Below are 137,622 nucleotides of genomic sequence, written 5' to 3'. Positions count from 1 at the left end.
TATTTTTTCTTTGAAAGTCATTATTTCAAATTTAATATATTATTTTTTAACATTCTCGAATTGTTACAGGAATCCGATTTATTTTAAAAACTGAAAATGACATAAACTGGAGATGTGGAGGTGTGCTAATCATGAAATTAAGTATAACATCTAGAAGAATTTGCTACATTACCTAATAAATATTTTCCCCACAGGTTTTATCGTCGTAATGTGATGTTTTGTTACGCCTTAAACGCATATAAATCTCGAATTATGAGATTAATGTTTTTAATGCATTAACAAGTCTTATTTCTCTATGTTTTGATGATTAACAAAACTAGATTAAAATGTTACTAATATTTACATTGAGCTTATTACAGAATTAAATTTTCAATATGAATTAAGACTAAATTCATACTCAAGATCAGAAACAAAATTCGAAGAAGTTTACTGCTACGGGATCGGAAGCTCCGATTGGAGATCGGAACCTCCGATCATGATCAGAAGCATCTTCGGAAGCTAAGGGTGGATCGGAAGCTCCGATCATGGTTCGGAAGCTCCGATCTATTTCAGGGATTTTTATATTGTTCGGAATGAAGAACGGAAGCTACGAAGAACAGGTTCGGAAGCTCCGATCTATGATCGGAAGGTTCGATCATTTTCTAAGGAATATTATATTGTTCGGAAGCAGATCGGAGGCAACGAAGTGAAGCAGATCGGAAGCACCGAACGTGATCGGACGTTCCGATCCTGAACGGCCGCCTGATAATCTTGTCCGGAAGACGTTTTGCCCGACACCACATTTATTGCGCCGATCGGAAGCTCCGAAGTGGATCGGACGTTCCGATCCAGTACACCCGCGTGTCTCAGAATTCAAATTTCGGAAGCTCCGATGCAGGGATCGGACATTCCGATCGATGCCAAAATTTCAGCTATAAAAGGAGGCATTCCGAGGCCATTCAATCCATCCCAACATCTTCAAGTCTTTCAATCCTCTCAAGCATTATTCAAGCCATTTGTTGAGCAATTTGTAGTCCCTTTTGAGTGTTCAAAATATATTCACATATCGAGTTGTATTCGGGGTTGTAATATCGAGGGTTGTTAGTTTGTGAGTTGGTTGCTCGATTTTGTAAACACTTGTGTGTGAAGCCAAGTGTATTTTACGAGTGTTGAGGCTATCCTTGGAGCCCTTAAGGCCAAGAGTGTTGAGTTGTATCGGCGCGGTGATCGTGTCAAGTTGTAAGGCTATCCTTGGAGCCATCAAGGCCAAGACGTTCGAAGTGCTAGTGGATCATTGGTTAATCGACTTAACCAAGAAGGGGAGACGTAGACGATTTATCGTCGAACTTCCATAAACATCTCTTATCCCTTTTACTGCTTTATTTACATTACACATTAATTTACCGCACTTATTTATTTGATTTCTTAAGTTTTCCGCTTGCGTACTTGCATAATCGCTTTAAATTGCTAAAGTTGCCAATAGAACCTAAATCCCCCCCCCCCCCCCATTAGGTTCTAACAAGTGGTATCAGAGCCATTTGAAAATACTTTTCAAATCCTTTTTATGGCAAACCTAGCGAGTGATTATGCTCAAGGGCAATCTACTAATCGTCCTCCTCTTTTTAATGGCATAAACTACGGGTATTAGAAAAATCGTATGTCCCTATATATCCAATCCGTAGACTATGACCTATGGAAAGTGACGGTGAAAGGTCCCTATACATCTATGAAAATAGTTGATGGGGTTGAAATTCCTAAGGGAATGGATGACTTTTCAAAAGAGGACATGAAATTAATTTCGCAAAATGTTAAAGCTATGAATATCTTGCATTGTTCTTTAGATATAAACGAGTACAACCGGATATCGATGTGCTCATCCGCTAAAGAGATATGGGACAAGCTAGAGATATGTCACGAAGGCACCAACCAAGTGAAAGAGACAAAGATCGACTTACTCCAACTCAAATACGAAACATTTGAGATGGAATCCAATGAAGATGTTGACACCATGTTCCGAAGGCTTACTCAAATCATCAATGAGTTAGCACAATTGGGAGAACAATATCCTACCAAGCAAGTTTGGAGAAGAGCTCTTCGTGCCCTACCAAAAGAATGGGATGCAAAGAGAACCGCCATCATCGAATCCAACAAAGGGGACACTGCCGCCTATGATCTTGATCAAATACATGGGACCCTAAAAACCCATGAGTTAGAAGTGTCCACGAGAAAATAATCAAAGAAAGAAGATGTCAAGCACAAAGGGATAGCTTTGACTACACAAGTCGAAGAAGATGACGATGATGACATGGCTCTCCTCGCAAGAAAATTCAAGAAATTCATACGAGGAAACAAATTCAAGAAAGACAAGAAACCTGAGAGAGAAGTGACCTGCTACAACTGTCAACAACAAGGTCACTACGCCAATGAATGCCCACTCAAGAAGAAAGTGGACAAAGGAAAGAAGAAAGCCCTACTAGCTACCTGGAGTGATAGCGACGACGACGACGAGGAAGCAAACCTCTGCTTCATGGCTAAGAGTGATGACATCGTCTCTGACGACGATGACGAGGTACCTACGATGAACTCTTACATGCTTATAAAGATATGTTTGATATGGCTAAGGTTCTTAGAAAAGAGAATAGAAATCTTAAAAAGGAATTAGAAACTAAGGAGCATGATAATCTTAGACTTAAGGATGACCTAGATCACTTAGAAAAATCATTCGATAAATTCAATGTGAGTAGCAATAAATTGAACAACCTACTTAGCATGCAGAAATGTAGCTTTGATAAGGGAGGAATAGGCTATGGTAAAAAGTCTATAGACTTTGCTAGTCTAATAGCTAAGGCTAAGATGAGATCACCCCCTACTTGTTCTTATTGTTGCAAATCTGGTCATGTTAGACATAAATGCAGATCATTGAAATATTGTTAGAACCTAATGGGGTGGGGGGGGGGGGGGGGAATTAGGTTCTTTGGCAACTTTAGCAATTTAAAGCGATTATACTAAACGCAAGCGGAAGACTAGTAAAGCAATCAAATATAAAGCGGTAAATAAATGCGTAAAGTAAATAAAGCAGTAAAAGAGAGATATGAATTGTTTATGGAAGTTCGCCGATAAATCGTCTACGTCTCCCCTTCTTGGTTAATTACGATTAACCAAGGATCCACTAGCACTCGAACACTTGGCCTTGATGGCTCCAAGGATAGCCTTTACAACTCAACACGATCACCGCGCCGATACAACTCGAACACTTGGCCTTAATGGCTCCAAGGATAGCCTCAACACAAACACTTGGCTTCACACTCAAGTGTTTACAACAATCTCACAATACACTTGGCTTCACACTAAGTGTTTACAACAATAGCACAACCAACTCACAAACTATTTTCACAAATAACTCTCAAATATTGATTGAGCACTTTGGTAGAGAGAATATTGCTTGCAAATGAGAGAAGAAATGAGTTGGGATGTCTCTAAATGGTCTTGGCAAGCCTCTATTTATAGTTGGCAAAGATTTGAATTTGAATTTGTGTGCTTGGAGCGTTTATTGGGAAGCCAAGGAGTAGAGACAAAGTGTAGGCGCCGCTGCCTTCTTTTTCCAGCACTGAGCGGATTTTGTGGAAAAATCATATCTCTCAATCTAACCGTTGGATTGAGCTCAAATTTGGACATTCGCTTGAAAGCATCTCAATATTCAATCTGAACGGTGAAGATTGAATTTGAATGAATCAAACACGTCAAGTAAATCTCGGAAATCGCAAAATCACGTTCTTGCTTTTGTTCTGAGCATTACTTTTCAAAAATTCGAATCTCACAATCCATCCGTTGGATTGCCCTGAAATTAACATACAATCTTTGTAACATCCTGATATTGATAGTGATTTGTGGAGATTGGATTTGGATGCTCCATCGATTCCAGTAGTCTTCTGAATCCGATACTTCAGCAGTTAGCTCCTTGCAGAAATAGCTACTGTTCAATATATTTGCAAAAATCATAACTCCATATCCAGCCGTTGGATTGATTTGAAATTTGGATACAGACTTTAAAACATCATGAAAATCCATGTGATTGGTGGAGATCGGATTTTAATAAACGAAGCATTCCCAGTTATTTTCTGAAGTTGAGTCTTCATAGTTCATTCCTTGCAGAAGTAAGTACTATGCAGCTTTGTTAAAAAAATCATATCTCCATATCCAGCCGTTGGATTGCTATGAAATTTGGAGAGAAGCTTGAGAACATCCTGATCTTGATTTTCACTATTGGAGATCTGATTTGGATTACTGGAAAGTGCCCGGTGAATTTTTCAAGTTTCTGCTTTATAATATTGGCTTGTCCTTGTCCATTTCTTTTACAACTTCAAAGTAACTTCCAAGAATTTGATTGTTAATATGATCTAATCTGCAAAGTCTCACTTTAAATGGTTAGTAACAATTAACCGAGTTTTGTAATCATCAAAACATAATAATATGAGATTTGTTAATGCATTAAAAACATTAATCTCATAACACGAGATTTGTATGCGTTTAAGGCGTAACAATCTCCCCCTTTTTGATGATCACAAAACTTGGTTAAATAGGGGAAATAAAAGTACAATATTAAATAAACAATTTAAATTTGCACAATATAATTGCAAGAATAAAACTATGCATAAATAAAACTCCCCCTTTTTTATAGCATATTATTCTCCCCCTTAGTTAACCATTTATATTCTCCCCCTTTTTGTGATAATCAAAAAGGCTGGAAAATTAAATGAAAAAAATAGAAAATATGATTTCTAAATACAACACATAAATTCACATAATTAACAAAATATGAGCGTTTAATATTGAATAAATACAATTAATTTGTATTATCCAACATTAAATTTGCTCGAATTTTATATTAAGCTCCCCCTTAATATGACATTAAATTTATTTATGTCTTCAAATGATTACAATTCAATCATTCCAAGTTCACCACGCAAACGAATAAAAGTATTTTCATCTAGTGGTTTTGTAAAAATATCGGCAATTTGATTTTTAGTGTCAACATATTGATGTTCAACTTCATTTCGTTCGATGTGGTCACGAATAAAATGATGACGAATGTCAATATGTTTGGTGCGCGAATGTTGAATCGGATTCTTTGTAAGACATATGGCGCTAGTGTTGTCACAAAAAATAGGGATTTTTGAAAAAGAGACGCCATAGTCGAGCAATTGATGCTTCATCCAAAGAATTTGCGCACAACAACTACCGGCAGCCATATATTCGGCTTCGGTCGTTGATAACGCAACACAGTTTTGCTTTTTGGAAAACCAAGAAACCAAACAGTTTCCTAAAAAGAAACAGGTTCCACTAGTGCTTTTCCGGTCCACCTTATATCCACCAAATTCGGCATCACAGTAAGCTTTTAAATCAAAGAAAGAATTTTTTCGAATACCACAAGCCGAGATTTGGAGTATTTGAAAGATATTTAAAAATGCGTTTTAAGGCGAACAAATGTGATTCCTTTGGACATGATTGAAATCGTGCACACAGGCAAACACTAAACATAATGTCTGGCCTACTTGCAGTAGCATATAGTAAGGAGCCAATCATACTACGAAAGGAAGATTGATCTACAGGTTTACCATTTTCATCCTTGTCGAGTCTGATTGCTGTGCTCATCGGTGTGGATGATGATTTTGTGTTCTCCATCCCGAATTTCTTTAGAATCTCCTTTATGTATTTGCTTTGGTTCACAAAGAACCCATCCTTGCACTGCTTGATTTGCAATCCGAGGAAATAGTTAAGTTCCCCCATCATGCTCATCTCAAAGTGATCCTGCATAAGCTTAGAAAATTCTTGGCAAAGATCTTCGTTAGTAGAACCGAAAATGATATCGTCCACATAAATTTGCACAATAAGCAAATCATTATCTCTAGATAAAGTAAACAATGTAATATCAACAATTCCTCTAGTAAAGCCATTGGTAATAAGGAAAGAAGAGAGTTTTTCATACCAAGCTCGAGGAGCTTGTTTCAATCCATACAAAGCTTTGTTGAGTCTATAACAAATTATCAACAAAGCCATCAGGTTGTTCAATATAGACCTCTTCTTTCAAATCACCATTCAAGAAAGCACTTTTAACATCCATCTGAAATAATTTAAAATTTCTAGAGCATGCAAAAGCAAGTAATATACGAATGGATTCAAGACGGGCAACAGGAGCATAAGTCTCATCATAATCAATGCCTTCTTCTTGACTATATCCTTTAGCTACGAGCCTAGCCTTGTTTCTAGTGATGGTGCCATGCTCATCAAGTTTATTTCTAAACACCCATTTAGTACCTATCACAGGTCTATCATGCGGCCTAGAAACAAGATCCCAAACATTATTGCGTTTAAATTCATTTAACTCATCTTGCATAGCAATAATCCAGGAATCATCAAGTAAAGCATCATCAACACATTTTGGCTCAACATGAGAAACAAAAGCAAGATGATTACAAATATTATTGAGAGAAGAGCGAGTAGATACTCCCTTTGATGGACTTCCAATTATCAGATCTTTAGGATGATCTTTGTGATGTGTCCAATTCTTAGGAAGTGGTGTTTCCTCAACTTTAGCATCTATATCATTTAAGCTTGAGGAAACCATCTCTTCTTCAAGTATTTCTATATCATCATTGTTAGTGCGAGAAATATTTAACAAAGATTCATCAAATATAACATGCATTGATTCTTCAACAAGTAAGGTGCGCTTATTGAATACTCTATAAGCCTTACTTGTAGTAGAATACCCAAGAAAAATACCTTTATCAGATTTGGCATCAAATTTGCCAAGGTTGTCCTTACCATTGTTGTGAATGAAGCACTTAGATCCAAAAGCCCGAAAGAATGAAAGGTTAGGCTTTCTCTCCCTCCATAACTCGTATGGAGTTTTCTTGAGAATTGACCTTATTGATACGCGATTGATGATGTAACAGGCAGCGTTCATTGCTTCAGCCCAAAAATATTTTGGTAGAGAATGCTCACATAACATGGTCCTTGCAATCTCTACTAGTGTCCTATTTTTCCTCTCAACGACCCCGTTTTGTTGAGGAGTCCTAGGACAAGAAAAATTGTGACCGATGCCTTTTTCTATACAAAAGTTTGAAAAATTCTCATTTTGAAATTCAGTTCCGTGGTCACTACGGATCTGTTTTATTGAAAGATTTTTCTCATTCTCAACTCGTTTAGCAAAAGTTTTAAAATACTCAAAGGCATCATTTTTGTGAGCTAAAAACAATGTCCACGTGTAACGTGAAAAATCATCTACAATGACAAACGCATAAAGCTTTCCTCCTAAACTAGCGTTCCTCGAGGGACCACATAGATCTAGGTGGAGAAGTTCAAGGGGCATAGAAGTGGATACAAAATTTTTGCTTTTAAAAGATTTCCTTGTATGTTTGCCAAATTGACACGCATCACAAACAGAATCAAGTTTCAAATCAAGTTTTGGCATACCAACGACTAAGTCAAGTTTTAAAAGTTTTTCGATGGTACTAGGACCAACATGACCCAATCGTCTATGCCAAAGAATGTTGTCATCAACATTCACGGATACAAGGCTTTTTATATTTGATAAAGATAAATTATTTAAAGAGACCTTGTAAACGTTCTCACTTCTATATCCTTTGAAATTTATGGATTTGTCACTAATAAATGATACAGTGCAGTGTTGGGGAGTGAATTTGACTTCATAACCTCTATCGCACAATTGACTTATGCTTAGTAGATTATGCTTAAGTCTTTTCACTAGGAGTACATCATCAATTAGACAAGAATTAGATATACCTATTGAGCCGATGCCTTCAATTACTCCTTTGCTGTTGTCTCCAAAGGTGACAGTCCCCTTCTCCTTTGGTTTGATTGATTGAAGAAGATCATTGTTCCCCGTCATATGTCTAGAACATCCACTGTTTAGATACCATATGCTAGGGAGAGCATTTTTCTTGTTTCCCTGAAAATAATTGATTTTGGTACCCTTTAGTTCTTTTGGGTCCACAATGTTAGAAAAGAGAGATACAAAATAGACTTCTAAGAGTTCAGTCTCTCATAGCAACATCATCGCCACTTTCCAAGAGTGCTCCCAATAGTAGGTAGGGCATATGGCCACTTTAATGATTAACAAAACTAGGTTAAAATGTTACTAATATTTACATTGAGCTTATTACAGAATTAAATTTTCAAGATGAATTAAAACTAAATTCATACTCAAGATCAGAAACAAAATTCGAAGAAGTTTACTGCTACGGGATCGGAAGCTCCGATTGGAGATCGGAACCTCCGATCATGATCAGAAGCATCTTCGGAAGCTAAGGGTGGATCGGAAGCTCCGATCATGGTTCGGAAGCTCCGATCTATTTCAGGGATTTTTATATTGTTCCGAATGAAGAACGGAAGCTACGAAGAACAGGTTCGGAAGCTCCGATCTATGATCGAAAGGTCCGATCATTTTCTAAGGAATATTATATTGTTCGGAAGCAGATCGAAGGCAACGAAGTGAAGCAGATCGGAAGCACCGAACGTGATCGGACGTTCCGATCCTGAACGGCCGCCTGATAATCTTGTCCGGAAGACTTTTTGCCCGACACCACATTTATTGCGCCGATCGGAAGCTCCGAAGTGGATCGGACGTTCCGATCCAGTACACCCGCGTGTCTCAGAATTCAAATTTCGGAAGCTCCGATGCAGGGATAGGACGTTCCGATCGATGCCAAAATTTCAGCTATAAAAGAAGGCATTCCGAGGCCATTCAATCCATCCCAACATCTTCAAGTCTCTCAATCCTCTCAAGCATTATTCAAGTCATTTGTTGAGCAATTTGTAGCCCCTTTTGAGTGTTCAAAATATATTCACATATCGAGTTGTATTCGGGGTTGTAATATCAAGGGTTGTTAGTTTGTGAGTTGGTTGCTCGGTTTTGTAAACACTTGTGTGTGAAGCCAAGTGTATTTTACGAGTGTTGAGGCTATCCTTGGAGCCCTTAAGGCCAAGAGTGTTGAGTTGTATCGATGCGGTGATCGTGTCAAGTTGTAAGGCTATCCTTGGAGCCATCAAGGCCAAGACGTTCGAAGTGCTAGTGGATCCTTGGTTAATCGACTTAACCAAGAAGGGGAGACGTAGACGATTTATCGTCGAACTTCCATAAACATCTCTTATCCCTTTTACTGCTTTTTTTACATTACGCATTTATTTACCGCACTTATTTATTTGATTGCTTAAGTCTTCCGCTTGCGTACTTGCATAATCGCTTTAAATTGCTAAAGTTGCCAATAGAACCTAAATCCCCCCCCTCCCATTAGGTTCTAACATGTTTCTATACAATTAACATTTACAAGCAAAACTCTTATTTCACAAGATGGTTTGAAGGATTATACTCTGAAAGGAACGTAGATGAATGAGTTTTCTTCAACAATAATAGAAAAAAAAATTAAAACTACCATCAAGAAGGGAAAAGATTGAAATATATTTTTCAAAACATAGAGTGCTAAATTAAAATTTTATGTAGTGGTTGAAGTTTCATTCGTCAATGAGTTTTGATTGGTTTAAACATTTTGATAATTTCAGGATTTTTAATTATGTTGGTATTGTTCGAATAATTTTATTAATAAAGTTTAATTTTCGATTTATAATTTTTTTAATACATTCACTTTTTACTTTTGGTATTACATAATCTCTATAAAATATAAACATCTATGTTAAATTAAGGCAACTTCAAATAAACAATTAATGATATAAAAAAATTTAAAAATTGGACACTTAAACAATAATTATTTATCACAAGATAGTCATAATGATAGAAAATATCACAAGTTTTGGATTTAATCCCATAATATTTGATTTCTTAATATAGAACATATTAATTAAAGGAGTAATGCTACAGGTACAACGAAATATGTACAACAAATCTTACAACACAAAAAATTCAATACAATAATTTAATTTATCAAAATCTCACGATACATTAAATGAAAAATCTCGCGATAAAATAGCAAAATCTCACGATATTATTGTTGTAAATATCGCTGTACACGATATTTGTTGTACCTCTAGCATTTTCCTAATTAAAGATTCAAAACATCTATAATAAAATTAATTTCTTAATTTAATTTAAAACTCTACATAAATACTTTAGTTTCAATCAAATACATGCAAATATGACACCTTCTATAATATATTAAAAAACATATATTAGAAAATTCATGCAATAATTACAATAGAGTATGATCAATCTTATCAAAATTTCGAATATATTTCTTTTCTTAATATACAATATCAACTAAAGATTCAAAACAATATCAATCAACATAATTTCCTTAATTTAATTTAAATTTCAACTTTTATATTCGATTTATTATGAGATATTTCATATTAGATTAAAAACATGCAAGTTAAAAATTGATACGAATATTGTAATAATTTATTACATGTCAATCAACTTGGCCAATCAACTTTTCGAATATTTCCGTAGTTAAATTATCAAAATTAAAACCATTCGAAAAAGAAAAATTACATAAATAAGAGATTCAATCCCATAAATGTAAACATCTACGTTAAATTCATTCTTTCACATAACCAACTTAATAATACACAAAAATTAAAATACCGTACACTGAAAGCAATAATTATTATTAAAAAAATTTAAAACTTTATAACATTTTTAGCTTATGAATAATATCTACTAATTATTGTTGCAAAAAATAGTCATGATGATGAAAAACAAACAAGTATGAGATTCAATCTCATAATCTCTGTTTTCAAAATATAGAACATATCAATCCAACTTTAGAAAATCAATCAATCAATCAATCTAATTTTTTGATTTAATTATATATTTAATATGAATACACGTTTTAGTTTCTAAATATTTCTGAAAAATATGACACATTCCATAAAAGATTAAAAAAACATGTAACTAAAAAATTCAATGTAAAATTATAAGAAATCGTGACCAGTCAATCAAATTTTTGTGTATATTTTCTTTGTTGATAATTGATATACAATATCAATTAAAGATTTAATAAATCAATCAAAATAATTCGTTAGTTAAATCAGCCTTTATATATAATTTAGTTTTAATAAAATACCAGCAAGTCTAACATATTCCATATTAGATTACAAACATATAATTTGTGAATTCATACTAAAATTGTAATATATATAATTACCCCAGAATCAACTTTTCTAAAAAAAATAAATTTTTATAATTAAGTTTTGGATTCAATCCCATAATCCATGCTTCTCAAATGTAGAGCATATTTAATCAAACCACTCCTCTCATCTTCTTGGAAAACATTTACCACCCAATTCAATCTCAAATCCAAACTTACATATTTTCATAAACAATCATCACATAATCTCACATGTGGAGCATATTTAAGAAAGTATTTCAAAAATTTTAAAATAATTTGTTTGCTTTTTTAATTATATGATATATAATCCATATTTCGATTATTCGTTCAAATATTAATTCTTATCATTTTTATCATTAATTTTATAAAATAACTTCACGTGCATCGCATGACATATTTTTGTTTAAAAAGTTTTTTGTTTCTTTTTAAAAGTACTTTTTTTATCGTTATTCTTATTACCTATTGTAAAATTAAATTTATTTACAATTTAATTTTATATTCAAAATTTTCATTTAATATAATTTAATTATATTATATACAAGATATAATCCATGCATCGCACGGGTAAAATACTAATATAGTTTTTAAAGAGCAGTTGAAAGGTGTTTTAGATGTTTTAAAATGAAATTATAGAAAATTACTTTTGAAATGTTAAAATATTTTTATAGAATAGTTGTCTAAAAACATATTTATTCTCAAAACAACTTTTATAATTTTTTTAAATAAAACACTTTTATTCAAACGTTTTATAAGTACATGTCCAAACGAAACGTAATGAATTTTAAGAAACCCGTCCCCATGTGTGTATATATATAATAATTAAAAAATTATTTAATTTTTTATTATATTGAAAATTTATTTATTTATTTTTGCTGATAGTTAAGTAATGTTTGAATAATCTAAAATAAGTTATTATTGTTTTTTTAATAAAATTTGAAAAAAAAAATTATTTTTAGAAATTGCAAACACTCTTTTAAAATCGAAAACAATTTTATTAAGCAAATTTGCAGCAAGAAGGTTTTGGGGAAGGGTTGGCCGAGTCTCGAGTGTTTTTGAATTGATGAATTTTATCTCAAAGATGAATTTGATTAGAAATTTTATTATTGAACCGTATAACCAAACTAGTATTTGCAATTTTTAGAAAGTTTGGAATCACTTGTTTTAGATATTTTTATTATCTAAGTGGGTTTGAAATTCATTAAATTTTGTCGAACCAAGCAAGTCGAGGAATTTTGAAATCGAGACCATATCTAATGATCATGTATATTACATGAAATACTGAAAAACATTAAATAATACATATCATAATGATTACCCAAGATTTTGAAACGTCTACGAGGGGGCTTGTGGAATTTATGATATATCACAATTAACATAGAATATATTTATGAATTGACTTTAATTAAAGAGGTCTTCGACTCTTCGTCTTGCCACACGTTTATATTTCTTTTATTATCATTTATAATTGTATGACAAGACGATGATCATTATATGGGTCAAGTGAAAAGAATCTAATGGAAGGTTCAATTTTATGGAATTAAAAAAATTTAGGAAAAGGAGAAAACCGAATGAGAATAAATTTGTTTATGGAGTTTGCCAATACTATATTAAATACTATATTAAATAGGCCAATAAGGCCTTAACATGTCCGTTGGCGCAATGAATAAGTTTAAGAGTCCGAGTCTAATTGATCTCAGATTTGTTTTATGTTGATTGCGAATAGTTTTTTTAATTTATTTAAATAATAGGTCGATACTGCTTTAACAGGTTAGTTAGCACAATGACTAAGCTTGAGGTTTTGAGTAGAAATGTCAAAACGGGTCAGCGGGGCGGGTCGACCCACAACCCGTTGCAACTCATCATTAGGCGCGCGGGGGGGGGGGAGGGGAGGGGCGGAGCGGCCCACCTTTTAGGCGGATTGGAAAAACATCAAGTCAACCCACCTATTTTAGGTGACGGGACAGGCCAACTCGGCGGGTTCACGTGTAAATTGGCGAGTTTTTGCAGGCCAATCCGCAACCCACCACAATCCACCTTTAGGCGGAGCGGTGCGAGTCGGCCCAACTTTTAGGCTGGTTGAGAAATTGTCAACCCAACCCAGCAATTTTGTATGGCGGGCCGGGACAACCCGATGGGCTTAACCCATTTTGACACCTCTAGTTTTGAGTCCAATTGATCTCAAGTTCGTTTTCTGCTGATTGCCGTTGGTTTTTCTAATTTATTTAATAGATTTAGAAGTTTTTTTATAATTTTTTTGCTCTGACATAAGTAATTCTAAAAAATATCAATTCTAAGCTCAAGTCTCGTCAGTACTGAAGTCAGTTATATTATATCTTTGTAATCTAAATCAAGATTGTACTTATACTTAAAAAAACATACTATATCAAATATAATATACATCACCATCTTTTGAAATAATTTGTGAAATGACCAATTATATACATATATATATATATATATTATATGTATATAAAGATCAGCATTTATGAATTTCCTCGAAAATCAACAGAATAAGGGAATAAATTGTTGGATAAGAAAAATTAGACACGGTCACCGTCAATGGAAAAACGTTGACTGGTTGATTATTATTTATTAATTAGTTAGATCTAGTATTTTTCTCTCATATGATGAAAAAAAAGAGGGTTTTTCAGATTTTCTCTCTTAGATGGTCGGATTACTTCATTACTAATGCACACGCGAGGTGTATATTAATTCGAAAAAATGAATAAAAAAAGATGATTTTTAAATTAGAGTTATCGATTTTTGAAATTTTAATGATGAGAGATAAGATATTTATAAACTACATAATTAAATTATATTTTCCAAGTTATGAAAAAGCTTCAATGTAAAAACTGAATAATATAATAGGTTTAATTTTAATTAATAATATATATATATAATAAAGGTAATATCTCAATATTATTGCATCGATTCGTAACATAATATATAGCAAGATGATTTTTTTTTAACAATAACTAAATATTGAAAATTTAAGCATAGTCTATAAGATTAAATATGTATTAGAGTAAAACGTGTTAGATGAAAGTTTTGGAAATAAGAAAAAGACTTGGAATATATGAATAGTCCCAAAAAGACGACGTATTGATATGCCAATGCCGTAAAACTTGGGCAGTCCATATAATTTGAGGGAAAATTTTTTCTCGTCTTCGGTGTTCGAATGTTTGTAGTTTTGTTCTTTTAATTATCAAAATTGGAATCAAAACAAGCCCAAAATATACGCTAACAATAGTTGTGATGACGTGAATTCTTGAAATTTTTCGTATAAATATGATGAGAGCTGATAACTAATGCTATCTCGTTGCAACAAATTGGGCTATTATTCATCACAAGTAGTCCCATTAATGGCTACTCTCACTACTAAATTTTCCTCTATGTTTATCATTTTCATATGTTTTTTTAGCGGAATCCATGCTTCAGAAGGGACACCAGCTGCTACTGAAATCAATTTTCACATATTTCACTTAAGCTCTCTCTTACCAGCTTCTGTATGCACTGATCACACCAAAGGTTACGTATATTTTCTTCATTTGTGTTTGTTTGTCATGATTGAGATTATGATGCATGTTATAAATCTCATGGCTCATGCAAATATATACATTGATCTTGTTCTCTTTGTTAAGAGGGCAATATTACAATTGTTTAGAGCTTTAATATAAAATGAAACTTAAATTGGTCGTAACATGCATGAACTAGGTTCCAACAACAGAGTATCAACGATGAAAGTCTTTCACCGGCATGGTCTATGTTTTCGACGACGAGGAGGTCGAGACAAGGCTACCATGGCTGCCATGTCCACACCATCCCTCAGTGAAGTTTTTTCCCAAGACCAATACCGGGTAGATTCGATCCAAGCTCGACTCTCTCCGAAACCAAGCACGAACAAAGTCGACGAGGCAAAAGTTAACCTTCCTGCAAAACCTGGCGGAAGCTTCAGCACGGGGAACTATGTAGTGATGGTCAGCCTTGGGACTCCAGCAAAAACCTTAACCCTCAGCTTCGACACGGGCAGTGACCTGACATGGACTCAGTGTCAGCCCTGCGTACAATCATGCTACAAACAAGTAGATCCCATCTTCGACCCTTCTGGGTCGAGCTCATACTCGAATATATCTTGCGATTCGCCTCAGTGTTCTCAGCTTTTCTCCGCCACTGGACACGTCCCTGGCTGCCTTTCCGGCTCTACATGTGTGTACGCGATACAATACGTTGATAAGTCCATCTCGGTTGGATACTTGAGCAAAGATAAACTGACCCTATCGTCAGCTGATGTCATTCCAGATTTCCTCTTTGGCTGTGGCCAAGACAACCAAGGCTTATTTGGTGCTACAGCAGGAATAATAGGCTTAGGAAGAAACCCTTTATCGATAGTCTCCCAAACGGCACAAAAATATGGCAAATATTTCTCTTACTGTATCCCATCAATTTCAGGTTCCACAGGGCACTTGACACTAGGCAAAAATGGAGCCTCAGGGAATGTAAAATTCACCCCCATTGATCTCTCCAAGGAGGCATCACATTATTTCATCGACATAATCGCTATTACCGTTGGGGGTCTGGAGTTACCTATCAGCCAATCGGTTTTCAAAACTGCAGGAACAATCATAGACTCAGGGACAGTCATAACACGACTGCCACCAGAAGCTTACAGCTCGATGAGGTCCACGTTCCAGCAGCTTATGGCAACGTATCCTAGAGCACCAGCCTTTTCAATATTTGACACTTGCTATGATCTCAGCAATTTCAGCACGCTGACTATTCCAAAGGTAGCTTTCACCTTTGGTGGCAATGTGAAGGTTGATTTATCTCCCCAGGGGATACTTATCGCCACTAGCTCATCTACCGCGTGCCTTGCTTTCGCAGCAAACAACGCTGCCACTGATGTTGGGATATTTGGAAACACTCAGCAGACTACACTGGAGGTAGTGTATGATGTTGCTGGGGGGAACTTGGGATTTGGCCCAGGTGGATGCAGCTAAGTATAAAGCATGAAAATTTAGCATGAGAGCAGAAGTTCGAGTTGGAAATTGTGGTATTTATGTTTTTACTTTCACACCAAAATTTTAAAATAAAAGAAGCGTGACAAAACGTACCGGTAGCAATAGCATCAGCTTCTCTATTTTATGCGTGTAAGGTCATAGGGAGAAGCTAGATTTCTCTTCAAATTCTGTTTGAAATTTCATGTCCCATCTCTAACATGTTGCTTTCTTAATACTCTAAAGTCTAAAGTCTAAAGTCAAAATTCAACATTTTATGGGCACGTTAGTTTTCTCTTCAAGTTAGTTTTCCAGACAACACATGATCACACCTGGGTTCAATTGCAGTCTCCGGCGTAAAACTTTGGCTAGCGGTACAATGCCTCGGCCAATCCAATCACCATGATGATGATTTTCACCCGATGTAGCATCTACCATTTAGCACCCGCTGAATGTATGGCATAGCACGTACCCTTGGGAGCAAGTGGTGCCTGCATTGAACACTACTAGGTCCGCAAAAACAACCCAACAAAAACGTACACATTGAATTCAGAGGAACCTTCACGTCATCATAACATGCACCCTCCAGCTAGACAAGACATTAAAGTACAGATTCGTACAATCAACAGCTTTATGAGTTATCATGGGACCTATCACTTGCCTGTCACCACGTGGAAAACAAAAAATAAGAACCACCAAAAGTTTAATTGGATGCCAACTCAAACAAATTTGAACTTGGATTCTCGTCGCAGATTCGCACTAATAAGTTCGAATCGAGTTAACTTTTGTCCATTCATTGAATCATAATCAACGTGTGGCAAAACATCACAAACCAATAGAAACACATGCAAAGTACACAATAAAAAAATACCCACGCATTCAAATGCGTTTTGTGCAATAGGCACACGCTAAAATGAATACATGCGTAGACTTTTGAGGATGCTCAAGTTTAATGGTAGAGCCAAATGGGTCGGAAAGAGATGGCCATCTCTCTGTTTTTAATGTTCTATTCACATTTATCGATTTTTATATATGATATTTCTTTTTTCTTTTTTTAAAAAGCTTAATTTCATCTCCTCTATGAAATCCTGGCTCACCAAAATGGAATTTTGAAAGGAGCGCATAACAAAACGACAACCCAAAAATGCAATAATTAAGTAGTAACAATAATAATGAAAAAAAAAGAAGAAAGAATTGCAATCATTCAATTCGATATCTGTCACAATGCATTACCAAACAAGAAGAAGAAGACGCAACTGTTCACAGCTCAAGAAAGAAGAATCCAAAGTAAACTTCTTTACAGCCAAATCACAACACAAACAAATAAATATCCAATCATTGACTTTGAAGTTAGATACATCAAACCATATACAAAGGTAAAATGAAAAGTTTCCCCGCAGTACATATTAATTATTCCAAATAACAAATTCTCTGTAATATTAAACTTTTTTTGTTAAAAGGGAGAAACACAAGGTAAATCTGGTCGTCATCACAAATAGTAAGAGAACAGCACAGCCAAACTTGCCAAACATTTTTGACCCAGAAAGGCATGACTGAGAATGAGTATGGAGATTGGAGAGCTCCATTTTTATCAAAACAAAAGCATATTTCAAGCATGGATGAAATGCACAATAAACAAGGTGAAATCACCAATGACATAATAAATAAACACTGTAGATCTCAAGGTCACGACAAAATGCCAGCGTTTTCTCAAGTCAATAACTTTGTACTGAAGCACTTTCTTGGATCCTGTTCTTTAAAGCGTTTAAATACATCAACCATTGAATTGCAAATAAATTAAATAACTTGACACATAAAACACATGCGACCCAAAAACAGCCATAACTCAGCTGATGTAGCCTCATAATGTATAGGTGATTTTATAAAGACTGGAATTTTGGTAGAAAAAAATATAGAACAATAACGAATAAGAAATGAAAAGAGGCAAGAAATGGTTGATTAATTCCAACAGTGGCTTATGGCTACTATCTACAATTCCCAATTCCCATTTGTTAAAGGGATTTCATGATTTTCTTCACCATAATTATGAATTTCAGAAACTAGCCTTTAAAATTGGAAAAAAAGTCTAATCATTATTCATTGTTATCATCATTTTCACTTTCACCACCACTGCTCATTGGCAGAACCTTACTCGTGGGAGTGACGCTATCAACAAACGTAGCAGAACTCATCTCCATTTGGCATATCCTCACCGCACCAAACAACCTCTCCGGCAACTCCTCCTCCGTCTGCGACTCTACCAGAAAACCCATATCAACCGTCACTGCCGTTACGCATCCCAACGCAAGCCGTAAAATGGCCGTAGCAATAGTCGAGCTGCCAATATCAACGTCGATTTCCAAATAGTTTGGTCCCCTATGATAGTAGCAATTCAAAGCCTTGCCCAGCAAACACGCCGAATAATTCCCGACAGCAGTTTTTACAATCCACGGTCCTTTCACAATTTTGTTCACGATCTTGAACCTGCTGTTGCGAAATGCGTCCGACCCATTGATGAATTGATACAGCAACGGATGAGAGTTTATCGTCTCATCCACTTTCGTAGCGAAATAAAAAACCGCGGAGTGATGCTCACGGCCTGGTACTTGGAGATTTATAGCGATGATGAAGGTTTTTGACTTTTCATGATTACTCGAGCCGCGCAACCCGTTCATAACGCGGTTATCGGGTCGCGCCAGAACGTGATCGAGTTTCGCGTTGGAACGGAGCCAATCAACTCCAGCCGGATTCAGCAGCCACTCTCCGGCCGGAACTTTGAATTTCTTCGCGAAATAATTAGGTCCACGGACGGAGAAAACATCCCCTGGAGGCGATGCCCATCCGTTGGATCCCCTGTGGAGATCGACATGTTTCAAGGATCCACCGTTGATCGTCCCTTCTCTCCAATCATCAGTGTCGCCGGCAGTTGAAGCGACGGAAGAGGTGGAAGAGCGGTGGCTGTGTTGGTGGTGTTTGTGTTTGTTCTTCGTGGGACACATCGTTCAGAATGTTGATTTCTCTCTCGCGGCGGCGTCGGAGGCTCCGCCGTGGGTTTTACATTCACTATATAGAGTGAGCAGGAACGAGGACTGTGTGGCTTCCGCCTTCGGGTTAAATTAGAGGAGGGGAGACCATTTACATTTTACCCTCGGAATTAAAATAAATTACGTAAATGCCATTTCTTGTAAATGTTTTTGGTAAATAACATTTATACATGGAAATCAGAATCATATATATGTATTAATGTATACACTCACATTAAATTAATAATATTTTAATTTACTTGTTTGTAAAATCAGGTGTGAAATATATACAAATAAGATAAAATTAAATAGATATTTGAGTTGATGGATTGTATGTTTGACTAATAATCATGAGTCTCAATTCAACCCCGCAAACATTTTTTCATAAGAGTTTATCATATATGATTTGTGTAATGCGCGTGGTTTACAGATTATTATGTTAATGTAAATGTTTATGTTTATGTGACACCTAAAATCCAATCTACTAAATCGCATGAATTAATTTAATAAATATTAGGATTATTATTTTTAAGTTTAATTGATTTAAATTCTTTATTTGAATTATGTGTTAATGAATATTTTTATTATTTATTCAAATGATTATTTTAATAGCTATTTAATTAATATTTTTAATTGTTTAAATTTATCTGTCCAAATGATTTTATTGTCCAATTTAAATTGCTTTAAATATTTTAAAGGTTTAAGCTTGCATATTTAAATGATTTTAATTGTTTAATTTATTCATTAAAATTATTTTAACTGTTTAGCTTATTTATTTAAATACTTTTGATTGCCCAATTTATTTATTTTAAATAACTTAAATTTAGTGGTTAGTTATTTTAAATTATTTTAATGCTTAGTTTATTTTATTTAAAAGATTTTATCTGTCCAAATCATTTTAAGGTTTTTATTTCTGCTCGTGTATTTATTTAGATTACTTTTAAACGTTCGTCTAGTTTTTTTAAATTATTTTAATCGCTCTGTTTATTATTTAAAAATCTTAATTATCATTGCGACATCAAAATATTTAAAGTGTTGATTTTAATTTCTAAGATAGTGCCTAAATTAATTTTCAATATTTATATTTATATTTTTTTTAATGTCTTGAATTTAATTGCTTAGTTTCTTTTAAAGCTAGAGTTGCTCAATTTATTAAGTTATTTATTTAAAAATGCTTGAGTAAGAGGTTCCCGGTTCCGGCAATGCGGTGATGGAGGATTCGGCGGTTAATTTCCAAGACTTTAATTTTTAGAATTTTAGATAAGAAAAATGGAGGTTTGGACCGAGAGTTTGACTTTTTGAATTTTTTGGGTGTTAAAGACCGTTTTTATCCTTTTTTTGAGATTATTTATTTACATTTCAAAATTTAAAATTCTATTAGACCCGGATTGATAAAAATTTAATTTAAACACCTTGACTTGAGATTTTAAATTTAAGAGTTTTAAAGGTGCATAAAAGTTGTGGTAAAGTTTTAAGCTAGTGTAGCATTTTTATAAGTGTACTAGCACCTTTAATACTTATACCTACACATATATGTACACACCTTTACACTTAAAATAAAAACACAAAGCAATTTTTATAACCCTAGCCCTAAAACAAGCCCTAACCGCCTCACACTCTCTTCTCTCCCCCTTACTCTCTCGGCCGCCCCCTCCCTTCAACCAGCTGCCGCCGCCGCCACCAGAGCACCGCCTTGGAAGGTCTCCTCCTTGCTGGCCGAAATCCCAGCTCTCTTCCTCCTTCTTGCTTTCGATTTTTAAGGTGAAAGCTAGACAAGGCAAGTATAGGTTGTTCTTTGGGCATACAAGTTGGCTACATAGTTTTTCCTTCTTGTTTCTTGACATATTTCGAAATGCACATGATTTTTCACATGAAGGGTTCGAATTATTTGAAATTTTCAGTAGGGTTATTGATGGTTTTCGAAATTTGGTTGGGCATTGTTGTATATGAGTTGAATGATGCATTGTGTTGAGGAATTTGATGGGTTTTAACATACTTTAGCACTCTTGAAATTTTCAGAAGTGAACCTAGCCTATATTTCGAAATTTACATGGTGTAAAGGGCTGAAATTGATGTGAGTTAAACCATTTTAATGATGCGCATTGAGCATGATTGAATGTTTATGAGATTGTTGCATTTTGGAGCATGATCGTGTAAATTTTGAATTGTGGAGTTGATGTGCATTTGAGGGCTGCCAAGGTGTTTGTGTTAAGTCCTAAGAGAAGGTTTTGGGTGTGTTTGGTGGTTTGGATGGGTGGTAGAGGCAAGGATATATGATTGGAGGTGTTTTCACAAGGTAGTTGTGTGTTTGAGTGTGCTTGCTTTGAACAGGGCAGTTGGGTTTCGGGACAGGGCAGGTTCTGGGCAAGACCTGGGCAGGTCATGGGCTGGTCCTAGGTTTAGTTCATGATGTTTTGGTTGCGTAGGTATAAAATGGGCCCGTTTTGGAAAAAAGTATTCAATAAGTTATGAATTTTTGAAGTTAGGGTGTCGGTGCAGAAATTTTGAGGCAAAGTGGGCTGTCCGGTTTTGGTTTTTGGTCTTTTTGCTTAGGATTTCAAATGAAGTTGAAATCTGGTCATATGGTTAGTTTGGAGTGTTTGGAAAGTGTCGGTTCGAGTGGGGTCGCATTTGGTTAAGGGGTGATAGAGCTAAGGGATTTTTGGTGCGATTGCTCGGGTTGTTGCCTCGAATGTGAGATGAAGAGTTAAGAAATGTGTTTACACTTAGGGGCAGCCCCTCACTCACCCATTACCCACATTTTGTGTTGAGCATTCATTCATGAAAAGGCATACACGTGTTTACTTTTAAAGGCTTGGCCTTGGGTCGAGCAAGAAGTTATAAAGAAAGACATTCTTTTTAACTGCATGCTAAATATTTTGAGTCGAAGTCAAAGAAAGAAAGAAAAATATTTTTATGAGCAAGGTGATTTGATTGTGACGAGACAGGGTATTGTGGGTGGGGGATGCCTCACTCCCTTGCCAAATAGATGGGTAAAACGAGACCGGGAGACATCCCGTGTAATGGCCCACTGTATCAAGACGGGTCTTTTCAGCGTGCTTATTTCCTCACTCACACGCACCCTGAAAAACTTTTCAGGGGGTCACCCATCCTATAATTGCCCCAAGTCAAGCACGCTTAACTTTGGAGTTCTTATGAGATGAGCTTCCGAAAAGAAGATGCACCTTCTTGATATGAGCAGTACATATGAAATCTTTTAAGCCCTCCTCAACTATGTAGTCCCATACCTACACAGTCTCAGAATCCCCTCTCATTCCGGCACGGGATCGGTTCATTCATGTCTCCCTCCGCCTAGAAGCCTACCAGGAGCCGCTCATTGTCCGTGCAACCTCTTGGCACCGGCGATCACTCCCTGCCTCTTCAGCCCCGGGCGTCACATGCCCACCAGCTTCCGCTTGGTGTTGTAGAACGGCGGTCAGATCAATTAGGATTGATACCCGGTGCAGCGGAAGTTTAAAAATTTTATATGGAATGATTCCATAATGGGTATCAACCTTACGATTAAATTGTGTGTGTAAAAATTAAATAACAATTATAAAATTTTTACCTTTAATCTCGAATCGAGATTTTGGACACCAACAGATTTCTCTGCTCTTGTTGTATATCCCTGGAACTGATGGACGAACTGTTCTTCAATCAGGTCCACGAACGGATATTTAATCCCTCTGATAGATTGCACTAGAAAATCTATCAGAAGTTTCTACGAAGAGATTAACGAATTTGATCCGTTAAACCAGACTGTAATTCAAAATCAAAGGCTGGATTTTTCTCAAGCAGAGGGAGCGGGGGGGGGGGGGGGGCGGCCACCTTTTAGAAAAATCACTAGGGTTTTCGAAAATTTGTGACCTTGTTGTGTGTAATTTCTGTACTGTAATAACTTATTTATAATGTAGGCCACTAACAGCTTAGGGCCCATTAGTCATAAGTTCAAGCCCGACAAGCAAAGCCCGCATGTTCAGAAATTAATATAAAATTCATCGTGACTCCGATTGATAAATCGATTTCACCAATGTGCACAGAAACCATTTCTGCACCTTTTAAAGTCAAGATAAATTTTTATGAATCCGAATTCAGTGATTTCCAAAAATGGCCATCCCTATGTCATTTTAGGAAATCTTACTCCTCTACTCTTAAATAAGAAGTCCAACTTCTTTGTTCATTAAATTTAACTCTTTAAATTTAACTATCTCAACGGGGATTAAAAATCCATTACACTGTGTGACCCTCAATGGTTCAGGATACAGCTAGCCGTGGGCTCACAACTCCTTGTGACTCGGAACAACAATTTCCGACTTGCCCATCGAATCATGGTAGAGCACCTAGCAACATCGCCCCATGATTCCCTAGGTATCACTGATAGTGCCTACAAGAACCAATAGATTTTGGTTAGCGTACAGTACGGTCCCTTCATCCATATATCCCGATCGAATCAACAACCATTGGTATATCGAGAGTTGCTCGAGATTCGATAACTATGCAATACATCTTGAAGATCAAATAGTGACATCGCATGTGCTACTAAGAAACCATTTCTTAAATCACATCATGTACTCTGGCCAGAGATTCGTCACACTAATATCTCCTCAGATCGCATAGGATATCCACACTCGCAAGTATGTGGTGAATCCTTGACAACAAAGCATCGACTCCTATATGTGTTGTAACTGTACCCAATCCCGACACCTTATGACCCCTATAGAGTCGGTAAACGAGTCAAAGCACAGTACTAGCATATAGAGTCTCAATGATGTTTCAAGTAGTAAGGACTAATGGTGTACAACCAAAACCGCGGACTATATCCACTCGATAAGTGATAACCACTTGGAAAGTCCGGATAGGGTAGTTCGATCATTCATCGTATGAATATCCATTTGCATGCTTCGAACATCTCTATGTTCCTTACCAATGAAACGTGGTACTCCGCATCGCAAATGCTAGTCTCAAACTCGAGCGATCCTTATCCTTATTATCGGACGGCTCAATCGACTAGGAACAGTTTAGAATATACAGTGACTATAAGATGTGTTTCATGATAGACATCTCCATGTTCTACCACATCTTACATACACTATAGTATATTCAAGGTCTTTATCAAAACAACAATAGTATATCACAATATAACAATATGAAGAAAGATAAAGTCATTGCCATTAATAAAAGTGTAAATTATATTAAACAAAAGATTGTTTGTACAAAGAGTCATCAAAGCCCTTAGCCACAAGTTGGCTCACTGGGCACCCACTCTTTCAATCTCCCACTTGCCCTATAGCCAACTAGTCATACTACGTAGACCCATTGCTTCGCGATGTTTGTCAAATAATGGTCCTGGCAAGGGCTTAGTAAGTGGATCAGCGATATTGTCTGCAGATGCCACTCTTTCGACAGTGATGTCTCCTCTTTCCACAATCTCCCGGATGATGTGGTATTTCCTCAGTACGTGTTTGGATCTTTGATGAGACCTTGGTTCCTTTGCCTGAGCAACGGCACCCGTGTTGTCACAGTACACCGGGACTGGACCAACAACTTCAGGAATGACGCCCAACTCTTGGACGAAATTCCTCATCCAAACGGCCTCTTTAGCAGCAGCTGATGCTGCAATGTATTCTGCCTCAGTGGTGGAATCCGCTGTGGTGTCCTGCTTGGAACTCTTCCAAGAGACAGCACCGCCATTGAGCATGAACACAAATTCAGAGGTTGACTTCGAGTCATCCACGTCACTTTGGAAGCTAGAGTCGGTATAGCCTTCCAATTTTAGTTCTCTTCCTCCATATACCATGAACATATTCTTAGTCCTTCGTAAGTACTTAAGAATGTCCTTCACGACTTTCCAATGCATTTGACCGGGATTAGCTTGATATCTGCTCGTGACACTCAGAGCAAATGCTACATCCGGTCTGGTAGATATCATCCCATACATGATACTACCTATGGCTGACGCATATGGTACATGTGTCATTTTCTCTATCTCTTCATCCGTCTTGGGACACATAGACTTGGATAGAGAAACTCCATGACACATGGGTAGATGTCCTCTCTTGGACCCATCCATTGAAAACCGTTTCAATATGGTGTCGATGTAGGTTGATTGAGTGAGTCCTATCATTCTCTTAGATCTATCTCTATAGATCTGTATCCCTAGAATATAGGATGCCTCACCCAAATCCTTCATCGAGAATCTACCTGATAACCATATCTTTGTTGACTGCAACATCCCTACATCATTCTCAATGAGTAGGATGTCATCAACATAAAGTACTAAGATTGTCACAGCATCCTTAACTACTTTCTTGTACACGCATGGTTCCTCCGGGTTCTTGATGAAACCAAAATCCTTTATTGTTTCATCAAATTTCTGGTTCCAACTTCTTGATGCTTGTTTTAGACCATAAATTGATCTCTGAAGCTTGCATACCTTATGCTCGCTTCCCATGGATGTGAACCCCTCAGGCTGCTTCATATAGATTTCTTCCTTAATGTCTCCATTAAGAAAAGCAGTCTTCACATCCATTTGCCATATCTCATAGTCATACCAAGCAGCTATGGCAATAAGGATTCTTATGGACTTGAACATTGCAACTGGTGAAAAGGTTTTATCATAGTCAACTCCTTGTCTTTGAGTATAACCTTTCGCCACCAATCGCGCCTTGTAGGTCAATACCTTACCATCAGGCCCAAGCTTTCTCTTGTAGATCCATTTACACCCTATTGGAACAATTCCATCGGGAGGATCTACTAAAGACCAAACTTGGTTTGTATGCATCGAATCTATTTCCGACTGCATAGCTTCAAGCCATAAATTTGAATCCGCATCAGAAATTGCTTCCTTGAAGTTTCTTGGATCACATCCAACATCGGGTTCATCTTGATCCCCTTCAAGAAGAAGACCATATCGAATAGGAGGTCTAGAAGTCCTCTCGGATCTTCTAGGTACAGGCGTGTCTATCAATGGTTCCTGAGGTGTAGGATCGTTATTTTGTATTTCGGGTTCTTCTCGAATTTCATCGAGTTCCATCATCTCGCCTTTCTTATCCAATAAGAACTCCTTCTCCAAGAAGGTGGCATTCCTTGAAACAAACACCTTTGTTTCAGCAGGATAATAGAAATAATATCCGATTGGATTCTTCGGATACCCTACAAAATAACATAAGCTGGATCGACTATCCAACTTATCTCCCACTGTCCGCTTCACGTAAGCAGGACATCCCCAAATCCTCAAGTACGAATACTTAGGAGCTTTGCCATTCCATAACTCGTATGGTGTTTTGTCCACTGCTTTAGTGTGGACGTTGTTCAACAACAATACCGCCGTTTCAAGCGCATAGCCCAAAACGAAGGTGGAAGCTCAGTGAAGCTCATCATGGACCGAACCATGTCCAACAAAGTTCGATTACGATGCTCAGATACACCATTAAGCTGTGGTGTCATAGGAGGAGTCCACTGAGAGAGAATCCCATTCTCTTTTAGATAGTCCAAAAACTCGGTACTCAAGTATTCTCCACCTCGATCCGATCGAAGTGCTTTAATACTTTTACCTAGCTTGTTTTCTACTTCAGCCTTGAATTCTTTGAACTTTTCAAATGCTTCAGACTTATATTTCATTAAATATAAATACCCATACCTAGAATAATCATCAGTAAAGGTAATGAAGTAGGTGTGGCCATATTGAGTACCAACTCTAAATGGACCACAAACATCTGTATAGATCAAATCCAACAGATTTTGACTACGCTCAGGTTTCCCCTTAAAAGGAGATTTAGTCATTTTTCCTTTTAGGCAGGATTCACAAGTAGGTAGAGAGTTAATATCAGACATATCAAACATGCCCTCTCCCACTAGCTTGTTCATCCTCCTTGAGAAAATATGACCTAGCCTAGCGTGCCAAAGGTTTGCCGGGTTTTGGCTATCGATTTTCCTTTTGTTTGTTGTTGCCGGTTTATCAACATAATTTATTGGAAGGTCTTTTAGTTTTAAGTTGTATAGATCGTTTTCAAGTTGTCCATTTCCAATCAAACATTCATTCTTGTAAATATTGCAAATCTCATTCACAAAATTGCAAGAATAACCATCTCTATCTAGCATAGAAACAGAAATAATGTTTTTAATCAAATCCGGAACAAATAAAACATCTCTTAAAAGTAACTTAAAACCGTTCTGCAAAATTAAATAAACATTCCCACGGCTTTAGCTTCAACTCTGGAACCATTTCCGAGCCTCAGCTGGGTCTCACCCATTCTAAGCCTGCGACTTCTTGTCATCACCTGCAAATCATTGCAAATGTGAGATCCACATCCGGTATCCAATACCCAAGAAGTAGTATTAAGTGAAACATTTATTTCAATATAAAACATACCCTTTGCAGTTCGCAACTGCTCTAGATATTCCTTGCAGTTACGCTTCCAATGACCGGGCTTCTTGCAGTAATGGCAAACATCCTTGGATTTTTTCATGTTTGAAGCCTTTGTCTTGTACTTCTTCTCGGGTTCGATTTTCTTGGGTGGGGCAGAACATTTCTTGCCCTTTGTACTTGGCCCCTTCTTAGCAGAAGAAGAGGAGCCCACCAAGAAAGCCGGTTTATCCTTCTTTAATGTGGATTCATATGTCACAAGCATATTGACCATCTCTTCAAGGGTGGCCTCTATCTTGTTCATATTGAAATTCACCACAAATCCGTCAAACGAAGAAGGAAGAGACAGAAGTAGTAAATCCACGTTGAGTTCATGCTCCAACACCAAATCAAGGGTTGCCAACTTCTGTATGAGCCAAATCACTCGTACCCCATGATCACGGACCGAAGTCCCTTCACGCATGCGACACGTCATTAGCTCCTTTACAGTAGCGAACCTTTCAGCCCTCGATTGAGCCCCAAAAAGTTCCTTGAGTTGAACGTGAATGTCAGCAGCATTCACGGTGTCCTCAAATTGCCTCTGGAGTTCATCAGACATCGAGGCTTGCATATAGCATTTGGTCTTGATATCATGGTCCCACCATGTATCAAGTTTGGCTAACTCTTTCGGACTTACGTCAGCTGGTGCTTCCTTCGGAGGAGATTTTTCTAACACGTAGAGCATCTTCTCCGAAGTCAAGACAATCTTCAACTTACGGAACCATTCCGTATAGTTTGCGCCAGTCAACTTATTTTGTTCGAGGATCGAGAAAAGTGGATTACCGCGAATTCATCGTATGAAATACTGAAAAGAAACAGACAAATATCAGTGATTGTTTAAGAAATTTACTAAGACATAAAATAGGCGATATTTATTTTATGAATCTCACTCCCACTATTTTAACGATTTCACTACCCTCTAGTGAAAACGGGAAACTGTTTTCCTTAGTGAGAACATGGAGTCCAATTGACAATCTATGGTCCCGAATAATATCAGCCAACCATAATTTCAAAAGGTAGAGCCCAATTGCTTCCAAAGCAACCTCCACGTTTTTACCTTATGTCCAATAAGGGCCCAATAATATGACGCCGTTTATTGTGACATGTCAAGATGACCCATCAATATTAAGTTGTGATGGACGGTCGCCATGTGGATCCCCCAATAATATGAGCCGATCCCATGGGAGTTCCACCAACTTACAACATGTGTCGATCCAATGTACAGCTTTCCGACGAACGGGCCCCCCCAATAATATGAGCCGGACCGTATCCGCGGGTAGCATCTCATACATTGATCGTTGATGGAAGGTAGGAACATTTAAACAAATTTAAATTTCCTTTATTTATCTTGATATCAATTTTAAATCATATTTAAAATGAGGGATTTTAATTATGAAAATTCGTCTCATCATTTTTAAAATTTTGTATGCTTGCCGGATTCACACAATTATGTTTAAAACATGCATACAACTATAATATCACATATTATATAGGATGATCGATTCCATTTCTAATCGACCCGTGGTTGCCAATCACGAGTCTTAGTCCAATCCTAGGTAATATGCAGTATGCAATGCAATCCTATTACATTTGCTTCCAATTTACATTTCTTCTGTCTTTATTGTCTGCTGGGCCCACCTCCATCTTCAAATCTTGATCTCCCACTAAATCTAATGTATTTACAATAAATAACAATGACAAGTAGGGGATACATTACTTTTATTACATATGACAATTCATATTGGGCCATAAACCAGGCCCATTAATAAAACCAACAACAATAAAAACAAATGTAAATTCCTAACATACACCTACAAAATTGGTTATGGCAATCGATCATCCTTATCCAATAACATTTAATTCAAAATTAATTTATTGGATAACATGCAATGGCAATTTAAATTTAAAAGGATAAAATCATATTTCATACATAAAATCTTATTTTACATACAAAATCATATTTTATCTTTTTATCAAATAAAATCATATTTTATCTATAAAATCCAATTTTATACATAAAATCATATTTTACTCAATATATCCATAAGATCATATCTTATCATCAATTGTACCAAAAATAATTAATTTCAAAATTCAATTTAACGGATAAAATATTTAAATTTTCCAAAAATTCAAATTTATCCAAAATCAATTTTAAAATTTTTGGACTCGAACAATTCGATCCGACGCCTCGTGGACCAATCAAAAACAATTTTCGATCGGACCAAAAATAGAATTTTAACATATTAAAATTTAATTTAAAAATTAAAAAATAATTTTTCCAGCGGGCCGCCCGGGACATTCCCGGGCTGCCCGCGCCCTAATGGGTTCGGGCCGGGCAGCCCGGCTGCCCCTAGGGCAGCGACGATCGCTGCCCCTGCCCCGGGCAGCGATCCAATCGCTGCCCGGGTTTTTGCCCGAAAAATAAATTTTATTTTTAAATATTTATTTTGTTTCAAAAACCGAGGCTTAAAAATTTTTTGTACAATCGATTAATTTAATCGCTTGATCTGAGCAACCTGTCTCTGATACCACTGTTGGAGAACGGCGGTCAGATCAATTAGGATTGATACCCGGTGCAGCGGAAGTTTAAAAATTTTATATGGAACGATTCCATAATGGGTATCAACCTTACGATTAAATTGTGTGTGTAAAAATTAAATAACGATTATAAAATTTTTACCTTTAATCTCGAATCGAGATTTTGGACACCAACAGATTTCTCTGCTCTTGTTGTATATCCCTGGAACTGAAGGACGAACTGTTCTTCAATCAGGTCCACGAACGGATATTTAATCCCTCTGATAGTGCAATCTATCAGAGGGATTAAATATCCGTTCGTGGACCTGATTGAAGAACAGTTCGTCCTTCAGTTCCAGGGATATACAACAAGAGCAGAGAAATCTGTTGGTGTCCAAAATCTCGATTCGAGATTAAAGGTAAAAATTTTATAATCGTTATTTAATTTTTACACACATTAATCGCTTGATCTGAGCAACCTGGCTCTGATACCACTGTTGTAGAACGGCGGTCAGATCAATTAGGATTGATACCCGGTGCAGCGGAAGTTTAAAAATTTTATATGGAACGATTCCATAATGGGTATCAACCTTACGATTAAATTGTGTGTGTAAAAATTAAATAACGATTATAAAATTTTTACCTTTAATCTCGAATCGAGATTTTGGACACCAACAGATTTCTCTGCTCTTGTTGTATATCCCTGGAACTGATGGACGAACTGTTCTTCAATCAGGTCCACGAACGGATATTTAATCCCTCTGATAGATTGCACTAGAAAATCTATCAGAAGTTTCTACGAAGAGATTAACGAATTTGATCCGTTAAACCAGACTGTAATTCAAAATCACAGGCTGGATTTTTCTCAAGCAGAGGGAGAGGGGGGGGGGGGGGGCGGCCACCTTTTAGAAAAATCACTAGGGTTTTCGAAAATTTGTGACCTTATTGTGTGTAATTTCTGTACTGCAATAACTTATTTATAATGTAGGCCACTAACAGCTTAGGGCCCATTAGTCATAAGTTCAAGCCCGACAAGCAAAGCCCGCATGTTCAGAAATTAATAATAAAATTCATCGTGACTCCGATTGATAAACCGATTTCACCAATGTGCACAGAAACCATTTCTGCACCTTTTAAAGTCAAGATAAATTTTTCTGAATCCGAATTCAGTGATTTCCAAAAATGGCCATCCCTATGTCATTTTAGGAAATCTTACTCCTCTACTCTTAAATAAGAAGTCCAACTTCTTTGTTCATTAAATTTAACTCTTTAAATTTAACTATCTCAACGGGGATTAAAAATCCATTACACTGTGTGACCCTCAATGGTTCAGGGATACAGCTAGCCGTGGGCTCACAACTCCTTGTGACTCGGAACAACAATTTCCGACTTGCCCATCGAATCATGGTAGAGCGCCTAGCAACATCGCGCCCATGATTCCCTAGGTATCACTGATAGTGCCTACAAGAACCAGTAGATTTTGGTTAGCGTACAGTACGGTCCCTTCATCCATATATCCGATCGAATCAACAACCATTGGTATATCGAGAGTTGCTCGAGATTCGATAACTATGCAATACATCTTGAAGATCAAATAGTGACATCGCATGTGCTACTAAGAAACCATTTCTTAAATCACATCATGTACTCTGGCCAGAGATTCGTCACACTAATATCTCCTCAGATCGCATAGGATATCCAAACTCGCAAGTATGTGGTGAATCCTTGACAACAAAGCATCGACTCCTATATGTGTTGTAACTGTACCCAATCCCGACACCTTATGACCCCTATAGAGTCGGTAAATGAGTCAAAGCACAGTACTAGCATATAGAGTCTCAATGATGTTTCAAGTAGTAAGGACTAATGGTGTACAACCAAAACCGCGGACTATATCCACTCGATAAGTGATAACCACTTGGAAAGTCCGGATAGGGTAGTTCGATCATTCATCGTATGAATATCCATTTGCATGCTTCGAACATCTCTATGTTCCTTACCAATGAAATGTGGTACTCCGCATCGCAAATGCTAGTCTCAAACTCGAGCGATCCTTATCCTTATTATCGGACGGCTCAATCGACTAGGAACAATTTAGAATATACAGTGACTATAAGATGTGTTTCATGATAGACATCTCCATGTTCTATCACATCTTACATACACTATAGTATATTCAAGGTCTTTATAAAAACAACAATAGTATATCACAATATAACAATATGAAGAAAGATAAAGTCATTGCCATTAATAAAAGTGTAAATTATATTAAACAAAAGATTGTTTGTACAAAGAGTCATCAAAGCCCTTAGCCACAAGTTGGCTCACTGGGCACCCACTCTTTCACTTGGTTCGTCCCCGAACCATACCGTACTAAGAGAGGTCGACTTTGATACCATTTGTAATGGCCCACTGTATCAAGACGGGTCTTTTCAGCGTGCTTATGTCCTCACTCACACGCACCCTGGAAAACTTCCCAGGGGGTCACCCATCCTATAATTGCCCCAAGTCAAGCACGCTTAACTTTGGAGTTCTTATGTGATGAGCTTCCGAAAAGAAGATGCACCTTCTTGATATGAGCAGTACATATGAAATCTTTTAAGCCCTCCTCAACTATGTAGTCCCATACCTACACAGTCTCAGAATCCCCTCTCATTCCGGCACAGGATCGGTTCATTCATGTCTCCCTCCGCCTAGAAGCCTACCAGGAGCCGCTCATTGTCCGTGCAACCTCTTGGCACCGGCGATCACTCCCTGCCTCTTCAGCCCCGGGCGTCACATCCCGGGATCCCTACCAAACTAGACGGGTAGAGTGAGATCGGGAGAAATCTCGGGATCCCTACCAAATGAAAGAAAATGAAAGAAAAAGGGGTAAGTCGCGTCGGAAGAAATCTTGACGTCTTGCCGGCATAGTGCACTGCAGCCATTGATGGATCAAAACAAAGGGTCACAATTCAAGGTGCTAAGTTTAAAGTTTAAAGTTGATATTTCAGATTCAAAACTACTTTGACTCGTCTTATTTTATTTAGTTTATAGCAAAAAGCATGTTGATTAGTTAAGAAAGGAAAGGTTAAAAGTTTCATTGCGTGAGTTCAGTGTTGGAGATTATTTTATTTCTCATGCATCATGTACGTGTTTAGCTAAACTTTCAAAAGTATAGTATGTACCGTATTTTGTGTATGACCGACTGTATTTTTAACCCTTGTTATTATTACTGCTTATGCTTGCTGAGTCGTTAGACTCACTACGCTTGCTTGTTTGTCAGGTGAGGATATGATCGTAGGGACCGAGGGGCAGGACCTTTGAGACGAGGCACTCCGGTGGTGCAAGGCCCTACGATCGTTGCTATTTTCATGTTTCCGCACTAATTTATGATTGTAATAAAGAATTTTAAACATGCGTACTTTTGGAGATAGCCAGGATGTGTTTTTCCTGTGCTTGAAGTTTTACTTTTATGATTCGTAGTTGGTTATCGCTATTTTCTTTACAACCGTGTGGGGTTGTTTTACTTCGGAGTTATGGTTATCTTTTATCGCGATTATGGCGTCTTTGTTTTTACTTGTGGTTTGAGACAGGGTGGCTTGTCTATTTACAAACAAGTCATGGCAAATTTTTTTTTTAAAAAAAATTCGTACTTTCTTTTATTATTTATTTAAGTTTAGAGGTTAGGGTCGTCTCAGTTTAACTACGAAAAATAATGATTTTTCGTAGTTAGGACTTAGGAGAACGGTCAATGAGCGGCTCATTTCCTAGCAAAATTTGTTGTTTTTTCCCTTGCACCATTTTCTTGGGTGTGTGAGAATTTTCCATATTAGTTGGTCATTATTGTAGCTAAAGATTTTTGTCTTAATAAATAAAAGGTTACAATTTATTGTAAAAAAAAAATATATCACCATCATATGTTTATTAATTTTCCTTGAGAAAATTTATACCTTTCTACATTTGAAGCACAAACTTTGCTTTAAATTCAATCGTCATTACTATAATGTATCATAAAAACAATACATAATATTTCAAAACAGTATGGTCAAGTGTTGGTATATTTTTTTATATACCGAATAATAATCGTGGTGATTATTTAAAAAGCAAGTAGTAAAATAATGAAGAATGTGGGATTCCACGCCTCCACGGCATGGAGTTGGGCATGCACCTTTAACCACGGCAAAAGCGTCGAATAAAGACAAATAACACTTTAACCTTTTATTTATGCATTTATAAATTTTAATTAATTTAAAATCATATTTCTTATTTGGGTTCAGTCAACTGTCCACGTCAAGGCTGGCTATGAATCTTTTAATTGAGATAATATTTTAAATAATGAAATATCTTTTAATTTATTTAAATTTTATATATAAAAATAATGTTTATCATGTTATTGAGATAATATTTTAAATAATTAAATATGATGATAACAAAAATTTACCAAGGGTTCGATTTGGTAAAGCGAATCTTAAAACCTCACAAAGTGAGTCAGGTAGGATATGACGTGGCTCTACATAGACAAAAATTTCGTTATGAGATGCCGAAGGTATTTTCTGTGTGCCCCTCAGATGCCTAAGTCAGTGTTCAGAAGATGCAAAGCGTAATAAAAGTAAAAAAACAATAGAATATATGAGTGATGCGTGAACCAAAGTTAATGTGTAAAACCATAAATAATATATGTATTTATGGGGCTGCAGGGGTAGGTTATCTTGTTGAGGTAGAACTCGTGTTAGGGTAGGACTCAATGATTTTGGCGGCTAGGACTTTTGGACCGACTTACAAATATTATCAAATCCCGGATTTGTTGTAGCTTATATTTATCTGTCAGAGATCCTCTAATGTTTCTGATATTCAAGATTCCACATGTATGTTGAGCTCGGGTCGGGCCTCTACCCTATCCATACAGGGGTCAGGTCGGACACCTTTCCTACCCATACAGGGGTCGGATCGGACCGAACTCTTGGGCACAGCAAATTGGGCTCAATCATAAATTTATCCTTTTGGGATGTGCATATTGTTTGAGGCTTTTAGTGAGTTTGGGCCTCAATACACTGAGGTCTGATGAGTTTAGGATAAATTTTTCGAGCACAGGTTAATGAGGCTAGGATCAGACCAGACCCAACCTTATATTTTTAGTGGAATCAAAATATTTTTTATATTTATTTAATTTCACACACATATATATAAATGATGTTTATACTTTTATCATGTCAGTCTAAAAATTACATAAAATTTAATTTTATTAGCATCAAACGAGTTTATTTATTTGTATGCACATATTTGCATGCAAGATATATTAGTATATATGTAATATATTTTTTTATCTAAATTTTAAAAAATGAACAATGGACCTAAAACACACCATTGGTTTTTCGTGGTCTCCCACAGAATCTTGTACGGATGCGAAAACACAAAAATTTTGGTGAGACAAATCTACTATTTGACACAGAACATAAAAAAAATATTACTTTTCATTTTATATCCAAATCAAAATGGCTAGTTTCATTGATACTAGGGTGCAGGAGAACCATGGGCACTAGCACCTCATTTTTTTGTTTTGAATTTTGGATTTTGTTGAATTTTATACTCACAAACCCATCACTATCATTACCCGTCACTTTCACCACCCCACCACCGCCTCACGTGGCCTAAAACCTCAAAGTCTAAAAATTACATAAAATTTAATTTTATTAGCATCAAATGAGTTTATTTATTTGTATGCACACATTTGCGTGCAAGATATATTAGTATATATATAATATTTTTTTATCTAAATTTTAAAAAATGAAAAATTTACCTAAAACACACCATTGGTTTTTCGTGGTCTCCACAGAATCTTGTACGGATGCGAAAACACACAAATTCTGGTGAGACAAATCTACTATTTGACACAGAACATAAAAAAAATATTACTTTTCATTTTATATCCAAATCAAAATGACTAGTTTCATTGATACTAGGGTGCAGGAGAACCATGGGTGCTAGCACCTCATTTTTTTTGTTTTGAATTTTGGATTTTGTTGAATTTTATACTCACAAACCCATCGCTATCATTACCCGTCACCTTCACCACCCCACCACCACCGCCTCACGTGGCATAAAACCTCAAAGTCGTTGCCTACCTAACCAACTATGGGGACCTCGGGTTGCTAATCTATCTTAGGGCAATTAACGATTAATAAACAATTAATCATGTATTTAAAAGAATACTAAAACCAAATAATTTTTTTTTAAAAAATATTACGCCTCGCTCGATCGGTAAAATCCTACCGATCGAGCGGGCAAGGGATCTCATCCCTCGGGTCTGAGCAAATCTTGACCTCGCTCGATCGGTCAAATCATACCGATCGAGCGAGCAAAAAAATTTAAGTTTCTGCTCAGCAATAACAGGCCTCGCTCAATCGGTGAAATCCTACCGATCGAGCGGCCTCTCTGCACAGAAAATCTGCAGAAATATTTTGTGCTGTCAAAACTTGGATCAAAGCATAAATCCTCTACAAACATGGATTCTACACATGCTATAAAATCTGGAAATATGCATACATACATATATGAAGTCTCAAACATCAATCCATGCAATTATTACATCAAATGTATAGTTATAAAGGCATTAAACTATCAACTACACAAAGTGTACTTCAAGACATAATTATTTTACAAGTTTGATGCTAGTTCAACTATCATACATCATCTATAACCCGAGTCCTCACTTGCTAATTCTCGCTCCCAAGCTATCAATGTCGTCGTTGACTAGCTCCTGCCCCCTCTGTTGCCATGCACACATACAAAACAAAGCAACAATCGGATAAACTCCGGTGAGAAATCATTCCCAGTATAATCGACATATATAAAGCGTTAAATAAATCATATCGACTCTATTCATAATCGACTCAACAATAGAGCAAATAACGCATATATCGATTAAGAATTGATTCATATCACGTCGTTGCCATCAAGATTCGTAAACGATCTTGACATGGATATCCATCTATCGAAATCATTCCGGATTCAAAAATAAGGTCAACCTCCGACCTCGGCATAGAACCAATTCAATAACATCTTGTATCATAATCATATCGACTCAAATTAAAGATCCACTACCTGGGATGGATCGACAACATCAAAATTAAATCAAAACATAAACAAGTATGTGGTTTTGGTGGGACAACTCAAGAATAATCGATCTTGAGTTTCAAACTCCCTAACTCGTGATGTCGTCATTATACCTTCGTATATCTTGGTTCTGAACACTTCCAATCTGAAATATAACAATCAGAACAATCATATCAAACTTCATTCAAGAAGATCAATCCAAAATTGGATCAAACTCATGAATATAACGTCAATACAATCACTTCAAACCTCCAGCAAACTTCCTCGGTTCAAAGTCGGACTCCCTGAGTTGATCGAGCTTGAAACTAATCTAAAATGTAACGATTATGATCAAGAAGTATCAGTATACAATCACAAGATCCTCAGCTCAATCATAGGCAATCAAAACAACTTCACAACCTAAACCGGCGGCGTAGCGATTGAAAATCGATAACCAACGAAATATCAAACATTTCCCGACTTTGAATACAATCCATATGCATATCACAACAGCAATAATCACTCATATAACCATATAACAACAGCTATAACCATCGAACACAAGCTGAAAATCAGGATTAAGTACAAGCAACATGAATTCTTCAACCCGGTTTCGATATCGGAATAAATAAACGTTGAAGAACATATACATATCATCAATATCTGATATCTACCAACTTTTGAACTTCAAACCATACCGAAAGAAGTAAAACTTACACTAGATTGAAGCCCTCGTTGCAAGGATTTCAGAACACTTTTCGGAATCGAAATCGGACGATCGGAGCAAAAGTTACAAAGATTTGAAAGTCAAAATTCTAAATAAAAGAGAAGATCTCGGCTTGATGCTCTGTAAATTCTGAAGGAAGTGATGAATACTCATGCATATACACGTGTAATCTGACTACTCAAATGGGTGAAAAGATATATTTAAGCCAAATTGCAATTTAGTCCCTCAACTCTTCAATATTTGCAATTCGGTCCTCGGCCCTTATTTTAATTCAATTTCAATCCTAAATAATTTAAGAATATTAGAATTTAAATCAAAAATCTAAATATTCCCAAATTAAATATACTCGAATTAAAATTAAATAATCTCAGATTAAATTAAATAATCTCGGGCCTTACATTTCTCCCCCACTAAGATATGAGTTCGTCCTCGAATTCATAAACAATATAGATATGCAGTCTGTATACTCATAAGAATAAAGAATAACAGAAAACTGAATAAGAACTCACATAAGTGGAACAAATAAGGAAATCTCTGTTTCATATCTTCTTCAACTTCTCATGTCGCTTCTTCAACTCCGTGCCGACTCCATTGAATCTTCACCAATGGAATGGTCTTCGTTCGGAGTTGTTTTTCTTTTCTATCAAGAATCTGATTCGGTTTCTCGAAATAACTCAAAGTGTCATCGAGTTCAGCTTCATCAACGTGGATAATATGCGATACATCAGGATGATACTTCCTCAACATCAAAACATGAAAAACATCATGAATACTAGACAAGGATGGAGGAAGAGCGAGTCGATAAGCAAGATTGCCTATCTTCTCGAGAATCTCATGCGGCCCAATAAATCGCGGAGATAACTTTCCTCGCTTGCCAAATCGTATTGTGCCCCTGAAAGGTGAAATCTTCAAGAATACTCTATCTCCCTGTTCAAAAGATAATGGTCGTCTTCGAATATTCGCATATCTGGTTTATTGTGCTGCGCTGTTCTCATTCTCTGCTGAATCAACTTCACCTTCTCAGTCATCTGTCTGATCATATCCGGTCCCAATTTAGGCACCTCTGACACATCATCCCAGTACAATGGCGATCGACACTTCTTCCCATACAACGCTTCAAATGGAGCCATCTCTATACTTGTCTGATAACTATTGTTATAAGAGAACTCCACAAGTGGTATAGAATCTTGCCATGTAACACCAAAATCAAGTTTCATAGCTCTAAACAAATCCTCAAGAGTCTGAATAGTTCGTTCAGATTGACCGTCAGTTTGAGAATGATAAGCAATACTCAAATATAAGCGCGTACCTAGAGCTTCCTATAGGCTATGCCAAAAGTGCGAAGTAATTCTAGGATCTCGATCAGATACAATCGACTTTGGCACACCGTGCAATCTTACCACTTCTCGAATATAGAGATCTGTCATTTGATCATGACGATAAGTCATTCGATAAGGAATAAAGCATGCAGATTTCGTCAATCTGTCTATGATCACCCAAATAGCATCGCAACCTCGAGATGATCGTGAAAATTTTGTCACAAAGTCCATAGAAATATGATCCAATTTCCATTCAGGAATAGATAGACTCTGTAATAAGCCACCTGGTTTCTTTCTCTCAGCCTTCACTTGTTGGCAGTTCAAGCATTTTGATACAAATTCAGTCATATCAGACTTCATTTGTTTCCACCAGTACTGATTCTTCAAATCGTTGTACATTTTTCTGCCTCCAGGGTGAATACTGAATCGACTACAATGAGCTTCTTTCAAGATATTCTGTCTCAAATCTGAAATATCGGGAACAACCACTCGATTATTCACATACAGAATATCATCATTACTAACCTTGTACACAGACTAATGTCCTGATCTGATCATTTCAATCGACTTCTATACACTCAAATCAGATTTCTGTGCTTCTTTGATTCGAATCAACAACTCAGGCTCAACACTGATAGCACAAATTCTCATCGGTCTTCTATCTGTCTCAAATATATATCCAGAAATACAGCAATCTTCAATCAAATTAGATACACCTATAGTAGATAAGGATAAGGCACATACCTTCCTACTTAGGGCATCAGCTGCTGCATTTGACTTCCCTGGATAATATTTGATTTCACAGTCGAAATCCTTCAGTAAATCGAGCCATCTTCGTTGTCTCATGTTCAGTTCAGATTGTGAAAACAGATACTTCAGACTTTTGTGATCAAAAAATATTTCGAATTTCTCACCATACAAATAATGTCGCCAGATCTTCAATGCAAAAACAACAGCTGCCAATTCAAGATCATGAATTGAATATCTGACTTCATGTGGTTTCAGTTGTCAAGAAGCATAAGCGACAACATATCCTTTCTGCATCAAAATACATCCCAAACCTCGGTGAGAAACATCACAATAAACAACAAAATCACCAGTACCTGAAGGGATTGTCAAAACTGGTGCTGTAGTCAACCTCTTCTTCAGCTCAAGAAAACTGGTTTCACATGCTTTAGACCACACAAACGGTGCATTCTTTTGTGTAAGCTGTGTAATAGGCTTTGAAATAGACGAGAAGTCTCGGATAAATCGACGATAATATCCTGCCAAACCCATAAAACTTCGAATTTTCGGCACAGATGTCGGTCTCTGCCAACTAATAACAGCTTCAACTTTGCTTGGATCAACTGAAATACCATCTCCTGATATAATATGACCCAGAAATACCATCTGTTTCAACCAAAACTCACATTTGGATAGCTTCACATACAGTTTCTCTTCTCTCAACGTCTTCAAAACTGTTCTCAAGTGGTCAGCATGATCACATAAATTCTTCGAGTAAATCAAAATATCATCGATAAATATGATCACGAAATCATCTAGATACTTTTGGAATACTCTATTCATCAATCCCATAAAAAACTGCTGGTGCATTCGTTAAAACAAAAGGCATGACTATAAATTCATAATGGCCATACCTGGTTCTAAAAACAGTCTTAGGGATATCTTCATCTCTTACCCTCAATTGATGATAGCCGGATCACAAATCAATCTTTGAATATACTGACGAACCCTGCAATTTATCAAATAAATCATCTATACGAGGTAAAGGATAGAGATTCTTTACCGTTGCTTTGTTCAATTGCGGTAGTCAATACATAATCTCATCGATCCGTCCTTCTTTCTAACAAACAACACCGGAGCTCCCCAGGACGAAACGCTCGGTCTGATGATATCCCTTGGCCAACAATTCTTCAAGTTGGTCCTTCAACTCTTTCAACTCTATCGGTGCCATACGATAAGATGCTTTCGATATCGGCTGTGTACCTGGCATCAACTCAATGTTGAAATCTACCTCTCGATATGGTGCCAATCCCGGAATCTCGTCAGGGAAAACATCAGCGAATTCGCTAACCACTGGCAAGTCAGCCAATTGTGGGCTAGTCTTCAATATATCGACTGCATAAATAAGAAATCCCTCAGCCCTTTCTGTAATAAATCAGTCATAGAAAGAATAAATTTTGGCTCGTGATCCCTTACCGTAGAATTTCCATTCATCAGCCATATCAGGTCTGAATCTTAAAATTTTCTGAAAACAGTCAACTGTAGCTCTGTACTTGGTTAACATATCAACACCGATTATACAATCAAAATCAGACAAATCGAGTACAACACAATCAATCTCAATCTCATGACCCTCAGACTGTAATATACAATTTCGTACAGACTTCACTGATATGATACCTCTTCCCAACGGAGATGAAATAGATACTACAGTAGCTAAAGGTTCAACAGGCAACTCGTTTAATGCAACAAATTGCTCAGAAATAAATGTGTGCATTGCACCAGTATCAAATAAGGCATAAGCAGGATAACCATAAAGAAAACAGTTACCTGCAATCACATCATATGGAGCAGCTTGTGCTTGCTCTTCAGTCAGTGCAAACACTCGAGCTTGTTGCCTCTGTTGCTGGCTCCCAGCTTGATTTCCTCCAGTACGGCTCTGTGCTGATGGTTGAGGTTGGAATGAATGCACTGAGGATGCTTGCCTCTCTGTTTGTGTCACGGTTCGAGATCCACTTGCACCCTGTGCACCTTTAGAACCTCGCTGTGGGCATACTCTCGCAAAATGACCTGATTGTTGACAAATGTGACAACTACCAAACACTCATTTGCATTGCTCATTGGTATGACGTCCCCCACATTTGGAACAGTAAACATCATAAGTACCGGATTTTTGTCCACCTCTGAACTATCTGGATCCACTGGAACTAGAAGAGCTACCACCTGGACGCTTAAACTGTTTGCTTTTGCCCTTAAAGAAAATTTTCTTACCACTGCTACTACCTCCAGCATCAAATCGAGGTGGTGGTAGAATTTGTGACTGCTCTTGCGGTGGTCTCATCGGTTGTGGCACAAATTGTGTTCCTCGTTGCCTCAGTATTCCTGCTTCAGCCCCCTTTGCACGATTCAGAGCATCGGCAAAGGTATTCGATCTTCCCGAATTAACAAGAGTGAATACATCGGGATTCAAGCCATTGATAAATTGATCGGCTTGAGCTTCATCACTAACAACAATATTTGGAGCAAACTTCAACAAGCTAGTGAACTTTGAAACATATTCTTCGATATTTAACTGTCCCTGGTGCAAACTTGCAAACTCTGCTCCTTTGTCCTTTCGATAAGAAACAGGAAAGAACCGTTGTAAGAAACAGGAAAGAACCTTGATTTTCAAACGCTCTCTTCTTCGCTATCCACCAACTCTTTGCAAGGCCATGTAGTTGATGAATCATCAGTCTCACACGACGATCATCTGTATAGTCGAGGGATTCAAATAACTGCTTGATATCCTCAAGCCAATTCTCACAATCAACAGAATTTTCAGTTCCTTGCAATGTTGGTGGTTTGAATGACTGGAATCGTTTCAAAAGTTTCTCCATCGGATTAGCATCACCAAACACATCAGCAGAAGTACTACTCTGTCCATGTTTAGGTGCTGTCACCGGTATCTGTGCAGCATTAGTCTGCTCTGGCTAATTCATTGCCAAAGTCTGTCTAGTAGTCGGTGCTCGTCGGGGAGGCATATCTGATAATCAAACAGATTAGTGTACAATTCATCATCACATCATAACACAATTCTGTTTCAGTCCCTCCTCTGATAAGCACAAAATGCCTTCTCAAAAGATTGAGTTCTGATTCAATTGCAGTCTAGCATGCTTCCACTGATATCAGATAACAAATAACATGCAAGTCTTAAAGCTGTAAATCAATTCAGATAATAAACATGCTTCAAGAATATAGACATAATTAAATCAAAATAGAAGACTCGATCTACCCCGCTCATCTATTCTCAGTTCGAGAAACTTAGCGCTCTGATACCACCTGTTGTGGGGACCTCGGGTTGCTAATCCATCTTAGGGCAATTAACGATTAATAAATAATTAATCATGTATTTAAAAAAATACTCAAACCAAATAAATTTTTTTTTAAAAAAATATACACCTCGCTCGATCGGTAAAATCTTACCGATCGAGCGGGCAAGGGATCTCATCCCTCGGGTCTGAGAAAATCTTGACCTCGCTCGATCGGTCAAATCTTACCGATCGAGCGAGCAAAAAAATTTAAGTTTCTGCTCAGCAATAACAAGGCTCGCTCGATCGGTGAAATCCTATCGATCGAGCGGCCTCTCTGCACAGAAAATCTGCAAAAATGTTTTGTGCTGTCAAAACTTGGATCAAAGCATAAATCCTCAACAAACATGGATTCTACACATGCTATAAAATCTGGAAATATGCATACATACATATATGAAGTCTCAAGCATCAATCCATGCAATTATTACATCAAACGGATAGTTATAAAGGCATTAAACTATCAACTATACAAAGTGTACTTCAAGACATAATTCTTTTACAAGTTTGATGCTAGTTCAACTATCATACATCATCTATAACCCGAGTCCTCACTTGCTAATTCTCGTTCCCAAGCTATCAATGTCGTCGTTGACTAGCTCCTGCCCCCTCTGTTGCCATGCACACATACAAAACAAAGCAACAGCCGGATAAACTCCGGTGAGAAATCATTCCCAGTATAATCGACATATATAAAGCGTTAAATAAATCATATCGACTTTATTCATAATCGACTCAATAATAGAGTAAATAACGCATATATCGATTAAGAATTGATTCATATCACGTCGTTGCCATCAAGATTCGTAAACGATCTTGACATGGATATCCATCTATCGAAATCATTCCAGATTCGAAAATAAGGTCAACCTCCGACCTCGACATAGAACCAATTCAATAACATCTCGTATCATAATCATATCGACTCAAATTAAAGATCCACTGCCTGGGATGGATCGACAACATCAAAATCAAATCAAAACATAAACAAGTATGTGGTTTTGGCGGGATAACTCAAGAATAATCGATCTTGAGAAACTCCCTAACGCGTGATGTCGTCATTATACCTTCGTATATCTTGGTTCTGAACACTTCCAATCTGAAATATAACAATCAGAACAATCATATCAAACTTCATTCAAGATGATCAATCCAAAATCGGATCAAACTCATCAATATAACGTCAATACAATCACTTCAAACCTCCAGCAAACTTCCTCGGTTCAAAGTCGGACTCCCAGAGTTGATCGAGCTTGAAACTAATCTGAAATGTAACGATTATGATCAAGAAGTATCAGTATACAATCACAAGATCCTAAGCTCAATCATAGGCTATCAAAACAACTTCACAACCTAAACCGGTGGCGTAGCGATTGAAAATCGGTAACCGATGAAATATCAAACATTTCCCGACTTTGAATACAATCCATATGCATATCACAACAGCAATAATCACTTATATAACCATATAACAGCAGCTATAACCATCGAACACAAGCTGCAAATCAGGATTAAGTACAAGCAACATGAATTCTTCAACCCGGTTTCGATATTGGAATAAATAAACGTCGAAGAACATATACATATCATCAATATCTGATATCTACAAACTTTCGAACTTCAAACCATACCGAAAGAAGTAAAACTTACACTAGATCGAAGCCCTCATTGCAAGGATTCCAAAACACTTTTCGGAATCAAAATCGGACGATCGGAGCAAAAGTTACAAAGATTTGAAAGTCAAAATTCTAAAGAAAAGAGAAGATCTTGGCTTGGTGCTCTGTAAATTCTGAAGGAAGTGATGAATACTCATGCATATACACGTGTAATCTGACTACTCAAATGGGTGAAAAGATATATTCAAGCCAAATTGCAATTTAGTCCCTCAACTCTTCAATATTTGCAATTCGGTCCTCGGCCCTTATTTTAATTCAATTTCAATCCTAAATAATTTAAGAATATTAGAATTTAAATCGAAACTCTAAATATTCCCAAATTAAATATATTCGGATTAAAATTAAATAATCTCGGATTAAATTAAATAATCCTGGGCCTTACATTTCTCCCCCACTAAGATATGAGTTCGTCCTCGAATTCATAAACAGTACAGATATGCAATTTGTATACTCATAAGAATAAAGAATAATAGAAAACTGAATAAGAACTCACATAAGTGGAACAAATAAGGAAATCTCTGTTTCATATCTTCTTCAACTTCCCATGTCGCTTCTTCAACTCCGTGCCGACTCCATTGAATCTTCACCAATGGAATGGTCTTCGTTCGGAGTTGCTTTTCTTTTCTATCAAGAATCTGATTCGGTTTCTCGAAATAACTCAAAGTGTCATCGAGTTCAGCTTCATCAACGTGGATAATATGCGATACATCAAGATGATACTTCCTCAACATCGAAACATGAAAAACATTATGTGATAGAATATGCTTCCAGGCAATTGAAACCTCACGAGATTAGATACCCAGTACACGATCTTGAGCTTGCAGCTATTGTCTTTGCGTTGAAAATTTGACGTCATTATTTATATGATGAGACTTTTGAGATATTTTCTAATCATAAAAGCTTGAAGTATTTGTTTTCTCAAGCCGAATTAAATATGAGACAAAGACGTTGGTTGGACTTACTGAAAGATTTTGACTGTGAGATTAAGTATTATCCATGGAAGTCTAATGCAGCGGCTGATGCACTAAGTAGAAAGGTATGTGATTTATCCTTATCTACTATGCGAGTCTCTAAGTTAATTGAAGATTGCTGTGTATCTGGTTTGGATTTTGAGACAGATGTGCAACTTGTACGGGTTTATGCAATCACAGCTGAGCCGGAGTTATTTATTCGAATTAAAAAAGCCCAGAAAGCTGATCAAAACGTTCAAAATTCGATTGAAAGAGTTAGAACTGGACATGAGTCAGAGTTTCAGGTTAGTATGGATGGAATTTTGTTTGTTAATCGACGTATTGTGAGGACCTCGGGTTGCTAGTCTCATCGTAGGGCAATAAACGATTAATTAACAATTAATCATAAAAGAAAAGCATATTCAAACCAAGAGCTAATTTTTTTTTTTTTTAAAATCTCAGCACCTCGCTCGATCGGGTAAACTCACCCGATCGAGCGAGCTTAAAAACTTAGCTCTCGGGTCTGAACATATTTGGCCTCGCTCGATCGGTGAAACTCACCCGATCGAGCGGGCAAGAAAAATCAACTTCTCTGTTTGCAAAATACAGGCCTCGCTCGATCCGTGGAGTTTACCCGATCGAGCGGGCACTCTGTCCAGGAAATAAAAATGCAACTTTGTTGTACAATTTGATTCCAAATCTCATACCAACTTCATATAAACTTCTCAACATCATGCTAGATAATTTTACATGCATTCAAACTAATAGCAAGTGATCTAGAATACATGAACTCTCAAGTATAAATCAATACTTGGCAAAAACAACATATACCAAGGTTCTTGCTTTCTAACATGTTACCAAATCATAAATACATATCATCTGCTTAAAACCCTAAGTCACCACGTGCTACAAATCTTCTTTCGAGCTATCCAAGCTATGACTGACTTTATCATGTCCCAACCTGATGCAATGCACACATACAAACAAAGAAACAGCCGGATAACTCCGATGAGAATAAATCTCAGTATGAATAACATGAATATACATTATTTAAGCATATAACTCATTCAAATCATGAATGTCAAATAACATGCTAGCATTTATAAACGCATATTCTAAACCATAGAAATCTCTAGGTTAATGCATAAATGAAATGAATGTGCCAAGGAATAGGCTATCAAATCTGATATCAATAAATCGTAGTTCTGGGATTCCGAGGAAATAAATCTTCAACAAACACCAACTTGTTGGAAAACCGTGTTCAGATCAATTGAATCGATACCCGGTGCAGCGGAAGTTTAAAAATTTTATTTTTCTTTGATATGAAACAATTTCATATCATGGGCATCAAAACGTTTAACGATTAAATCACACAAGTAAAATAATAATAATTAATTAAATATTTTACCTCCAATCTCAAAGCGAGATTATGGACACCAACAGAATTTAATCTGCTCTTCTTGTATATCCGGGAACCGATGGCGTCACGATCAATCACCGGAATAAGGTCCACGAACAGAAAACAGAAACCCTCTGATTGACTGCACTAGAAATCAATCAGAAGTTTTGCGTAGAGAATAAACAGATATGATCTGTTAATTCAGAATTGTAATTTTTCACAAAAATCACAAGTCTGAATTTTCTCCGGGAGGAACAAGGATTTCGAAAAAACCCTTAGAATATTTATATTGTAATTTTGAAAATTATAAGACACAAAGTGTTTGATTTTTGAACCCAACACCTCTATTTATAGATAATTTCTAGCTATAATTGTATCAGGACTCTAACTCCTTAAAGCCCACAATCCATAACTCAAGCCCAACAAGCCAAGCCCGTTGTTATAGAAATTAATATAAAATTCATCGTGACTCCGATTGATAAACTGATTTCACCAATGTGCACAGAAACCATTTCTGCATCTTTTAGAGTCAAGATAATTTTTCTGAATCCGAATTCAGTGATTTCCAAAAATTCCCATCACTATGTCATTTTAGGAAATTTCACTCCCTTTAGTTGAGAAATCCAATTTCTCTTTCATTAAATTTAACTCTTTAAATTTAACTATCTCTACGGGGATTTAGTAATCCATTACTTGTGTAACCCTCAATGGTTCAGGAATACAGCTAGCCGTGGGCTCACAACTCCTTGTGACTCGGAACAACAATTTCCGACTTACCCGACGAATCATGGTAAGAGCGTCTAGCAACATCGCCCCATGATTCCCTAGGTATTACTGATAGTGCCTGCAAGAACCAGTAGATTTTGGTTAGCGTACAGTACGGTCCCTTCAACCAAATATCCCGATCGAATCAACAACCATTGGTGCATCGAGAGTCGTTCGAGATTCGATAACTATGCACAACATCTTGGAGATCTATTAGTGACATCGCATGTGTTACTAGGATAACCATTAACCTAAAACACATCATGTACTCTGGCCAGAGATTCGTCACACTAATATCTCCTCAGATCGCATAGGATATCCACACTCGCAAGTATGTGGTGAATCCTTGACAACAAAGCATCGACTCCTATATGCATCATAACTGTACCCAATCCCGACACCTGATGACCCCCATAGAGTCGGTAAACGAGTCAAAGCACAGTACTAGCATATAGAGTCTCAATGATGTTTCAAGTAATAAGGACTAATGGTGTACAACCAAAAACGCGGACTTTATCCACTCGATAAGTGATAACCACTTGGAAAGTCCGAATAGGGTAGTTCGATCATTCATCATATGAATATCCATTTGCATGCTTCGAACATCTCTATGTTCCCTACCAATGAAACGTGGTACTCTGCATCGCAAATGCTAGTCTGAAACTCGAGCGATCCTTATCCTTATTTTCGGACGGCTCAATCGACTAGGAACTATTTAGAATATACAGTGACTATAAGATGTGTTTCATGATAGTCATCCCCATGTACTACCACATCTTACATACACTATAGTATATTCAAGGTCTTTATCAAAACAACAATAGTATATCACAATATAACAATATGAAGAAAGATAAAGTCATTGCCATTAATAAAATGTAAATTATATTAAACAAAGATTGTTTACACAAAGAGTCATAAAAGCCCTTAGCCACAAGTTGGCTATCCGGGCACCCACTCTTTTAATCTCCCACTTGCCCTAAAGCCAACTAGTCATATTACGTAATCCCATTGCTTCGCGATGTTTGTCAAACAATGGTCCTGGCAAGGGCTTCGTAAGCGGATCAGCGATATTATCTGCAGAGGCCACTCTCTCGAATGTAATGTCTCCTCTTTCCACGATCTCCCGGATGATGTGGTATTTTCTCAGTATGTGTTTGGATCTTTGATGAGACCTTGGTTCCTTTGCCTGAGCAACGGCACCAGTGTTGTCGCAGTACACCGGGACTGGACCAACAGATTCTGGAATCACACCCAACTCTTGGATGAATTTCCTCATCCAAACCGCCTCTTTAGCAGCAGATGATGCTGCAATGTATTCTGCTTCAGTGGTGGAATCCGCTGTGGTGTCTTGCTTGGAACTCTTCTAAGAGACAGCACCGCCATTGAGCACGAATACAAATCCAGAGGTTGATTTCGAGTCATCCACGTCACTTTGAAAGCTAGAGTCGGTGTAGCCTTCCAACTTCAATTCTCTTCCACCATAAACCATGAATATATTCTTTGTTCTTCTCAAGTACTTAAGAATATCCTTCACGGTTTTCCAATGCATTTGACCTGAATTGGCTTGATATCTGCTCGTGACGCTCAGAGCATAGGCCACATCCGGTCTAGTAGATATCATCCCATACATGATACTACCTATGGCTGACGCATATGGTATATGTGTCATTTTCTCTATCTCTTCGTCAGTCTTGGGACACATAGACTTGGATAAAGAAACTCCATGACACATAGGTAGATGTCCTCTCTTGGACTCATCCATTGAAAACCTTTTCAATATAGTATCGACCTTTGTTGCTTGAGTGAGTCCTATCATTCTCTTAGATCTATCTCTATAGATCTGTATCCCTAGAATATAGGATGCATCACCCAAATCCTTCATCGAGAATCTACCTGATAACCATATCTTTGTTGACTGCAACATCCCTACGTCATTCCCAATGAGTAGGATGTCATCAACATAAAGTACTAAGAATGTTACCGCATCCTTAACTACTTTCTTGTACGCGCATGGTTCCTCCGGGTTCTTGATGAAACCAAAATCCTTTATTGTTTCATCAAATTTCTGGTTCCAACTTCTTGATGCTTGTTTTAGACCATAAATTGATCTCTGAAGCTTGCATACCTTATGCTCGCTTCCCATGGAGGTGAATCCTTCAGGCTGCATCATATAGATTTCTTCCTTAATGTTTCCATTAAGAAATGCAGTCTTCGCATCCATTTGCCATATCTCATAGTCATACCATGCTGCTATGGAAATTAGGATTTTTATGGACTTGAACATTGCGACTGGTGAAAAGGTTTCATCATAGTCAACTCCTTGTCTTTGAGTATAACCTTTTGCAACCAATCGTGCCTTATAGGTCAACACCTTGCCATCAGGCCCAAGTTTTCTTTTGTAAATCCATTTACATCCTATTGGAACAATTCCATCAGGAGGATCTACTAAAGACCAAACTTGGTTTGAATGTATCGAGTCTATTTCCGACTGCATTGCTTCAAGCCATAAATTAGAATCCGAATCAGAAATTGCTTCCTTGAAGTTTCTTGGATCACATCCAATATCGGGTTCACTTTGATCCCCTTCAAGAAGAAGACCATATCTAACAGGAGGCCTAGAAGTCCTCTCGGATCTTCTAGCAATAGGCGTGTCTTGTGATGATTCTTGAGGTGTAGGATCGTTAATTTGTATTTCGGGTTCTTCTCGAATTTCTTCGAGTTCCATCATCTTGCCTTTCTTATCCAATAAGAATTCCTTCTCCAAGAAGGTGGCATTCCTTGAAACAAACACCTTTGTTTCAGCAGGATGATAGAAATAATATCCGATTGAATTCTTCGGATACCCCACAAAATAACATAAGATGGATCGACTATCCAACTTATCTCCCACTGTCTGCTTCACGTAAGCAGGACATCCCCAAATCCTCAAGTACGAATACTTAGGAGCTTTGTCATTCCATAACTCGTATGGTGTTTTATATACTGCTTTAGTGTGAACGTTGTTCAACAACAAAACCGCCGTTTCAAGTGCGTAGCCCCAAAACGATGGTGGGAGCTCAGTGAAGCTCATCATGGATCGAAACATGTCCAACAAGGTTCTATTACAACGCTCCGAAACACCATTCAGCTGTGGTGTCATAGGAGGAGTCCACTGAGAGAGAATCTCATTCTCTTTTAGATAGTCCAAAAACTCGGCACTTAATTATTCTCCACCACGATCCGATCGAAGTGCCTTAATACTTTTGCCTAGTTTGTTTTCTACTTCATCCTTGAATTCTTTGAACTTTTCAAATGCTTCAGACTTATATTTCATTAAATATAAATACCCATACCTTGAATAATCATCAGTAAAGGTAATGAAGTAGGTGTGGCCAAATTGAGTACCAATTCTAAATGGACCACAAACATCTGTATGGATCAAATCCAACAGATTTTGACTACGCTCAGGTTTCCCGTTGAATGGAGATTTAGTCATTTTTTCTTTCAGGCAGGATTCACAAGTAGGTAGAGAGTTAATATCAGACATATCAAACATGCCCTCTCCCACTAGCTTGTTCATCCTCCTTGAGGAAATATGGCCTAGCCTAGCATGCCAAAGATTTGCCGGGTTTTGACTATCGTTTTTCCTTTTATTTGTTGTTACCGGTTTATCGACATAATTCATTGAAACATCTTTTAATTTTAAGTTATATAGATCGTTTTCAAGTTGTCCATTTCCAATCAAACATTCATTCTTGTAAATATTGCAAATCTCATTCACAAAATTGCAAGAATAACCATCTCAATCAAGCATTGAAATAGAAATAATGTTTTTGACTAAATCCGGAACATACAAAATATCTCTCAAAAATAACTTAAATTGTTTTGCAAAATTAAATAAATGTCTCCTATCGCTTTGGCTTCGACTCTTGAACCATTCCCGAGTCTCAGTTGGGTCTCACCCATCCTTAGCTTACGACTTCTTGTCATCACCTGCAAATCATTGCAAATGTGAGATCCACATCCGGTATCCAATACCCAAAAAGAAGTATTAAGAGAAACATTTATTTCAATGTAAAACATACCATTTTCAGTTCGCAACTGATCGAGGTATTCCTTGCAGTTACGTTTCCAATGACCGGGATTCTTGCAGTAATGGCAAACGTTTTCATCCTTCTTCTCATATGAAACCTTGGCCTTCCCCTTCTTATTCGGTACACTCTTCTTGGGCGGGGCAGAACGCTTCTTACCCTTTCCACTTGGCCCCTTCTTCGAGTTAGAAGAGGACCCAACCAAGAGTACCGGTTTATCCTTCTTTAGTGTGGCTTCATATGTGACAAGCATATTGACCATCTCTTCAAGGGTGGCCTCTATCTTGTTCATGTTGAAGTTCACCACAAAACCGTCATACGATGAAGGAAGTGAAAGGAGTAACAAGTCCGAGCTGAGTTCATGCTCCAAAGTCAAGTCGAGTGTTACCAACTTTTCAATGAGCCCAATCATGCGCACCTCATGCTCACGGACAGAAGTCCCCTCTCGCATGCGGCTTGTCATGAGCTCTCTGACAGTGGCATACCTCTCCGACCTTGACTGAGCTCCAAATAGCTCCTTGAGTGCTTTGTGAATGTCAGCAGCATTCACGGCATCCTCAAATCGCCTCTGGAGTTCATCAGACATCGAAGCCTGCATGTAGCATTTGGCCTTGATATCATGGTCCCACCATAAATCAAGTTTGGCCAACTCTTCCGGACTTGTATTAGCCGGGGCTTCCTTCGGGGGCGGCTTCTCTAACACGTAGAAAGCCTTTTCCGAAGTGAGAATAATCTTTAACTTACGGAACCATTCCGTATAGTTTGCGCCAGTGAGTTTGTTTTGTTCGAGAATTGCAAATAGTGGATTACGCGAATTCATTGTAACGATATACTGAAAAGGAAACAGACAATAATCAGTGATTGTTTAATTAATTTACTAAGACATAAAATATGGCAAATTTTAATTTTATGAATTACACTCCCACTATTTTAACGATTTCACCACCCTCTAGTGAAAACGGGAAACTTTTTCCTTAGTGAGAACATGGAGTCCAATTGACAAATCATAGTCCCGAATAATATCAGCCAACCATAATTTTCAAAAGGTAGAGCCCAATTACTTCAAAAGTAACCCCCATGTATTTACCTCATGTCCAATAAGGGCCCAATAATATGACGCCGTTTATTGTGACATGTCAAGATGACCCATCAATATTAAGTTGTGATGGACGGTCGCCATGTGGATACCCCAATAATATGAGCCGATCCCATGAGAGTTCCACCCAACTTACAACATTTGTCGATCCAATGTACAACTTTCCGACGAACGGGCCCCCCCCCAATAATATGAGCCGGACCATATCCGCGGGTAGCATCTCATACATTGATCGTTGATGAAAGGTAGAAAAATTTAAACAATATTTAAATTCCCTTTTATTAATCTTGATATAAATTTTAAATCATATTTAAAATGAGGGATTTTTAATTTTGAAAATTTGTCTCATCATTCATTTTTATGTATGCTTGCGGGATTCATACAATTTGTTCTAAACATGCATACATCAATAATATCATATATTATTTAATGATGATCGATCTCATTATCTATTCGACCCGTGGTTGACAATCACGAGTCTAAGTCCAATCCTAGGTAATATGCAGGTATGCAATGCAATCCTATTACATTGAGCTTCCAATTTACATTTCTTCAGTCTTCATTGTCTGCTGGGCCCACCATTTCTTCAAATCTTTGTCTCCCACTAAGTCTAATAAATTTACAATAAATTTTGATGACAAATATGAGATACATTTGTAGGGGTGGGAACGAGCCATAAATCAGGCCCACTTTTATTACATATGACAATCATATTGTGCTATAAACCAAGCCCATTAATAAACCATAACAACAATAAGACAAATGTAAATTCCTAACATACACCTACAAAATTGGTTATGGCAATCGATCATCCCATTATCCAATTTTAAATTCAAAATTTAAATAATTGGATAAACATATTGTGGCATCATAATTTAAAAGATAAAATCATATTTTATCTTATCCATCCATAAGATCACATCTTATCATCAATTGTACCAAAATAATCAATTTTCAAAATTCAATTTAACGGATAAAATATTTAAATTTTCCAAAAATTCAAATTTATCCAAAAATCAATTTTAAAAATTTCGGACTCGAACAATTCGATCCGATGCCTCGTGATCTTATCAAAAACATTTTTCGATCGGATCAAACACTAGAATTTCAAAAATTCAAAATTTTCAAAAATCAATTTTTAATTTTTCCGGGCTGCCCGGGACAATCCCGGGCAGCCCGTGCCCTGACCGGGCGCGGGCTGGGCAGCCCGCCGCTGCCCATTGGGCAGCGACGATCGCTGCCCTTTTTTCTTGCCCGTCAGAAAAATAAAATTTTTGATTTTTTTTAAAAATATGTTTTGTTTCAAAAACCCGAGGCCAAAATTTTTTGTACAATCGATTAATTTAATCGTTTGATCTGAGCAACTTGGCTTTGATACCACTGTTGGAAAACCGTGTTCAGATCAATTGAATCGATACCCGGTGCAGCGGAAGTTTAAAAATTTTATTTTTCTTTGATATGAAACAATTTCATATCATGGGTATCAAAACGTTTAACGATTAAATCACAGAAGTAAAATAAATAATAATTAATTAAATATTTTACCTCCAATCTCGAAGCGAGATTATGGACACCAACAGAATTTAATCTGCTCTTCTTGTATATCCCGGGAACCGATGGCGTCACGATCAATCACCGGAATAAGGTCCACGAACAGAAAACAGAAACCCTCTGATTGACTGCACTAGAAATCAATCAGAAGTTTTGCGTAGAGAATAAACAGATATGATCTGTTAATTCAGAATTGTAATTTTTCACAAAAATCACAAGTCTGAATTTTCTCCGGGAGGGACAAGGATTTCGAAAAAACCCTTAGAATATTTATATTGTAATTTTGAAAATTATAAGACACAAAGTGTTTGATTTTCGAACCCAACACCTCTATTTATAGATAATTTCTAGCTATAATTGTATCAGGACTCTAACTCCTTAAAGCCCACAATCCATAACTCAAGCCCAACAAGCCAAGCCCGTTGTTATAGAAATTAATATAAAATTCATCGTGACTCCGATTGATAAACTGATTTCACCAATGTGCACAGAAACCATTTCTGCATCTTTTAGAGTCAAGATAATTTTTCTGAATCCGAATTCAGTGATTTCCAAAAATTCCCATCACTATGTCATTTTAGGAAATTCCACTCCCTTTAGTTGAGAAATCCAATTTCTCTTTCATTAAATTTAACTCTTTAAATTTAACTATCTCTACGGGGATTTAGTAATCCATTACTTGTGTAACCCTCAATGGTTCAGGAATACAGCTAGCCGTGGGCTCACAACTCCTTGTGACTCGGAACAACAATTTCCGACTTACCCGACGAATCATGGTAAGAGCGTCTAGCAACATCGCCCCATGATTCCCTAGGTATTACTGATAGTGCCTGCAAGAACCAGTAGATTTTGGTTAGCGTACAGTACGGTCCCTTCAACCAAATATCCCGATCGAATCAACAACCATTGGTGCATCGAGAGTCGTTCGAGATTCGATAACTATGCACAACATCTTGGAGATCTATTAGTGACATCGCATGTGTTACTAGGATAACCATTAACCTAAAACACATCATGTACTCTGGCCAGAGATTCGTCACACTAATATCTCCTCAGATCGCATAGGATATCCACACTCGCAAGTATGTGGTGAATCCTTGACAACAAAGCATCGACTCCTATATGCGTCATAACTGTACCCAATCCCGACACCTGATGACCCCCATAGAGTCGGTAAACGAGTCAAAGCACAGTACTAGCATATAGAGTCTCAATGATGTTTCAAGTAATAAGGACTAATGGTGTACAACCAAAAACGTGGACTTTATCCACTCGATAAGTGATAACCACTTGGAAAGTCCGAATAGGGTAGTTCGATCATTCATCATATGAATATCCATTTGCATGCTTCGAACATCTCTATGTTTCCTACCAATGAAACGTGGTACTCTGCATCGCAAATGCTAGTCTCAAACTCGAGCGATCCTTATCCTTATTTTCGGACGGCTCAATCGACTAGGAACTGTTTAGAATATACAGTGACTATAAGATGTGTTTCATGATAGTCATCCCCATGTACTACCACATCTTACATACACTATAGTATATTCAAGGTCTTTATCAAAACAACAATAGTATATCACAATATAACAATATGAAGAAAGATAAAGTCATTGCCATTAATAAAATGTAAATTATATTAAACAAAGATTGTTTACACAAAGAGTCATAAAAGCCCTTAGCCAAGTTGGCTATCCGGGCACCCACTCTTTCACAACTCACCCAATCGAGGTGAAGTTGAATACTTAACTTTCTCTGACTTTGGTGCAACTATAGTGAGTCTTCTGGCTCTGGAAGTAAGTCTACATTCCGTGCCACTCAACTACAGACCTCCAAACATCATATGCACTCTAGGCCTTTCAACCCTCTGTGCTTTACTGGCTGGAGTTCAAGATGAATGCGACATGTTCTGTATGCATTAAATGCTATAAAACACCTTGAACACTTACTCAATTAAACCAACAAAGCAATCAAAGCATCTAATCACATAAGGATATCGACAAATCTGTAAGCATCACATAATATATGTAAAACATGTTCAATACAAAAAATACTATAAATCAAATTAAACAAGTAAACATTTACATAAATATTCTGGAAATTCAAGAAGATAGCTATCTTGAATAATCTATCCCATCTATGTAAACGTAAACAATAACATATATTAAAACATGCATGTATGTGATTTTAGGCAACTTGATAATCAGAAACAATCTCGAGTTATTCTGCCCATCTTATTAATGTCTATTCATACCTTTCAATATTAAATCTGAAGTACTTGAACCTCGCAAGGCTTTGCTCAAACTTGGCTCAATCTGTTCATTCCAACTCTTGCTCATTCACCTTGCTAGTCAAAGATCTTGTTTGCTTCAAACTTTATTCGACTCGAATTCTTCGATTCATATTCTTATCGCTTTGAATACTTTGACTCGAGATCGATGATCTTCATCTCAAGTCTGAAAGGAAGTATTTACAATTCACAATCATCTTCCAATCCCATTCAATGCTTAATAACTTAAAAACTTGATCAAAGAACCGAAATTCAACCGACGGCATACCGATTTCGAAACCGTAAATCTTAACAACTCTAAACTTGATTCACAAACATGAAATCAACATTCTATGAATCATATCATCTTCATTCTCTCATAAATATTTCGAAATCAGCCTTTACAATTTCATAATTTCATCAACTATAACCCGACGGCGTAACGATGCGAATTCGATAATTTCAAAACCATTAACATCAATCATACTATGATCTAACCATGATATCAGCACCAATTTAATAGCATAATCTCGAAATAGACAGCCCCATATTTTCAGAATTGCAACAATTCTTTCAAAAATCGAAAACATGTCCAAACGACGATCTTTTTTCGATCCGTCTTAGATATGCTATCGTCGTATAGGCTAGAACATGTATATATAATCAAATCTTAATTCTAGCAACATCATAAAATTCAAATATGGTAGAACTTCATAAAACTTACGTCAAAACGTAGCATTCGGAGTTGTGATCGCAAATATATGTTCAATCGAAAATTATACCGGGCGGATCGAAAGATATCGGAGCTTAAAGGGACAAAAATGAACTTGGAACCCTTGTTTCTCCATTCCCACGTTTGCTTCTGGAATTTGGGCTGAAAACTGATCAGATTACACGTTTAAAAATACAAGTTTCAAAGAAAATTGCACTTTGGTCCCTGAACCTTGACCTAATTGCAAATCAGTCCCCGGACAAGCGATTTAATTTAATTTCAATCCTAAATAATTTAAGAATAATAGAATTTCATTCTAAACTCTAAATATTCTCAAATTAAATATTTTCAAATTAAAATTAAATCATTTCGGATCTTATCGCATTTTAGTCCTTGAACTACTCAATATTTGCAAATGGGTCCTTGCTCGGATTTCATCCACAAATTCAATCCTTGATATTTATAATCTTGGAATTCACATCTTAAATTCCATAAATATTAATTCAAATATTTTTAATCTTTTTAATTTAAGAATTTCGGATATTAAAATCTTAAAATCCAAAAAATCCTCAAATTAAATATTTCTGACCCGAAATTGAAATCTCTAATTTCCATACATTCTTAAATTCATATTTTTTTTCTTATTCGAAATTTAAATCTTAAATTCCGTAATTAAGAACTTAATATTTTCGGGCCTTACATTTCCTCCCCTCTAAGGAATGATTTCGTCCTCGAAATCGCATTCGATCTGACTGCGGATTCTCGTAAGCTGTATAGCTAACTGAAGTAATACTGACTTTAATTCTCTGAGCTTTCGATATCTATTCTGATAACTTCTCTTCTATCGTATCTTAATCTTCTTTCTGATTGCTTCTGCAATACATATAATCACTGAGTCAACTTATATCTAAGTTGCTCTTTCTCGTGATCTAACTCTGCATTAGTTAGTCTGTCTTGCTTACAATCTTATCGACTTCTGTTGTATCTGAATTGAATGCATATACATATTCTAGCTGATATTCTTCAGCCAATGCATATGGATAACAATTCATCTATCTGACAATTCACGATTGAGTATTAATCAACTAGCTAGATCAAATACTCATAGCTTCTAAAATCTCTTTCTGAACCTAATGATGCTTGGGAAAGAATTTCTTTTCTGATCATTCTGTTCAGGCTTCAAATCTCTATTTGTTACTCATCTACTGGCTCTGTTAATGCTGCTCTATTCTCATTCTGTTCAAATGCAATCTTCACATTTTCTATCGTTTCTTGACTCATATCTGGTCTGATAGCTGATATTTTGTAAGATTGTTTCAATATAAAGACAATTCTGTGTTTCTGATCAATCAAACATCAAAATATTATCTTATATCTATCAAATAGCTGTCACAGGAATCATAGTAATCACGTGGCAAATAATCAATCAACTAGTACCGAATCTAGTACTATAGTTCTGAGCATATCCTCGGAAATCTGGATAATCACATCTGATAGTCCACTAATTAGAGGATGGTATAATGAAATCTCATACAACCAAACACTCAGAACATCTGACAATCAATGTCACAATCTAGAAAACAAATCTAAAGTCTCTATCTTGACAATAGATTTCCATAATTCCTGTAATCTGATCATCTTGCTAAATGCATGACAAGTACATTTTATGTTTGTATCATATATAATACAACATATTCATAAATCTGTCGAAATCTACTACACTCTAAACCGCAAAATCATGACGATTCGAGTAGATTCAAACTAAAGTCGTTCACAAAGTTGATCTGTTTTCAACTCTTATGTAACGAATCTGTTACATAAACCACTTGCGTTCTTCTTTTCTGCTTCTTTTACTGGAATTTTAGTATTGGTACTGTCGTATCTGTTTTCAGTTCTTCTTCTAATACTAATTTCCAAGTACTGACTACGTGTAAGTCATACATGTTTAGACAACTGAATGGATATTAAATATGTTGTCATATGCCTCTTTCAGAATCTGATATTCCATATCTAGAATATCTGGCATAATCAAATGATTATTCACCGCAAAAATTCATCTGTTCTGCTCTGCTGTCTTATCTCTTATCTTAATCTAACGTTCTCAAGCAATATGTTGCTTTTATCTTTCCAAACCAATTCGAGTTTAGCTTGGATCGCAACAATTCTGATCGTTTGATTATCTGTCAAGCATAAACATTCAACAAGTATATATCTGTACTCAATAAATCCAGCAATTAGCTAAAACCCATAAATATTACTGATGATCTGAATCTGAATTTCTATCAATTACGAGCCAAATACATCAAGATATACTGAATACACATCAAATAATCAATAATTCTCAAATTTCAAATCAAAAGAACTCGCTCAATTCAAAGTCATCCAAAATCAACTATTCTGAATGACAAAATTTGCTAAGTGAAAACAACTCACTTGCATTTCAAAACTCAACGCAAATGAATCAAAATAGACTCTGACAAAGGAATAAGAGTCAATCAAACTCGATCGAGGTCGAATATAAAAACCTCAGAATCGATAGCAAGAAATTCAAGAATCATGATTTCTATGATGGAATAGCTTCAGCAAAATTGAAGAAAAAGCTCAACTGTAACTGATTTTTTTTATTCTCTATTGATATGAGTTCATTTATTAATTCTTAATTCTCAGCTGACAATAGTCGAATATACTCTTTTTGACTTAACTTATTGTCATAGAATTAATCATCATTTCGGTACTACATATCTCTTTTCTACGCAATCTGCTAACTGTTTCTGAAGTTCTTCAGTTTAAGTAATGCTCTTCTATACAAGTTGTCATAATACCATTGTACTATACATCACTCTATATAGAATTGCATTCATGTCGTAGAAAGGTCGAAATATGTCATTGAACTATGTCTGTACATTCTAACCAGTGACATAGCTGTCAATTCTAGGTTAATTCTATACTAGTTCAATATATCGACTAGACTTCTACTGACATTCTTCCACGGTCAAACGTGATATAACCAGTACCGAAATAACAAAATCTACTTTCTGAAACTCATATCATAAATTGCTAGTCATGTCTATTTCTTTATCAGTGCACGGATTCAATCAACTGGTAACTGGTACTCAGTTAGTGCATTAATATCTATAATGCATTCTAGCTTAATATCTCACGCCTGATATCAGCACATTCAATCTTATTTCTTCAATTCTGTATTTCATCTTCTATGACTAATCTTACAAATGTATTCCATCTACTCAAAGGCAAAATCTCAGTAAATGAGATGAATAAAGGCTCATCAGATACGGATTATAGCATAACAAATAACTGATTGATGAATGTATGTTATGCAATTAATATACAAGAGGTTAACTATAATTAACTCACTTACCTGTAATATTCTTATCTGATACAACTTGAGCCTTTCAGTTAGGGGAGCTATGCTTATATATCTTCATCTACTGGCGTTTAGACTGACTCGATCTTTGCTGTTATTGTCACTATCGCTTGCTTCATAGCTATACTGCTATGAAAGTTTAGTGAAGGTGATGATTATAGTGTTTCCATAATTACAGAGGCGTGAATAAAAAAAATTCAACTCTGCCTCATACTATCAGTTCATGATTTCGTTCTTCTATTACTGGCTTGAAATCAACTTATGCTTCTAGTTTGCAAAGTATGCTTTTCTATCTTTTTTTTCATATACGGAAAGAAACAATTCTGTTTACTTACCTGCCAAACAATTTCAGTACTTCTTCTGGAAACTTCACCAACTTCTTGCTAAGTCCTGAAGTTGATATAAAATCAAGCTGATTCTATGTTCATCTGAATATTTTTCTCTTGAACAACTGATCCAGCTCTTCAAATCAACTCCTTTCTAGACATAGCATATTTTGTATCTTTCTGAGTTGATGATTCATAGCTTTGGAGTTGTTCAACTCGCATACTCCTCAGTGCATCGGCTCAAAAACTTACCTTAACACTGTTCTGTTCTATCTGCGGTTCTGTTCTGTCTGAGGTTCTCATGCTATCTGCATAATCTGTCTTATTCGATAACAGAAGTAATATATATGGCAATATATATGGCAGAGATTATAAATAACATACATATACTCTCATGCTTCTGAATAGAACACGTGCTTGCAAATTCTCATGCTTTTTCACATATTACATGCTTGCAACGAATTCATGTATTCAAATGAATTCAAGAAATCAGGCATACATATCAGCATATAAGCATGTAATTCTTATCTCAATAAAGCAAATAGTGTTCAATCAAGCAATCATAGTCGCATATAATTCTGTAACACAAGTAAAGCATACTCATGCAATACTATCAATGCATGCGACTCAATCTACCCCACTCAACTTCTATCTTAGTCCAAGACTTTATGCTTTGATACCACCTGTTGTGAGGACCTCGGGTTGCTAATCTCATCTTAGGGCAATAAATGATTAATTAACAATTAATCATAAAAGAAAAGCATATTCAAACCAAGAGCTAATTTTTTTTTTCTGTATTTTGCAAACAGAGAAGTTGATTTTTCTTGCCTCTCGATCGGGCGAGTTTCACCGATCGAGCGAGGCCAAATATGTTCAGACCCGAGAGCTAAGTTTTTAAGTTCGCTCGATCCGTGGAGTTTACCCGATCGAGCGGGCACTCTGTCCAGGAAATAAAAATGTAACTTTGTTGTACAATTTGATTCCAAATCTCATACCAACTTCATATAAACTTCTCAACATCATGCTAGATAATTTTACATGCATTCAAACTAATAGCAAGTGATCTAGAATACATGAACTCTTAAGTATAAATCAATACTTGGCAAAAACAACATATACCAAGGTTCTTGCTTTCTAACATGTTACCAAATCATAAATACATGTCATCTGCTTAAAACCCGAAGTCACCACATGCTACTACTCTTCTCTCGAGCTATCCAAGCTATTCCACATAATGACTACATGTTCTGTATGCATTAAATGCTATAAAACACCTTGAACACTTACTCAATTAAACCAACAAAGCAATCAAAGCATCTAATCACATAAGGATATTGACAAATCTGTAAGCATCACATAATATATGTAAAACATGTTCAATACAGAAAATACTATAAATCAAATTAAACAAGTAAACATTTACATAAATATTCTGGGAATTCAAGAAGATAGCTATCTTGAATAATCTATCACATCTATGTAAACGTAAACAATAACATATATTAAAACATGCATGTATGTGATTTTAGGCAACTCGATAATCAGAAACAATCTCGAGTTATTCTGCCCATCTTATTAATGTCTATTCATACCTTTCAATATTAAATTTGAAGTACTTGAACCTCGCAAGGCTTTGCTCAAACTTGGCTCAATCTGTTCATTCCAACTCTTGCTCATTCACCTTGCTAGTTAAAGATCTTGTTTGCTTCAAACTTCATTCGACTCGAATTCTTCGATTCATACTCTTATCGCTTTGAATACTTTGACTCGAGATCGATGATCTTCATCTCAAGTCTGAAAGGAAGTATTATACAATTCACAATCATCTTCCAATCCCATTCAATGCTTAATAACTTAAAAACTTGATCAAAGAACCAAAATTCAACCGACGACATACTGATTTCGAAATCGTAAATCTTAACAACTCTAAACATGAAATCAACATTCTATGAATCATATCATCTTCATTCTCTCATAAAGATTTCGAAATCAGCCTTTACAATTTCATAATTTCATCAACTATAACCCGATGACGTAACGATGCGAATTCGATAATTTCAAAACCATTAACATAAATCATAATATGATCTAACCATGATATCAGCACCAATTTAATAGCATAATCTCGAAATAAACAGCCCCATATTTTCAAAATTGCAACAATTCTTTCAAAAATCGAAAACATGTCCAAACGACGATCTTTTCTCAATCCGTCTTAGATATGCTATCGTCGTATAGGCTAGAACATGTATATACAATCAAATCTTAATTCTAGCAACATCATAAAATTCAAACATGGTAAAACTTCATAAAACTTACGTCAAAACGTAGCACTCGGAGCTGTGATCGCAAATAAATCGGAAATTCTACCGGGCAGATCGAAAGATATCGGAGCTTGAAGGGACAAAAATGAACTTGGAACCCTTGTTTCTCCATTCCCACGTTTGCTTCTGGAATTTGGGTTGAAAACAGATTACACGTTTAAAAATACAAGTTGCAAATAAAATTGCACTTTGGTCCCTGAACTTTGACCTAATTGCAAATCAGTCCCCGGACAAGTGATTTAATTCAATTTCAATCCTAAATAATTTAAGAATAATAGAATTTCATTCTAAACTCTAAATATTCTCAAATTAAATATTCTCGAATTAAATTAAATCATTTCGGACCTTATCGCATTTTAGTCCTTGAACTACTCAATATTTGCAAATGGGTCCTTGCTCGGATTTCATCCTCAAATTCAATCCTTGATATTTATAATCTTGGAATTCACATCTTAAATTCCATAAATATTAATTCAAATATTTTTAATCTTTTTATTTTAAAAATTAAAATCTTAAAATCCAAAAAATCCTCAAATTAAATATTTTTGACCCGAAATTGAAATTTCTAATCTCCATACATTCTTAAATTCATATTTTCTCTCTTATTCGGAATTTAAATCTTAAATCCCGTAATTAAGAACTTAATATTTTCGGGCCTTACAATTGTGGTACCTGATATTGCAGAATTGAGACAGCAAATTCTGAATGAAGCTCATTGCAGCAAGTTTAGTATCCATCCAGGGTGTAGAAAAATGTATAATGATCTGAAACAACAGTTTTGGTGGAAAAGAATGAAAACTGATGTGACAAAGTTTGTATCTAGATGTCTAAAGTGTCAACAGGTAAAAGCTGAAAGGAAGCGACCAAGTGGTTTATTGCACAGTTTAGTACTTCCTGAATGGAAATGGGATCATATTACTATGGATTTTGTCACAAGACTACCGAGATCTTTGAGGGGATGTGATGCTGTTTGGGTTGTGATTGATAGACTGACTAAGTCTACATGCTTTATTCCTTATCAGATGACGTATCGTCATGACCAGATGGCCAATATTTATATCAGAGATGTAGTACGACTGCATGGTGTGCCTAAGTCTATTGTATCAGATCGAGATCCTAGATTCACTTCACATTTCTGGCATAGCCTACAGGAAGCTTTGGGTACTCGGTTGCATTTGAGTACAGCGTATCATCCTCAGACTGACGGACAGTCAGAGCGTACTATACAGATTTTGGAAGATATGTTGAGAGCTGTAATACTTGATTTTGGTGCGAGTTGGCAAGAATCTTTGCCACTTGTTGAATTTTTGTATAATAACAGCTATCAATCAAGCATTCAGATGGCTCCATTTGAAGCACTGTATGGTAGAAAATGCCGATCGCCATTGTTTTGGGATGATCTTTCTGAAACACCAGTTACAGGGCCAGACATGATCAGATAGATGTCTGATAAAGTGAAGTTGATACAGATCAGAATGAGAACAGCGCAAGATCGACAATCAAAGTATGCAAATGTGAGGCGTAGACCTTTGAATTTTGAACAAGGTGATCGGGTATTTCTGAAGATATCTCCTTTTCGAGGCACTATTCGATTCTGAAAGAGAAGTAAGTTATCACCGAGGTTTATTGGACCTTACAAAATTCTTGATAAAGTTGGTGATCTTGCATATCGATTAGCACTACCTCCAGCACTGTCAGGCATTCACAATTTACTTCACGTGTCTATGTTGAGAAAGTACGAGCCCGATGCTTCCCATATTCTTCGTCCAGATGAAGCTGAGTTGGATGAAACATTGAGTTATTTCGAACTTCCTATTCAAATCCTTGATCATAAGGAAAGACAGCTTCGAAACAAATCCATTCCACTTGTTAAGGTGCAATGGAGTAGACACGGAATTGAAGAAGCTACTTGGGAGACAGAACAGGATATGAGACAGCGTTATCCAGAACTATTTCACTGATGTGAGTTTCCTTCAGTATTTCTGTTATCTCATTATCTTTTGTATGTTCAGATTGCATGCGATTTTGAGGACGAAATCATATCTTAGTAGGGGAGAATTGTAAGGCCCGAGATTATTTAATTTTAATTCGAGTATATTTAATTTGAGAATTTTGGAGTTTGAATTTAAATTTTATTATTCTTAAATTATTTAGGATTGAAATTGAATTAAAAAGGTTTCTCAGGGATTGAATTGCAAATAGTGAAAATGTTAAGGGCCATAGTGCAATTTGCTATATTTGGGTGGGACACTTGGCATCTTATGTATACATACGTTTATATACATGTTATTGCATCAGAATTATCTTCTTCTTCAACAGCAAAACCGAGATTTCCTTTTCTTTGTCTAAATTTCATCTTCAAACTTTGATTGTGGAAGAACCGTCTATCCGAATAAAATTCTGAGCACAGTTTTGGAATCATCGCAACAAGAGCTTCGTTGTGATGTAAGTATTATCTTGATTCTGTATATTTCGAAAATATGTTGTTGGGAGAACTTGGAATTCGATTATGGCTATGCTTTCTTGAGCTTGTATGCGTGATTGTATCAAAGTCGGACCGAAGAACGGACGTCGTTTGTAATTGAGATGAATTTCCAGTTTTTATTCAAAAATTATGCTATCTGATTTGGCTGGGTTTTGATGATATTTGGTTGGCATGATATGTATATGAGACTTATATGGTTGTTAGAATTATCGGTTTTGTTACCGTTACGCCGCCGGTTTGAAAATGGTTTAGTTTGATCATATTTGAGTGATCTGAGCGTGATTTGAGTTGATTGCTGATGTTCTTAGGATAATAATGTTATATTTCCAGATTGAGTTCACAAACGTCGCACTCGTGAAGCTTCAGTTTCGAATCGGGAAATATTGATCAAGGTTGGTAAGGTTTATACCTTGAGGATTGAATTGTATTTGAGCAGAATTGTTGATAGAGCTTGTGTTTTGTAGTTTGTGGAGTTAGCTAGCTCTTTATCAAGAAAATGTATGGCACGACGATGATCAATTTGGGGATGTTCGTCGAGACGAGTTTACCTTCTCGATTTCCTTAAATCACACAATACTTGATATACATGTTTAGATTGTTAGTTATGCTTGCTAAGCTAAAATAGGATGATTGTGGTTATGTCATCTTGTTATATATGTGAGCCTAACATTTATTTGAGTCTTGTCGATATCGTTGATGAGTTATAAACTTCGATATCAAATATCAATGACGAGTATTTATCATTGATAGATCGATTTTGGTTATAGCATCAGTGATGAGCTTGAGCCTGATGATGAGTGGTGCGTTTTAGCATCTAAACCGAGTCGTTCATTAGGCCTTGAATCTTTATTGTGTAGCTAACTGTCTTGTGGTATTTAGGTTGTCTTCTATAATGAAATGCATGAAACTTGCTATATGTGTTCCAATATATGTTTCCGTGGTTTCATACTAAGTTTTATACTTACCGGGTTATCCGGCTGTTGTTTTGTTTTGTGTGTGCATTGCAACAGATGATGCAGGGCCGAGTCGTAGAAGGTCTTGAGCATTTGGAAGTTTAGAGAAGTGACGTTCCGGACTAAGAATGTATAAGTGCTGTCAGGAACTTGAGTTTATGTTATACCATGTGTTGGTTGTGTTTTGTACCAATCTAGTGGATGTAACTTTGTAGTTAGCTTGAATACTTGTAGTCTCTTGTAGCTTGGCTTTTGAATAAAGTTGCCATGTAACTTGTACATGTTGTTCTAGTTTGTGTAGCCTTGTTATATTGTATTACATGTTGTTAGATGGCAAGGATTTAGCCAAGAACAGCACCAGAAAAATCGGCAGATTTCTGCACTGTAGGGGCCGCTCGATCGGTGCATTTTGACCGATCGAGCGGTGCATGTGAAATGCCAAACCCGAGGGTTTGGGATTTCTTGGCCGCTCGATCGGTCAGTTTTAACCGATCGAGCGGAGGGCCATTTAAAATTTTTTTTTATTTGTTTCTTTTGTATTACTTGTGCTTAGCTCTAATGCTTTTGGGTTGAGTCATTGGAATAAAGTAGACGAGCCCGGGGTCGCCACATCTACCCTATCCATACAGGGGTCAGGTCGGACACCTTTCCTACCCATACAGGGGTCGGGTCGAACTCTTGGGCTCAACAGATTGAGCTCAACCATAAACTTATCCTTTTGAGATCTGCATATTGTTTGAGGCTTTTAGTGAGTTTGGACCTCAATAAAATGAGGTCTGATGAGTTTAGGACAACTTTTCCGGGCACGGGTTAATGGGGCTTGGATCAGACCAGACCCGACCCTTATATTTTTAGGGGCATCAAAATATCTTTTAAATTTATTTGATTTCACACACATATATATAAATGATGTTTATACTTTTATCATGTCATTCTAAAAATTACATGAAACTTAATTTTATTAGCATCAAACGAGTTTATTTATTTGTATGCACACATTTGCGTGCAATATATATTAGTATATATGTAATATATTTTTTATCTAAATTTTAAAAAAAATGAACAATTGACCTAAAACACACCAATGTTTTTAGTGGTCTCCCACAAAATCTTGTAGGGATGCGAACACACAAAAATTCTTGTGATACAAATCTACTATTTGACACAAAACATAAAAAAAATATTACTTTTCATTTTATATCCAAATCAAGATGGCTAGTTTCATTGATACTAGGGTGCGGGAGAACCATGGCGCTAGCACCTCATATTTTTTGTTTTGAATTTTGAATTTTTTTGAATTTTATACTCACAAATCCATCACTATCATTACCCTCACCTTCACCACCCCACCACCACCGCCTCACGCGGCCTAAAACCTCAAGGTCGCTGCCTACCTAACCAACCATCACCGCTATTACCCTGTCCAACCATCACTACCCTGCCCTTTGCTTCCCCTCCTCGCATCCGCTGCCGCCTCGCCCTCGTCATCTCCGGTCGCAGCACGTGACAACTCAACCATCAACCATCGACTTAACTCCGACGCCGTCCAGCTCCGTCGTCCCAAGGTTCGACGAACCCACCACAGTGGTCCGCCGACCCCTTGACCCTGGAACAGAGGAAAAACTTTGACCCACCACCCTGTTCCGACGAAACCGCCCAAGTTCCGTCATGTTTGAAATATGATCAACTCTAGATCTAAAATTACCCGTGCACAATGCCAAGATCGGAGGTCTAACCTTAGGGCTTTTGTTCGTGGGGTTGAGCGCATTTCCGATCGGGGTTTGTATAGGTAAAGGGAGGTTGGCCGGTGGAGGGGTGGTTGGCCAGTGGAGCCGGCACCGACAGCAGCAGCGCCATTGGGCGGTGGATAATCAAGGAATGGAGTACGGCGGCGACGAGAAAAGATTTTTTTCTGACCAAAAACATGTGTGTGTTGCTGTGAGAGTGCCAAAAATTTATAATTTTAAATTTATTAAATAAAAAAATTTAAAAGTTTAAAAGTTAGCAAAAATTATTAAATTTAATTTCAATTTTATATTGATAATATTTAGGACAAAAACAAATATTCTCACAATTTAAAATATATCAACTGGTATTAATTAATAATTATTAACCCAAAAAAAATATAATGATATATTTTCATAACAAAATAAATTCATTTCAATCCAAAATATTATAAACTCAAATTATCGATAAAATATTAATTATTTAGTATAAAAACATTATTATATATTATTAATATTAAATATATATTTTAAATTTATATTTATATATTTTGGGCCAAACAAGAGATCTACCCCGGATCCTCTTAGCCGGGTCTAGTCCTGCCCCATCCGAACGAGTTTAATACGTGGCCGATTCTGAACCCGACCCATAACCATTATTAGATTGATCCTTGGCAAAGACCGGCAAACACAACACTGAAATCGATATGTTTCAATCAAGGTAACTTTACGAAAAACAATCATTGCTTCAGTGATGAAGATTGAGAAACCTAAAAGTTTACTGGGCCAATTAAAATTGCACGATATACGAGGATTAAATTTATTGTAAAATACAATTAATGTGAGGAAAAAAATTAGGCTTTCAAGGGAACTCGCTACTTCAACTACACTCGGGTAGTTTACACTCGGTGGAGGCAGATAGAAACGTCCAACTCCAAGCATGGCTAATGAATCTTCATTCCAGGGTGCTTGAAATGAAATTTGAATCCAAATTAAACAGACATGTCAAGAAGGAACGTTAAGCATGTCACCACTGCTAAAACACGAGGCGCGCACCAAATCGGGTACGTAGCAAGCAAAATAACTTGAGAAACTTTATAGTAAGAGTAAAATTCGTCACACACTTATTATCTTGACATAAAACAAACGAATCAAAATGGTGAATTAGTACAACTTGAAATCAAATCACAACATATTTTACAACCAATGTTTTCACAGAGCCATATTGCAGCCACAGTCACCAGCCAGTTGGCTGACCCCAAAGCGGCAAAGCCTTATTTTCACTTAGCATAAAAGCATACACCATATATACTTCTAGCATCTCAGCCAAGAACATAGTGATTATCATCTGCTAAACCTAGTTTTTTAACTTAACATCTCGCTTATAGAAACTGAAAATGCACATGACATGACAGCATTTGATTCTGAGTAACAATAAATATCTGAAGGGTAAATCCAGAGTTAACATGTACAAGACAATTACATCCTCGCAGCCAACGAAAGGATACAAAACAATATCCGCCAACAGATGCCACATAAGCACTCAAACACAAAGCTGATAAAAAATAAGCACAAGCTTAAGCTATCGAAAGTGAATCTGTAACCTCCTTCTGAATGCCTCCTACCAAACTACCAATTAAATAATCAGAAAGAGATTACACAAAGAAGAAATAAATAATAATAAATCTTTGAAGATCATGATGATCATACATTCTATACAAACAAGTCAATGCAGGAACCACAAAAAACTACCTACTCTATGGAGTTCAGTCTCAATTCTTGATGATCACTCTATGGAGTTCAGTCTCAATTCTCGATGATCATGACTGCGAACCGTTTTATACAAACATCATAAATATGAATATAAAACTACTAAGATTGTATTTCCCAATTCAGTTAAGCTACATTATCATTCTGACTCCAAAGTCCAAACGAATATTTTCTGGCAACATCAACATGGCAAAGGCAGGGGCATTGCAGGTGATTACCAAAGTTTGCTTCTTTATTCAATATTTAACGAACTACCGAGCAACATTTGGCCAATAAAGAAAACAAAACAAAAGTTTGAAATATAGTCTATAAATAGGTCTATTAAACAACTGGAAAAAAGAAAAAGATTCCAGCGAGTCTTCTCACCTCAGTTATACTTCTGAAAATGAATTAACTCAGCGCTTGATCTTTTTCGCTTTTTGGGGTTGCTTCTCAGTCGCTAGTCTGTAGATCCAGTAAACCTACAAAACCGCATCAATTTACATCGAATCGATCGAACAAGATCGTTTTGAGTTAATTCGTAACAAGCATCGACTGCACTAAACTGTGTCAATACTTACCAGAGCAATTACGTGGGCAGCAATGAGAATAACGACCAAGAGAGGCACCAATTCCAGAAACCATGGACGAATCGATGTTTGAGAAACATTCGCCATCATTCTTCTTCTTCTTCTTCTTAAGCCCTACTGTGTCTGTGTTGTGCGTGTTTCTTCAGCAGAGCTAGGCTGCAGAACCCCCAATTTCGTTTTTCGCTTCGAAGTCCTCGAATTAATCAATATTTTATTTTCGAGTACCTCTATATTAGTAATTTAAGTTTTTTTTTTTTGGTTTTTTTTTTTTAAAAAATCTCTTTAGTTACGTATTTAAGAACTAATTTTATAAAAATTTAAAAACCTGGCAAGCTTTCAACTTCAAGTCAAATTCTCTACTATATGTTATCCCTATACGTTATGTGACCGGCTAAATCGGTGTGATTAAAAATCAACTGACAAGCGCACCAAGTCAAATTATAATATAGTGAACAAAAGTCCAGATGTCGAACTCACAGGGACTGCATATATATGAATACCAAAATATATTTATTTCTACTTAATCTAGACTAAAGAATAAAGGTAATTCAGATTTTAAATTAATAATAAAAAGTTGCAATTAAAATTTAATTAAATAAAATGCAGCTGAAAATTTTAGATTTAAATCAACTTTGGAAAAAAACTCGATCAAGGACATACGTAGGTAGCAGACAATTCAAATAATAAGCAGTCGATCTAAGATATCAGACTTAATCTTAATTAACGGGAATTTTTCTAATTTGTTCGAAGGACTATTTCTAGAACAATCAAACCTATTCAAATATTGATGAACTAATCTTTCGTAATTCTAATCAAATTCGAATGCATGGATAACTGTGAAAATTCAGTAAACACCTAAACCGCATAATGAAACCGAATTCTATTTTTAGTCAGTTTTACATTATGTTGATTATTGAAACGATCAAAATCGAAACCTCCTATGTCGAATTGGAATCAATTAACATGCAAGCAAATAACGTGCCAGGAAATTCACAAGACAAATATAAATTCAATAAACAATAAATTCGAATAAAGTCTAAAAATCTCAAATAAACAAACGAGTTTTATACATAAATTGTCTGGCCCAATCACATGGCTTATGAAAAAAAAAAAAAAAATCACGTGATTACGCTAATCTTGAGATGAAGGAGAGATTAGAAGCATGCAAAATGAAAACGTGTTCCTTAGTGTTGGATTCATCACAAGACTTTTGGCATATAATTGCATGCATGATTTCAACATTGTATGGAGGCAACAAAAAAATCCATACCAATTCTTTTTAAACTGAAACCAACGGCACAGAAGCCCTGAGACGGAGAAGTAGGAGCTCGGACAATCCGTTTTAGGTCGGCCCAAATAGCCCATGAGCTTAGTCTCGGGCCCGTCTCTCATGTAATCCACTTGTAATTATTTTGCGTATATCCCGACAAATAATCTTTTCCCTGAAATTAGAAAATGTAGCAGAAACCGAAATGACATCAAGTTATCAACAATCAAATTTACATAAGTTGAATTTTATTAGATTTTATTGTCATGTCTTAATATAAAAATAAATTGAATAATTAGATGTAATTGATTGTACAGTTTTAATGTGATTGGTTTATATAAATATTTTATTTTATATTTTTCGAAAATTGGTTGGTATAATTACGGGCCTATCCATAACCTGATTAATTAATTATTAATTAAATATTAAATTAAATAAAACGAAATGTACTACGTGTCAACAATTAGAGCAGCCTACGAGCCACGAGTACGAAATCAAACTTGGATGCACTCGCCACCGCTCTCTGTTAAGCACATAACTTTCCGCTTCCGCATTTTAGCGAACAGTTTGCGATCTTTGTAGAAATAGAGGAAAATCCATACATGCGGCATCCGTGTCGATGAGGAGCCTTGCTGCGTGCCTCAGACGGAATCGTCTTCCACTTCACCATGCGTGTAATTCCTTTCTTGGCTTTTTGTTGTTGTTGTTGTGGTGATTTTTCGCTGTTGTTGCTGTATCTAGTGTTATCTGAAATTTATTGTTGATTTGGTAGCTCCCAGTGGAATTAGATGAATGGGGTTGAGAAAGTTTTTCCTTGCCTTACGCTTTCTAGATTTGTGAATGCGTGATCTTGTATTTCCTGCGCTTCTCTGTTGAGTATGCATTGATGCTCATATTTGTTGGGGCTTTTGCAGTTCTTCCGAAAGAGAATTTTTATGAGACTACCCGCTGGAGGTGGATGCTTTCGAAAGGTCCAAAAGATCTTGTCGCAAGAGGGTATGTTGAAAATATTGTGTGACGTTTTTTGCACCCATAGTTCCATGAACTGTCACGGAAAGAAAGGTTGTTCGAGCTAGGATTACAATGGAAGACAATATGGTGCGGTATCCTAGTCTATTACGTGTTTCTGGGATACCCGTTATATGACACTAGAATGCTATATTTATTGCTCCACGGCCTGTTGCAATATGTTTGTGTGGCTTTGCTATTTTGAGCTATCCATCGCCCATGAATTCTGTTGCGATGCATCAGAAATCGATCAAATACCACAAGTGATGTCGTTGTTACCTAAGTTTTGAATGCTATGTGTGGGGACCGTCATTTCACCAGTTGCATCCTTTTAGATATTCAAAATTCAAATAACCATTTACCTGGAGTGCCCTTGATTAAATTCTTCCATATAGTCTTTATTGAACAATTTTGATCATACTCTTGAGTTTCTCATATTTTCTGTACTGGATTTGGTGCAGTTTTTCCAGTGGCTATTCCAGTGTGCATGCTGAAAGGCCATCTGCGGAGTATGCAAAGTTGAGGAAAGAGTCGCTTGAAACACAATTTGGACTTGCTCTTGGTTTGAAAAGTGTTTCCATGTTTTACCGTTTCGGCCCATTTTTGGCTTTGTATAGAGCTGCAATAATTTCATTCCATGTCTTGAAGCTAACCATCTGGCGCTTATTTGTCCAAGATATGAAAAAACGTTCGGTTAAGGTTGGTTTTTACTTAGCTCAAAAGAAGTGAAAATACTTCATCTCCCAAAACGGCTTATAACGTATTGGGTTAATCATCTTTGCTGAAACATTGAAATGTGGTTTGACAAAGCATTTGTATTTATTCTTTAGATTGCGAATACCTAAGTTGATAATTTATGATGAACATGAATTTTATACATCTGCTACTGCATTTATTGCTGCTTCTACCTGTCATTTTCTATCCGATTAATGCATTCCCAAACTTTTCATTTTCAGTTCCGTGAAACTCTTATTCGCTTGGGTCCCTTTTACGTCAAGGCAAGTTATAGTTTATGATCTTATCCTATTGTTTCTCTGCTGTTGCATCATATTGCTTCTTTCATGAAGAGCTGCATTTTTTCGGTCTTGCAGTACGTTATCAATTTTTCTTCTTGGGCATGTTACTAGCTGCTGACTACCTTATGCAGTATGGATAATAAATGAACATTAGACGTTCTGGAGCCAAATTTTATATTCAAAGTTTTCTATGATGAAGCATTATTTATTGGCAAATTTGATGTAGATGTACTGTTTTATACAATGCGCTATTTGATTTTGCAGCTTGGACAGGCTTTGAGCACAAGACCAGATATTTTACCTACAGTATATTGCCAGGAACTTGCTAAATTACAGGTACAACCATGTTTCCATTTTTATTCCATACGGTTGCTTGAGCACTGAAATGGGCTACAGAAATTTTCTCACTCGCATTCATGTAACCTGGCCCATGAGGTTTTCTATTGATTCCTATGTATCAACTGAAACCAGCGGTAATATCAGGACCAAATACCTCCATTTCCAACGGATGTTGCTATTAAATCCATTGAGTCGCAATTTGGGATGCCTGTGTCGCAGTTATTTGCCGATATCAGTGAGGAACCTATTGCGGCAGCTTCCTTAGGACAAGTCTACAAAGGTTAGAGAATTGAGACCTGAAGTAGGTTTTCCATTATGCACCTGAATGTAGTCTGGGTTTTTCAGGGCCTTTTTTCCCATTTCACATTGGTAGCAGCCCCTATTGGTCTGCTGTGGATGACTGTAGCTAGTTTAACTAAATTTGTGTTTGTCGTTTCAAGTTTTGCAGCTCACCTGCATTCTGGAGAGCTAGTAGCTGTCAAAGTTCAGCGGCCGGGTATGTCACATTTACTGACCCTTGATGCCCTATTATTTCGTATGATTGGAGGTCAACTAAAGCGATTCGCTAGAGCTCGCAGAGATCTGATTGTAGCAGTAAATGAAATGGTGAGCCTCTAGATCGTGAAATTTTTTATAGCCTCAAGACATCAGACATGTAATTTATAATGGCTATCACGTTTTCTCCAAGAAAATTTGTACGCACTCTAACTAGCATTAAACACATGCGATTCACATTCACGAGGCATTTCTGTCGTAAACAAACCAGAAGTAAATTCTGTTGGATTGGCTGATGAGTTTCTTTCAGTTCCGGCTGATGCCTGAACTCTTGCTCATTTCTCTGACCCACTTAAGATGTGTTTTTTTTATGTGGCACAGAATTGGATCCTGAATTTTTATTGTTGCAGTTCGTATTAAAAATTCTCGATTTCTCGAGAGCTTGGGGCATTTTGAACTTTACCCAGTTTATTTCCATTTTCTGATATGAAGAGATGATTATTTCTTTGCTTCATATGCTTTACACATATCTTGATCTTTTCTTAGTCGGCTGATACTTTTAGAGGCATAAAACTTTTATGCTAACCCAGAAAGATAACATTTTGTTTATAAACTCAAGCAAAATCTGCACTACTTAACACACTGAAACAATAGCTAAATTTACCAAATTAATGACATGCTTAAGGAGAAGACTGCGCTAAAAAGGCAGAGCACGGTTAATGTGTGGAATATTTGTTCTTATGGGTGTAGTTTGTATAGCAGGATTCAGCTCATTGAGAAGATTGATGGATATTATCAGAATATGGATTGTTCCCTTGTCTGCCATTATCCTTAATTTATAGTTCAGTAATGCATGTTATATTTCGATGAAACAAATATAAACTTTAAGAAGATGATTTTAACCATGAAAATTCTATTAACTTCATCATGTCATATAACACCAGCTTTGGGTTAGGTTATCTATTTATGTGATTCAATTTCTTTGATTTTGCTTGATTTGATAGGTAAGACATATGTTTGAGGAAATTGACTACATCTTGGAGGGTCAAAATGCTGAGCGCTTCGCTGATCTCTATGCTTGTCACCCCAGTACGTTCTTCTGAAGCTCGGATAATTGCATCTTTTTTCTGTACTCCGTGGGAACTTGTTTAACATACTGCATGGAGAAATTCTATTTGATGCTTCGTATTCCTCTGCACATTGTATAAGATGTTACATCTGTTCCTGAATGCTGGTTATCCGGTTTCTCAAAGTGAAATTAGATTAGTATCTCATTCTGCGGGTAAATTACTTCGGAGTGCTAGCGTGAATTTGTATATGAACTTAACACTCTATTGGCTTTTGTACCAAGTATTAAAGCTATTTTTGGATTTCCAGATCTTACTATGTAAAAGAATTTGGCAAAAATTTTCTTGTCTCCCTATTATTTATGATAACCAATAAATTTTTTTCTCAGTTTTTCTGGTTAAAAGTTAAGCTACGGATACAACTGTCCTCTCAGTATTTCCTTTCTAAGTCAATCTCCTGTTGTATGGTATCCATCAGTATAACATTCAACTTAAATGTTATTGTCAACCGCCAGGTAATGGCAAAATTAATCCAAAAGATAACACGGCATATCAGACAGCAAGTGGTATAAAAGTGCCCAAAATATATTGGAATTTAACCTGCAAAGATGTGCTAACCATGGAATGGATTGATGGGATCAAGCTTACGGATGAAAATCGTCTGAGAGAGGCCTGTTTAAATCGAAAGAAACTGATACATGAGGTAAAGTTGCCAAGGTCCTGATGAGCTCTCTGCGTTCTTGTTCTTGTTCTTATTATTTGGGTTATGTTTTTCATTAGCTTTTAGTCACCTAGTTCTTTAGCTATTTTAAAGGATTTATGTTATTATATTTCCAGTCATGCGGTGTTGAATACTTCTGCCAGTTGGTGTATGTAAACAAATTTTTAATCCTTTATTACAACGTTTAGGGTTTGTCTTGCTCTTTGATGCAATTGCTTGAGGTGGGATTTTTTCATGCTGATCCTCATCCTGGAAATCTTGTAGCCACTGCGGATGGGTCCCTTGCTTATTTTGATTTTGGTATGATGGGTGATATTCCACGCCACTATCGTGTGGGACTCATTAGAGTGGTAAGAACAATTGTTGTCCTCTTTTCCATGAAAATAGGATCCATGTTTGACTTATTTGGAATGGGTGTTTGTGTCAGCTTGTGCACTTTGTCAATCGTGACTCTTTGGGGTTGGCAAATGATTTTTTATCTCTGGGATTTTTACCTGAAGGGGTTGATATACATTCGGTCTCGGATGCTTTGCAAGCATCTTTTGGTGATGGAACGAAACTATCCCAAGATTTTCAGGTCAGTACGTCCAAATTGCTTGAAGGATGTTATTAGTATGATAAGAAACTAATATGCAGATCTGTCAATCATTTTTGTCGTTTCTTTGCTCATTAGTTCATAGTGCCTCTGAATATTATCCTTCTTCAATCTGTTTGGACTCAGGGAATAATGAATCAACTGTACGATATTATGTATGAATTCAATTTCTCTCTTCCTCCGGACTATGCCCTTGTGATAAGAGCCCTGGGATCTCTCGAAGGAACTGCAAAAATCTTGGATCCTGATTTTAAAGTTGTGGAGAGCGCATATCCATTTGTTATTGGTAGGTTGTTGGTCGACCCGAGTCCAGATATGAGGAAAATCTTGGGTCAGCTCCTGATCCGTAATGATGGCTCTGTAAGATGGAATCGGCTAGAAAAATTGGTGATGTGATCTCACACTTCTCTTGTCAGCATGCTGTAACTGTTTACATTGCATAGCATGGTCTAATCTTATTGAGCTTCATGTAGAGGTTTTTTAATATTTATCTTTATTGGTTTCAAGCATTCCTTTTTGTTAACAATATTTATTTGTCTGCCCATTTTTAGATATTAGCAATATCAGAACAAGCTTCTCAAGTCAATGAGACATCAAAACCCCAAGAAATTTCTTCAAGTTCATTAGGATGGAATTCATTTGATATTCGTGCTGTAGTATCTGCGACTGAGGATCTTTTCCAATTTATTTTGTCCAAAAAAGGATCAAGGGTACGAGTTTTTCTTATTAGGGATATCCTCAAGGCAGCTGACACATTTCTTGACAATGAAGTAGTTTCTTGCTTTTCCAACGAAAAACTTCAAGTTGAAAAATCAGAATCAGAGGTTTGTCTCTATTAGATCTTTTGAATAAATAATATTTATGAAGCTGTTTTATATTCAAGGTTCTAGATATTCTTTAAATACTACATTTTGATATTTTTCTGAAGAATGATTTGGTAATCACGTTTGATGTTATAGATTTAGAATATATTTTTGGAATGGACTAATCTGTTGATTGCTTTGTTTTTGGAGTTTTTGAGAAAATCGATTAGGGAAACAGATAGAAATGTTTTGCAGGAAATGAAGTTTCGTGTTTATCAGGCTTTAGGCCGACATTTTACTTCATAGGCACGAAGTAGTATCAAAATTTCATGGATAATGATGTCATATTATGAATTTATGATATAAAATTATTTTAAATTTAAAAATTCCTTTTTTTGGGGGGGCTTTGAGAGTGATGTAATAACATGATAATTTTGGGAGGCGATGAAAAATTTGAATAATAACAAGTAATGCTTGTGTTGGAAGATGTGAAGAGGAGAAACATATTTTCAGGGAAGAGAATGAAAATAAATAGTAATATGTTTGTTTCTATTCGAGGGATGTAAAATATTATGTGGAACAACCAAGCAAACAGTAAATCTCCCGCTTTGGTTTTCTCAATTAGCTGTTAATGATGGAAGCGAATCTCTGGAAAACGTGCATCATATGGAATATTATGAAAACAAAATCTTACAGATTGTAAATACTATGGCTTAGGTTAGCTCAATAAGCTTTTTATTGTCTTTTGCTTGAACCTACGTCATGCCAACCTACCATTTAGCTCTGGAATGGATATCGACCAGTGTAGGTGTTTGTCAATATAATCGTGTGTTCCACTTCGTGTACCATCCATGTAGAGAATGGACCATGTCTTTCACAAAAGATGTTGCACACACTAGTTATTTGGCTATCTGCATTATCATAGCAGACAAGCAGCCTGATTCGCAATTGGGTTTGTCTTGCCTCGTAAACATGTTGAATTCATGAAAACATACAGCCTGGTTACTTTTAGGGCCACGATGTCTCTTATTAAACCAGGAAACGTCTCTCAAGTTACAAGTGTGAGTATCCTAAAATTCAGGAAACTTACTGAATATCCTAAAATTCAGGAAACTTACTGTACAATTGGTAGTGTTTTTTGTTTCCTTGGATGTGTTTCTCATACCGGAGGATATGACATACAAATCCTATTTGCTCAACCAATTTTGCATACCCCATGATTCATGTTTTTTTTCTCTGCCTTCTATAATTTTGTTTTACTTACCTTACTGATTCTCTTTTAATTCACAGGGTCACAAAATGCTGCTAAGAGTGGTTACCGGGCTTCAATCTCTAAGAAATGCAGTGAAGTTGGCTCCAGACGCGTGGACGGCTATGGGCGTACGCCTTGCGTTGAAACCGGAGTTTCAAATATTTGCATTTGATATAGTGTCAGCGTTATTATCACATTCTCGCCACAAATTGCCAGAAGCATTATGGATTTGTATGTCAAGAATTATTCATAAGACAGTGAAGGATGGTCCTCCAAATTTATGATATAAAAAGCTTCTCTCTTCTTTTGCATTATTCTGTTATCATTTGCTGCGAGTTAGTCTAGCTAAACCCTATATTTTCGGCCCAAAGTAAATTCGCCAACAAAGGTTTAAAAGGTACGAATTATATCAAAACTTTTACTTTTAAAACCACAAGTAATAAATTCATAAATTCACAGTATGGACAGCCAAAGAACATGACTGGAAAATGCTGAAATATCATCAATTCAAGCAGCTTGGGTACGAATCATTAAATCATTTTTACACTAATAAATCGGACCGTTATTCCTTGTGTTTTTATCTTAATATCTTGTATAAAATTTTTGAGAGAGCAACAACTTCTTTATAAATTATAAAGGTAACACTTGATGTATTTTAACGCCTAGTAATATTAATCATTTTAGGCCTAAAAATCATCCTTTTATCAGTCCTTTATCAGCTGCATTTCTTTAAATTACACTAATATTAGTTTTCTTTGAAAAAAAATCGCTTTTCTGAATACTTGGCATTCATTTAGTCAAAAAGACGAAGGTACTTCATCATTGCATTCATGCATTCATTCAATCCCCAAAATAAAATAGAGTAAATAAAATAGAGTATTATCTGAGCATGGTTGGAATTTTTTTATATTTTTTTGAATGGACACCTCTTTATGCATGGGAGCCAAGTGTGTGGCAACCGCAATTCAAGTTACACCAAATTTTGTCGTTGACTCTCCCCTCATATGACCTCATTTTTCGGCTAATATAGTACTCAAAACTAAATAAATATAATCCTTACAATTAAAAAAAACTAAAACTAATAATAATAATAATTTTTTTATAAAACGATCTCATGAATCTTTATATGTGACTCGTCAGCTTTATTTATATTTAAAATAAAAAATAAAAAAAATAATATTTTGATAAAAAAAATAATATTTTTTTATTATGAATCAAGTAAGAAATACGTTTAACAAAAAATGATATATGAGATTATCTCGTATGAGTTTTTGTATAATAATAATGATGATTTAATAATAATTATTATATTATTATCGTTTCGACAATTATAAAATGAGTGTCTCAAAATAAAAATAGTTGATCCGATTCATCACTGTATTTAAGTTTTAAAAATAATGTTTTGGATATAAAAAATAATTTTTTATTGGATCATAATGGAATTTTATTCATAAAATTAACACGGGGAAAGGACATTGTAAGAAATTCGGTGTAATAAAATTAATTATGGTGGCAGCGAAGAAACCCAGAAAAGAAATGAAAAACTTCTCTCTCGTGATGGCTTTCTTCTCCAACTCCAGCCTCCAGGTCCGCTGTCTCTCCATCTTCCTATTTCTATATACAAATACGTTCAGAAATCAAAATATAGCATTCTATTTTCGATGTGCAAAAATGATACAAAGTGATCAAGAAGTTTATTGAACCGTATTTCATTTTTACAGCCCAGAAATATAAGTAGAAGGGAAAGATAAAATTTTTTTGATGGTTTTGATTTATGTTAACAGATACACATGCACACAGGCAACTATTTTTTCGTTTCTTGGATGTTTTAAACTTTAACCTTGAAATTCTGGGAGTTCTTCATTTTTATGCTTCATAATGTCTGTAGTTTCTTATAAATCTATTCACGAATAATAAGTTTGATGGGATTTTTTCTTTTGTCTTTTTTTTTTTTAATTTTATTTTGGTTGGCAGGTTGGATTTTGAAATCTGATATTGGAATTGAAATCACCTCATGGTGTGACTTCTTCATTTATGCTCTTCTTTACACCAATTTGCGTTGTCTAGATTTGTTAGCCACAGATATAAGAGGAAAAAGTTTGATGACTTTCTCATTGGACTTGGAAAGATAAAAGAAATAATAAAAGCTATAAAGGACTAAAATCTAAAGATTAAGGTAAATATTGGTTATATGGGTTATCTGAATTCAGTGTTGCCACAATCAACAAAGCAAAACCATGTTGATGATGCCCCGGTCAGTGGCGGCGGCCTCAGGTTGGTATTTTCTTGTCTTAGCCGTTCTATTTATTTTTCTTGAGATTTTTGCCATTTTCTTGCCAAAGCCTTAGATCAAGAGTTATTGGTTAGTATTTTACCCCAAATACTTGTTAGTTTGGCTGATTTGAGTTGGGCCCTACAGTTGTATGTACGAGTGTGTATAGAATTAATTTAATAATTTGCATACTCTTGTTCTAAATTTGAACTTGCAGTTGTGCTTTGCATGTGATGATGAATTTTATGGACTTGATAAAATGTCCATTTCCTTTCTGTTTGGTTTGTGTGTCAATCTTGTTTTTGGAAGGTTAAAGTGTCGGTGGCTTTGTTCAGTGACGTCTTATGTGGATACTTTGATTTGCTGTTTTGAAAACCTCGGTCTAGTTTTTGTCGGGTTGGCTGAGAATTGGGGTTTGATTTCACGTGTCAGAATTTTGGTAATTGAGTTTTCAAAGCATACACCATGAGGCAGCATTCAATTGCTTACGTCTGAGAATGAAAACTTTAGCGTGGGCTATGTTTGTCAATGTGCGTGTGCGGATACCGTTGAGATCAAGCTGTCTGCCACGTAAAAAACTTGAGAAACTAATTTGTCGTTTTTGATTATAAGTTTTCTGTCCTTTTCGATATCAGGAATCTGATAACCGATAACGTAAATCTAACAAGGAAAATAGTCTTGTTATTTATAACTGTTTAAATTGGTATAATATAATGATTATAGTTTAAATCATTATGATTTGTTAATTGAGATTTTTCCCTTTAGTTTCTTAAATTTGTTCACTATTGAAGTTAGGGGTTTCGAGGATATCGGTGATATTCCTATTATGCAACGAAGAAAAGGTCATGTAAAATGCTGTGTAACTTTGATGTATCATACTCTCTTGCAGTCACAATGGGAAATTTAGCTATGGATTCTCGAGTTTTCCAGGTAAAAGATCTTCAATGGAGGATTTTTACGAGACGAGGATTGATGGTGTGGAGGGGGAGGTAGTTGGTCTCTTTGGAGTGTTTGACGGTCTCTCTCTCTCTCTCTCTCTCTCACACACACACACACACACACACCCCACATACTAGACACTGGCTCATATTCATTTATGCTGTTCTGTGCACAGGTGAAAGTTTTGGGAAAAGAACCCATCCTTTCACCCACGGTTTATAGAACCCATAAATTTTTCGTCGAATTCAATATGTTTTAGCTTTCACAGAGCTTGGATATGATCGAATGTGATTTCTTTTTCCAGTCAAACAGAAGATTCTAGCCCCAATAAGTGGCTAAAATGTTATACGCAATAGCTATCGATAACTTTAGTTTTTTCATTAGTATAATATTACTATAATAAGTAAAGGATGCACAACGAGTTTGCTATATATTTTACTCAAATAAAGTGTCAGTAATAATGATTCATTAAGGTTGCGTTTGTATGGAAGGATTCGAGTATATAGACTGCAAATTCATGGAGTTTAAATCTCTTTGATTGCATTGATGAATTTATGTTGGGTAGATTCAAATACATCTCGCGCTGATCCATGTTGATGCAGTGGTAATTATGATGGATTTGAAATATAACCAAGAGATGTGTCATTTCAAATTCATCCTTCATTTCCTTCTCCAAATCAAATCCTCTTATCCAAGCACCACCTAAAATTTAAACATTTATGATATGGAGTTACAAAATTTCTTCCACCTTACCCTTTTAAGGTCTTTAAGGTCTTTGTTTTACTACCATATGGCTTGATGACAATTCCATAAGTTTAGATGAACAGTTGCTGTCTGGTTTGTTGTATCATGTCAAAAGTTTTTGGAATTTTCATGATATATCTTTGCTGTCGAGAGATGGTAAGTTTGGAGACTTTATGTGCATAATATACCCACTTTTTTTGTTATTTAGGTCATGGGGGAGCTCGAGCTGCAGAATATGTCAAGCAAAACCTTTTTAGCAATCTGATCAGGCACCCAAAGTTTATTTCTGACACCAAATCTGCTATAGGTATGTGATTGTATTGCCACTATGGTTATGCCTTGGCACTCTAAAAGTAAATATTTTACTTGCTCTTACCTAATTTTTTTGGTATGTTTCCCTTTTCAGCTGATGCATACCGTCATACGGACTCGGAATTCCTGAAATCAGAAAACAATCAGAATAGGGATGCTGGGTCGACTGCTTCCACTGCAATCCTTGTCAGGGACCGTTTGCTGGTAGCAAATGTCGGGGATTCGAGGGCTGTTATTTCCAGGGGTGGCAAGGGTAAGACAGACAAGGATTCTTTTTCTTTTTTTTGGATCAATTTCTTTTCGATAAACTGAAACAAACTCAATCTTCCCCACATAATTTTCTTTTCTAGTTTTTTTTTGGGGGAAACCAAAGACCTCTTTGCATCTGTGCTGAGTTTAGCAAAACCTTCAATCAGGAGCCATAAATGCATCGAACTATAATACGTCACACCATTGGATCAGCCGATTAGCCATTAATCTTTTTAATTCGTTACTCCAAGATATTCCGAGTATACTGCATGATTTGATTAACCGTTTATATATATCTTGCAGCCATTGCTGTCTCTCGAGATCACAAACCAGACCAGACAGATGAGAGGCAGCGGATTGAAGATGCCGGAGGTTTTGTGATGTGGGCAGGTAAAGAAAGATGGCCGTTTTCTATTCATCTAAGGTTTCTGCGGAATGTTGTGTCATTATTTTTTTGGCTTTTTTTTTTCTTTTCTTTGGATATTGCCTGCAGGAACTTGGAGAGTTGGAGGAGTGCTGGCTGTATCTCGTGCATTTGGTGATAGACTGTTGAAGCAGTATGTGGTTGCTGATCCAGAAATTAGGGTATGGTGTAAGAATTTCGGTAAAAAAAATCTGTGCATAATGGATAAAATCGACACTGTTGAAGCAGTATGTAGCCATTTCTTGAGATTTTTTTAGCAGATTATAGCATGTTCTCTATCGAAAAGAAATTTGAAAACATTTTCTGCATGTATAGGAAGCTGCAAACGAAATCCAATATCTGACAAACAATGTCATTGTTTGAATTCCACAGGAGGAAAAAGTTGATGAGACCCTCGAGTTCCTTATCCTCGCAAGTGATGGACTTTGGGATGTAGTAACGAACGAGGTGACACATCTGAACAATAATTTTGATTCTTGAAGCCAAGGACAACCTAGTATTTCAGTTGGTGGAGAAGGGGTGCGGGGATTCAATGGATTTTGACAGTGCAAAACTCATTATTTAAAAAAAAAAAAACTCTAACTTTCAATATTTTTAGGGAGAGTTTTGATTTCCGCTTCCTTCTGGTTCCACACTCATATTTGATGTCCTCACCTTGATTGAGGCACAAGTATTCAACTTTTTTTATTATATGTAAAACATTTTTTTCGCAGGAAGCTGTTTCCATGACTAAACCGATCCAAGAACCTGAAGAAGCAGCGAAACAGCTGATGCAGGAAGCATATCAGAGAGGTAGCGCTGATAACATAACCATTGTTGTGGTCCGGTTTCTTGCTAACCAGCCCGAACCCTCGAATAGTAACTCTGGTTAGAGTTGAAAATGTCTCTGGCGCGGTTTGTTCCCACCTCTTTCATCTGGTACTACACTTTGTGGAGGACGTAGCGAATACCCGACATATATATATATATATAGAAAGTTGAACTTTACTGAAGTTTAGAAAAAACATAGGCCCCCAGTCTGGCTGGGATCTCTTTATTTTAGAAGTGATTTAGACCTGAAGAACGATTTAACTTTAGATTTCCAACTTAATGAGTGACTCGTATTTAATAGTACTTGCTATACCGTTTCTATAGCCTTCTGGTATATATTTATTTGAAGATCTTGTTGCCATATATTTCAGATTGTTGGAGGTTGTGCTCTCTCTGTGTTGCTTCTATATCTTTTATTCACTATTAATACGAGACAGTAAATTAAGTATTCGAATGGTTGTGGTTTTAAATATAAAATAAAATATGGCTCATTATTTTTTAACTTCTAAAAAAACGATAAATTTGCTTTAAATCGTCAAATGCAAAATTAAAGTTGCATTTACTCAAAAAAATATACGATTTACATTAACGATCTAAAAAAAAAAAAATGTTCTTGCATTCTGTCTGTCTACGTCTTTTTACATGTGTGGAAAAAAAAAGGTACAAATATTTTTTATGATACTAGATTATTACTATATGAATATTTGGGTATTACAATATTACTGTTTTATATTTGATATTAATATATGATAATTGAATAGCAAAACACATATAACAAGTATTGGTATTGACAAAATTGTATTAGATCTAATGTGGTCGGTACTCAAATAATCACACAGTAGTATTAAATTTTTAATGTTTTGTATAAATTTTCACCTGTGATGATAGAAGTCTAGAACATGTAGGTAGTAAATTCAAAGAACGTAGAAACATTTTTTTTTTGGTCGAAGAATGAAAAAACATTTTTTATTTCTGACAAAGATTGAACCCAAACTTAAGTTTGGGTACGAAGATTTGAAACAATTTTACCTTTTAAAAAATATAATAATTAACTACTATATTACCTCTATTGCTTCGATACTCGATAAGTGTCATGTACGCATAAATTATTCTCACTTTCCAGCAAGAGCCAAGAAATGAAAATTTATGTAACACGTTGAAGTGATGGCCAAAACCCGTACATGGATATATAACGCTGAATCCAATCTGAGGATTCAACGATGAGACTTTACATGATTCAAAATTGTAAAAGAACACAAGCCAAGAAGATAAATACATAAGAGGATGTAAGATAAAACTTTCCGAGTGGTAGAATGTTACGGGTTTTTAACCAGAATTATTGGTTTCCAGAGAGTACATCAAATTTAAGTAGTTCATCACAAGTTGTTCGAAAAACCCAAGTAGCTGTCTAAAGACAACCACCCCTCAAAGCAAGAACAAGATGAAGAACAGAACCACCCTCAATGTTGTAATCCTTGGCAGTTTTGTCATCTGCAAGCTGCTTGCCAGCATATATAAGCCTGAAGGAAAACGAGGCAGATTCATAGTGTTAGCAATGATAGATGGAGAATACCTGTTTTATATCTGAACTTTATTTCTCCAATATTTGAGGTTATGGTTCTGCAGCTAAAGAAATTTGAGATAACAAGGAGTTTGAAAGTTGAAACCATCAAAATAAGTGGAGATTTATATTGTGAATTTGAACTTTTGTTACCCACGAGTAGGTAAAAGGATTTATTGGCACCTGTGCTGAAACATTGATTGGTATGGCATAGAACATCTCGACATCAGCGAGAAAATAAACAGAGCTTACAATAATGCTAAATGAATTAAAGAAACCGTCACAAACCTTTGTTGCACAGGAGGAATCCCTTCTTTCTCCTCAACTCTTTCCTTGATCCGGTCAATGGTATCAGTAGGCTCAATGTCGATTTCAATTTCCTTTCCAGTAAGGGTCTTGACTTTTATCATTGTTCCTCCCCTAAGTCTCAAAACGAGGTGAAGAGTTGATTCTTTCTGGATATTGTAATCTGCCAAGGTCCTGCCATCTTCCAACTGTTTACCAGCAAATATGAGCCTCTGCTGGTCTGGAGGTATACCTTCCTTGTCCTAAGACCAGTAATTCTCATGTTCGTTTATTTGTAGAATACAAAACAGGTATTATAGAACAAAAAATGCACACCTCATCCTAAAATTCAGAAACCAAAACAGAATCTTTCTTTCTGTGTTATAGCACTACCATCCAGCCATTCCCCCAACCAAAAAAAAAAGGTATATAAGAGGAGAAATGGTCAAGTATATGTATTCTATCGCATGTATTCCACCTTTCCCCAACAGCATCTAGGGTAGGATCCGGAGATCAAGGTTTGGCGGAGAAAAGCGAGGGTTACAGGCATCGATTCTTACAAAATACAATTTTTATCTTCTCCACTAGGGCGGGGTGATTGTTCAATCACACCCTGCCAGATAAGTCACAAGCTGCAGCTACCATAGAACGTCCCCCCCTCTCCCAACTCGATATGTTCGTTAAGTAATACACAATCATCAAAATTTTACCTATTACATGTACCTGAACAACGTCCAATAGTTGTATATAACCAATCAGTAACTTTCAAGCTTATCATAATCTAGTGCACTCATATATTCCCACCAAGATTCATCCATGATCATGGCAGAATTCAGCAACTGGACAACTATCAATCAAGCTCCTTTAAAAAGTAAACACAATTCGACGTAAACTAATCCTCACATCAACATAACAACAAATAGCCAGAATCCAACTAGTTCATTCATCATCATTACCAACTACAAAAACAGAAAAAAAAAAAAAAAAAAAAAAAAAAAAAAACTTAAACAACAAGCTGAACAGGAACAGAAACGAACCCAATAAGCATGATTTGATAAAACACTCGAAAAGACACAAAATGATGATCGAGACAAAAGAGGAAAAAAAAACACTGCAGCAATAAATAGGAAAACGATCGGACCTGAATCTTGGCCTTGACGTTGTCGATGGTGTCGCTGCTTTCGACCTCGAGCGTTATGGTTTTTCCAGTTAGGGTTTTTACAAAGATCTGCATCTTGAATTCGAGCCCTCTCAAATTGCTGAACTTGAACACTGTTTCCTCTGAAAATGGAATACGTACTAGCAGATTGCAAGAACCAATTTGGATCTATCACTTTATATATTGTTTTTCTTTGCGGGTCAAGTCATTTATTTTAGACCGGAGCTCTTCGTATTGACTCGAAAAATCGTACCACACTATTATCATATTTCTGGGCATGTATTTACTGAAAAAATGTTGAACTCACGTATATTGATAAATATTTATTGTTTGATGTATTATTAAGTTAATATGGGTTTATTTTCTAAAAAAAAAGTAAATATCGATTTAAGTTCTTGTCTCTTCTATCTCAAATTTAAGATTTTGGTGGAGATATATAAAATGAACCCTACAAACTATTCTCCAATCAATATATGGATCTTCTATTTGAAAATTTAATCAAGTTGGTAAACGACAACTTGGAGAAAAATCGTTGAACTTTTTGATCTATTTTATGTGCAAAATTGGGAATGAGATTTTATTTTAAAAAAAATTATGAAAATATTTTTAATGAGTTTTTAGAAGGTTTTGCCCGAATTTCTTAATTACCTCTGCAACTATTTTGCCAATCGAAATTCTTTCAACTTTAAATACAATAAACAATTATAAAAGTATTTTGAACTTGAATATTCTTGAGGTAGTGGAAGCATTTAATTCATAAGGAATCAGAATATTTTAAAAAAACACCTTTTTTTATGGAAGCATCTTCTAGGCGTTGAAAGTTTTTTTTTTTTTTGAAGCAGATAAAATGCATTAAATATCACAAAGAGCTACATAGATTTATTTATCGGCTTATTATAACAATCTATTTTTATTTTATTTTTTTTTTTAATAACTAGTTCCTACATATATTTCGTAATTAAAACTCAAAGTACTAGTTATTCTTTCCCCAAAAAAAAGGGCATTAATGTAGTTATTAAAAAATATAGTTTAAATGAAAAGCCCATTCTAATTCGAAAGCCCAATTGGTATGGGGCACTCTCCAGTCTCCACGACTTCCTCTTCTTTCAAGCTATATTTTTCTTTTCTTTAGTTTTTTTTTTAAACATAATTCTTTCGAACTGTTCTCGGATGGCTACTTTGTGGGAAAATTCGGCCCACAAGGAAAGTTCGATCCTACCCCACTTACTCCATGGGTACTAACCCATGGATGACCACATAATTTGGATCAATTAGTGAGCTCCACCTATACATAGGGTAGTACCCGTGGATGGACATATGATTTGGACCAATTAATAAGCTTCACCTATACATGGGATTGTACCCATGGGATAAGCTCGAACTTTAGGGTCAAACATTCCCTGTTTGTGGGGGTGAAATAATTGTATGTTAACGTTAAAATACAGCATCGTTACAACCAACTAAAACTTTTCGTCAATAAATCAATCCACTGGGCAATTCTTAGCTGCCTCCGGGGTAGTGCCCGGAGGACAATCCAACGTCCCCAGGCCATAACACATCACCATGATGTGATGTGCAAAATGGCTCGAGACCATTGGATCTGGCAGACCCGTACTGCCCGGTCCGCAAGCATAGAATGGCCCCAATCCACCACTCTCCACATTTGTTGTTTTCCTCCCTCTGTCACCGTAGTCTCATGTCACATTAATTGTTTTGATTTGCTAATTTCAACGAGCAATTACTAAATCTGAAAAACATTTCAAGTTTTAATAATTCAAAGTACAGCACAACAACATGTCACAATGCTTTCATGATTAGATTCAATATTACATTCACATCTTCGTTGAATAACCCAACGTATGATACCCTTCCCACGAGTTATCATCAAAATTGAGTACATTGATAGCACGTAAGAGATGATGATTATATATATATATAATTAGAAGGTGGGGACAACACAAAATGAAGCATCAATATCATAAGCAGCAATGAAGGAATCAAGTTCAAGCAGCTCCGAACTACGCTTTGCAAATCTCCCTTTAATTCTTGGCCTTGTCTCCGCATACGCCTTTCTCGATGCATATCGAATGGTTTTCTCAAACTTTCGACTCTTTCTTTTCTCCCTGTACCTTAACACCCTTGCTTCTCTTTCCAAGGAGCTGGAAGATGATACCTGCAGCAACCATAATATATCACTCAAACTTTAACCAACAAATTAAATGAAGATGAACGAAAACAAATCAAGGATCAAGTACATATATAGATCGATACGCACACTTTGGCTTATGGATTGCGAGTATATTGGAAATTTGACATCGTGAGTACTACTGGGAAACCCGTTCACAATCGGACCCAGAATATGGCCCGATTCGAATTCATTTTTGGGTTGAACTACTGGAACAACTCCATCACATGAATACTCCTGCTTAGGCTTCTCATGTTCAACGGATATCAAATCAAGATCCAAGAATGTTATAGGATCGGAATCAGTGAACAAGTACTGATCCTCATGAGACTTGTAAGCAGGCCACCCGGGACCCTCGTCAAGTTTCGTGAGGAGCCAAGAATCGGCCTCCTCCGCCGCCTCCTCCTCCTCCGCGATGTACTCATTGCCGAACGCGGCAGAGCCGGCGGAGGAGTTGGCTGATTTCGTAACGGAGGCAGCGCCGCGGAAGGGAACGACGGGGAGCCGCTGGTGGCGACGGGCGAGGGGGTTAGCCGAGTGTATGTCTCCGTCGCACGCGGCGCAGAGCGCGGCGGCGTCGGCTTTGCAGGTGACGACGGCCGGGGCCTGCTCGCACACCTCGCAGACCAACACGCGCGCGTGGCGGGAAGCGAGCTTGTTGGCGGCGTGGATGTCGGAGTCGCATTCCAGGCAGAGGAAGGCGGCGTCGGCGCGGCAGAAGAGCAGAGCCGGCGTCGTTTTGCATGAATCGCATATTATCTTGGATGTTTCGCAAGTCCCCATTTTCAAAAATCTTGGTGACACAGTCCCAAGTACGAAGAAATCTTTTATCTAAACAGGGAAAGTTAAAAGGGTTCGTGCAGTCCATTATTTAAACGACACGTGGCTCTTTATCAGCCAAGCAATAGCAATTTGTGGGGGAAAATGTTTTAAAGACTTTATCTAGTCTAGAATAAAATTATGAGCTTTTGGGTTGACTCAAATAAATAAAATAAGAAACCCGTGATTAAAAAATTATATACATATTTATAATCTGTTGTTTATTCAAAAAACTGAGTTAATGATGCAGTCCCTCGTAACTAGAGTAAAGATGGTAGGTTTTAACTTCCTCCATCTTAATATCTTTTTGTACTATAAGATAAAAGAATTTTGTATCTAAAAGTGAATATTTATAATTATATATATATAATTGAATGACTTTGAATTTAATATAATAAATTATAATTATTATAATAAATTTAAATATATATATATATGAGTTTTGTTATATTGTCCATCAACCATGCCTAATTTCGTACCCACCATGTATAAGTCAACTCACCAATTGTGCTGGTCAACTCACATATTGTACATGGTCGACACAGAGTTGGGCATGGTTGTTGGGCAGCATAAAATAACTCATATATATATATATATATATATATATATATATATATATATATATATATATATATATAAATAAGGTCATTGCATTTGTGCGGTTCAACAAAAAATGAGTTGTGCCCTAAAATCAAAGATGCGAGCTGGTTTTGAGTGTGGAAATGGTTAGCCTTAATGGACTAAGTGAAAAACTTAAACACGTAACCAAAAAAAATAAAAATTGGAGTGGGCTACCATCTAAAACTGTCATAAATTAGATCTGTATTTGCATATATAACATAATGAAAAATTATTAATCCTATACATATCGATAAATATTTACTTTGAACATACTTTTGAGTTTTGAGACAATATGTTAAAGATAAGAGTCTCGTCAACAGAATAGATTAAATCCATGCGGGTCTTGCTCACTTTCATCGCCATGAACTTTGGTCAACGGTGTAGGCATTATATATGCGTTCAAAAATTTCATATTAAATAAATTATATCGAACCGCTAATCAATGAACCTATTTTTTCAATAAACTGAGCCGAATGATCCCAAAATATCTCCGACACTCAAATCAGTATAAAATTCAATAGAAAATATATTGAAATTGCAAGGGGAAGCAAGCATGTAAAAGACTTGTAAAGACATAAATAAGATGTGTAAGAAAAACATGAGAGGTGTTATGGAAAAAATATAAGGATTTGAGACCTCTTATTTATAAAGTCATAGTCCACATAGAATTTTATTTTATTGTATAAGTCTACTAGATTTATGCATATCCATACAATATTATCATATATCTCTAAAATATAATTAAAGATATGATATATAAAAAAAAATTACAATTTGATAGATTTTCCCATTTGTGGAAAAATGCTATATATAAAATAGCAATATTATAAATAACCCGACTGACTTTATTTCATTGTTTATTTGAATTCCACTTATAATCTAGGTTAAATCCATAAAAATGTCATCGGAAGGTGATGACCAGACTTGGGATACGCATCATCGGAGTTGGTAAGTTGATGCGTTGCATAATTGGCATTTTTTTAAATAAAATGAGGATATGCAGTTGCTATCTTTCAAGCACACTGAGTAAACTCTTGACAATTTAATATCTTAAAAACAACAAAAATCAGATTAATTGAAATGAAACTAATTCACCAACTCGAACACCATCACTGAGATGGGATGGAGATGGAGCCGATAATGTTACGGTGACTCCCCATATTCATCGTGTTCCATGTTAATACTTGGTCAATTTTGATTTGGCTTCATTCATTTTTCACAAATAGCCACCAATACTGAATTTATGTCCAAAATAACAAATAAATAAATAATATCGTTTTTGGCCTATATCTTAGAGCAGATAAACATGAAATTATTTTCAAGGTTTTGTTTTGTTTCGCTATTCTGTCACCGGATAATTCTCAGGAGGCTTGCATCAAAAAATTTATTCAATTAATCGAACCAATATCATAGTCAACAAATTAATTAGTTTAAGAATAATAAATATGATGCATCATACATTTTTATTGATCCTACCAATTCCAATGAAATATAATTCACATTTAATTAGCCGACTTAAGGTCGGACGAATTAAATAATTGTTTAATAAGCAACACTCCTGTGAGACGGTCTCATCAGTGAAACGGGTCAACCCTACCCATATTTATAATAATAAGTAATACTTTTGACATAAAATATAATACTTTTTAATGAATAACCCACATAAGAGACCCGTCTAAAAAAATGACCCTTGAGACCGTCTCATAGAAGTTTTTGTCTTGTTCAATTGAGTCTCTATTAATAAATAAAACATTAAGATATCTCATATCTTCACTTTTATTTATAAATAAATAAATTGGCAAACACTTATGTGAAACCGTCTCACAAATCTAAATCCGTGAGATGGGTCAACCCACTGAATATAAAATACCCGCTCAAGGTCAATAGGATCTTAATTAAGATACCTGACCCTGCTCAGAAGCCCAACGTAGATCCGTGAGACGAGTGGAACCATTGAATATAAAATACCCGCTCAAGGTCAATCGGATCTTAATTAAGATCCCTGCTCAGAAGCCCAATTCCTCTCCGCTCTTATCCCATCTCATACGCCCAAATCCATCGGTCTCGATCATTTATCCAAGGCTGATCCACAATATACAAGGCCAAGGGTGTGGATCACCCTCGGACAAATCCAAGAATTAATGTTGGAGTCGAACTACATGGAATCATCTCATGTCCTCTTTACACATTTATTTACCTCTGGTTTCTGCAAATCATTGCGCAATTATTCCAGCATCTTCATCTGTGAGCTCGTATATTTCACCTTTTGGAGGTGCCTAAAAGGTATTTTGAACGACTTTATTAGGCATTTTGATGAAACTATAGAAAAATGGTAATTTAAAAACCTTACTTGTATCTCTGCTGGCATTGTTAGAGAACTACGACTTCAAGGTTTTGATGTTGAATCCCGACACTTTGTCTGTTCACAGACACCTGCACACTTCATCTACAACGGGAATCTCTGCTGCTTTCATGCCAGTCATTCAACACTCTTCTGTTCAGAAACATCTGCACACTTCGTCAACAAAGGGAATCTGCTGCTTTTATGCCAGTGATGATGATATTATCTTATTTGAAAGGAGCCACCATGAAAGCCTAAAATCCAAAGCCAATTTCTCCACGGTTCTGGATCACAAATGCTTCAACAAGGCCCCGTGCATTTCAGTTCTAGAATTCAACCAATTTTTAAAATATGTTGCTAAAATCCAAGAAGTGAAAAAGAAAACTTTGAGACAAAAGATAATAACATGCAAGTGAAATATAAGAGCTCAGATCCCTCCTAACTAGCATTCTAAGCATAGCAGAGAAAAAAGGTAGAACAAAAGCGAAGGCACACCTCAAAGAGAAATCCAAGCTGCACCATGCCAAGCGAAAGCTTCATACAAATGTGAAAGCTTCTGTTTGCTGACATGTAATTAAATATTAAAACCATTCAAATTCCTTTCTTTAACCATATCAAGTAAAGATTGAATACTTTATCTAGCTCTCTCATCTTGAAGTATCTCTTCATTAGTATAAGAAACGGAACATGATCCATTCGTAAACCTGACCAAAGCACCCTTAAAAAGAGCTCTTCTGCCTTCTTCATGCTACCTCGTAGACAGTAATGCTTAATTAATATAGTATAAGTTACAATATCTGGATCACACCCTTTCCTGAGCATCTCATCATGTAGCTGGAGAGCAGAACTTAAGAGACCAATATTACAAGCAACACCAATCAACATATTGTAAGTGACTAAATCAGGTAAAACACCATGCAATTTCATCTCTTTCTTCAGATAATGAACCTGATCGATATATCCGTTTCTTACTTGCGCCTGAATCAGGGCATTGTACGTGTAAATATTAGGTAGTACACCAAGTTTAACCATTTGATTTCGCACAGACAATGCCTTATGTATGTCTCCACATTTTCCAAAGGCCTGAATTATGACATTGAAAATGAGAGGATCTGGTCTAACGGAGTACTCCAACATGTGACACAGAAAATTATTAGCTCTAATTGCATCTCCATTAATGCACAAACCTTGGATAATCATTTTGTATGTGATGTGATCAGGCGCAACGCCCATCATAGACATATCACCAAAAACATAACATGCCTCGTTGATCCTGCCTGCCTTGCAAAGCTTGCCAATTAGAGTATTATATGTAATAACATCCGGAAGATAACAATTTTTAAACATTTGGCACAACAATTTATACGCAGATCTCATGTCTCCGATAGCAGAGTGTCCATGAATGATAACATTATAAGCAACAACATCAGCCATTATACCCCTTTGGAATACATCATTCCAACAAGAGAGTGCTTCAAGCGTGTTCCCAGTCTTGAAGTGACCATCCATAAGGATGGTTGTAGTGATTAACTCTGAGGTTTCCCCATCATTATCATCTCCCAGTATCTTCTCAAGAAGCTTTCTTGAATCCTCTAATAAGCCCTTCTGGCAAAGGGCATGCACGAGAATATTACATGAGATTCTGTTTGGCCTGAATCCATGTTTAGCCATAGTAGAAAAAAGATCCAGAGCCTTATCCACTTTATTGACAAGGCAATAGCCCTTCATTAAAGTGTTAAAAGTCGAGCAAGTAGGAAAGGGTCCCTGGAATATCATCTCCCTAACAAGCCACTCTGCTTTCCCTAAGTCACCGCTTTTGCATAGTGCGTTTAAGAGGTAATTGTGAGTTACAATATCAGGAAGTCTAAGCTGCTGAACCATCTTAGTCCAAATGTATGTGGCTGCTCCTAACTTACCTTCCAAACACAAAGACCTTATAAGAGTTATATCACCACTGTAATCTGTTTCCAAGATAGCACCACAACCCCCCGTATGAACCCAGCTTATGCTTTCCCTGCAAACATTTTGAGTTTGGGTTAAAAACATGTGACAAACATTAATTGAAGCTATCATGGTCAAGAGTATTTGATGGATGCCAAGTTTGTCATAGTTTTCTCTCATAACTTCAGCATACTGATTTACAGAACTGATCTTTACATGAAATTCAACATCATGGTAATTGGTCAGTGACTCATTCTAAAGATAATTGTTTCGCAAGATTTTGAATTAACATCAGACAGCATCGGCTTCAGACTTTTGGTGACTCCTACTATACAGAATAACCCATCGCCCCTACCAGGCTACCACCCTCAAATTATGCTAATGGATCACAACTAATTCCATATTGAAAGGGATAGAATTCTGTGGAAAGGTTCAATGCGTGAGTAGAACCATATTGGACTAGGTATCTCAATCTCTGTTCTCTCCTAAACACAGACTTAAAATTCCTTCATTTCCGAATACCATCTACTGTAAATTACACTAATATTATCTAACTAAAATCAAGAAACTATCAGTAAACTGAGCCAGCGGTAAACTCCTCCTCAACTAAAATGCATATTTAATTGAAGAAACATTCCAGAAAATTACATTGATCCGCGGGCAAATAATTTCTCAATTAAAAAATAATTAAATTGTATGTTTTGTTTCTTTTTCTAGGAAAAAAAAAAGAAGAAGAAGAAAAAAAGAAATTCGTCCCTGAGCATTGAACTCCAATTCATATGATACCACGATTTAAGATCAAACAACCAATTGCAGTCATAAAAAACAAACCTCATTGCTTTTAAGCGATCCAAACTTCCTTTCAACAACGCATCCAAAACGTTGAAAACTGCACCACTCGGTTCTCCATCGCCATCTGAAATTTCCTTCTCATTTCGGATACCACTCACACACCTACTTTTAAAAATGTAGGAAAAATAAGAAAAATTGGGTCAATTCACGCCTCCGAAAATTGAAGATACGCGATCAAAAAAATAAAGAAAACGCTCTTACCGAGATTCGATCAACTCGAAGCTGTATTTCGAGCAATAAAGAGAAATTTGGTCTTTCAATGACTCAATAATTTGGAAGCTCCCACAAACTACTCGTAGAAGAAAATTAGATTCTTGAGCGGGTAATAAAAGCTGGAATTTAAATAATTAAACAGTCAGAATTTGTACACACATTACAGAGGGAGAGATAGCAACTTACACTTACAGATTGCATTGGTTCCGGAGAATTACACCGATTAGGGTGGCGGCAGCGGTGGAGACGACGGCGGCTCCAAGCTGCTGCGAGCAGTATGAGTTGAACTGAGGAAAGGCAATGACAGACTTCGAGGCTGGATTCTAAGAAATTGATACTTGGGCTCAAAATATTTGGGCCGACCCATTACATTATTAGTTATTGCTATTATTATATTTTGAAATTTCCAACTCATGAGATTATATTTCATTTTTATGTGCATTATGCATATATAGAATAATAGTAGAAATAATTTTTTTTGAGTCCTTAGTAGAAATATATTTTTTTAAAATCTAATAATCATCCGAATCTTTCGCTCTGATAACCCGAGACACTTATTACTTCGTAGATCATTACATGTGCCACGAACGAACAGTACGCTAATTAAATTGGAAAGAAAAAGCTGAGAATAGCTTCGTATAAGCTTTTTCAAACACTGTGTAAATATGAGTCATTCAAATGTGTATACGACGCCTACGGCCTACCTGGCTTTCCCCGATCTATCAGGCTGGCCTAAAGAATAAAGTAGAAGAAAGAGAGGCAAGAATAATATAACACTCTTTTTGTTTCCATTTTTTTTCACAGAATATGATTCTCTCTTGAAACAAACGTTTTGTATTTTTTTAAATCAGAGTATAGGTAAAAACTTCAATTTTCATTTGCAAATAGAATGACAGAGATATAATCAGAATCCTAATTAGTCTAACAACCTTATTAAAAAAAAAAAACTACACGTATCTATTAGTTGATGTGATAATCAAGTTTTCTTGGGGGTAGAGCTAGCTATACGTGGTATATTATCACGGATTTCTACGTGCGGCGGAATGGGATATCTCGATATCCATGATACATTATTTTTCAATATAAATTTTTTTCAAATTCATTAAAATTTCATGTATCGATTCTTGAATACCCGGTCCATTATGGTAGAAAATTTATGCGAGACGGGTCTCCGATCAACGCAAGAACATATATTTCGGAATCGGAACAACGAAATTCAAATTAAAATAGATAAATAAAAAAAGAACCCGGAAATTTTATTAATCCAATGGATCATTTATCGGATTTCCTTCTTGTACATGAGTTGTATCTCATCGATTAATGTCACTGCCATTAATTAATACAAATTTTGTCGAAATATTCTTGTTTTGCATTTTCTACATTTTGTGTTTCCATTACAAGAAGTACTACTGATCCCGCAACTTAATTAATTACTGCTCACGTACGGAGGGTGGCCAAGAAAGTAGGCTTCCTCTCACCCGCCATGACCACTAAAAACCTCTCTTCCGACACGGGCAAAGATTTCTCCTCGGAGATGCTCTCTCGTTTGCCGGCTGCTTCCGCGTCTATCCGATCGCCGTCGTTGGCCGCCGCGGAGAGCTTCCAGTAGGAGCAGGCGAGGACCAAGATAGCGAAGAGGATTACTCCCAGCATTACCGCTGGGCCAGTGAGAAGGTACGGGAGAGGATTAGTGTGGCATGGGTCGACGGCGGTGGATGGCGGCGATAAGGGTGGCTCGGCGGTGGCGCTCAGTTTTGATCTCTGAATGCGGTGAAAATTAGCGTCACAGTGGGTTCCCATTTTGTTTAATTCTTGTGTGGAAATAATTGTGGGGGGGAGAGTCATAAATATTACGGTGTGGGATTTCAAGTGAAAATTCCAGGTGGGATTAGTATAGGATACAGGTGAGGTGCAACTACTGTTTTTGTTTTACCGATAAGTTTCGGTGTATAACTTGGTTCATGTTTCCACTCGGTTTCGAGTTTTCGACAAATATTTATAAAATGTTTTTTTTTTTAAACAAACGGACAAATATTTATAAAATATTTATAAAAAAATTATTTTAAGAATAAATATATATTTGAATAATTATTTTATAAAAATATTTTAATATTTTAAATGTAATGTTATTTTGATTTTCATCATTGTCTCCAATTCTATAAAGTAAAAATATCTAAAAACATACGTTGCTGCTGATGCTTTAAAAACTATATTAAAGTGGTTGCACATTCCCTCATTTTGTTTTCCCCTCCGAATGAATTTTTCGTTTTGGTTGGTTGATTTTATAACAAAAGACATTATTTCAGATTAATAAATTACAAGTTTCATGTGTCCAAAAAACTATATTAAAGAACACTTTTAAAAAAAATATTTTCAAATTTTTTTAAGGAGAAATTGTGAATAAATCCCCGTTGGCAAACTTAACTTGCTTCTCAGTCCCCATTTCAGAAATTATGTGTTTACACTACCTGACAAAAGTCTGACATGTGTTTGAACTTCCCAATTGATGCTAAATTACGAAATTATCCTCAACTTTACATGAAACCAAATAATACCAATTGAAATTCTTGAATGATTATGCAGACGTTGGTTTTATTTTTTTAGTCTTATTTTATTGATTGTGATTATTTTTTTTGTCTAAATTTTTTATTTATTTTCTTTTATTAATTGTTTGAAATTCTTGAATGATTATGCAGACGTTCGTTTTACTTGAAATCCTTTAATAATATTTTAAGGTTCATAAATTATTTTTTTTAGTTATTTATTTTCATGTATTTATCACTATTTTTATGTGTTTGTTCTTGAATTTGTTATGTGGTTTTTGTTTATATTGTTGGTCGTTTCTGTTGAATAATTATTCATTGAGTAACACTCTTGTGAGAGGTCTCATTCGTGAGACGAGTCAATCCTACCTATATTTATAATAATAAGTAATACTTTTGGAAAAAAATGTAATACTTTTTAATGGATAACCCATATAAGAGACCCGTATCAAAAAAATGACCCTTGAGACTGTCTCATATGAGTTTTTGTCTTATTCATTTGAAATGATTGAGTAACTATCATTTATTTTGTTTTTTGAATTTTTTTTTAAGCTGCTTGTTAATTCATTTTGTAATTTCATTGGAGTATCCCGTTACAAATAAAAAGACAGTGAAGATGGACACTAATCAAGCTTGTGTTGTTGCGAGTATATATTATGAAAAACTGAGTATATCATCTGATGAACATGGATCGCTGGAAAAACAAGTTTGAATGATTTTTATTGTATGGTTATGCTTTTAAGTTTGTTGTAAGTACGGAATTATTAATTATTAGGTAGACATTTTGTAAACTCAATGTAGTTCAATATGTTATTTAAGCTTAAGAGAAACCAATTTTTATGCGTGTTCTGTATTTTGTACAAAAGTTTAAGGTAATAGTACATAACTTGTATAATTATTCGTCTTTCCAGATTGATAAATTGTTTTACTAAGATTGAATATATATGTCAACCAGCTAAAATAAATTAGGTTCGAATTCTTCTGAATTCAGAATAAATCTAAAATAATTTGGAACAATCTCAGATGAATCGTGATCCAATTCATGAATTTTGGTCATCTTATGTCATGTGTATTATTTGGAAAATATATAAGTGAATACATCGTAATGAGATCACGTGTAATTGTGGGTGACAAAGATCGGCCTTGACAAATGAAATTAAATTTGATTTGAATTGTCCCTGATTTTGAATAATTCCAAATATATTTGGAATAATATTCGAAATTTATCGCACAAGTACATATGAAATAGGAATGATGGACTCATTCTTTGCACACCGACAAATATGTTATGATTTGGTACATAATACACATCGTGATCTTTATTAGCAAAATTTTTTAACAGAATGGTGCTTTCATTGGGTCATTATCAATGTCCTCATCCTACACCTTAGACAAGAGTGGGGCAAGACACATTACTAGACAAATACTTGGGTGATGTTTCTACCAATCTCTAGGGATTGAAAACTCATATCCACTTGTGTTATGCAGTGTATTATAGGATATTGGTGCATGTTAACATGGTCATGCCTTCTTGTTCCGCAAATCAAAAAGAATATTCTGCATAATTTTGAGATTGTTCCTAATACATGCCATTTTGATCCAAAGTCACTTTTACTAGTAGAGTGTGATCTTTGTGGCCCAGAATGTTTGTACTACAATAGGAACACATTGTTCTCGATTCAGTAATATTTATCTCGTCTCTACGTACTAGTTGTGCTCGATCTCGCACGCACATGTTCTGAAAGATGAGCGTTATTAGAGTAAATGATATTTCTAAAAAAATGAGAAAACATCATATTAAACAAGTTACGAGTTTGGATTTTGGAACAATATTTTTGATTTGCGGAACAAAAAGGCATGTCTATGTTAACATGCACTAATATCCTATAATACACTGTATTACACAAGTGGAGAGGAGTTTTGAATCCCTAGATATTGGTAGAAACATCACCCCAAGTATTTGTCTAGTAGTGTGTCTTCCCCCACTTTTGTCTAATGTGTAGGAAGAAAACATTGATCATGACCCAATGGGAGCACCATTTGTGGATGTTGATTGCCACTCAATGTAGACAATAGGGGTATATTTTTCAAAATCCAAACTCGTAACTTGTTTAATATGATGTTTTCTCATTTTTTTTTTATAACTATCATTTATTCTAATAACGCTCATCTTTCAGAACATGTGCGTGCGAGATCGAGCACAACTGGTACGTAGAGATGAGATAAATATTACTGAATCGAGAACAATGTGTTTTGATTGTAGGACAAACATTGTGGGCCACAAAGATCACACTCTACTAATGAAAGTGACTTTGGATCAAAATATCATGTATTAGGAACAATCTCAAAATTATGCAAAATAATTTTTTTTGAATTGAGGAACAAAAAGGCACGCCCATGTTAACATGCACCAATATCTTATAATACACTGCATGACACAAGAGGAGAGGAGTTTTCAATCCCCAGAGATTGGTAAAAACATCACCAAAGTATTTGTCTAGTAGTGTGTCTTACCCCCCACTCTTGTCTAAGGTGTAGGAGGAAGACATTGATCATGACCCAATGAGAGCACCATTTGTGAATGTTGATTGCCACTCAATGTAGACAATAGGGATATATTTTTCAAAATCCAAACTCGTAACTTGTTTAATATGATGTTTTCTCATTTTTTATAACTATCATTTACTCTAATAACGCTCATCTTTCAAAACATGTGCGTGCGAGATCGAGCACAACTAGTACATAGAGACGAGATAAATATTACTGAATCGAGAACAATGTGTTCCGATTGTAGGACAAACATTTTGGGTCACAAAGATCACACTCTACTAGTGAAAGTGACTTTGGATCAAAATGGCATGTATTAGGAACAATCTCAAAATTATGCAGAATAATCTTTTTGATTTGCGGAACAAGAAGGCATGCCCATGTTAACATGCACCAATATCCTATAATTCACTGCATAACACAAGTGGAGATGAGTTTTTAATCCCTAGAGATTGGTAAAAACATCACCCAAGTGTTTATCTAGTAATGTGTCTTGCCCCACTCTTGTTTAAGGTATAGGAAGAAGACATTGATCATGACCCAATGGAAGCACCATTTGTGCATGTTGATTGCCACTCAATGTAGACAATAGGGATATATTTTTCAAAATCCAAACTCGTAACTTGTTTAATATGATGTTTTCTTATTTTTTATAACTATCATTTATTCTAATAACGTTCATCTTTCAAAATATGTGCGTGCAAGATCGAGCACAACTAGTATGTAGAGACGAGATAAATATTACTGAATCGAGAACAATGTGTTCCGATTGTAGGATAAACATTGTGGGTCACAAAGATCACACTCTACTAGTGAAAGTGACTTTGGATCAAAATGACATGTATTAGGAACAATCTTAAAATTATACAGAATAATCTTTTTGATTTGCGGAACAAGAAGGCATGCCCATGTTAACATGCACCAATATCCTATAATTCACTGCATAACACAAGTGGAGATGAGTTTTCAATCCATAGAGATTGGTAAAAATATCACCCAAGTGTTTGTCTAGTAATGTGTCTTGGCCCACTCTTGTCTAAGGTGTAGGAAGAAGACATTGATCATGACCCAATGGGAGCACCATTTGTGGATGTTGATTGCCACTCAATGTAGACAATAGGGGTATATTTTTCAAAATCCAAACTCGTAACTTGTTTAATATGATGTTTTCTCATTTTTTATAACTATCATTTATTCTAATAACGCTCATCTTTCAGAACATGTACGTGCGAGATCGAGCACAACCAGTACGTAGAGACGAGATAAATATTACTGAATCGAAAACAATGTGCTCCGATTATAGGACAAATATTATGGGCCAAAAAGATCACAATCTACTAGTGAAAGTGACTTTGGATCAAAATGTCATGTATTAGGAACAATCTCAAAATTATGCAGAATAATCTTTTTGATTTGCGGAACAAAAAGGCATGTTCATGTTGACATGCACCAATATCCTATAATTCACTGCATAACACAAGTGGAGATGAATTTTCAATCCCTAGAGATTGGTAAAAACATCACCCAAGTGTTTGTCTAGTAATGTGTCTTGGCCCACTCTTGTCTAAGGTGTAGGATGAAGACATTGATAATGACCCAATGAGAGCACCATTCTGTTAAAAATTTTTGCTAATAAAGATCATGATGTGTATAATGTACCAAATCATAACATATTTGTCGGTGTGCAAAGAATGAGTCCATCATTCCTATTTCATATATACTTGTGCGATAAATTTCGAATATTATTCCAAATATATTTGGAATTATTCAAAATCAGGGACAATTCAAATCAAATTTAATTTCATTTGTCAAGGCCGATCTTTGTCACCCACAATTACACCTGATCTCATTACGATGTATTCACTTATATATTTTCCAAATAATACACATGACATAAGATGACCAAAATTCATGAATTGGATCACGATTCATCTGAGATTGTTTCAAATTATTTTGGATTTATTCTGAATTCAGAAGAATTCGTACCTAATTTATTTTAGCTGGTTGACATATATATTCAATATTAGTAAAACAATTTAACAATCTGGAAAGACGAAGAATTATACTAAATTATAAAAGTTATGTACTATTACCTTAAATTTTTGTACAAAATACAAAGCACACATAAAAATTGGTTTCGCTTAAGCTTAAATAACAGATTGAACTACATTGAGTTTACAAAATTTCTTCCTAATAATTTATAATTATGTACTTACAACAAACTCAAAAGCATAACTATACAATAAAAATAATTCAAACTTGTTTTTCCAGCGATTCTTGTTCATCAGATGATATACTCAGTTCTTCAGAATATATACTCGCAGCAACACAAGCTCGATTAGTGTCAATCTTCACTGTCTTTTTATTTGTAACGGGATACTCCAATGAAATTACAAAATGAATTAACAAGCAGCTTCAAAAACAATTCAAAAAACAAAATAAATGATCGCCACTCAATCATTTCAAATGAATAAGACAAAAACTCATATGAGACAGTCTCAAGGGTCATTTTTTTGATACGGGTCTCTTATATGGGTTATCCATTAAAAAGTATTACATTTTTTTGTCAAAAGTATTACTTATTATTATAAATATGGATAGTCAACACGAATGAGACCTCTCACAAGAGTGTTACTCAATTAATAATGATTCAACTGAAACGACCAATAATATAAACAAAAACCACATAACAAATTCAAGAACAAACACATAAAAATAGTGATAAATACATGAAAATAAATAACTAAAAAAATAATTTATGAACTTTAAAATATTATTGAAGGATTTCAATTAAAACGAACGTCTGCATAATCATTCAAGAATTTCAAACAATTAATAAAAGAAAATAAATAAAAAATTTAGACAAAAAAAATAATCACAATCAATACAATAAGACTAAAAAAATAAAACGAACGTCTCCATAATCATTCAATAATTTCAATTGATATTATTTGGTTTCATGTAAAGTTGAGGGCAATTTCGTAATTTAGCATCAATTGGGGAGTTCAAACACATGTCAGGCTTTTGTCAGGTAGTGGAAACACATAATTTCTGAAATGGGGACTGAGAAATAAGTTAAGTTTGCCAACGGGAATTTATTCACAATTTCCCGTTTTTTTAACAAAATCTTGTCCAAACAAATACTTAAAGTTTTTTCACTTATAAAACACTAAAAATATTTTTAAACACCGTTTGGTTTGAGGTATATTATAAGTAATATATAGATAAGTAGTATAATGTAATAAAAAAATAAATAAGAAATGATAGTTAAAATTGTATTGGATTTGATTGATAGATTATGGTTTATTTGATTTGATTGATTAAATTTTATATAAAAATGTTAAATGACTATTTGTCCTTTTAACAATAAATAAAATAAAAATTATATTATTTATAAGGGGTGATATAGTAATTTGAATTCAATGATTTGATTGATGTGAGATAAATAATTAATGATTTGATTGATGTAAAATAAATAATTAATATATAGGTAAATAATATGTTGAGAAGAACATAGGATGAGATAGGATGAGTTATACATATATTAGTAATATCGTGAAGAGAACGGTGCCTATTTTAATTTTTTTTTTTCAAATAAAATTCCCGATTGTATTGGATATTATACATTGTATGGGATAATAATCAACCTCTAAATCTGAGTGTAAATATTTGACTTTGGTTTTTCATCATGTAATTTAGGTTATGTTTTGGTTTTTGATTTTTTTGATTTTTTGATTTTTTTTTTGCCGAAGTACTAACATAACACTGATCACATTAATATTTTTATGTCACATCAATATTTTTAAATTTTATTACATTAACACTTCGACAAAAAATATCACTATGTTACTTTACGGTATCGTATAATCAATAGGTCTAGTCTCTTTCTATGTATCACACGATATATAGACTTTCAAAATTTGTTATAAACGACATCAAACAACCAACCAATTAATTATTAATTGACTATGTAACGAACGTATTGGTTCTTTTCGACTTGGTTTAGAAATGAAGTTACACATTATTATTATTTTCTTTTGAGAGTGAGTTACACATTTTCAATATTATAGAAAGTTTTCTTTCTAACGAATAAGTACTTTTCAAGAAACACAATATTTTCGCTTCGAGCTCAAATTATATATAGAAAGTTTTAACTGTTCGTCCATCCAAGAGAATGAAAATGGCTTCACGAATATGGTATACCAAATGATGAGCTCGTGAGTGTAAAATCAATAATTCTGAAAGATGTAGATATTATATATGGTAATAGATATACAACATTAAAAAGTTGAAAGAACAACGTTTAAATGCCACTCATTTGCATGCACAATTTAGGCGCTTTTAACCAAATATGTGAGACGAGTCAATTTAATATATATTAATTGAAGTAAAAATAATTTTATAAAAAAAAGTAAAAAAAAAAATATTTTGTCGTATTTTAAAAGGTTTCATCTGTGAAAGACAATCCTAGAAAAATAATATTTTTTATTAACTCTTTAATATACGTATATATCTGTATATTTATATATAAACTAATCGAATATTGTAATCCAAATAAACCAAGAGTATCTATATATATATATATATTTATTTATTTGATATTATGAGTACCCATGATGTGCACTTTTGTGTGCACCGCTGACGTGACATTATCTACATCCAATAGATGAACGTCACATTAGCAGATGCACACATAAGTGCACATGATAATTGCTCACCATATCAAAACTATATATATATATATAAAGAATATTTTCATAAAATGTTTCAGAATATTTTCATATTATTTAAAATGCAATATTTTTGTTTTTTAAAGCAAATCATTATTTTTTGACATTTTTTTTCAAGAATGAAATTATTTAACTAAATTTATGAACAATGTAAAACAATGTTAAATAATGAACTCAAAACGAACAAAAATAAACATATATAGAAGAAAAATGATAAATTTGTGTAATATAATTATATAAATTAATAAAATAATGACGCATCAATCAATTAGCAAATAAAATGATAAAATATGCTCTTTTTTTTTTTGTTGTAAAATTACACGATTTCATAAATTATCGTATGAATAATTAGCATGGGTTTGGTGCTTTATTTGCATAATAAATAAGAAAATTTTGATGATATGTCTATCTATCGAGTAATGAAAGTTTGCGAGAAATGTTTGTGCTTATGATTTAACCCAATTGGAGCAATAATTTACCGGAAAATCGATTTTCAATTTCTTTATTTGTTATAGAGTTATTTATTAATTAAATTATATGAATTTTACTTTATAAAAAATAATTTGTCACTCTCTCAAAGTTATAAGGTCATAGTAGAATGGCAATGAGGCGGGATGGGATACCTCATCCATCTTTATCTCCGAATCCAAAATTGATCCTCATCTCCCCTTATTTTTCACATTTTTCTAATTGTCGATTCTCCAAATTTATGCATATTTTGATTAATGTTAGATATTATAAAATATTTTATATTTTTTTAAATTAATTAAAATTATTACTAAAAACAACTAGGTGTTTAGGTGGCAAATGATCGTCCGCCTACCACTTTTTAGAACCTTGTACGTACTTTTGGTATAAAAAATAATGAAATTCTGTTTCGCAAAATTGACTCATATCTCACATAAGTTTTCGTAGTATATAAAATAGAACATGCAATCAGCGGATCAAACATAGGACAAACATATATATTCTTAATTAATAATCTGCCTTAAACCGCTGAAGAGAGTACTATATATATTATATCACAACAAAGTTTAATAGAAAGGATAAAAAGCTATTGAAATATGTTAACAAATGGGTCCTTGAACCATATTTATATATATGAAGCGCATCATATATTTGTTAGGACGCAGATCGTTTCATTTCAAATCGTCCCACTAAAAGATTAGTCGATCGATGAGCTTCGTGTTGCATTTCAATGTCCCCGGGGTTATGCTTTTAATTATTTCTCAATTAGTTAAGCTTGTTGATGAGACATTTCAAGAATATGATATTTTGTGATTTGATCTGATTTTAAATGATTTTTGCTTGTTGGGATTTGGGAATTCCATATATGTCCCCAAAAAAATGTATCAAAGTCGGGGAAGTGCTTTGTATTTCACTAGCTTTGCATCTCAAAGTCAACAGTATTTAACAAAAGTTTCTAATTTGAACACATGGTCGGCAAGATTTGTCATTTTAGCATGACAGAAATATTAATCGATCGACTTTGAAATATTCATGTGATGTCTGAATCTAATACACATATTCCTTTAACATCTCTCGTTTTCCAATTTTGTGATCGATTAATTATCGATTATACTTACCTCGTAGAATATAACTTTGTAAAATTTATAACGATCGGGTCAAATTTAACTTCAAAATACAATCAATACAATTTTAATTTTTATATGAACGATAAGTTAATATTGTAAGACGTATCATTTTCGGATCCAAATTAGATTTTACGACCAATTGACAACCAGACATTTTTTGGGGGAAAAAAAATTGATTCAAACTATAGGACCACAGGGATGACTAAAAAATGAAATGCCAAGAATTCAATTCAATGAAATGTGCATTTCTCGGAAATTGCAACATTTTTAGATCAAATTCAATTTACGACCAATGCGAGTCTTGAGGATAGAGATTGAGATCTTAAGCACTGGTGATCGTTATGTCATACGAAATTGAATGTGTACTCATGATATTGCGATGGTAAAGTACAGAAAAATGAATAAATATATAGAAAATAATATGCATAAGATAAGATATCGATCCCATGTGTATAAAATGGAGTAAAAAAATTTTAAACCGAACCGAGGCTTGCAATATTTTACAGCGGTTTAAAACACTGCATCCAACCTCTCTAGCAAGTATTTTGTAGATTACATGGATGACTTTAGTACAAATCACTAAGACAAACTGAAACATACTAACTTTATTTTCTATGCAGGACAAATCCATTATACCATTAGCTATACTTATAAGTTACACCATCCATTTAATATATGGCTTCATTGATACAGTTATAATATATTATATATATGTATATTTTTTGTCCTATATTAATTCACTTAGAAATAGAAAGCTGAATCATAACATCAACATCCAACACGTTGCCTTGGCTATTAGGTGTTAAAAATCCATGTTTGAAAGAGTCAAGAACTCAAGATCAACGGTAAAACATAACAAGTACAGCAATTCATATGAGCGCGGAGACTTGGGAGCTAGGGATGACACTTTCAAATATTCCAGAATTTTTCAAAACTAATATTCAATAATATATATAGATATATAAAGTTTGATTAGTCTATGGCATGTAGTCTTTTGTTTTCAAACCGATATTGGTGCTTAGCATAACAGTGTTGTTGGATCAAATGGACCATACGTGGAGTCCATATGATCCAACGGCTCGACAGTGCACAATTTACAAAGTAAATCCAAATTTTAGTTTTCCGGGCTAAAATTTAGTTACTTGTATGAAATTTTTTAATCTTCCTAATTAATCCCATTTGAATAAGTAACTTAGCTACGATATTGGAATTAGAGTGGAATGAAAAGGAGTACTTAATTAGGCATCATTAGCTTTTGTTATGCTGCATTAATGTCATGGAGATGCATGGATTCAGTTATCGTTAATCAGTACAGATTCCATATCTTGAGAAGAAAGTTAGAATAAAACATTTTAAATTGAAAACAACTACTTTATTGGAACTTTGTTGCATTGAAGACCGATGGCATTCAACCCCCACAAAGGTGGATTAGTAATGAGTTGACCAAAAGTAAACTCCGAATCACAAATAACCAAATAATTTAAATAACTCTCAGCTATACATATAAACTAACTCTGATACCTCTCAAAGGCTCGAAGATGCATAAAATGAAGCAAAAAAGTATCCAAATTGCCATTTTTAATGCACTATTTTACTTCTTTGTGTGCATAATTACCAGAATGGTCTTGGCAGAGGCCACCCCTATTGCTGTAAGGGTGGGGGTGATATTGGACAGGGGTGATTATGTTGGGGAAATGGGATTGAATTGTATTTCGATGGCACTTTCAGATTTTTATGATAAAAATAGGCATTACAAGACAAGGCTGGTTCTCAACGTTAGGGATTCCAAGGCAAATGTGGTTGGAGCAGCAGCTGCAGGTACTATACAACAATATAAACTACTTCTACTTTTTTTTTTGTTTTAAAGTACGAAAATCTACATTAATAATAGTTTATCAACTTTCATTCGCAATGCATTTTCGTTGTTCGGAGTATTCATGTGAGTCCTCTGTTTTCTGAATGATCTAATCGACTAACATAATACCTGAAACACTAAGTATGAACAGCACTATATAAGACGATATTCAACCATCAAACAACACTGGTATCCATGTGGTTCGACATAATTGCAAATTTGATATTTGGGTCATATTACACTATTGAAATAGAACATAGGAACCAACTTTACCCTTGTCTGACAACAAAACTTCCATGCTCCACAAATGCAGCTCTGGACTTACTGAAGAATGTTGAAGTGCAAGCCATCATAGGTCCCATATTCTCAACACAGGCAAACTTCTTGATTGCTCTTGGAGAAAAAGCTCAAGTTCCCATCATCACATTTTCGGCAACGAGCCCTTCTCTTTCATCAATCCGTAGTTCATATTTCTTCCGTGCAAACCTAGACGACTCTTCCCAAGTACAAGCCATTGCTGGGATAGTTCAAGCCTTTGGATGGCGAAAAGTCGTGCCCATCTACGAGGATAATGAATTTGGACAAGGGATTGTACCATATTTGACTGATGCTTTGGAACAGGTAAATGCTCGAGTCCCATATAGAAGTGTGGTTCCATCGGTAGCAACTGATAGTCAGATTCTTACAGAGCTTCATAAGTTGATGACAATGCCAACAAGAGTTTTCGTTGTCCATATGCGGGCTACTCTAGGTTCTCGTCTGTTCCTAAAAGCAGAACAATTTGGAATGATGAGTGAAGACTATGTATGGATTATAACTGATGGCATGGCAAATGAAATAGATTCAATGGACCCTTCTGCTATAGAGGTTATGTTGGGAGTAATAGGCGTACAACCTCATATTCCAAAAACAAAAGAGCTTGAAAACTTCAAAATACGGTACAAGATAAGGCTTCAGCAGAATAATCCAATCGCTCTTAGCCAGGAATTGAACATTTTTGGGTTATGGGCATACGACTCGGCCATAGCATTAGCCATGGCAGCCGAGAAAGCGCTACTCACAAATGCTACGTTTGATATGGCGGATGTTTCAAGAAATACTACTGATCTTGAAGCCTTCAGGGTCTCTAATGCAGGACCTAAACTTATTCAAGCTTTATCAGGAACCACATTCAGAGGACTTTCTGGAAATTTTCGATCAGATGATGGGCGACTCCGATCACCTCCTTATGAAATAGTAAATGTAGTTAGTCCTGCAGTTCGGGTCGTCGGATATTGGAGGAAAGCATATGGAATTACTAGAAAACTTAAGTTCACAGATGATAACGCAAAAAAATATTCCACTTCGAAGTTCAACTTAGGATCCACCATCTGGCCAGGTGATAAAACATCTCCATCCAAAGGTTGGGTTATTCCAACAAACGGGAAAAAACTGAAAGTAGGAGTGCCTGTAAAGATGGGTTTCACCGAGTTCGTTAGTGTCAATTGGAATGCTGATAATTCAACAATTGTGGAGGGATATTGCGTAGAGGTTTTTGATGCAGTAATGGCAGCACTCCCATATGGTGTACCATATGAATATGTTCCATTTGCAACACCTGACCACAAGAGGGCTGGTACTTACAATGATCTGACATATCAAGTATACCTAGGAGTGAGTATCATCAATACTGCTTTCAACTATTTGGGGATGGGGATAGGGATAGGGAAGGGGGGAAAGCTATGTGACATGCACTATTTAACATTAAATTGATTATATGGCTAACTCTTTTCTGATCATTTAACAGAACTATGATGTTGTTGCCGGAGATGTTACTATTTCTGCAAATAGGTCACAATATGTTGATTTCACACTCCCATACTTAGCTACTGGTGTTTCGATGGTTGTACCGATAAAAGAAGATATGAGCAATAATGCATGGGTATTTGTAACGCCTCTGACTAAGGAACTTTGGTTGACAAGCTTTTGCTCCTTTGTTTTTATTGGGAGTTTGATCTGGATTCTGGAACATCGTATAAATGAAGATTTCAGAGGGCCTCCTTGGCATCAAGTTGGCATGATCTTTTGGTTTGCTTTCTCAACCATGGTCTTTTCTCACAGTAAGTCATCCATCATTCATTAAACCAAAAGTTTTTGGCTACGTAGATATGGGGAACTGATTCATCACAGATCATTTAGTTAGATAATTTAAGATATAAAAGATTATAATATACAAGTCTTAGACTCACTACTTGCATTGTTTTGTAGAGGAGAGGGTGATAAGCAACTTGGCTAGGTTTGTGCTGATCATATGGTTCTTGGTGGTTCTTATACTAACCCAAAGCTATACTGCCAGTCTTGCCTCCATGTTAACAGTTCAAAAGCTGCAGCCTAAGGTCACAGATATCAACGTGCTTCTTGAAAACAAAGATTACGTGGGATGTAGTAAAGCATCATTCGTAGTAGAATATCTGAAAATGATGAATTTCAATGAGTCCAGAATTGTAAAATTTGACTCTGCAGAAGAAATGGACAGACTTCTCTCCAAAGGAAGTGGAAATGGTGGTATAGCTGCTGCTTTTCATGAGATCCCATACATAAAATTGTTCCTTTCTAAATACTGTTCAAAATACATCATGGTTGATCCCATGTATAAGGCCGACGGCTTTGGCTTTGTAAGTGACCCTCCTTCCTTTCCCTCTTCATCCTTCTTTCCAGTATTTCAATTTAATAAAAGTCTTCCACAAGTCTGGCTTCCGAAATTTTCATTTTTTACTACGCAGGTCTTCCCAATTGGTTCTCCTCTAGTACGTGATGTTTCAAGAGCAATTTTGAATGTCACTGAGAGTAAAAAGATGGTGGAAATCGAGAGAAAGTGGCTTTCAGGAAAGACAAACTGTCAAGACCCTAGCGCCTTAAATTCACAAAAAAGTCTTGGGCTCAGAAGCTTCTGGGGGCTGTTTCTAATTGTAGGAATAATTGAAATATTAGTATTCATAATCTACGTGGTTATGTTCCTTCGTGAACATTGGCATGTCGTAAAACGGTCTGATCCTGAATCGACTATAAGGAAAAAGATGACTGAGTTATTTCAAAGGTTCGACAACAGAGATCTCTCTTCTCATACTTTCAAGAACTCCAGACTCACAGAGAGAGACAATAAAAGTAGGGACGACTGCGTGGGCATGTCAATGTATTCATCACCTCAAAATCATAATTTAAGTCCATCAAGTTTTGTATTGGCTTCTCTGCCAACTAATGACCCACCAAGTCCAATTTTCTCTAGTCCAAGAGGGCACGGGCACACCACAAATTTTCAAGGAGATCAGGGGAATTCAGTGGAGAATCCAATGGCAAACAAACAAGGAGAAGCATCTACGACAAAAGATCAGGAAATTGTGCTAGCTATTCAAAATGAAAATGATCAAACAATCTCAACCTCAACACAGACAGGAAACTAATCGAGCTAGACATATTGTAGCTTACTCCATCAGTGACATTTTATACACAACTGTGGGGTTGATACTGTACCTTCATAATCTAATTCTTGTACAAAACCCAGCTGCATATCCAACATTTCAGAAAAAAATTTAATAACAAGCCCCTTTACTTTTTCCATCTGTTACAAAGATAAAAGGATGATAATGTGAATGATCGAACAAGAACAGTCGCAGCTCTTTTTTTGATTTTTATTGAAACATTTTTTCAAATATTTAAAATCAAATATACATTAGACTTATTAGAATATTTTACACATATCTGTAAAAAGTTGACATGAGTCATATTTATGTTTTTTCTACGTGTATTACTCACATGACAACACAAATATAATTAATTTTACAATACAAATATAATTAATTTTTGAATACGATATTATTTTCATGGATCGAAATAAGCAGAAGATATGTTGAACAAAATTAACCCGTACTATATCATAAATTATATAATTTTTTTGTAATTTAATTGATTTTTTCACCAAAAAGATTTGACACGAGTTCAACTTTCAATGATTTAAAAGATTTATGCAATAATTAATGAAAAATTATATTATTTAAACATCATAGTTCAAAGTCGTGATCAACATAATTTTTTTTAAAATATTTCATACTATATTGTCGAGGCATTAAATTTCTAAATATTATCTTTTTATAAACTTCTAGCATATATAAACTCATTCATAATATTATAGATCCACATATTCAAATTAAGATTTTATTGAAAAAAAATTTGTTTACTTTATCTACAAACAAATAAATACAAAAGAATTTAGATGTCTCAATGGAATAGTCCAAGTGCAGCTTTAAGCGTTTCCATCTGTTTTTCCTTCAATGCAGCAATCTGGTGAGTCTGCGTCTCCGAAACCCTGATTAACCAGAAAAAAATTTAATGCACACAAATTCAACATATAATCCAAAAGCAAATTGACAAGATATAAAGGTTCCCCGATGAATGTATAACATCATAAGAGGAAAGTGGAACCAGTATATATAACATGTGTTTGATCAAAGTTTATTGTGGTTTATAAGAAAATAACCCAACCCACAACGATAACTATAAAGTTAACTATGAAAAACTCTGCTATTTAGAAGATAACAAGCAAGGGTAACTCTAGAGTTAACCATGAAAAACTCTGCTATTTGCATGTAACACAGTGTTGCCAAGAGAAGATCAATGATTTGTTAGCGATGCAACCAAAAAAAAAAACATAGGCCAGCAAGCCGGCTCAAATTATTTTATATACCACATGATATCTCCGCTGAGGTTAAATCAACAAGTGCCGTTCAAAAAACAACAACTTATCAAAATAAAGCCCAACTCTCTGGATTGAAACATTCCAGTTGCGAACATGTTTTGCTTCATATCAGTATTCAATTTTGATGACATTCACCTTTCCCACAAGGTTACGTCAAGTGATACCAAATGGCCAAATATTTTAAACAATCAAGAATCTTGTAGATTTTCGACACTTTCAAATATTTGCTCAAAAATTTTCGTTGAGATCAACAAGCAAAGAGTCTGGACCAAAAATGTGTTTTGTAGCCCATACAAATAAGGGGACAATAAAGAAAAAGAATATACTAAAATTGCAATTATTTGAGCAGAAAACAATTCTTATACAACGAAAGAAATAGAGAGAACCCAATACCTTTCGGGGATGACGGCGGAGTTAGTCCCTTCATCAACTTCAAGCGCCTTCCTTGCCTCATCAAGCTTCTCCGCAATCTCCGCATCAGTGTAACCCTGATCGATCAGCATCTCCTCCAACACAAGAAGCTTGAGCTGAATCTTACGCTTGCGATCATGCTCCAATATATCCTGATTGGGTTTTCGGGTCACGCCGGCAATTCCCTGATCCGAATCGAAGCCCTTGCTCGAGTCCATAACAATTTTGTCGGTCCTCGGCTTGATGAAGAACTTGTTGGTTTGGACAAAGCCATTCGTGCCCGAACCTCTCGCTGTCTTTAATCCTACGGCGTTGTACATGTTTACAGACTCAGATTTTGGAAGAAAGATAATAAAACCCCCTGATCTGATTTGAGGGTCGGTGCTGTTCCAAAACCCTAACCCCGAATTTCCACTGGATTAGAGAGAGAATAGTGACACGTTTGGATAATACGTTTACCCTTTTAGTCTACTTTTATATTATATATATATATATAAATACCAATAATAGAATCCGAGGAGGATTGTGAGTTATTATTATCTCAAGTCTCAACATAATATAATGGTTCAACTAATTCACAATCATCTTAATTTATTATTTTATTCTCGAATAGATTTATAAAATTATATTTAATCTCAAATTAAAATTGATACTTATGTATAAAAAACGACATCTAGGGGCTAGGAGCCTAGAAGGTCACCAACCGTCTCGATTTTCAGAAAATCGGTGGTTTTAGGCGTTGTTAGAAAAATTGGCAGCTTAGGTCAGTCCAATTTTTTTTTTTTTTTTAAAATAAATTTAAAAATATTAATAATTTTTATTTAAACAAAATTGTTGAACAAATTTATGTATATTTTGTTTAAATATATGCACATAAAAAATATATGCACATTAATAAGCATAGATTAATAAAAATGTTGAATACATTTATGTATATTTTGATTAATTTTTTATATTATAAAATATTATATATATTTTATAATTAATATATTTTTCTAAAACTCGCTTAGGCAGTCGCTTAAGCACCTAAGCTAGAAGGCGGATGGTTATCTACTTACCGTCTAACATTTTTTAGATACTTGACTGATAGTTTGATACGATATAAAATAATGATAGTTTGACAATTTCATATAGCAAAAATATTGCGTTATATCAACACTTTCAGAATAAGTTAATTACTAGATAGAAAAAGAATAGACAATTGTAGAGCCATGAATTTATCTCAACTTTTCTTTTGAGTTTTCTTGAAACATTGCTTTCAAATATTTAACAAATATACACTAGACCATATTAGAATATTTTACACATATCTATAATGAAGACATTAAGACGGGTCGATCCGATTCATACATAGAGTGAAAAGCGATCATTTAGAATAAAAAAAGATTACTTTTTTATGAGTCGAGAGAACAGAAAATCTGGATAGAATTAACATGTGATACACTCTAATAAAATTTTGTGTGTTAACTTTTTACTTCATTACACTAATCATAAATTTTATTAAACTAGAGTCTTGGAGCACTCGTTGTGTGCTCGTACAATCATAATTTTATTTTTGTTTTCTAAATATTTGTAATTAAATTATAAAATAAAAAGATTTGTAAAAAAAAGGTAAATAAAAAATTAGAAAACAAAAAAAAACTAATTAAATGTATTATTGGCATATTAAAAAAAAAGCCTCACCAAAAGTTATTTACTATTTACCCATCTCATTTAATTATTAGAATAGATATTTGAAATTTATTTGAGTTTTTCACTAAAAAATTTGATTAAAGGTTCAACTTTCATGGATACTAGTGTCCAAGCACACGCTTTGCGTGTGTGAAAAGCGTATGTGATATAATATATAAATCTTATATATTTATTTTATTTTTAATATTTGATTTGAAAAACCAAAAATAGTGAGAAAAGATGGCGAGAGATGCTGCGGAAGGAACATAGTAATCAGCAGCGCCTAGACATGTCATTTTAGCTAGCGTAGATTAATAATAAACTTTGAAAGATTCAATTAATGTCTCCAATTAATACACATTTCTTCGAACGATAGGACCACATATATAACTAAAATCCCAAGATTTCAATTCAACGAAATGTAAATTTGTCGGAAATTTCGACATTTTCAGATCAAATTCAATTTACGACCGGTGAGAGTTTGATAGAGTCAAGATCAACGGTATAACAGACCGACTACAAACTAGCAGGAGCCATTCATATAAGGGCATGGCAGACTTGGGAGGGAGTGAGGGACGACTCTTCTTTAATCACAAAATAATATCCTGTGAGATGATCTCAAACCTAAATTTTGTGTGACGGATATTTTAATTGGGTAACACGTAATAAAGTACTACTTTTGATGTTAAATATATTACTTTTTATGATAAATACGGACATAGTTAACCCGTTTCACGGATAAACCTACTCCTCTTTATTCATAAATTTTTAAAATTTGTATTCAACTTTTTGTTTTTAATAAGAGTTTGATTTTTCAGTCTATTCCATGCACGTAGTCTTTGGGTTCAAATTTCTTTATTATTATTTTGTATGGTGTATCCGTATTTCATCCGCATAATCTAATCTGAATAAGATGCAGTATTAAAATATAATGAACAATAAAATTAATTAATATTTAGAGGATGTTTGATTAAACTTATTAAAAACGGCTTATATATATATATATACGAATTATAAATTGATATCTTATTTTGAACTTAGTCATACACCCTCTAAGTGTTATAAGATCTTTTTATTTTATAAATTTTTTTTTTAAAAATACAACGCTATCAAAATAATACAATTATAATTTTTAACATAATTTATTAAAAATAAATATAGTAATAAATCACATCAACATTATAATTATATATATTAATAATAATAACCTTAATAACAAGATTTGAAATTAACTTACATGATATATAAGGATGTAAACGAGTCGAGCCGAGCTTTTGAATGTTCAAACTCGGTTCATTTATAACCGAGCCGAGCCCGAGCTTATTTAACGAATATATTCATGGCTCACGAGCTTATTCGAGCTTTTATCGAGCCTAAACGAGCTTAATATATTTAAACTATAAATTTAAATATTCATTAAATTAATTAAAAACTAAATTATATATTTGAAAAAAATATAATATTATTATTAAAATTTGTAATTTTATTATAATAAATTAATTTTTATAGATTTTTCAATATTTTTCATAAGTAAAGTGTAAATTTATAAATTAAATACCAATACTATTATTTTTTCATCTAAGAGATGACTTACGACTTGTTAACGAGCCTGTTCACGAGCTAACGAGCCTGTTAACGAACATGTTCACGAGCTAACGAGCCGAATATTGTAAAGCTCAAGCTTGGTTCGTTTGCCTTAAGGAGCCTCATTAAACGAGCTCGAACGAGCTTTTAACGAGCCGAGACCCGAACAGCTCGCGAACTGTTCGGCTCATTTACATCCCTAATGATATAGGAGGGTAAATTTAAGATGATAAAATAAATAATGATAATTTGGATTGAAGATAGCTAAACTAGCTTCTGTTACATTCATGGAACCGCAATATTATCAAGTTGAATCATATTCGTCGTAAATCAAATTTAGTTGCCCATAAACTTGTTTTTTTTTTTTTTTTTTTTAAAATTTAAATTTCTTCTCCCTCCTCCTAAGTAGAGTATGAGAATTTTTATGTTTTGGTTAGTAGATTTTATAATAAACTATTTGTCTCATTCCTAATAAAGTCACAAGTTTTACGGTCAAAAGAGAGTGTTGTTCAAATAAGATTTTAAAAAATAAGATCGGGTAACCCAATTTTTTATTTTTATTTTTTTAAAAAATACAACTTTACATATTATTACGAACAACTTAATTACAAGCTGAATCAAACATCTTATAACCACTTTTTTCAGAAGATAGTTCGAATAATAAATAAATTAAATTGAGAATTACAACTTTATTGGAACGTTGTTGTCTTGAAGACCGATACATTCAACTCCCACAAGGTAGAACAAGTAATCAGTTGAACAAAAGTAAACTTCGAGTCACTATTAAACCATGGAATTTAATTATTAGTTCGATAATTTAATTTAAACAATCCTCACATATATATAAAGTACCTCGATCCCACTCAAATGCTCGAAGATGCATAACATCATGAAGCAAACAATAACTTGTATCCAAACTGCCTTTTTTCATGCACTGCTTTTCTTTGTCGTGTGCATAATTACCAAAGTGGATTACTTGGCAGAGGCCACCCCTATTGTTGTAAGGGTGGGGGTGATATTGGACAAGAGTGATTATGTTGGGGAAATGGGATTGAATTGTATTTCGATGGCACTTTCGGATTTCTATGATAAAAATAGGCATTACAAGACAAGGCTGATTCTCAATGTTAGGGACTCCAAGGAAGATGTGGTTGGGGCAGCAGCTGCAGGTATAAAACTATAGCAGTAGAAAATTTATCAACTTTGTTTTTTTAGGTACGCAAAACTACACACATAAACGTTAAGTCAGCTATGCATTTTGGAGTTCGGAGTATGCATGCGAGACCTCCTTTCTATGAATGATCTCATCGACTAACATAATACCTGAAACACAAGTACAAAAAGCACTATATAAAACGATATTCAACACTGGTATCACTGTGGTTCGACCTAATTACATAAATTTGATATTTGAACCATTTTAAACACTTGAAATGTGGCACATAGTAACCAACTTTACCTTGTCTGACCGTTAAATTTCCATGCACGTGAAATGCAGCCCTAGACCTGTTGAAGAATGTCGAAGTGCAAGCCATCATAGGTCCCATATTCTCAACATAGGCAAACTTCTTGATTGCTCTTGGAGAAAAAGCTCAAGTTCCCATCATCACATTTTCGGCAACTAGCCCTTCTCTTTCATCAATTCGTAGTTCATATTTCTTCCGTGCAAACCTAGATGACTCTTCCCAAGTACAAGCCATTGCTGGGATAGTTCAAGCCTTTGGATGGCAAGACATAGTGCCCATCTACGAGGATAATGAATTTGGACAAGGGATTGTACCATATTTGACTGATGCTTTGGAACAGGTAAATGCTCGAGTCCCATATAGAAGTGTTGTTCCATCGGTAGCAACTGATAGTCAGATTCTTACAGAGCTTCATAAGTTGATGACAATGCCAACAAGAGTTTTCATTGTCCATATGCAGGCTACTCTAGGTTCTCGTCTGTTCCTAAAAGCAGAACAATTTGGAATGATGAGTGAAGAATATGTATGGATTATAACTGATGGCATGGCAAATGAAATTGATTCAATGGACCCTTCTGTTATAGAGGTTATGTTGGGAGTAATAGGCGTACAACCTCATATTCCAAAAACAAAAGAGCTTGAAAACTTCAAAATACGGTACAAGATAAGGCTTCAGCAGAATAATCCAATGGCTCCTAGCCAGGAATTAAACATTTTTGGGTTATGGGCATACGACTCGGCCATAGCATTAGCCATGGCAGCCGAGAAAGCGCTACTCACAAATGCTACGTTTGATATGGCGGACGTTTCAAGAAATACTACTATTGATCTTGAAGCCTTCAGGGTCTCTAATGCAGGACCTAAACTTATTCAAGCTTTATCAGGAACCACATTCAGAGGACTTTCTGGAAATTTTCGATCAGATGATGGGCAACTCAGATCACCTCCTTATGAAATAGTAAATGTAGTTAGTCCTGCAGTTCGGGTCATCGGATATTGGAGAAAAGAATATGGAATTACCAGAAAACTTAAGTTAACAGATGCTAACGCAAAAAAATATTCCACTTCTAAGTTCAACTTAGGATCGATTATGTGGCCAGGTGATAAAACATCTCCATCCAAAGGTTGGGTCATTCCAACAAATGGGAAAAAACTGAAAGTTGGAGTGCCTGTAACGATGGGTTTCACTGAGTTCGTTCGTGTCAATTGGAATGCTGATAATTCAACAACTGTTGAGGGATACTGCATAGAGGTTTTTGATGCAGTAATGGCAGCTCTCCCATATGGTATACCATATGAATATATTCCATTTGCAACACCTGACCGCAAGAGGGCTGGAACTTACGATGATCTAACACATCAAGTATACCTAAGAGTGAGTATCATCAGTGCTGCTTTATGCTATTTGGGGGTGGAGTCGGGGACTCGGGGGAGGCGATAAGAGTGTATATTTAAATTTACATGGCTAACCATTTTTCTGATCATTTAACAGAACTATGATGTTGTTGCTGGAGATGTCACTATTTCTGCAAATAGGTCACAATATGTTGATTTCACACTCCCTTATTTAGCTACGGGTGTTTCGATGGTTGTACCGATAAAAGAAGATATGAGCAAAAATGCATGGGTATTTGTAACGCCTCTGACTTGGGAACTTTGGTTGACAAGCTTTTGCTCATTTGTTTTTATTGGGTGTTTGATTTGGATTCTGGAACATCGTATAAATGAAGATTTCAGGGGGCCACCTTGGCATCATGTTGGCATGATCTTTTGGTTTGCTTTCTCAACCATGGTCTTTTCTCACAGTAAGTCATCTATCATTCATTAAACCAAAAGTTTTTGGCCACGCAGACACGGGGAACTGATTCATCACTGAGCATTTTGATTTAGTTACGTGATTTTTATGATATAAAAGATTACAATGTACAAGTCTTACACTCACCATTTACATTGTTTTGTAGAGGAGAGGGTGATAAGCAACTCGGCTAGGTTTGTGCTTATCATATGGTTCTTGGTGGTTCTTATACTAACCCAAAGCTATACTGCCAGTCTTGCCTCCATGTTAACGGTTCAAAAGTTACAGCCTAAGGTCACAGATATCAACGTGCTTCTTGAAAACAAGGATTATGTGGGATGTAGTAAAGCATCATTTATGATAGAATATCTAAAAATGATGAAATTCAATGAGTCAAGAATTGTGGAATTTGACTCTGCAGAAGAAATGAACAGACTTCTCTCCAAAGGAAGTGGAAATGGTGGTATAGCTGCAGCTTTTCATGAGACCCCATACTTAAAATTGTTCCTTTCTAAATACTGTTCAAAATACATCATGGTTGATCCCATGTATAAGGCCGACGGCTTTGGCTTTGTAAGTGACCCTCCTTCCTTTCCCTCTCCATCCTTCTTTCCAGTATTTCAATTTAACAAAAGTCTTCCACAAGTCTGGCTTCTGAAATTTTCATTTGTTACTACCCAGGTCTTCCCAATTGGTTCTCCTCTAGTACGTGATGTTTCAAGAGCAATTTTGAATGTCACTAAGAGTAAAAAGATGGTGGAAATCGAGAGAAAGTGGCTTTCAGGAAAGACGAACTGTCCAGACCCTTGCACCTTAAATTCACAAAAAAGTCTTGGGCTGAGAAGCTTCTGGGGGCTCTTTCTAATTGTAGGAATAATTGAAATATTAGTATTTATAATCTACGTGGTCATGTTCCTTCGGGATCATTGGCATGTCGTGGAACGGTCTGATCCTGAATCGACCACAAGGAAAAAGATGGCCGAGTTACTTCGAAGGTTCGACAACAGAGATCTCTCTTCTCATACTTTCAAGAACTCCAGACTTACAGAGAAAGACATGAAATGTAGGGACGACTGCATGGGCATGTCAATGTATTCATCACCTCAAAATCATAATTTAAGTCCACCAAGTTTTGTATTGGCTTCTCTGCCTACTGACGACCCACCAAGTCCAATTTTCCCGAGTCCAAGAGGGCACGGGCACACCACAAATTTTCAAGGAGATCAGGGGAATCCAGTGGAGAATCCAATAGCAAACAAACAAGGAGAAACATCTAGGACAAAAGATCAGGAAATTGTGCTAGCTAATCTAAAATGAAAATGATCAAAAAATCTCAACCTCAGCACAGGCAGTTAACTAACCGAGCTAGACATATTGTAGCTTACACCATCAGTGACATTTTATACTCAATTGTGGGGTTGGTAATGTACCTTCTTAATTTAATTCTTGTGTATGTCCAACCAACATTTCAGAAAAAATTTTAATAACCTGCCCGTGTACTTTTTCCATCATCCTCATCTGTTACAAAGATAAAAGGATGACACTACGAATGATCAAAGAGAACAATCACAATTCAGGCTTTGTCTATGCTACCCCATGTACCCGAATGCTACCCTAATGAGATCCAACGGTCCATGTTTTTTTGGACTTGATATCATCTCATTTAAAATAAGATCAAAATCAAATCCAAAAAAATATGAGCCATGCAGCACATGGCACCCACAATTCATAGACAGACAATCTTTTTTCTAGCAGAAAAATTGCTTTTTTATTGGAGGCTTCTACCCAAGCTTCACTGCTTGGTTCAGAAAATACTTTTCCAATTCGTCGCTCCCCATTGCTGTTTTTCTCCGTCTTATGTTGGCATTTTGTGAATTAAACATTTCAACAAACAAGTCACGGGCATTAAGAACAAAAATAAAAAACCAAATCAAGAAACGATTACTGATGTATTTAGAGCAGATTCCTTTAACCGACCACATCTTTGATTCTCGTCCGGTCATTTTGCTGCCACTCCACATTTTTCCTCTGCAACCTGTAGTCTAATCAAAATTTATTGATAATAATTAATATATACTACTAATTTTAATTATTAAACATCTTATCTTTTTGTCATTGACTTTAATAAAAGTTTAAATTTTCTGTTGATTTGAATAAATTCTAAATGATTATTACATAGGCTTTTTGTAAAAGGAAAGAAAGAAATTAAATACGTCAGCAAATAAAGATATATATAATATATATCATCCATAATTATTTTCAAATATAAAATTAAATTATTATTTTAGAATAGTTGTGCATATACTTCTTCGACTTTAAAAACGTTTTTTTAATTTTTATAAAAAGATTATTATCTTCTGAATAAATTTACATCTTACTCTTAAAAAAAATTATTTTATCACAATTTTATAAAAATATAAATATATTTTATAAGTACTTGCACAAAGGAAGCCTAATTATTTTGAGCTTCCATTACATATCCCTTTTATTAGTTCCTGATCTCGCCAGTTTAGTACAAAAAATAATTCCACAATACATTAAATATTATTGACTTTTTGATTGGATATCTTATATTGGGGTCCACCTACTTAGACTTCATTATTTTATTAAAGTATAATATATCAAATTACACAAATTCTCATGTGAGATTATTCCAGGCCTGAATTTTGTTAGACGACTATTTTGTTGAATCACTCACAATGATGTTTTATTTTTTATATTAAAAATATTATTTTTTTATTATAAATATAGGTAAAATTAACTTATCTCACAAATAAATATTCGAGAGATCATATCTCAAAAGCCCTACTTACTGATGAAATTATATTCAAAATCAATTTTTCAAGTCCCCATATCGATATTTTTCTAGATAAAAACTTTTATGAGACGGGTCATTTTTTTGAGACAGATATCTTATATGAATTATCCATTAAAAAATATTATATTTTATATCAAAAATATTACTTATTATTATAAATATGGATAAGATTGACTCGTCTCATAAAAATTACACAAAAAATTATACATTGCATTTGAAATTACATAAATATTTTTAATATATTTTATAAATAGTTTTTTCAAATAAAATAAAAAAAATAATTTTGTAATTTGAGTTACGTGTAGTATTTCTCTCAAGAAAATATGAATATTTTATTTTTGAACATATCAGTTGACTTTCCACCGTCAACTCGAAATCTTAAATCTATTAATTTATCATTCGGGTCCCACTCCTGCTTTTACCGTCTCTGCACCATTTCTTCATTTGCGGGTATCGGATGAAACATTAAATTCGGACATTTAATTACTTCTTTATTTTGGTTCACAATACAAACATTTCGTTGAAAAATCAACTGTATAAATCTCCTTGATGATCCCTCCCACTCAAGACTCGAAGCATAGTAAAATGAAGCAAGAATCTTGCAGCCATATCGCCAATAATATTTTTCGTGTACTACTGCTCTTTTGTGTGCGCACGATGGCCAAAACAACCGTGGCACGGGCCGCCGCCGTTGATATACGGGTGGGGATAATACTGGACATGGATGATTATATCGGAGAGATGGGGTTGAGTTGCATAAAAATGGCGCTCGAGAATTTTTATGATGAAAACAGACACTATAAGACAAGGCTTGTTCTCAACGTTAGGAACTCCAAAAAAGATGTTGTTGGGGCAGCTGCAGCAGGTAGTACTTAACCATCAATATGTTATTTCACATACGTTTGATGTTCTTTGAAATTGGAGTTCTCTCTGAAGATTTACAGTCCCATGTTAATCTTTAAAACATTATAATGTGCTTATGTAATAAAACCAATTAAAGATTATATCTATACTTGATTGCCATCTTTGCTGGTGAAATGAAGCTCTGGACCTACTGAAAAACGTTGAAGTGCAAGCCATCATAGGGCCCATGTACTCGACGCAGACAAACTTCTTGATTGCTCTTGGACACAAAGCTCAAGTTCCCATCATCACGTTTTCAGCAACGAGTCCTTCTCTTTCGTCGATACGTAGTCCATATTTCATTCGTGCAACACTCGATGACTCTTCACAGGTACTAGCTATAGGTGCACTTATTCAAGCATTCGGGTGGCGAGAGGTTGTGGTTATGTATGAGGACAATGAGTTCGGGGAAGGGATCATGCCAAATTTGAGTGATGCCTTGGAACAGGTAAACGCCCGTATCTCTTATAGAAGTGTCATTCCATCACTAGCTACAGAGGATCAGATTCTTGAAGAGCTTTACAAGCTCATGTCACAACAAACTAGAGTTTTTATTGTCCACATGAGGTACACTCTGGGTTCTCGCTTGTTTACCACAGCAAAACAATTAGGAATGATGAGTGAAGACTACACATGGATTGTAACTGATGGCATGGTAAATGAATTGAATTCAATGGATCCATCTGTTACAGAACTTATGCTAGGAGTTATAGGAGTACGGCCTTGTATTCTGAGAACAAAAGAGCTCGGTAACTTTATCATTAAATACAAGAAAAAGTTTCGGCACGACAATATAACGGCAGCTCTTAGCCCAAATTTAAACATTTTTGGATTGTGGGCTCATGACTCGGCCATTGCACTAGCCATGGCAGCTGAGAAAGCATTACTCACCAATGCAACATTTGAAAAGGTAAATGTTTCAAGAAACTCTACTGATCTTGAAGCCTTTGGAGTCTCCAATGATGGACCAAAGCTCATTCAGGCATTATCAACAACCACATTCAGAGGCTTTGCTGGAAAGTTTCAATTAGCTGATGGGAAACTCCAATCACCTCCTTATGAAATTGTCAATGTGGTTGGCCCTGGAGTTCGGGTCGTAGGGTATTGGACAAAAAAGTATGGGATTGTTAGAGAACTTAACTTCACAGATGCTGGCACCAAAACATATTCCACTTCCAAGTCCAACTTAGGCTCTGTTATATGGCCAGGTGACAAAATGTATCCATCCAAAGGTTGGGTGATTCCGACAAGTGGGAAGAAACTGAAAGTCGGCGTGCCTTTTAAGATTGGTTTCACTGAGTTCGTTCGTGTTACTTGGAATCCTGATAATTCCTCAACTGTGGAGGGATACTGCATAGATGTTTTTGATGCAGTCATGGCTGCCCTACCATATGGAGTACCATATGAATATGTTCCGTTCTCAACATCCGACCACAAGAGGGCTGGTACTTACAATGATCTGACTTATCAAGTGAACCTTGGAGTGAGTGTCTTTCTTCTTGCTTTCAATTTTGAAAATACGGAAGAAAAAAAATTCTATAGTTCGATCATGATGCAACATGTAGTACTATTTAAAAACATACTGTTTTATGGCTAAACTAGTTTTTCTCTGGCCAATGAACAGAACTATGATGCAGTTGCCGGAGATGTAACCATCTTAGCAAATAGGTCTCAGTATGTTGATTTCACACTCCCTTATATGGCCTCAGGTGTTTCAATGGTCGTACCGATAAAAGAAGATAAGAGCAAAAATGCATGGGTTTTCATAAAGCCACTGACTTGGGAACTTTGGTTGGCAAGTTTTTGCTCATTTGTTTTCATTGGGGTTCTGATCTGGATCCTTGAACATCGAATAAATGAAGATTTCAGGGGCCCTCCTTGGCATCAAGTCGGAATGATATTTTGGTTTGCTTTCTCAACCATGGTGTTTGCTCACAGTAAGGGAATTCTCATCCTTTATATTAGAAGTTTATAATATGCATATGTAATGCCCACCATTAACATTGTTTTTTTTTTTGTTGTTGTTTTTCCAGAGGAGAGGGTGATAAGTAACTTGTCTAGGTTTGTGCTCATTATATGGTTCTTGGTGGTTCTTATACTAACACAAAGCTACACCGCTAGTCTCACTTCCATGTTAACAGTTCAACAGTTGCAGCCTGCTATTAAAGATGTTACCGTGCTTCTTGACAATAAGGATTATGTGGGATATATGAAAGGATCATTTGTATACGGTCTTCTTCGGAAGATGAATTTTGATGAATCTAGACTTGTGGCATTCAACTCCGCAGAGGAAATGGATCAACTTCTCTCCGAAGGGAGTGGAAATGGTGGCATAGCTGCTGCTTTTCATGAGATCCCATATCTCAAATTGTTCCTTTCTAACTACTCAAAATACATCATGGTGGACCCAACATATAAGGCTGATGGCTTTGGCTTTGTAAGTGACCCTCTCTCCTTTCCCTCCTGATCATACTTCTTTCAAGAATCAAACCTTGTGGTGGATGTCAAATTCTCCTTTTCTTCCACCCTACAGGTCTTCCCAATCGGCTCTCCTCTAGTACGCGATGTTTCAAGATCCATTTTAAACATCACTGAGAGTACAAAGATGGCAGAGATAGAGAGGAAATGGCTTGGTGATAGGGCCAACTGTAAGGATCAAAGTAGCTTAGATTCACCCAGGAGTCTTGGGCTCAGAAGCTTTTGGGGGCTCTTTTCAATAGTTGGAATAGTTGGGATTTCAGCCTTTACAATCTATGTAATGATGTTCCTGCTTGAACACTGGCATGTAATACAGCGGTCTGATCCCGACTCCACCATATGGAGCAAGATTGCAGAGTTACTTGGAAGGTTCAACAAAAGAGACCTCACATGTCATACTTTCAAGAACATGAAACTCGTCGACGACAAATATAGTGGATGTGGAGGCAATAGTATGAATAGATCAATGTATCCATCACTTCAAACTTATCAACAGAGTCCATCAAATTTCTCACTGGCTTCTCGAGGTTCTAACTGCCCACCAAGTCCAATCTTCTCGAGTCCCGAAGAAAATAACTTAAATTTTCAAGGAGAGCATGGCAGTACTTCAGTGGAGAATGACATTTTCTCAAGTCCCGCAGAGCAGAGCAAAAAAAGTTCACACACAGGGCTGGGGAGTTCAATGGAGCATGGAACCATAAATCCACCCCTTGAAGTGTCTCAAATAAACAAGCAGGAATTTGAGCTTCCAAGGCAAGATGAGTATGGTCAGACAATTAACAATACATTGATCTGTAGTTGACATGGTGTCGTATATTCAGTAATTAAATGCTCAGAATGGCAATCTGTACTTTATGGTCTAGCAGTCAAGCTGTTAACTACTTTTTAAAAGTATGTTTTCTTAACATTCTAGAAACAATCAAAGCAACTTCTGTTATTTTTAGGTACCATAAGGAAATATATATGCCAAAGTAACGTAATTAAGTAGAATCTCTGAAAGAAAATTTGGGCTTTCTTTTTGCCTGTTGAGCGCATAGACGGATCCAAGCATAGTCCGCGTGACGGTCTCTATTATGTAACCACAAGTGGCATTTCGGCTCAGCCGGAAATGCAGTTCATATAGTAAAGCTGCAGTTGAAGATCATATATGTCACCACATGCATTTTTGTAGAAACAAATCTTTTCTGAGGGTTACATGACAGAAAAGCAATTATTTGGCTAACCTGAATATGTACTCACAATTATATTAATGAATCTCACTGACTGACATGCAAATACATATTGTATTATTAAAAATGAGATGGACTTGACATTGTTGTGTATTGGATCATATTTCCCACATTTTAGTAGCTAAACTTTTTAACATCAAATTTGAAGCGATAGGTATGCAAAATAAAATCATTAAATTACACAGTCGTGTATGTAAAATTATTTTGTACTATGTGAATGAACAAAGGTAGTTCACGCTACTATAAATTAAAACAAAAACAAAAACAAAAACAACAATATTCGATCGCTTGTAGCTAGCAAAAACTACGAATTCTAAATGAGAATTTTTTTAAAAAAATTTCTATTTATATTTTCTGATTGATCTATAGAAAATAAATATCCCACAAAATTCTCGTAAAAGTATCCTTAACAACCAAGAATTCAATTTAATGAACCGCAAGCAATGAAGCCAACGCCACCACGAACCCAAGAGACACGCCGGAAATCACATGTTTCCCCGCGGCGCTTTTGGGTTTGGTTTGATCATCGGCGTCAGCAGAAGGGGCATCAGCCGCCGTAGCATCGGCAGGTGTGTCAGCCGCTGGAGCATCGGCAGGAGCGTCTGAAGCCACAGGGCCGTCAGCTTCAGCGGGAGCATCGGCCACCTCTTCCTCGGGGCTTTCAGCAACAGCGGGAGGAGGCACTTCATTGACCGGGGCGGCGGCGGATTTCGGGGGCGGTGCTGAAACTGGCTTGTAGGAGCCGTCGATTCCTGGTGCGAAAATGGGTTTAGAAATGCTGAGAACGGAGATATTGTACGGCTGAGAAGCGACGGAGCCCAACAATTTGATGTCTTGTGGGGCGCCTTTCATGGCGGAGCCGAAGACGATGCTCCCATCCGCCTTGTGGATAACGTCGAGGAACCCTTGCATGTCATCGGCAACACCGGTGGACTAGACATACCAACAAATTAAACCATCGACTTTTAATTAGTAACATGCATGCATGTCAAATTTTTATCATATATTGAAAAATGTTCGTGCAAGACTGATTGATTTGATTCATATTTTCAACGAAAAGTAATATTTTTGGAATCCGATGGTTTCATAGAAATTAAAACATCTTTTAGTAACATGCATGCATGTCAAATTTTTATCATCTATTGAAAAAGATTGAGACAAATTATGTTCGTGTAGACTGATTCATTCGATCTATGTTTTTAATAAAAAGTAATATTTTTGACGTGAATCAAATAACAAATCCATCTTAAGAAATTCATGTGTGAGACGGTTTCATAGAAATTTTTGTAGATAATGAAATATGAACCTGATAAAGCGTGGTGAGGATTGTCTTTGTATCCCTAAGCTTGTTGAGTTTCAAAACATCATAATAATCCAACACAATGTGGGTACTGAGAAGACGCTTCTGAACGTCGTCGGGCCTTCTTGCGAGTTCTCCGATGCGGTCGTTGGTGAGGGCGAGGACGGTGATGGCCATGCGGCTGTTTATGTCCGTGATGAGGCCGGTGCTGGTGAGGAGCGCATTAAAGTTGCTGAAATCGGGGTATTGGTTGAGGATTCTGGTGACGTTGAAGGCGGAGGTGGCGGTCGAAAGGAGGAGCACCGCGGAGACGGCCAGGAGAACTGTTGAGGGGCTCATTTTTGCTAAGAACAAAAAAACGAGCCTAGCTCTTATAAAAAGTAGTTGGGATATTTGGGGATTGTGTGGGTGCATGCATGTGTATATATACATGATCTTTCGAGGGATTTGTGATTGTGAGGAATGGGGAGGAGAGGGAACGTCTCTGTTCCGTAGAGTTTGGATGGATATATCAGTTTCATGCATTAACATTTTCTTTTCTTCTACGTGTTTTTATTTTTTATTTTTAAACAAATAGAAACGAGAACGGATGCTTTTTGTTTTAACGTGGAACACATGCATTTCTAGCTCTCGCTATTTTGAGAGGTATCCGTCACTGCCATATATCATCATTTTGTATGTTAGCTATTAATTAGTTAAGCATCGTTTCATTTTCATTTGAGTGATATAGATAAATAATATATAGATAACTAATATAATATAATAAAAAATAAATAAAAAATGATAGTTAATATAGTATTTGATTTGTTTGATAGATTAAAGTTTATTTGATTTGATTGATTAAATTTTATATAAAAATGACAAATTATCATGTTTTTCTTTTAACAATAAATAAAATATGAATAATATTGTTTATAGAGGGTAATATCATAATTTAAATTCAATATTTGGTTGATGTAGATAAATAATGAATAATTTGATTGATGTAAAATAAATAATTAATAGATAGATAAATAAATAAATATGACAAGAAAAACTCGAGATTAAATAAGATAAATTATACATAGATTAATAATGCGATGCACCAAATGGTACATTATAGTATAATATTGGTTTATTTCTATTATTTGTGCATGCGGGTTATGATATTTAATTTGTTATAATATGAGTAAAATTCATTCGCAATAAAATTTTATAATGTTATTGATTAGTACTAGACGTACTGTTGTTTTCATTATTCTAATTTCTAAATCTAATGTGATAGAAATAAAATATAATGCTTTTTTGAAAAACACGGAAATTAGTACTCGTTAAAAGTACTTAAAACGGGACATAAAATTAAAAATCAACACAGAGTACTTTTTTGTAAATATATACAGATCAATTACATCTTTATTATTATTATTATTATTATTATTATTATTATTATTACAACTAGTTGATTGTACGTGAGTGAACTATTTTCATCCATATCGTTTTACATAAAAGAATTTAATCTAATATATATCGGAAAAATTATTTTTTTAGTTCTGTATGTTTGTCACTTTATAATTTTGATATTTTATATTTTCGGATTTTAATTTTAGTCTGTTATCTTTATTTTTTTGGCAATTTTAGTCATTTTTTTGATGTAATGTTGATGTGGCACCAATACAGTGCTAATGTGGAGCTGACGTGTATAATGTCACGTAATCATTTTTGAATAAAAAAAACTAAAATTGCCAAAAATCGAAAGATGCGAGACTAAAATTGAAATATGTTAGAGGACCGAAATCGCAAAGTGACAAACATAAATGACCAAAATTACAGTTTTCCCAATATATATCCATTGTTTAATTTATAGAATTGTAGTAAGAGTTGATTTAAGGTTGGGTTTTTTTTTTTGGGTTGATATATATATACGTACAAGAAACTAAATATTCTAAGATATCATTGATTTTTTTTATGACGTGCGTGCGAATCCGCGACTGCTATTTTTGTTTTTTGTGTGCACTAGGTAAATTATCAAATTAATATAATAGCCTACAAATCAAGCTAATCATGAAAATTGTATTGGCACCCGGGCTTTAAAGCCCCACCTGGTGGCCGGAAAAAATTTTAAATTTTATATATATTAATTTTAAAAAATTTTAGATTAATTTTATAGTAGCCCGGATGGTTCGATTCAAAATTTTAAATAATTTTATTTTAAAGTTTAAAATTTTAGCTCGAGTAGATTAAAAATTTTAGTTCCGCCATTGATCAATCCGAACACCTATTTGAAGCTAAGTCCCCTTGTGTTGATTGATACATGGATGATGGTGCATGAAGGGGCGTGCGGGACATCATGTGTATGAAAAAAAAAAAGTGTGTTTCTTAAAAATCAAATGGCTTTTATGCATGATATAAATTTTTTTTAATGAAATGATATTATTTTTATCGTACAATTTTTTTTTATCATGCATCGTATAATTTAATAAATTGGCATACAAATTAATTTTGATAATGAATAAATAACATTAACTCGCTATACTTTTCATTGAAATAATAATTTATGTTATTTTTTTTATAACAAATAAACCGAGTATGATATTTTTAACTGGTTAATTTTTTTCATGTACACCGGACTCTTACGCGATATTTGTGGCCCACGCATGCATGAATGCCATATTTAGAAGCTTTTATTTTCAAGAAAATTTTACGAAGAGTATTTTCTTGAATCTCCATGTATCCTTGAATTGTAATCCTCTGAAATAGCAAAGCTTCAAATTTCGAAGCATCGATACATGAAAGATATCATGTATTCCAGATAAAGTCGGAGGAAGAGCTAATCGATTGGCAAGATTGCCTATTTTCTCAATAATTTCATAGGGACCAATGTAGCGTGGAGACAATTTCCCTCGTTTGCCAAATCGTATAGTGCCTCTGAATGAAAAATTTTTCAGAAACACCATATCCCCCTGTTCAAAAGACAAAAGTCGACGTCGAACATTGGCATACATCGCTTGTCTACCTGAGCTGTCTTCATTTTTGTCTGAATAAGCTTCACTTGTTCAGTCATATCTCTAATCATATCAGGTCCAATGTCAGGTACCTCAGTGATATCATCCCAGTACAAAGGAGATCGACACCATATTCCATATAAAGCTTCAAACAGAGCCATTTCAATACTCGATTGATAGCTGTTGTTGTACGAGAATTCACAAAGTGATAGTGATTCTTGCCAATTAGTGCCAAAATCAAGCACTACAACTCTCAACATGTCCTCCAATGTCTGAATGGTACGTTCAGACTGTCCGTCTGTCTGTGGATGATACGCTGTGCTCAACTTTAGGTGAGTACCCAAAGCACTCTGTAAACTGTGCCAGAAGTGTGATGTAAATCGAGGATCACGATCTGATACAATAGACTTCGGCACTCCATGTAATCTGACAACTTCTCGGACATAAATCTCTGCCATCTAATCGTGTCTATACGTCATGCGATAAGGAATAAAACACGCTGATTTCGTCAATCTATCGATAATCACCCAGATAGCATCGCAACCTCTAGAATATCGAGGTAATCTCTTCACGAAGTCCATGGAAATATGATCCCATTTCCATTTAGGCACGGACAAACTCTGTAACAAACCAGGCGGTTTATTCCTTTCAGCTTTCACCTGCTGGCAATTAAGACATCGAGACACAAAATCAGTGATATCAGCCTTCATTTGTTTCCACCAATATTGCGTCTTTAGATCATTGTACATCTTCCTACCACCAGGATGAATACTATAACGGCTAAAATGCGCCTCTTTCAGTAGTTATTGTCGCACATCAGAAATATCAGGGACTACAAGGCGATTGTGAACATAAAGAAGATCATCTCGAACCTGGTATTCAGATACATGCCCTGATCGGACTTTCTCAATCGAATTCTGCATATTCTGATCAAGTTTCTGAGCATCTCTAATTCGCAAAACTAACACTGGTTCAACTTGCATTTGATAAAGTCGAAGAGGCTGATAATTCGTATCAAATACTAATCCAAAAGACAACAGTTTTCAATCAAATTTGATACACCAATCGTCGATAAGGACAAAGAACATACCTTTCGACTCAGTGCATAAGCAGCTGCATTCGATTTTTCCGGATAGTACTTAATCTCACAATCAAAGTCTTTAAGCAAATCAAGCCATCTATGCTGTCTCATATTCAGTTCTGACTGTGAAAACAAATATTTCAGACTCTTGTGATCAGAATAAATCTCAAACTGTTCCCCATACAAATAATGTCGCCAAATCTTCAAAGCAAATATGATGGCGGCCAATTCAAGATCATGAATCGGGTATCTGGTCTCATGAGGCTTTAGCTGTCTCGAGGCATAAGCAATCACATGCCCTTGCTGCATCAAAACACATCCCAATCCTCGATGAGATGCATCACAATAAACAGTGAAACCACCAGTACCTGAAGGAATCGTCAAGACTGGTGCACTGGTCAGTCGTTTCTTCAACTCAAGAAAACTGGATTCACAAGCTTCAGACCAGATAAAAGGAGCATTATTTTGAGTTAACTGAGTAATCGGCTTCGCAATGCTAGAAAAATCTTTAATGAATCGACGATAGTACCCAGCCTAAGACAACATGATGTAGCATAATGATTCTTGAATGATATGCAATTCTAGAATAAGACTTTATTCTAGTATATGATGATATTGTTTCTCTTCAACTTTATCATGTTAGACTATGATTTTGTATAGATCATGCACTAGTTGAATTTAGATGAAAATTGAATGGATGAACTCATGTTGACAGCAAATGTAGCTCCTGCTGTTTTTCTGGAAATGTGCTCGATCGATCGGGTGGAATTGACCGATCGAGCGAGGCCATTGTTGCAGGAACAGAAGGTTTTGTGATTGGAGCTCGCTCGATCGGTGAAATGTCATGGATCGAGCGAGGCCATGGTAAGTCTCACCCGAGGAGCTGAGCTTGAGGGCTCGCTCGATCGGGGGAATTCACCCGATCGAGCGAGATGCTTCATTTCTAAATTTTTTTTTTTATTTTTTACTTTGTTTAGACTTTGATTCTTTGTCTATTATTTATGATTATTTGATTAATGAGAGATTAGAACTCGAGTCGTCACAACAAGTACCTGAAGGAATCGTCAAGACTGGTGCACTGGTCAGTCGTTTCTTCAACTCAAGAAAACTGGATTCACAAGCTTTAGACCAGATCAAAGGAGTTTTATTTTGAGTTAACTGAGTAATCGGCTTCGCAATGCTAGAAAAATCTTTAATGAACCGACGATAGTATCCAGCCAAACCCATGAAACTACGTATCTCAGGAACAGATGTTGGTCTTGACCAATTGATCACTGCCTCGACTTTACTTGGATCAACAGATATACCATCTCCAGATATGATATGTCCAAGAAAAACAACTTGTTTCAGCCAAAACTCATATTTCGACAGTTTAGCATACAGTTTCTCAGCTCTTAAAGTCTTCAATACGGTTCTCAAATGTTCAGAATGATCAATCAAATTCTTCGAATATATCATAATATCATCAATAAAAATTATCACGAAGTCGTCGAGATATTTCTGAAACACACGGTTCATCAAAGCCATAAACACAGCTGGAGCATTTGTCAAACCAAACGGCATAACTATAAACTCATATTGGCCATACCTGGTTTTGAAAGCTGTTTTCGGAATATCAGAATCTCTAACTCTCAGCTGATGATATCCAAATCTCAGATCGATCTTGGAATACACAGAAGAACCCTGCAACTGTTCAAATAAATCACCAATACGAGGTAAAGGATATTTGTTCTTTACCGTTTCCTTGTTCAGTTGTCGGTAATCGATACACAATCTCATTGAACCGTCTTTCTTCCTGACAAACAGTACTGGAGCTCCCCAAGGAGAAACACTGGGTCGAATGTATCCCTTGGCCAGTAAATCTTCCAACTGATCTTTCAACTCTTTCAATTCCACTGGTGCCATTCGATAAGGTGCTTTAGAGATCGGTGCAGTACCTGGCATCAATTCTATGTTGAAATCAATCTCACGATACGGAGGTAGTCCTGGAATCTCATCAGGAAAAACATCCGCAAATTCACTAACCACTGGAAAATCAGCCAGGTTCGGGCTAGTTTTCAGAATATCAACTGTATAAACAATAAATCCCTCTGCCCCTTTCTGCAAAAGTCGGGTCATAGATAGTACAGAAATCAAAGGAATCTTAGCACGAGAACCCTTACCATAGAATTTCCATTCTCCAGCCATCTCAGGTCTGAATCTCACTAACTTTTGAAAACAGTATACGGTAGCTCTGTACTTGTTTAGCATATCAATCCCAATAATGCAGTCAAAATCAGACAAACCAAGTACAAAACAATCTATCTCTATCTCATTACCATCATACTGT

General features: G+C 35.6%; 13 protein-coding genes and 1 pseudogene across 24 annotated transcripts; 7 read left to right on the top strand and 7 right to left on the bottom strand.

Moving 5' to 3' along the window:
• The first annotated feature begins 14,405 nt into the window (after positions 1 to 14,405).
• On the top strand, positions 14,406 to 16,121 carry LOC140889338 (aspartyl protease family protein At5g10770-like). The gene is made up of 2 exons (XM_073297057.1): positions 14,406 to 14,651; positions 14,838 to 16,121. The coding sequence occupies exons 1-2, from the start codon at positions 14,432 to 14,434 to the stop codon at positions 16,118 to 16,120; spliced, it is 1,503 nt and encodes a 500-aa protein (XP_073153158.1). The 5' UTR covers positions 14,406 to 14,431; the 3' UTR covers position 16,121.
• A 2,073-nt stretch (positions 16,122 to 18,194) lies between these two features.
• LOC140889346 (protein ENHANCED DISEASE RESISTANCE 2-like) lies at positions 18,195 to 19,268 on the bottom strand. Its single transcript, XM_073297066.1, has one exon. It carries the CDS (start codon positions 19,114 to 19,116, stop codon positions 18,211 to 18,213), a length of 906 nt encoding a protein of 301 aa, XP_073153167.1. The 5' UTR covers positions 19,117 to 19,268; the 3' UTR covers positions 18,195 to 18,210.
• A 37,886-nt stretch (positions 19,269 to 57,154) lies between these two features.
• LOC140875219 (uncharacterized) lies at positions 57,155 to 71,466 on the bottom strand. 8 transcript variants are annotated; one of them, XR_012148372.1, is made up of 4 exons: positions 71,276 to 71,466; positions 71,082 to 71,176; positions 63,052 to 63,253; positions 57,155 to 57,223 (listed from the first exon to the last, which is right to left on the bottom strand). XR_012148372.1 is itself a non-coding variant. In XM_073278841.1 (3 exons), exons 1-2 carry the CDS (start codon positions 71,372 to 71,374, stop codon positions 71,111 to 71,113), a joined length of 165 nt encoding a protein of 54 aa, XP_073134942.1. In that variant the 5' UTR covers positions 71,375 to 71,466; the 3' UTR covers positions 62,988 to 63,253; positions 71,082 to 71,110. The 8 variants fall into 8 exon arrangements, 7 of the variants coding, with proteins under 7 accessions (XP_073134942.1, XP_073134943.1, XP_073134937.1 ...); XM_073278841.1 differs by lacking the exon at positions 57,155 to 57,223 and having other exon boundaries at positions 62,988 to 63,253; XM_073278842.1 differs by lacking the exons at positions 57,155 to 57,223; positions 63,052 to 63,253 and adding an exon at positions 69,707 to 69,981.
• Positions 65,226 to 65,744, top strand: LOC140872271 (uncharacterized). The gene is made up of 2 exons (XM_073275093.1): positions 65,226 to 65,328; positions 65,437 to 65,744. Exons 1-2 carry the CDS (start codon positions 65,226 to 65,228, stop codon positions 65,742 to 65,744), a joined length of 411 nt encoding a protein of 136 aa, XP_073131194.1.
• A 1,572-nt stretch (positions 71,467 to 73,038) lies between the features above and the next one.
• Positions 73,039 to 80,161, top strand: LOC140882169 (uncharacterized). Of its 2 annotated transcripts, XM_073287984.1 has the most exons (14): positions 73,039 to 73,225; positions 73,466 to 73,547; positions 74,021 to 74,258; positions 74,516 to 74,557; positions 74,840 to 74,911; positions 75,059 to 75,194; positions 75,363 to 75,520; positions 76,414 to 76,498; positions 76,992 to 77,179; positions 77,386 to 77,547; positions 77,625 to 77,774; positions 77,919 to 78,179; positions 78,344 to 78,616; positions 79,886 to 80,161. In XM_073287984.1, the coding sequence occupies exons 1-14, from the start codon at positions 73,171 to 73,173 to the stop codon at positions 80,129 to 80,131; spliced, it is 2,148 nt and encodes a 715-aa protein (XP_073144085.1). In that variant the 5' UTR covers positions 73,039 to 73,170; the 3' UTR covers positions 80,132 to 80,161. The 2 variants fall into 2 exon arrangements, with proteins under 2 accessions (XP_073144085.1, XP_073144094.1); XM_073287993.1 differs by lacking the exons at positions 73,039 to 73,225; positions 73,466 to 73,547 and having other exon boundaries at positions 74,020 to 74,121; positions 74,208 to 74,258.
• A 1,165-nt stretch (positions 80,162 to 81,326) lies between these two features.
• On the top strand, positions 81,327 to 85,914 carry LOC140878771 (probable protein phosphatase 2C 59). Its single transcript, XM_073282392.1, has 9 exons — positions 81,327 to 81,434; positions 81,822 to 82,121; positions 83,009 to 83,136; positions 84,011 to 84,109; positions 84,209 to 84,367; positions 84,667 to 84,753; positions 84,857 to 84,948; positions 85,160 to 85,234; positions 85,501 to 85,914. Exons 2-9 carry the CDS (start codon positions 82,039 to 82,041, stop codon positions 85,657 to 85,659), a joined length of 882 nt encoding a protein of 293 aa, XP_073138493.1. The 5' UTR covers positions 81,327 to 81,434; positions 81,822 to 82,038; the 3' UTR covers positions 85,660 to 85,914.
• A 954-nt stretch (positions 85,915 to 86,868) lies between these two features.
• Positions 86,869 to 88,854, bottom strand: LOC140891733 (ubiquitin-NEDD8-like protein RUB2). Its single transcript, XM_073300357.1, has 3 exons — positions 88,585 to 88,854; positions 87,447 to 87,706; positions 86,869 to 87,117 (listed from the first exon to the last, which is right to left on the bottom strand). The coding sequence occupies exons 1-3, from the start codon at positions 88,675 to 88,677 to the stop codon at positions 87,006 to 87,008; spliced, it is 465 nt and encodes a 154-aa protein (XP_073156458.1). The 5' UTR covers positions 88,678 to 88,854; the 3' UTR covers positions 86,869 to 87,005.
• Positions 88,855 to 90,397: 1,543 nt separating this feature from the next.
• LOC140875515 (zinc finger protein CONSTANS-LIKE 3-like) lies at positions 90,398 to 91,583 on the bottom strand. Its single transcript, XM_073279219.1, has 2 exons — positions 90,878 to 91,583; positions 90,398 to 90,775 (listed from the first exon to the last, which is right to left on the bottom strand). The coding sequence occupies exons 1-2, from the start codon at positions 91,568 to 91,570 to the stop codon at positions 90,542 to 90,544; spliced, it is 927 nt and encodes a 308-aa protein (XP_073135320.1). The 5' UTR covers positions 91,571 to 91,583; the 3' UTR covers positions 90,398 to 90,541.
• Positions 91,584 to 93,754: 2,171 nt separating this feature from the next.
• Positions 93,755 to 97,969, bottom strand: LOC140888609 (uncharacterized). Of its 4 annotated transcripts, none has more exons than XM_073296311.1 (6): positions 97,761 to 97,969; positions 97,563 to 97,693; positions 97,341 to 97,463; positions 95,064 to 96,582; positions 94,578 to 94,866; positions 93,755 to 94,503 (listed from the first exon to the last, which is right to left on the bottom strand). In XM_073296311.1, exons 1-4 carry the CDS (start codon positions 97,773 to 97,775, stop codon positions 95,160 to 95,162), a joined length of 1,692 nt encoding a protein of 563 aa, XP_073152412.1. In that variant the 5' UTR covers positions 97,776 to 97,969; the 3' UTR covers positions 93,755 to 94,503; positions 94,578 to 94,866; positions 95,064 to 95,159. The 4 variants fall into 4 exon arrangements, with proteins under 4 accessions (XP_073152412.1, XP_073152406.1, XP_073152419.1 ...); XM_073296305.1 differs by having other exon boundaries at positions 93,757 to 94,503; positions 94,578 to 94,894; positions 97,761 to 97,968; XM_073296318.1 differs by having other exon boundaries at positions 93,758 to 94,503; positions 94,578 to 94,894; positions 97,767 to 97,968.
• A 12,567-nt stretch (positions 97,970 to 110,536) lies between these two features.
• Positions 110,537 to 114,284, top strand: LOC140872261 (glutamate receptor 2.2-like). The gene is made up of 5 exons (XM_073275082.1): positions 110,537 to 110,807; positions 111,158 to 112,497; positions 112,631 to 112,943; positions 113,092 to 113,498; positions 113,607 to 114,284. The coding sequence occupies exons 1-5, from the start codon at positions 110,537 to 110,539 to the stop codon at positions 114,282 to 114,284; spliced, it is 3,009 nt and encodes a 1,002-aa protein (XP_073131183.1).
• Positions 114,285 to 115,019: 735 nt separating this feature from the next.
• LOC140876148 (uncharacterized) lies at positions 115,020 to 116,432 on the bottom strand. The gene is made up of 2 exons (XM_073280025.1): positions 115,970 to 116,432; positions 115,020 to 115,186 (listed from the first exon to the last, which is right to left on the bottom strand). The coding sequence occupies exons 1-2, from the start codon at positions 116,305 to 116,307 to the stop codon at positions 115,099 to 115,101; spliced, it is 426 nt and encodes a 141-aa protein (XP_073136126.1). The 5' UTR covers positions 116,308 to 116,432; the 3' UTR covers positions 115,020 to 115,098.
• A 3,598-nt stretch (positions 116,433 to 120,030) lies between these two features.
• LOC140888485 (glutamate receptor 2.3-like) lies at positions 120,031 to 124,550 on the top strand (annotated as a pseudogene).
• Positions 124,551 to 125,869: 1,319 nt separating this feature from the next.
• LOC140893460 (glutamate receptor 2.2-like) lies at positions 125,870 to 129,585 on the top strand. Its single transcript, XM_073302532.1, has 5 exons — positions 125,870 to 126,186; positions 126,365 to 127,707; positions 127,849 to 128,161; positions 128,258 to 128,661; positions 128,758 to 129,585. Exons 1-5 carry the CDS (start codon positions 125,871 to 125,873, stop codon positions 129,502 to 129,504), a joined length of 3,123 nt encoding a protein of 1,040 aa, XP_073158633.1. The 5' UTR covers position 125,870; the 3' UTR covers positions 129,505 to 129,585.
• A 536-nt stretch (positions 129,586 to 130,121) lies between these two features.
• Positions 130,122 to 131,609, bottom strand: LOC140876165 (fasciclin-like arabinogalactan protein 3). The gene is made up of 2 exons (XM_073280048.1): positions 131,238 to 131,609; positions 130,122 to 130,864 (listed from the first exon to the last, which is right to left on the bottom strand). The coding sequence occupies exons 1-2, from the start codon at positions 131,568 to 131,570 to the stop codon at positions 130,358 to 130,360; spliced, it is 840 nt and encodes a 279-aa protein (XP_073136149.1). The 5' UTR covers positions 131,571 to 131,609; the 3' UTR covers positions 130,122 to 130,357.
• Positions 131,610 to 137,622: the final 6,013 nt, after the last annotated feature.

The sequence above is a fragment of the Henckelia pumila genome, chromosome 1 (assembly GCF_033568475.1).
Source record: "Henckelia pumila isolate YLH828 chromosome 1, ASM3356847v2, whole genome shotgun sequence".
Classification (NCBI taxonomy): domain Eukaryota; kingdom Viridiplantae; phylum Streptophyta; class Magnoliopsida; order Lamiales; family Gesneriaceae; genus Henckelia; species Henckelia pumila.
The sequence above is the reverse complement of the archived record's forward strand: the minus strand, read 5'-3'. Positions and strand labels throughout refer to the sequence as shown.

Excerpts from the sequence above, each read along its gene's own strand:
- LOC140889338 (XM_073297057.1), top strand. The coding sequence starts at position 14,432 with ATGCTATCTCGTTGCAACAAATTGGGCTATTATTCATCACAAGTAGTC. Across the intron at positions 14,652-14,837 it reads ATGCACTGATCACACCAAAG|GTTCCAACAACAGAGTATCA; the intron begins GTTACGTATATT and ends TGCATGAACTAG.
- LOC140889346 (XM_073297066.1), bottom strand. The coding sequence starts at position 19,116 with ATGTGTCCCACGAAGAACAAACACAAACACCACCAACACAGCCACCGC.
- LOC140872271 (XM_073275093.1), top strand. The coding sequence starts at position 65,226 with ATGTCTGATAAAGTGAAGTTGATACAGATCAGAATGAGAACAGCGCAA. Across the intron at positions 65,329-65,436 it reads ACCTTTGAATTTTGAACAAG|TTGGTGATCTTGCATATCGA; the intron begins GTGATCGGGTAT and ends TTCTTGATAAAG.
- LOC140875219 (XM_073278841.1), bottom strand. The coding sequence starts at position 71,374 with ATGATGGCGAATGTTTCTCAAACATCGATTCGTCCATGGTTTCTGGAA. Across the intron at positions 71,177-71,275 it reads CTGCCCACGTAATTGCTCTG|GTTTACTGGATCTACAGACT; the intron begins GTAAGTATTGAC and ends GCGGTTTTGTAG.
- LOC140882169 (XM_073287984.1), top strand. The coding sequence starts at position 73,171 with ATGAGGAGCCTTGCTGCGTGCCTCAGACGGAATCGTCTTCCACTTCAC. Across the intron at positions 73,226-73,465 it reads TCTTCCACTTCACCATGCGT|TTCTTCCGAAAGAGAATTTT; the intron begins GTAATTCCTTTC and ends GGGCTTTTGCAG. Across the intron at positions 77,775-77,918 it reads AACTATCCCAAGATTTTCAG|GGAATAATGAATCAACTGTA; the intron begins GTCAGTACGTCC and ends GTTTGGACTCAG.
- LOC140878771 (XM_073282392.1), top strand. The coding sequence starts at position 82,039 with ATGGGTTATCTGAATTCAGTGTTGCCACAATCAACAAAGCAAAACCAT. Across the intron at positions 84,754-84,856 it reads AGGTTTTGTGATGTGGGCAG|GAACTTGGAGAGTTGGAGGA; the intron begins GTAAAGAAAGAT and ends TATTGCCTGCAG. Across the intron at positions 84,949-85,159 it reads TTGCTGATCCAGAAATTAGG|GAGGAAAAAGTTGATGAGAC; the intron begins GTATGGTGTAAG and ends TGAATTCCACAG.
- LOC140891733 (XM_073300357.1), bottom strand. The coding sequence starts at position 88,677 with ATGCAGATCTTTGTAAAAACCCTAACTGGAAAAACCATAACGCTCGAG. Across the intron at positions 87,707-88,584 it reads ACGTCAAGGCCAAGATTCAG|GACAAGGAAGGTATACCTCC; the intron begins GTCCGATCGTTT and ends TACTGGTCTTAG. Across the intron at positions 87,118-87,446 it reads ATTCCTCCTGTGCAACAAAG|GCTTATATATGCTGGCAAGC; the intron begins GTTTGTGACGGT and ends GTTTTCCTTCAG.
- LOC140875515 (XM_073279219.1), bottom strand. The coding sequence starts at position 91,570 with ATGGGGACTTGCGAAACATCCAAGATAATATGCGATTCATGCAAAACG. Across the intron at positions 90,776-90,877 it reads CGCAATCCATAAGCCAAAGT|GTATCATCTTCCAGCTCCTT; the intron begins GTGCGTATCGAT and ends TGGTTGCTGCAG.
- LOC140888609 (XM_073296311.1), bottom strand. Across the intron at positions 97,464-97,562 it reads TTCGAGTTGATCGAATCTCG|GTGTGTGAGTGGTATCCGAA; the intron begins GTAAGAGCGTTT and ends TTTTAAAAGTAG. Across the intron at positions 96,583-97,340 it reads GATCGCTTAAAAGCAATGAG|GGAAAGCATAAGCTGGGTTC; the intron begins GTTTGTTTTTTA and ends AAATGTTTGCAG.
- LOC140872261 (XM_073275082.1), top strand. The coding sequence starts at position 110,537 with ATGAAGCAAAAAAGTATCCAAATTGCCATTTTTAATGCACTATTTTAC. Across the intron at positions 110,808-111,157 it reads GGTTGGAGCAGCAGCTGCAG|CTCTGGACTTACTGAAGAAT; the intron begins GTACTATACAAC and ends CCACAAATGCAG. Across the intron at positions 113,499-113,606 it reads AGGCCGACGGCTTTGGCTTT|GTCTTCCCAATTGGTTCTCC; the intron begins GTAAGTGACCCT and ends TTTACTACGCAG.
- LOC140876148 (XM_073280025.1), bottom strand. The coding sequence starts at position 116,307 with ATGTACAACGCCGTAGGATTAAAGACAGCGAGAGGTTCGGGCACGAAT. Across the intron at positions 115,187-115,969 it reads TCCGCCGTCATCCCCGAAAG|GGTTTCGGAGACGCAGACTC; the intron begins GTATTGGGTTCT and ends CTGGTTAATCAG.
- LOC140893460 (XM_073302532.1), top strand. The coding sequence starts at position 125,871 with ATGATCCCTCCCACTCAAGACTCGAAGCATAGTAAAATGAAGCAAGAA. Across the intron at positions 126,187-126,364 it reads TGTTGGGGCAGCTGCAGCAG|CTCTGGACCTACTGAAAAAC; the intron begins GTAGTACTTAAC and ends GGTGAAATGAAG. Across the intron at positions 128,162-128,257 it reads AACCATGGTGTTTGCTCACA|AGGAGAGGGTGATAAGTAAC; the intron begins GTAAGGGAATTC and ends TTGTTTTTCCAG.
- LOC140876165 (XM_073280048.1), bottom strand. The coding sequence starts at position 131,570 with ATGAGCCCCTCAACAGTTCTCCTGGCCGTCTCCGCGGTGCTCCTCCTT. Across the intron at positions 130,865-131,237 it reads TCCTCACCACGCTTTATCAG|TCCACCGGTGTTGCCGATGA; the intron begins GTTCATATTTCA and ends TGGTATGTCTAG.